At 40.1% G+C, this 101806-nt stretch overlaps 2 protein-coding genes across 4 annotated transcripts in view; both read right to left on the minus strand.

The window, feature by feature from the left end:
* Window positions 1-10818: 10818 nt before the first annotated feature.
* Window positions 10819-67194, minus strand: PDK3 (pyruvate dehydrogenase kinase 3). Of its 2 annotated transcripts, XM_055701574.1 has the most exons (11): window positions 66884-67192; window positions 45103-45244; window positions 36891-36962; window positions 29074-29258; window positions 26873-26962; window positions 23306-23383; window positions 21058-21134; window positions 19829-19930; window positions 19131-19241; window positions 13619-13732; window positions 11417-12577 (listed from the first exon to the last, which is right to left on the minus strand). In XM_055701574.1, exons 1-11 carry the CDS (start codon window positions 66987-66989, stop codon window positions 12434-12436), a joined length of 1221 nt encoding a protein of 406 aa, XP_055557549.1. In that variant the 5' UTR covers window positions 66990-67192; the 3' UTR covers window positions 11417-12433. The 2 variants fall into 2 exon arrangements, with proteins under 2 accessions (XP_055557550.1, XP_055557549.1); XM_055701575.1 differs by lacking the exon at window positions 36891-36962 and having other exon boundaries at window positions 10819-12577; window positions 66884-67194.
* A 26746-nt stretch (window positions 67195-93940) lies between these two features.
* LOC102054172 (organic solute transporter subunit alpha-like) overlaps window positions 93941-101806 on the minus strand; it is a 14056-nt gene continuing 6190 nt past the window's right edge. The window contains exons 5-8 of one of the 2 annotated variants that reach the window (XM_055702941.1): window positions 100607-100718; window positions 99560-99706; window positions 98090-98168; window positions 93941-97608 (exon numbers count right to left, since the gene is read on the minus strand). In XM_055702941.1, the coding sequence (XP_055558916.1) occupies window positions 97421-97608; window positions 98090-98168; window positions 99560-99706; window positions 100607-100718 (526 nt within the window). In that variant the 3' untranslated portion in view covers window positions 93941-97420. Of the gene's footprint in view, window positions 97609-98089; window positions 98196-99559; window positions 99707-100606; window positions 100719-101806 lie in introns of both variants that reach the window. The other variant, XM_055702940.1, reaches the window with a different exon arrangement.

A 101806-nucleotide genomic window follows, 5' to 3' on the forward strand; every position in this document is an offset into this window, starting at 1 on the left:
ACCACAATCCTTGCTTTTCCCCTCCAAAGCCTCAGGAAAAGGACTTCTGCCAATGGAAGCTGTCTGGTGGGTGCCCAGTGCCACGTCCCCATGAGCACATGCTGTGCTCAGCCCAGCCCGAGGTCAGAGGAGATTCTTATTTCAGAGCATGTCAGACCCCCTCAGGAACAAGAAGGTCCCCTGAATCCAACACCAGACCCAACAACTCCCCTGAATCCAACACCAGACCCAACAACTCCCCTGAATCCAACACCAGACCCAACAACTCAGCTCAGCAGAAGGAAGTGACACTACATCAAATCTGCATGTAAAAAAAAGGATAACAAACCATCCTAGGAAGAGTCCTATATGATAGCACATAATTAAGCAGCTGTTTCACTCGAGTCTGGTGCAGACTTCTGACTCTCCTCCTAAAACAGAGCTGAAAATGGACTAGAAAACAGACCTAGGGCTTTGCCTCTTGCATGGAGGCCCTTTCAGGCAGCAAGCTGTTAGGAACTCTTCTGATTTTATTGGAAGAGATTTCCCATCCACCCCTCTCAAAACCCAACATGTGTTTCCCAAGCAGGTGCACACAGACATTTCTGCCCTCTTCCAGAAGGGAAGGCCCTTTCCTGGTGTGGCAAGCAAGGGCAGCATTAGCATTTCTAATTCAAATAGTCTGAGGGAGAGGAGAGAGATACACAACAAACAAACAGCTGAAAGCCTTTGGGACTGAATTTTTGCCGTGCTAGTCAGGAAACATGGGACTGAGACTCCAGCAAGAACTGAGACTTCTCCTATGACAAGGCGCTGCTGCACCTCCCAGCTGCACGCAGCAGGCTCCCACGTTAAAACCAGTTTCTCAAATAAGCAGCTTGAATTCCCCTGCCCCAGCAGTTTTCCATGGCCAGGTTATGGTTGGGCCAACACCTTTCTTCAGCTCAAACAGTGCTGCTGCACTTGAGATCTCCATCCCTTCTTGGATATTCTCTCCAACAGCATCAATCCTTCCTTTTAATAAGAAAGAGCGAACTGCAAGTTCCTAAGCTAGGTAAGGCAGTTTTGCCCTTCACACAACTGCAAGAGCCTGCTCCATATACAAAGTATATGGCAAAATTAACCAGAAGACAAAAGGGCAAAACAAATTTAAGGAGGAAATTACACCTTTGAAAGCGTCATCTCCTTTAACCCTTCTCAAAAGGCAGTTTCACCCTTATGAGGAGACAGCTATCCCCCTCCTAAAAGGATTAAGAGGTTACAGGGCTTGATCCTAAATTTCTCCGGTCATAACTTCATGGTCTGTGCTATACATGAAACACGTGACCTCTGTCGAGTCACCAGGATTCTGAGTACCTACAATATTTTCCTTTCATCATTTTGGTAGCTCACCTTTCCACGTATATTTAGGTTTTGGATAAATGTCTCATTTCCATAGGCAGGCTGCCCAGTAAATTATGTTAAATAAGCACCACACAGCAGTACACACCTGGAAGAGCCCAGACACACAGCTGAGGGGGCCCCCAAAGCCCCACCCTGCCCAATTCTCTGCCATTAACTGTGACTTCAGCAAGGACATGGGAAAGAACCAGGATTCTGCCCCTGCTTAAAGCAGCCTGAAATTCCCTGACCAACAGAGAAGACAAGCGCTGGTGTGACAAAGCTCATGCTCAGAAACCCGTCTGCAAGGCAGGCAAATGGAGCAGCACCCAACACCCCGGAGCAGCACCCAACACCCCGGAGCAGCACCTCCTTTGCAGCAGTGACAGGCTCAAAGCAGCTCGTCAGGGTGGGCAGATGCTGCCTCAGTATCTGGCTGGTAGGTTTGGTCTTAAGGGATCAAACAGTGCAGTGAACCCTAAACCCCTCTGACTTGGGGAAAGCTGGGGATCCAAGAATCTGAAGATTTTTTTGGTGCTTTTGTTTTTAAAGAACTGTGGCAAACAGAAGCGAAAATACAGTTGCAAGGCACAGATTTCAGTTACAAATCCTAGCAATAAATTAGTTTTTAAATGTACAACTGTATTAATCAAGAAGAAAATGATCTGTTATCTCAAAATAATTATTCCTGTGCCTAAGCATATGAAGGCAGGCACACTCAAAAGGAAAGTCCTACCTGTCAGCATTGACCAGGCTACATGCTCAGTCAGGTCAAGCCTCACACGTATTTCAAATTCCAGACAAGCTTTGTTACAATAAACGATGTCCTTTTCAGCACATTGTGGTACTTTTAAACCCTATTCTATCATTCTGCAAATATACTTCCCTAAAAACAAACCCTGGTTTTCTGTAAAATGAAGTAACTGCAAACCACAACGCCATCATCCACTTAGGGAAACAAGATTAATTACAACCTGCTCTTTACAAGTGACTAGCTTTGAACACCTACAGGGCTGCATTATTTTAAAATGTACTATATGCCATACTAGTCTAGCTTTTTAATTTCAAAACTAAAGCATAAAAAAAAAAGTAGGAACCTAGTTGCTTTGTTAATTGGCCAGATTTAAGGTATTTTATATCATCAGTTCAAAAGTTCACTAGTTTCATTTTTTACAGTGTCCTGAGCTTGCACTGCTACAATACACAATTAAAAGCCAAATGACAAAACAAAATACGAAACTATTCTCTTAGAAAAAAATTCTGGGTTGTTTTTGGTTGGGTTCTCCCCCCCACCTTGGTTATCTAAAAGGGCTCTCCCAAATGAGTGCATTTATTCCAGAAAAGAACAAAAAGGGCATTGTAAATATTCAATTGTTCACATGCAAATAGAAAACTGCACATAAAAGCTAACAAAATTCCCCCCAGAATAGCTGATTCCAAATTAATCCAAGAACTGTAGCAAATCTTGGGTGGTATGTTTTAATGTTGGGCGGTTTTTTTCCTCCTTAAGAGCACCTTTTCTTTAAACCACCCCACGCCACATACTTGTATCATAGACACACAGAGAATGTGGAGAACCATCAGGGAACACCAGCGTGTTCACAGGCTGTATCATTTAAAGAAACACAAGAAAAAAATAATGCCATGAGGTCAAGCACCCTATTCTGAAACTTTCCGACTTCCAGTTTCTGGGAATTCAAGTCAATTTGTCATTAAGAACAAAGATAAACTACATTGAAGCTAATTAAAATGCAATCAGTCATTATGCAGAGTGGTGGTACAACCATGCTATCTGCAGAACTGACTTCATTAACTGAATTAAATTCTATCTACAGGGAAGCGCCCAAGGTGATCTTGCATGTTTTACCCAACTGTTCAACAAGAAAAAAAGTTAGAAATTAATTATATATTTGATCACTGACAGTTGTGTGTCAAGCACTTTGATAAAATACTTTCATATGCCATTAAAAAAAATCTAGAAACTTCTAGTTCTCTTGCTGTAAAACACTGTATTTAGCAAGCTAGCATTCTCCATCATTAAGTGCACAGAGTTAACACTAAGACAAAATGTATTTAAATATACTGGAACAAAGCATAACTCCAACCTCTTCATCCATTCACAAATGAATAGTCACAAAATATTCTGTAAAGCCGGTAAACTTGTACATTATAACATATGCGATGGCCATTTTACTTAGCGCATAATGTAGCGGGCAGTTTTCAGGCCTACAGCATCATACTGACAACGGACATCCACCTACTGCAATGGGCGCCCATACCTGACAATGAAGGAGGAAAAAGTACTGTTTCTCTGGTGGTAAAACTTAACCTTTAGTCCACCAACATCTACAGACATAGAAACCACCCCAAAGCCATGACTCGGATGCACACACGGAACCCGAGGCTCCTCTACCTGGACGCAAACCTAACCATGCCTTAAGTGCTGGTCCTCTGCAGCCCCAAGAATTTTACCAAGCATTCTTAAGTCTACAAAGAGATTTGTTAACGTAAAGAATGAAAAGCCAAGCAAATAAAAAGAGAATAAAGATCAGGCAAGGGAGGTGCTCACAGAAAGCGCAGGGGAAGCCGTGCATACCACTGGCAACCCCATGCCTGCTAGGAGGGCTCCCACACTTTAACCACTGACATCAGTTTTCGTAGCCATGAGGAAGTTTTAATGAAGCTGTTCTTTGAAAGCTTTCTAATGCCAAAACACAGGCAACATGTGACCTTGAAAAATGGAAGAACTGAAGCTTTAGTCTGAAAAAAGTCTTTTAAATCAGCATATTTACAGGTGCCTGCTCATTTATTAATTTCAATAAAAGAATTCGCAGTGGAAAATAAAGAAAATCTTACAACTTTCAAATCATATCTCCTAGCTGCACACTAGTAGAAGCAAAGTGACATGCCTGTTGCCTTTGGACTAGGAGACACAAAGGGGGATAGCTCGGGCCAAAGGAAAAAAATTATCCAAGTCACTAGATGGAAAATGGTTTCAGATTGCTCTAACAGGTTTTCGGAATGGCTGATGCTCTTAGTAAAAAACACCTGCTGTATTTTGTCTACACTCGATTTCACTGTACTAGAGGAGATGGTACAAAAGCTTAAAGTAAAAAGAGCCTCACAGTTAGATGACTATAAACTCATCTGACAAAAAAAAGTTTTAATTTTTCCTACTAAGTATGCCTGACTTCATTTAAAAATTGTCTACTGCAAGACTTCTTCCCACTCAAAGTAACACATGTAAATACTGAGTCTAAAGTAGTCTAAAGGAGGCATGAATTGTATGAGAAACTGATCCCTCACTACAAATTGTTCTCCCACGTAAGCCTGTGTCCTAGAGCCGTAAATCTTCATTATGCTGCTGCTGCTACAAGTTGCTTCATATTCTACAGACAGCTACTGTCAAATATTATGTGGTACACGCTGAAAGATTGGGCAACTTTGAGCTACTTACTTGACCACTCAGCTCCTGTGAGTATCCCATCATTGCAAATGATAAGCAGTGAGAAACTACAACACACAGATTTCTTCTCATCTGGAGTTTTAAAATAAATTCTTTGAAAGAAAATCATCTCAGTTCTGGCAAAATTCTGACCAACTGGAGCCTCATTTATTACTTAGAAAGTTAATGAGTCAAGCAAACTGGGTCACCAGGCATTTTCCTGCTCTGGAATCGCTTGGTAAGAAACTTTTTCATTTTCTTGAGTAAATTATGAACACACATAAAAACACATAAAACTTCATGAGAAACTGAAGAAATTTCAAGATAGAAGCCTTGGGTGTTATTTTAAACAGATATTTCAGATGTAAAGAACAATCTGAGAAACTTTACAGAGATCTATATAGGAGGAAAAAACAAACCCCAAAGGTGCTCACACACTTCAAAGAAAACAACGTTTGGTGACAAACCACGCCGATGTACCCAGAACGATCAGCCACCAAAGTTTCAGAAATCTCCAATAACTCACTCTGCAGTGGGAGCTCCTGCTGCTTCCATGTCAGAAGATGAAAAATTCCAAGCAGCAAGGATGAACTGGAGGCAATCCCTATTCACACCAAACATTAAAGGAAACTTCACACTCCACAGAAATACTGGGAGTGGCTAAAGCTGTAGGCTTCATCTTTAGTCACTTCAGAGGAAGCATCAGCGCTGCAGTACAGGTAGCTCAATCCCTACCTCCAGTGTCTCACTGGATTTGGTCCCTCTGAGTCCCACACTCGTGCAAACCAGCAGCCTGAAGTGCTGTGAAGCTGCGTGGCTGTTACCAGCATAACACTGATGATCCAAGGGGTTAAACACTCCCTTCTGTTACTCGCATTGACATATTAAACCAGGGAATTATTAAATCAAGTTATTAAATCTTGATCAACAGTAAAGTCTGTAAAACTGAAGGAAAGCACACGCTATTATAACAAAATGGTTAGTGAAACCATAGCAGTCTAGCTGAATCTTAGCAGTTTGAAACATACATCACATATGGATGGCACAAAACCTCTGCAGTTCAGCTTTTAATGTTTTGCCAATGCTAACGCATTTTCTGCTTATAAGCCTGTGTGTTCCCTCAAAACCAATAATTCTGAGAACACGAAACAAAGCTCATTTTTTAAAAATATTACTTCATATTTTCAGATGGCCGAGTTCTCAGTCAAGAAATTAGTTTATACTTGTTTCAACTTAATGCTCTTAAACTGTATTAATTTCTAGATTCCTCTACAAAAGTGAGAAAAGGAGAATCTGGGGTTCTTGTCAGATAATTTCTCTTTATGGCAGTCACTCAGAAACAGCCGTTTCTAGATAAAGAAGCCTGAACTTTTCTCACCTCAGTGTTCTGAGAAAAGAGCAATAAATACTAGTTAAAAGAGAGAGTAAACCAAGAGTCACTAGGTTAATTAATTTTCTCAGACAACAAGAGAAAATCAAGTTTTACCCCAAAAAACTTTAGGGTACACATTCCCACCTGCACTTCCTCACTTTCCCCCTCTGCCTCAAGCTACAAACCTACAGAAACAAGGGAGCTTATCTGTATAGAGAAAGGAATAGCACAGGAAAAGTTACTTGCAGAAGTGATGGACCTAGAGTAATTTCTGTAGTGACTAGTTTTTCAAAAAGCCAGTCTCCCACAAATGCTTTCGCAGCTCTGTTATTTTGTAGAGGTATCTTCAAATTTACAATGAGCAAAAGAATTCCTGTTTTAATTTTTCCATTCAAATCAAGTACAATTTTATTTTCTATACAACTGCTATCTTTGTAAGTATTTTGATATAAGGTCCTTGGTACAACTGCACAATCAAGAATTGTGAAGTTCAATTAAGTTAGCACATGATTTTATCTTTTAAAAGACAAATCTTGTGCCACAAGAACCTCTGAAAGTTAAGTTCAGAATGAAAACTAGAGTTTCTTGTGGAAATAAGCATTACATAAAGATTTGCATCTGACAGGAATAAAATACATTTATGAAAGACATTAAAAGTTCTAAAGCCTTAAAATCCACCTGGAAATCTGACACAAACTATATCAGATTAAATGTACCTGAAAATTCAGAGTAATACAATACAGAAGCAATTGCATTTATATATGGTTCTAGAACCAGCTTAACAAAAAATAAATTATGTTTGAGGTATTAATAATAGATCTTGGGGTGGGTGGGGACGGACACGGTAACACTCAAATGTAGGTTTCCATCGAAGATTTCAAACTGCTTTGTGACAAAATAAGCAAGAAAAACACTTATCTAAAATTACTCTGAGCTCCCAACTGTAGCTCTCCAAGGGCATCCCTCTGCAGGCTTGTGTGAGGTTGACCTTGGGCTGCCAAATCACAAACTAAGCTCCACAGCGTGTGAAACCAGAATGGTCCCTTAAAAAAAGTCATCATGTAGTTTTTACTTATTTTTATCTGTCGGCAAAGAAAAAAGGAAAACAAGGGCATACACAAATTACATACACACATATTGGTCTAGGAATAATTACAACACATGGTACAGAAGACTGAAAATTGAATTTAAAACATCAAGTAATCTCGGGAAAAATTAGCTTTCCACCTTTCCTTTAGATACCGATTCAAATAATGCCACTTCAGAGGAAAGGCAACGCAAGACCTCTTTCTCTCTTGGATGCCAGGTGCAACACAGACCAGCTCACCAGTGGGAGTTCTGTCCCACAGCCAATGTTGCGAACAAATTGACTCCATTTCTACCCGCATCATCAGAAACCCCAACACAAGTCGAGCGTGTTGATAACAATTCAGAGGTAGCAAGCGTGGAACAGTGAGCAGGTACCCTCTAAGGACAAGACCTTGCTGGACAGCCGAGAGCACGGATACCGCGCACCACGCACTCGGGAACATGCCCTGATACGATCTACAGAGGGTATGAACTTCAAAGGAATATCAATCTGGCACCTCCTAACAGTATTCAATTCAAAGGAAAAAGTTCAATAAAGCAATTAATACTAGTTTGACAACATCAGGGTTATCACAAGCACATCAATCCCACTGATACCACATAAAACCTCCTCTGGATTTAAGAAACAAGTTCTCTGTGCCCATTTTTGAGATCTTTTAACATAATACTGCAAGTAAAGCATGTGAACTTTAAATTTTCTTATTTATTTTTAATTAGAAAGCCACTTCAGTTACACAATCTTCACTGTTTCAAATTAATGGCAACAGCTTAAGTCCTGGTCCTGAGAACAGATTCATTTAAGCGGGAGTACTCTCATACACTGTTTACTTGCGTAAGTATTTGCAAGATTCAGCCCTGAAGTCACTACACAATTTATAACTACGCTCCTCATTTGTGAACAGACTCACCTTTGAACGCAGTAACACATCGTTCTGTCACGTGCCATCACATTCCCTTAAGTTCTGCAAAAACACATTTACATATACATACATGTATTAATTCAAAGGCAGCTGACTATGCCAGGAAGAAGAGATGAGCTGTAAGAAACCACAGCATCTACATGGCAACCCGGGAAACGCGCAAGCAAACCGAGCACTGCACCATCGGACATGGTTATCCTCAAGACCGAAATACTAACAATAAACATTTAGGCTGTTTTCTACAAAATTATTTATATCAATCCAGACCACTTTGCAGTACCTAACACACAAGGATCTAGAAATGCTTATTAAAGGTGAGGGGCAGGGGGAAAACATCTTCCATGTCAATAACATCAAGATTTCACCCTGAATACTAAGCTTGGGTGGAGGTGAATACGAGATTACACTACACAAAGATCACCTGCTCACATTCTGGAGAAAGTCAACACCTGTTTCAAAGCAAATTCTACATGCCACTGAGGACAAACGAAAGTACGTTATGCAGATGGAGCAGCGTCAGGTACATAGCCAAAAAGCAGCTTGTGTTTTCCAAGAACACTACAATTAATATCCATGTTCTTCAAGCACGTGTCAAGGGACCTGCTTTTAACCCTGCCCGAGAAGTAGCACCAACTGCAGCAGGATGTACTTTCTCAGTACTGTCCTAGGTCACCAGTCAAGGACAGAAGCAAAGACTGTGCATCTGAGTTATAAAAGAAGCGTTTCAGTATCTTCTGAATATTTTGTATCAAGCCCAGACTCTGAAAGACCCCTTGTTAGCCTCAAAACAAAGCCCAGAAAATCAGGGAGCACAAATATGTATACGATTTGGAAAGAATTCACTATCTATTAATATTTATCTAGAGAGCAGATAAATAACGTTATGTTCAAGACATACACCAGAAAAATTCACACGGGACAAAAAAGTTACACTAGGACACGTAGAAGTTACAAATTCTCAGGACAAATCGAGGAGCAAACATCTCTTGCTCAGTTTGTTCTGTTAATCACTAAAGACAACAGATACGAAGCATTTTCGCTGAAAACTTTTTTCTATTCACGTGTCCTGTAAACTCAAGACAAGCAGGTTGCAGCAAGATTAGCAGGCCATATATCTGAAATCCATAAAAAAAGAAATATACTTCTCGATCAGCAGAAAGTTTGAAATTAACAGCCCCAAGCTATTAAAACAAATAATTGTAACTGAATCCAATCAAAGGTAGAAGGAATTGAGAAAAGATCAGGATCTGTAGTTAAACTAGCCATATTAAAAACCCGTCCACCCTCATTTTTCAGGCATACCCTTTGAAGAACGCCCTTTTAATCGAAGGTCTGCTGCTGTTGTTTTGTAACAGTTTTCAGACTAACACTCCTGTGTAGAAACATGGCATGAGGACAATGAGTGGAGAGCAATTTATGGCGCGCCTGGGATCTCCACTAAAGCACTGGCTGCCTAGACAAGGTTGGAGAGGAGAAAAGTTGCTTCTCACTCATACTCGCTGTAATGCCCAGAGACAGACCTGGGGAAATGGAAAGCAGATGCATTCCTTGTGCTCCAGCTTCCTGCTTTGAGGCGTTTGTGCATGCTCAGGATTCTTGGAAACAGGTGCCATTTCAGGGGATTCCAGTTTTCAAGTACTCGAGCACTTCAGTCCTGAGAGCCAGCCAGTTGTTTTTGCGAATGAAGATGTCACTAATACATCTAACAACCTTCAAGGTATCTTCAGCTTTCATCCACAGGCTTCCATGGTTTCTATTCACTTCATGGAAACAAGTTCAATATGCCTGCATCCTTTTTTTTTTTCCTTTCTGTTCCCTCTCCATGTGTAAGAATACAGCCAAAAAGGAGCACCAGGTCAGGATTTGCTACTTCAAAATATGATTTCTAACAAAAGCTGAAACTCAGCTACTTACACAAACTATCTTATTCCTTGGAATGTTTTAGGTAATGTTCTAGGAAAAACTGACCACACTCTAGTCTGAAAATCACAAATTTCTATTTTTAAGCAAGCCCTACTCTGCAATTACTAGAAAACATACACAACTTGAATTTAAAAAAACAGTAAGAAGTTATGAGCAAGGGCAGAAGTGACTGAATTTTAGTAGATGTGACTTCCTGCTGGTGTTTCAGTCAAACCACGCTCCGATTTCATCCCAGCAGCAGAGCTGTATCGCTCGTACAGCAATTTGCCTTCTCTGCAGCAGTGCCTGCAAGTCACGGGAAATGATTGCTCTGGAGGCCACAGGCGTTACACCCTCACCGTGCCACGTAAAGGTCCCCTCGCCAGGGTCAAATGAGTCTGGTTCAGGAAGAGAAGAGGACAGCCCCATCGGCACACTCCCTCTTCCTACCTGCTGCAGAGCAGGCTCAGAAGGGCACCGCTTACCAGCTCACGAGTCAGACAGCCTTCAGCAGCTGCCCCAGCGCCTCCACCTCTGAACGCTATGGTAGCACTCGCAGACACACGTATGAGAGCGTCAAAACAATGTGGTGCACCACCACGATGTATCCGTGCACTGTAGGGAAGACCACAGAACCTCAGGCCCTGCAAACTCATGAACTGTTCACATACAAATTCCCGAACTGACTGTAACAGATAAAAGTTTGCAAGGTAAGGACTCCGACTCTTCAGTCACGGGGCTATATGAAGTTTATTGCTCAAAGCACTTTGGAATCCCCTGATGAAATGTGCTACTTAAGTGCAAAGTACTATCATTAAGTCAAACTAAGATTTTTGTTTTAAAAATATCTAGGAATTTCTCAGCATTTACCTGTTTACCTAATAGAATGGTTCTTTATAAAAATAAATAATGGGAGGACAAAAGGGACCACTCCTCCACAATTTTAGTAAACAAGTTTCATTTTTCCATGCTAAAATCTGCAGTATCTTTCAAAAAAATATCAGAACGCCTAACAGAAACTGAGGGTGCATCAGAGTTGCTTACAACTCATCTACTTTATTCCCACAACTAAGATACCACCAGAACTTCAAAATTGCACAACTTTTTCTGAAAGGCCGTAGTATCAGAAACAGTATTTGGCAAAGACTTGGTGAAGAACGGTTTCCTAATAGTTAGCAATAATCTTTACAATAAATTTAAGGGGAAATATTTAGGTTTTATTCTTTGATTTTTTTTTCCCTTAAATCATGTGCCAGCTGTGTTTTGTCCCTCCCATTTCTACAATATTTCCAGTTTCATGTATTTAGATCAATGACACTTTCCAAAAGCTGGTGTACAACATCTTTATATACACTACAAGTTCAGATTACCAGACTATAGTCAGACATTGAATATATAAATAACTTTGCAAACTATTTACAGGTTTTAAATTGATCAGGTTCCAAGCAACCAACACTCTTAAGGCAATTCATTTGTATCACTGGCTGTGTGGCCCTTCAGCATCTCTCCCCTCCCCAATCCCCCCCAAATGATAGGCAATAAACGTGAAATTGCATTTCTTCCTGCCCTGTATTGACAAGATTTTTTTTTCTATGGAGAGATGATCCAACTACTTATCTTTCCTCAAAACAATGAAAAATGTATAGAAATGCATTTCTGTGTTTGCGTGTCAAAAAAAAAAAATCATTAAGGTGCACACCAAGAAGTGGAAGTCCCAATGTCTTACAGCAACATAATTTCTGTATGCTCTTGACAAATGGATTTGGGAATTTGGGGGAAGCATCAATTTTTAAAGCTGCAGAACCCTTTTTAGAACTATGCATTTATAAGCTCATTAGAGACAACATCTGAAGAGCTCAAAAGGGATTTTCTGTTTATATTGACACCGTGCAATATAAAATGCAGCAAAGAGTTGATTTTCAAAGCCTATGTGTAACTACATTAGAATTTTTCTCTTACACCGTATTGCTGTTCAAGATGCTATTCACCATTTAAAGGGATTCTGCATATCTTGCCCAATCCTTACATTGGAATAAAAATTGGCCATTTCAAATTCTGTCTTTTTGTTACAACGCTTCATTCTTAAGTGCAATCACAGTGCAATCCCTTTTGTCAATGCATGACTGAAGCAACCAAGCATATTCTGGTGAAGTAGATGGGATTCACATACCAAACATGCTTAGTGCCTTCTTTTAAGTCCCAATCATCACTTTGTTCTTGGTATTTTTTCAATGCCCTGATTAGGTTCTTTGTTTAGAAGTAATTAACTACTGTGGATTTTGGAACAAAGCAGAGACTTTATACTGAATGCAGAGGTCATCCCCAACAGAGACAAAAGGTGGCAAATTATCGATTAGCTTTATATTTAGAAGCATCCCTTGGTTCACTACTAGGATTGCTCCAGTCATCTGCTTCAGGCGTGGTCTTGTAGTGTCGCCATGCTGACTTATTAAAAACGGGAAGTCTTTCAAATGATTCACTTGAAAGGGCCTACGGAAAAACACAAAAGCAACGGTAAGATATCATTAGATACCCAGATTATACTCTGGGGAGTTCTACAGTTGCAACTTCTGCATTGAACAAGTGTTACATGTCACAGCGCTATTTTGAAAACACTTTAGTTGTGACTAATCACTCTAGCCATAGTCAAACTACTAGTCGTAGTAAAAGTTAAAAGAAAATATTAACACTTGAAAATATTACTTCTTTCCAGGGAGTGGTGTCTACAAAGATAGCAAGAAAAAAAAGTTTTGGTCAAAAACATTTGAGAGATTTGCCACCGACACAGGGCAGACAGCTTTACCGAAACATTTCACTTCAAGAAACTTGGACTCTGACGGCACGCTGACCTGTGAGGACTGATGTAGTTCAGCCCATTAACATGCCTTTTTCCTCTGAGAAAGATCATACCTTTTTCCTTCACACATACATGCACAGGATTTAACTCATCAGAAACTGAAGTTAGCACAGGATTCCACAACTCGCTTTTGCATACAGCAAGGCACAGTGGCAATGTTAAGTCAATGACCTGCATATGAGCTGTACACCATATTCTTTTAAATTTCCTGATGAAATTCAAGCAGTTAGTTTCAATCTCGAGCCCCTGAATAGCCTCAGATCTCCCAAAAAATGACAAAGGCAAAAAGGTCAAGGATTGCACAGAAAAAAGAATATGTACTAGTCAACAGTAGTCTTCTCAGTTTTACTGTGGTCAAAATTTTTAGAATCAAAAAGTACTAACCAAAATAATCTCTCATTACACAGTTATTCGAAAATTCAGCACTTATGACAGATTAACAAAACGCAAAGTTCCAACACAGGGGACAAAAAAAAAGTTAAGTAGTATTAGTGCCAGGTTAATATTTATAATCTTTGTTTTTAGCATTCTGTGTAACTGATTTAGATAAAATATAACGAAAACAGCAATTACAAATTTGAAAACATGTTGAGTGAAAGAGAAAGCTCACTTATTCAGCCTGCTATAAACAAACTGCACTGCATTACTAGCTTATAAAAGGGTCAAATTCATACCTTCAAATAAATTACAGCATCTGAACCAATGCCTTCCATTGAGTAGAGTTTAAGGTCACCTTGAAAGTACCTAGCATACAGACGAGAAATTGGCAAGCCATAGCCAAACCCAGCCTACAAAAACAAGAAAACAAAAGGAAAACCACAATGAAACGTTAAAAAAAAAGGGGCCACAGATCACTGCAATCATTTATAAAACAGAAGATACCTAAATATTAGATTTGCATGAAATTATTTTTCAACCTTTCCTTTATTACTCAGCTTACACTGTAAGCTGGTATTCAGTGGTTTCCGCCATCTCCTTTTTTCCTAGGCATAGTTTTTTAGCTTAAGTACAGAGAAAGGAAAAATATGAGAGTCCTTTGTTAGAACTACCTTGTCCATTTTGCATTTTCTCAAAGTGGCAGGTAGGTGTAACATACAGTACACACTTCCTCCGATCATCAAAGCAAACTAATAGTCTACTGCTTCCTCATTATAATTACCATTGCTGTAACACTCCGTCCTTTCTTTGGTCAAAAACCAGGTTTTTGATAGCATGGTCTTTTCTCTGCCAAGCCTGGGGTCGTTATTCTCAGATGTCTCCATGCTTCAGAGACTACACAGGAAAGCCAGCGACAACTCCGTTTACTTCACCTAGGTCCCACTATTAAGTGATCGCTGATGCCGAAGTGCAATAGCGATCAGAAGACCACTGCAGAAACTACATACAAAGCAATAAGGCAAATAACCCTCGCTGTTGTTTACCCATCTCACAGAAGAGCAGGATTCCACAGCACCGAATGATCTACTGAGGACTGAAACCCTGTACAGATCACACAATTTTCAAAGCGTAACAGACTTAACAGGTACAAAGTTTAGATTTTATATTTAAAAAACTAATATTTATAACCATAGCTACAAAGTCAACACTTGGCACTTTTTCCAACCCACTCTTGTCAGAAAAAGTTATAAAAAACCCAAAGCCTCCCTCACTGCAACCAGGAAGTAAGATTTTTGGTCTACACATTGACTCTTTCAGATGACTGGGTATGTACTGAGGATCACAGTGGCTGAGTATTCACCCCTGAATTTTTCAGGGCTACCCAGAGCAATAAAGGAAGGATTCCAGACACACAAGCATTTGTATATCCTTCTTTTCAAGGTAATGGAATAATACAACTTTTCCATAAGGGTGGATTACAGGGAGAATTAAGACACCTGAAGTTTTCAGAATACCAGTAAACTCATTCCATTATAGTACCTCTACAAAGGCAACCTGACAAATAGCTGAGAATCATGCCCTGAAACTTAACTGTCCTGGTTTCAGCTGGGATAGAGTTAATTTTCTTCTTAGCAGCTGGTGCAGTGCTGTGCTCTGGCTTTGGTGTGAGAACAATGTTGACAGCACACTGATGGGTTTGTCAGTCAGAGGACTGGGGGGGGGGGGCAGGGGGGCACAGGAAATTGGGAGGGGACACAGCCAGGACAGGTGACCCAAGCTAGCCAAAGAGGTATTCCATACCATACAACGTCATGCTGAGTATATAAACTGGGGAAGGAAAGAAGGGGGGGACATCCGGCATTATGGCATTTGTCTTCCCGAGTAACCGTTACGTGTGATGGAGCCCAGCTTCCCTGGGGATGGCTGAACACCTGCCCGCCCACGGGAAGTGGTGAATGGATTCCTTGTTTTGTTTTGCTTGCATGTGCGGCTTTTGCTTTGCCTACTGAGTTGTTCTTATCTCAACCCTTGAGTTTCACATTCCTCCTCCCCATCCCTCTGCGTGAGGGGGTGTCAGCAATCGAGTGGCTGCGTGGTGCTTGGTTGCCGGCTGGGGTTAAACCACGACAAAAATCAAAGACGCAAAATGATACAAGAAAGAAAAGGCCAATGAGGAGGACTTGGAAGCATTATACACAGCTAACAGGTAGTATCACTTTATAGGAAATCTCTTGAGGGAGGGGTGAACATTGAAGACCTTTGTACTACACCGTCCATCACAAATTCTCTTGCTGTCACATCTACTGTCTCTACAGTATCCTTTGACCTCTTTGCCTTGTTTTTACAGAAGTCTAAATTTAGTGATCTTAAACTGATTACAGATGCTCACTCAGTTCTTCAGAGCAGAATGAGAAACAGAAATGACAAAGATGCTCTTTTCTACTCACACCCCTTGTCACAGTCATTAGTGTCCATTTCCACAGCTGAAACAGTTGCTCGGCTGCACTTTTTCAAACAGTATGATTTAAAAAACTTAATTCTCAAAGACTGCCATTAGAGGCACTTGCATCACTTTCAAACATCTGGTCTTGAAAGTAGATGCATTTCTTTTTTAAACTCTAAAAACCGGAAGCTATTGGACTGCCTTAGAACCAAAAAAAAAAATTTCTGAAAGCTGACTTTTCTGAAGACTAGACAATAAATACAACGCACAAATTAAAAAGCACAGCAACCAAAAGGCAAATTGTACATAGTACATACTCTCCAGGAACAGCTCAAGTAAAGGGCAGTACCAAGCAATCCTGAAAACACATTATACTTTCCTCTCTCCAGAATTACTCCTTAAAACCCATACCCAGATTCTGTTTGCCTCCTGCTCCTTCCAGGAAAATCTTTTTACGCTCTGTGCTAGCCCACGTAATTATTTCATACTGCCCTCTTCCAAAAATTTCCTGTCAGTCTCTTCTCTACACGATCTTCAGAGTATTTTCCAGAACAGATAACTTATAAGAAATACGAAGGCAACAGGTCCCAGATGAGTATCCTGTTAAGATGACACCTTGCAAAAAGTCTATTTTGCAAAAGACAATTAACAACCAGAAATTACTACATCGACCTGTGCTTGACCTAGAGGACACAATACAGTCAACGTTGGGACACCTACCTTGAGAAAAGGGAAAGCTTTTTAGAGCAAATTTCACAAAGTATTACAGTTATGCATTACACAAACAGAAAATTATTAGATTTGTGTTACTAGTCTATACAGGTTTCATTAAACTTAATTTAAGCCATGTTTCTCCCACTATAAAGAAATGCTGCCAGAGAAAGAATCATTAAATTATCTAAGAAAACCTAATTATCATTAAACATTACCACGTGTTTCTAATGTTTCCACTGTATGTACAGCAGCACAGAAGAACACAAGACCTCTCAGAATGTGAATGCTGCCATGGCAACATGGATTCTCAGCTGTTTTTAAACAACATTTGCAATGACAGTGAGAAAGGTCTTTCACCAATCAACAGAAAGATCCCTCTCGTCCACTCCCCAAGTCCATGAAGGTTTCGTAAATGAGACAGGGGAGCACGTAACAAGGGGAGGGAGTGTTAGAACAGAAAAATATGTCTATTTACACTGCAGTTTAATTCTGAATATTATTTAAGTCTAGAACAGCACAAGCACAGACCTATCTACTTTTTGGAGCACTGTAATTAAGTGGCTTGGTCTTTGGCACCAAGCAATAAAGCAACTCTCCTTCTACAAGGACTTCAAAGAGGATTTATGCAGAATCTTTCTGCTGAAGGATTTTTATTTGTAGCCTGACATACAAATTGGTTTTATAACTGGATCTGGGCCGTAATACATAACATATCAAGCTTCACTGCTAATTCCTTTTTCCTCTTAGTGGAAAGATATGCTATAGACTCCCAGCTCTTGACTTTCTTCTATCTCCGCACACATCTAAATAAGAGAGCTTAACAACTCTTCTCAACATTCAGTCACGTACAGGCATCAGTCAGACTCACAGGGCAAAACCTGCCAGGTTCACAAGAGAGGGGGATACTTTGCAGGTCTGACTAGAGTGACAGATTGAAGAGGAAAACAAGGCCTGAAAACAGTAGAAGAATACTAAGTATAAATTCCACAGAATCACAGTAAGTGGTCTTGAATAGGAGGAAATAAACACAGGAATGCATTGCTAAAGATGCATGGGGAATAAAAAGGAAAAAATAGCATCAATCCTAAGATGAACACATTTTCCAATCAGAAAGCCACAAAAAGAAGAGACATTTTAATAGTGAATACAACTAGTAATCAAGGTGTAAGTTTATAGTGAGAACAAGTTTCAGGAAATCCTTGTAGGATGATATAGTAAATTGCTGATCAAAAGCAAGACAGAACAAAGGCAGATTATGAATAAAAAAAGATTCTACCATTCATGACAAAGAAAAACGTTTATATTTGAATTAAGGCCTGTTCCCTATCACTCATCCCATTCAAGCTGATTTTCTGTGAAACATCAAAAGTTTGAAACATATTACTAAGATGTGTTGTAGAGGTAGGAGCTGTCAAGGATTAATACCAAGTCAATGCAGATAAAAAACTGGGTTTCACACCTACTGCAGTGGCATCAAACACTGGTAAAAAACAATGCAATGCATTTAGGTGCCACAATGTTATGAACTATGGACGAGGACAGTACCATAAAGACTTTCTGCTAAAATTCTGAAAGGAAATTTATTCTCTCTGAACCACTCTTAACTGGTTTCACCTTCAGTTCACTGTTAATTATTTTATACCAGAAATACTCTTTGCATCACATTTTATTAGCTGGTTGGAGGCACTTCAAGCACAGAAGTATCAGCAGAAAAAGAAATAACCTTAAGAACACGCTAGATGAGCATGTTCCTAAATAGGGAAAGGAAATTTCTCAAAGAATCAACTTTTTCTTGATATGCTTGAAGATAAAGAATTGCAATAGAGTAATAGAGAACAAAGATGAGAAGATGCAAGAATACAATATCAGTATGGATCCACTTAAAGCTAGTCAAATGCAACAGTAGCTATATCATTTTTGTCACAATGAGCCGATATATAATTTAATAATTTAGAAATATTATTTCAAAAAATCATGCTTGCTAAAAGAATCTATGGATTCAACACTCAAATAATTCCCTGCTTAGAAAAAACTATGAGGAAGTTTTGTTTGTTTGAAATCTGACCCTGATACATCTCAGAAGGGAGTATCACATGAGGTATTTCCAGCTGAACAGGAATATACCAGAAGTGTTCATATCACATGCAGGTTTCAAAATTATTTTTTTTAAAAAAGGTGGTTTTAAGTCCTTCACTTATATAAAAGTAATTTAAGAACTTGAATATAAGCTTGTTTATTACTAGGAGGTGTTTCTCACATGCTATAATTCCAACAGTGTGGCTGACCTTTTCAATACATCAATTATAGGAAACAGATATAATTTACAAACAAAAGAGAAGCTCATTAGGTTATCCACCTTCTCAGTAATACAGCACTAAAAATCCTGTCCATTAACCTGTGAAAATATCGTGCTTCTGTAGACATGCTTGTGTCCAAGAATATAATGTCAAGACAAAGAAAAGCAATTTTCTATTCCAAAGACTACGCAATGATAACAGAACCCATTTTCTCTTTGTATGTTTACCTGCATAGACTTGCTAATGATAAACAATTTCTTCAGTGGAAGACCTGATCCAGTAGATTGCAGTGAATGTAAACATACATCCAGAGTGATCCAAAGGGACATTTAAATACATATTGCAATTGCTTACCAAAGGCACAGCTCTTGAGGGCTCCAAACTAGGCCTGGGTGCTGTTGAGTACATGTAGTTAAACAATCTGTCTATTTTTCTTAAAGGTACACCTCCACCTTGATCACTTATCTAAGGAATAAAAAGACTTTTAAACATTATGTTCTGAAAAAAAACTCTGCAAAACTCAAGCAGCATTATCTAAGTGACTTCAGAGATACTAAAGGAGCAGCTAAGAACTCTGTCTACTCTGGAGAAAAGGAGGCTGAGGGCTGACCTCGCTGTGCTCTGCAGCTTCCTGAGGAGGGGAAATGGAGAGAGAGGTGCTGATCTCCTCTCCCTGGGATCCAGTGACAGGACATGAAGGAATGGTTCAAAGCGGCATCAGAGGAGGTTCAGACTGGACATCGGGAACATTTCTTTACAAACAGGGTGGTCAAACACTGGAACAGGCTTCCTAGAGGGGTGGTCAATGTCCCATGGCTGTCAGTGTTTAAGAGGCATTTTGACAATGCCCTTAATCCAGCCCTGGAGTGGTCAGGCAGCTGGACTAGATGATCTCTGTAGGTCCTTTCCAACCGAAAATACTCTATTCTAACAAATACAAAGCAAGTATAAGAAGCGATACAGTAATTTGCCTTTTTGCTTTTTCAAATTACAAGTCATACTATGCTAAACCTAGCAGGTTTGTAAGCTGCGTATTATTTTTAAGCATTTACCTTAATAGATAGATCTTCTTTCCCCAAAGTGACTAAGGTTTTGATCGATGGATAGCCTTCTCTCTTACCTTCATGTAATTCCACTGTAGCTCTCATTGAATTCTGAAGACAAAAGAAAAAAATGTCTCTTTGATTCTAACTTCATCATACATGCTTTTTGTCCTACATTTCTATACAAGATGGAAACGGCTGTATTTAAACAAGTTTAAGAAGTGCATTACAGTCAATGAATTGTCCAGTTAAACTTTTACATCAGAACTCCATTATACATACTTTTATCTATTTTTTACTGTGTGAAATCAATTAATATGCGTGTGTGTGTATATGTATGTCTGTATAAAGGATGACAACATCCTTCACCCTCCGCCTTGCAGAACACCAACAGTGATGTTCACCTCTGAGAACAAGCTTTGATTTTCTCAGTCTGGGTAACGTAATTGCTAAGTTATGATAAAGTCAGACAGATAGATGGCAACTATTAACAGAGCTTCCACTGCCAGTCCTTCCACAGCTACAACTTACTGGTTTCATAGTGTTTCATGACTGGAACCAAAACATACCTACCAGTAGTGCACAAATTCTCATCTGTTCTGCACTGGAACTAATGTTACAAATGACAAAACAGGGAAGATTTAAATGAACAATACTTGGAAAATGTCAGAAATCAAACCCAAAATACCATTATTTGGGAAAAGTTTATCTCTGACCAAATGCATTTTCCCCCCTGATTTTCTTGTGTTAACCTGCACGGCCTAAAGACCACCTATCTATTTGAAAGCAATCGATAGCTCTTACCCACTCCATTTTCATTGTTGTTCCAACAAAAATAAAACCAAAACAAAGCATGTAATTGACACTATTCAAGGATATGGGCTGTTTTCACAATAGACATTGATCCTAACTAGTCCTCAAATAAGCAATAAAGCAGCAAGCTTATGAAAACTGCAAGGTAAAAAAATAATCATTGCAAAAACAGACTATCATGAGTGTTTTAAAGTTAAATCAGCTGCAAAAGCACAAAAGGAGAAGTGGAAAAACACAGAAATCTCAAGTACACAAGGGCATGAGAGGGCTGTAAGCCTTGCTTTCAACCCTTTCCACTTGTTTAAGAATAAACGTAGGAAAGGAAAACTGAAATAACATTTAACAGCTGTAAATGAAAAGAATCTTAATTTCAACAGTAATGTAAGTTCACAAACCCCTTCGAAATATTAACACGTGCAACCTACCTTGAATAACTCAAACAACATATGAAACAAGTGAGAAGGTACATAGACTACTTGAATAGGCTTGTTTGGAGCTTTAGCTAAAAAAAAAAAAAAAGAAGAGCCAAATTATTATATTTTTTTTAAAACAGTATTTTGCATAATTTCTATCTACAGGAATAACATGAAACTGTAGGAAAAGACAAGTATGTAAGCATGTTTTCATTTTGAAAGTGCAAGATTATGTTTTTACTTCATGGAACTAGATTTCAGTTACTGCTATATCCTGAAATAACAAATTCTAATGATGATTTTCAAAGATATCTATGTCAGCAGACTGTTTAGATATGAAACTTCACTAAAGCAGTGGTTGGTTTCATACTGACAACGTATGGTAAGTAAGAGAACTTTCCCATTTAACTGGGAAATTCCTTTTCTTAACACAAACTATATTTAAGCATAACATTTGCTGCACAAAAAGGTTCTTACACTTAAAATTCACTGTTTAAGCTATTCTAAAAACTATGTATTTTCCCATAATTAAAACATATAAAATGTAAAGTGTTACTAAAAATTTTCAAAAATATATTTCAGACAATATTAGAGTTTTCTTAATCCAAACCATAACTGAATTGTTTGTCTGCTGTTGTCCTGTTGTTAGTATTTTGGCTGAGGTGTATGGCTTGGCACAGCTCTGTATGTAGAGTGCTAACTGATTTGGCAGGAAATAACAGAGCCGCATTTAATACATTCCAGGACAGTTTCGGTGCTGAAGATGCAACCATCCCTGAACACTGAAATATCTACTGGCATTAAATTATAGAGTCACAGTTTGTCAGACTCAGCAGCAGTTCAGATTGAAGAAAAATCCTGAAATGTCTGTTTCATAAATTGCAGGAAGATACAAACATGCACACAGAACACATCAACTTCATCCTTTTTGGCACTGAGGGTTGATAATACTAGCTATTATTTTAAGATACACAATAGGGAAAACTCTTCAGAAAAGACCACCAAAACAATGCTCTGCATATTTAGTTGCAAGGCAACTTGCTGTTTTATTACATTAATTTTGTCAGTCCATACTCCAGTTCTCTTATGCATCACTAAAACCAAGGTTGACCAATTTGTACTCACTTGAGGCACAGAGTACGCACAGAAAACATGTTATTGTTGCTCTTGTGAGGTAATTTGCAAAGTCACTTTCCTCATGTTGATAATCTAGTTTAAAAGGAAGCCAGTATTTTTTTCCTCACATTTTTAATAAGATCCAGCAACTTGTTTTCTCTACTGTTGCATCTTTTCACTTAGGCCTTCAAATGAATTTTGCAGTCATTCCTCTGCTGTAGCACTCAGTACTTTTAGCTCTAAAAATCACTCAGTGTGGGAACGGGGAAGGTTGGGCCCTTTGGTTTTGGGAGAGGGGGCTGGTAGAGATGCATCAGCATTGACAATATCACTTTGTTTAGAGAAGTATTTCCACAATACTTTAAGCAACACGTGTTCCCATATATCATACACTCCATTTTGAGTGTTACCTATTTCTGAGACTTTTTAAATTCCCTGTTGGAGTCTGAAAACATCTTAGTCTTATGTTTGGAGAGCTGTCCCAAGTTTGTGAGAGGATCACTCAAAACAATTTATTCTTTTAACTTAAAAAAGACAACTTACCTTTTGTCAATAGAAATTATGAACAAAAATCAGTCCATACACTGACAAGGACTGTCTCATCAATTTCACAGCATCCAAGCCTTATCTTTCCAATCAACTTGAAATAATGTTCATGTGAGAAGTTTACGATAGGACTTACAAGATAAGAGCATGGAAACAAATGTCTAATTTTGCCATCTTACACAGAAAAGCTTACCGCTGGTGCAGAGACTGACAGCGGAATTTATAAACATACTTCAAAATGAAGCAAATTTCAGCTTTTTTTAAAGATTAGTTAGAAGACAGGCATGTTTCCTTCCCAATTATGAGGATTCTTGATCACCTTATTTTCCTTTAAGTAACAGCAAATTCAGCAGATAGCACTCTGCATTCAGCATCAAGAAGTAGATGTGCCATGATGATAAACTGTAATTCTGGTGCCCATGCGGACACGTAAGAAAAGTAAATCTGCATATAGCACTGCAGAGTTCTAATCGTAACTTACAGTTAACAAAACTAGAAATCGCTGATGTTACAAATGTTGCTTTTTTTTGTTTTGTTTTTGTGTTGTTTTGTTTTTTTTACATACATCACTTAAATGGGAAACTAATTGCACAATTACCATTGAATTCTTCAACTTCCAGATCAGGCGCCACCAGATAGTACTGTTCGCATAACATCTTAGCTGTCTCATAAGCATCTACAAAACAACAGAACATTGACTTATCAAATACATCTAGAGTTGTCTAGCAAAACTCATCCTGTACGTGAAAGACTACAAGCAGAACACTCATTTTAGTAACTAAAGTATGAAACCAGTATCCATTCTGCTCCATTTTTCTGTGTGCTTATAGCCCATTTGCCAAGAAAGGGCAAATTCTATTTAAAACTCTAAGCAGATTACTAGAGAGAAGCTATTTTTTGTCTTTTTTCAGGGCTTGAAAAACAGAGAGTATAATCTTAGGCTGACCATAATATGTACTTATTTGTCATGTCCTGATCACACTGTAATGTTTGTTCTTTCCAACTCAAATAAAAAAAAAGGATGACATTGCAACCATAAATTCAGTTTTTCTAAACACAATACTGTTTACAATACTTGATTTTTCAAGGTCTTTTGAGGGGAAAGCTGGAATCATTAAGATTCTTCATTCCTTCCTACTGAACAAAAAAAAGAAAGCCTCCTCGTAATCCAAATCAGGCTTGACGTATTGTCAAAACACAGCAAGAAAATTTAAGTCACCTCTTGTTTGAAAGATTTCTTAGTAGCTTAAATATTCACTGGTACCTCATTTGCAAAAATTTTAGAGACAAGCAGCAAGTCTTAAAGAGAAGCTATAAACTTGATGTTCTAACCACATTGCTTCGGCTACTTTAAAAGTGGCTTACTCATAATAAACATGAGCTAAAAGCAAGCAGATAAACAGATGGGCAGTTCTGTAAGCAGAGAGAAACTTGCTAAGATACCATAAGAATTGCATTTGACCTCACCCTACATGTACCTTCTTCCTCCTGCCCAAAGTGACACTACTGCCAAGTCACTGCCAAGACTCAGAGCTATGTGACAAGCACAAAGAAAGTAAAATCACTGGTTTCCAGAAAGGGCTAGTTACCTGTAATTGTCCTCCTTCAAGATGCCTACAGAAATAATCTATAATGTCCCGTTATCTGAAAAAAAATTTCTACCAGTTTTTCTGGCATCTGCAGGGCTGGATGTATCACACAACACTAACACAAATGCTGCTTGAGGTCTAGTAAAATGGAGCTAATCAACACTGGAAATGTTCCCAGGACTTGACCAAGAACATCTCATAAAATCAGCTATTCATAGGAATCTTATGCCAAGATGGTCAGCTCCAAAGACTTTCTAAAACAGTCCTGTCATTAACACAATAAAATGTGTCCTAGTAAAAAGATCAAAATCCCATTTAATATCCAAAGCTGTACAAAGAACCTCAGCCTGGTATGTGCATAATTTAGGAAAAAAGATGCTGGAATACCTAGACTTAATCACGTCAGAACTTCTGATGGTCTTGGCAGTAACCCTGTGCTTTAATAGAAAGGGGTGCAAGAAGCACAGCCACAATATTGGCTCAGTTATCAAAAGCTGAAGATAGCAATGTTCCACCTACATGGAAAAAGGAATACAATAGCACATTTCAAAGAGTTTCCACATCACAGAAGTGAAAACCAGGTAGGGATCCAGGGGACAGGTGTTGGGATTCTTATTGCAGCGAAAAACTTCAAGGCCTCTAAAAAGCAAACCAATAACTGCATGGGAATAACCCAAAAGCCCTCAGTACACAGATGTGGAGCAGACAGTCACTACGCAAACCTTGAGAGAACAAAGAGGCTCTGAATAAATCAATTTAGCCTACCTAAATTTAATGTAGAACTCTCATCCATTTTCAGGAAGCAGCCACCTAACCACCCTCGAGATGAACGGGAATACACTATAACTTCATGATCTAGTAAAACATCCATCCATGAGCAAAACAGTGTCAGACAGACTCTGTGCAGTCTCACATTTTACCTTCCTTTAAAAGCCAACTCTTTGACAGAGTCCTAAGCCTTTAGAAGAGACTGCAGAGTTCATAGCAGGCTTTATGTCATGGCTGAAGGCAGGCAGCAACAGGAGTGAAGGATCTATTAGTACATCTAAAATCCTTACTCCAGGAACAAGCCTGCATTTGTTGTCAGCTCAAAATACTTACTGTAGGATAGTCAGCGAGATACCAAGACCCACCTCAGACAGTTCCAGACAAAACGCTTTGTGGAGCTGCTTGAGGTAAGAATTGGCTGTTTAAATAATTTCTTCAATATCTGAAGGACATACAGAGCTCGTGGCTGCCACATATGGTGCCAAAAATCACCATCTTAACTCTGACAAATATCTCAGAATGTTCCCTGTGAACCAGAATGTTTTGGAGCTAGCACCGTATACAGAATGTAAGATAACCCGTTCACCAATTCTACAAGGAAATGGCCTCAACCACCTTGACTCTAGACACTCCATCTTTAAGGACATTTTGTTTCTTTGAGAAACAATACTGTACACTGTTTGTGATGCCCTTGTTTTGTTAGCGATTACTTCTTCAGATGTGGAAGACCTATTTCAGCTACTGGCTCAAAAACTGGACTGAGAACCTTCTCACACTATGTGTTCCTCTGTCAAAGGCAGCAACTATGAATTTGATGATCAAGATAGATCAAACATTGGTATTAAAGGGAATATCTAAATAAACAACACAACTGTGATATATACAATGCATAGTCAAAGTGGAGTAAGATCAACCAAAAGAAAACTGCTGAAAAAAGGCCGCCTTAAGAGCTAGAAGCCAAGACTGCTTTGTAACAGTAAAAAGCACCTACAATACAAAGCAAGCTATCACACAGGTCAGAGTCTGGCATCAGAAAGGTCTCCCTCTTACTTCACCAAAGGGTGAGAGAAAGCCAAGGGGAGAAACACATCCTTCCCCTCTTGCAGCTGCACAACATCAGTAAAGGACAGAGCGTAGAACTGACTCCTACAGCAAGGCCTGTATTTGTAAAGAGACACACACAGAGCGTGAACCTTCAACGTACAAGTTCTTGAAGCAGCATTGTCTCAAGCCTACTTACTAACGTTCTGAAAGCGTATGAAAACTCACAACACTAAGCACACAGGATTTATTAAGCAAACAGGATTTCTAACACAGCTGTGGCAGATCATGATCAGATATGCATAGCAATGGGGAGTTTCACTGGAATATCAGTATTCTTGAGGACACTTTACTGCAAGGGCTAATTAAACAAATTGAAAAATTTTACTTACTCTCAATTTTCTTTAGTACCAGCATCAGATAAAAAAAAAGTACATGAGAAATCGTTTCTATGTATTTTAGGGCAGAAGAAAACTAAAGTTTAACAGAACACTTAGACACTTAATACTTAAAAGGACAGATTAAAGTTATTAAAAATTTCAGGTTTTTTTAGTTCTGTTAATATAACAGAAGTTTCTCTATTCTCATTAACACATAAGAAAGCCTCCACAAACCCATGACTTCACTGTAAGCAACTGCAGAACTACTTTTTTTATTTTATTAAATGAATTTAAATGTCCTTCAGTCTCTTGTATCTCAGTAACATATTTAGATATATTCTAAGTTGTGGGGTTTTTTTATCAACAGAAGAATTAACTTCATCTTACCTTTAACCACCTCTGCCACATTACAGTTAGGGTCAATACTTCCAATATGTTTGGGATGAGCAGGATTAATATCTCCACCAAAAAGAAGTGCTGAAAGGAAAAAGAAATGGCAGTAAATTGTGTATTACACTTGAGGCAGCCCAGAAAGTTTAAATATGATGGTATCTGAAACCTACTGGATAGTACATCATTTTGTAAAAAGATTCTCCAGGAAACTGTCAGAATCCTTGTTTAGGAAGACTACTTGCCTCCTTCCTCCTCTTCCCCCCCTTCCCCGCCCCCCCCCCCCCCCCCCTTTTTTTTTTGTATAGCTAGGACTATTAAAACAAATACTGGTGTGGGAGGGTTAAGGTGAAAACCTGCATTTCAAAGTGGACTATTAAAAATTAGATAAAACTAAACTGTAAAATGCTTCACTCATACCATTATGTCAGAACAGAAGCACTCACAACAATGAAAATGTTACAGTAAAAAGGACTGAGGAACTCTAAGACAGCATTAAAAGCCTTTTGCACTCACCTAACCTGCAATTTCACAGCTGGCACACAGGTCTCAACTCACTTTACTTTCTCCCTGACTCTCAGCAGTATACTCCCTGCTCTCGCCTTTGCACAAGGGTCTGCCACTCACCAGATCCTTCACAGAGAGTTTAGCTCTCAAAGAAGTAGAAAGGTTTTACACATTTTTGCAGAAGTGATTTTCTGCTGCTTTAGCAGGTTAGTCAGCCCTGATGTGAAACTGATGCAGTATGAGGTGAGCAAAAGTGAGGACCTGAAAGCTTTTCCTATTCCAGTCATGGCGAACTAATACACTGGCACACTGCACCTTGTAGAACTGCGCTGTAAGAAACAGTCTGTCGATAATGTATCAAACAAGAATGCAAACGACATAAAACTCTGTTTCTTCATTCTGCTTTCCAATTGCCTTTTTCATCAGTGTTTCAAGATTAATATTTGCCATCATGGACAAATCACTAACATTGCTTAACACAGAGAACTTGTACAACATTAACTAAACTTTAAGCATCTACAGGCATTTTTAAATAATCAAATTGTCCACAGGAAAAGCCATTTCAGTTCAATGAGAAGTTTAAGATTTTAGAACTAGTGCAAGTTATGCTAGCACTTGGCCCACAACTTCTATTAGGACAATGTTTTTACTTATTGCTAGAACTCTTCTATGACAGCCTTTTAACTTAACTTGGTTTTACATCTGTCATTTGTCTGCCCAGGTACAAGTAAAGAATAAACTGCACATTTATCTCATTTTGTATGCTTTGCCACATTAAGAGTTTTGTGTCCACACAGCAAGGCATTTGTTAGTCACATAAAAGGTTACTGGAAAGACACACAACTCGTAGTAAAATACCTTACAGTACAGTACTCTAGCATCCGCATTCTCTGTAGCGTACTACAATTTCTAAGAGCTCATAAAAGCAGAATACTGGGCAGAGAATGAAGCTCTAGAGCTAAAAGGCACGGAATACACTAGATCACAGGACTGCCCTTAACTTTATACAGATAATTTTCTGCATGGTTGCACATACTGGTTAATAGGAACTGCAAGTAACTCCTTTCACTCTGTAATACGAATAAAAAAGTAAGTTTATTAGTAACAAGAAATTAAACAGATCTTAATGATAAAGGATGACTAGCATTCATTCATAAGCAGGGAATAAGTAGTAGACAAGAGATATAATTGAAAGCTTAATTTAGAAATACTCAACCTCTTTAGAAAGCAAGAAAGTCTAGAGAGCTTGCTGAAAAAAACAACAATAAAAATATGTAGTGCATAACCTATTCAGAATTTATCGTGTCCCTGCATTTCATTATGAAATAAATGTCAGCTCTACAAACTATCTTGCGAGATTTGTGAGCAGAAAGATACAGCTACTCTACTACCATCTAAAAATACTTCATGTATCACTACACAAGCTGTCTCTGCCAACAAAATTAAAAAGTGACAGCCATGCTGACAAAGCCTGACAATTCTAAAAGAAAGCATACTGGTGTTTCGGATTCATTTCTGATAGCTGCAAAGTACCAAATTAACCCGTTGCCAGTATATCTTTTACCATAATTAGCATAAAATATTAAGAATTAGCCATGAGTATGGGAAAAACCCCACAAAACAAAGCTATGGCTTCAGGTTTACAAGCAGTAACTAATGAGTTCTCAAAGATTAAAAAAGCAGTTACTTACTGTGTTGGTTAATAAGCATACGGAAAGAGATGCGGTTGGTGTAGAATCTATCTAGAAAATACTGGATGTTACTGCTAACAAATGGATCGAAGCCATATTTTTCCTTGTATTCAATCACCCCTTGCGCCATGGTTGGAACCACATCATTGTGTCTGTTCCTGACTTTAATTAAAACATCTAAAAAGCTGGAGGAAACAAAATTAGAAACATATTGTTAAAAGTGTAACTAAACTCAGTCTCTCACTTCTGTTTTCAACTGCCCATAGCATAACCATTTTATCTGTTTACTATCCCTCCCAGTCAACAAAGAATTATCAGAGGGAGAGGATAAAATATAGCAGTCCCTAAACAAACATATTTAAAGAAAAATATTTGGTCAATCTCTCATTTATGAGGTCTGTGAAACATTCAGGGCCTTCAATTAAGTTATCCCTCCCCAAAACATTCCTTTTAGAACAAAAAAAAAATTTCTTTTACTGCAATCATATGCATGATGGTAACTCTCATTCTCTGCAGGCAACAGTAGCTGGGAGACTGAAAAGGAAACTGAGGAAAACCAACCTGACTGCCCTTGATAATTTCCGGAGAAGTTTTACACTTCATACTTTCTTCCCAACACGTCAAGCCGTGCAGTGTAACTTTTGAATGTATTTCCTTTACTTGGCATCTATTCCGGTGAGTTTGACTATCAGGATGTGTTAATTATTAGGCGACTCCTGCTCAGTTTGCTCTCACACCGCTGGATGGCAGAGCACGTACAAGACTGCTCAGCCGGGATCCTCCCCGTGCCAGCTCGGCAGGCTTTGGGTATCACTGCCATTACTTTTAACAAGCATCTGTTAACAAGCACTTGCTTTGAACCAGCTTGGAGGATTTTCTTTTCGCCTGCCAAGGCAGCTCAAGAACCTAGGATCTTCAAAGTGCTCTCCCCCCCACCCCCCCATGCAAACTCATACGTACTTGAGATACTATTAATAGCTTTCTAAAGCCTAGACATGAAAAATCAGTACTACTCAACTCTGCTACATACTCTAACATTAAATTAATATTAGCACCTCAGTGATTACATAATCTTGATAAAAAAAGCACATAGTGAAATGCAGCTTTTCAAAAACAGCACAGCTGGGAGACTTGCTCATCTATGCCTGTATCTACAGTTCTACAGGTCCTTTTCAAAAAAGGATCAACAGCAACGCATTCTCAGATTCATAACAAATACTGAAAATAAATGTATTAATTATTTTTATCAAAAGTAGAATATACCAGCTAAGGAAGGAATCAGAATAGTTTGGTTGGAAGGGACCTTTAAAGGTCATCTAGTGAATCCTGCTGCAATAGCCAAGGGAAAAAATGTTAAGAACACCAAAAGTAAAAAATACTACCAATTAGACAACCCATTTAAAGCAGACCCTCCCTTCCTTTTCATAATTACTTAGCCAAGACAATAATTTGAAAGTACACCATACCATTCTTAAGTGATATACTTAAAATCACTTCTCCCATTCTACACTGCCAATTCCAAAGGAACGTAGGATTAATTTTTAAGTTTTTTCATCATCCTCAGTCTAACCAGTTTTTGCCTGTGTGTTAACATTGTTAGAATAGTTCAATAGTCTTTCAACGCTATTTTGTTGCATAGAAAAGGAGAAGTTTTAACTGCTTAATTCCCCAATCTAAATACTCTAACAGTACAGAATGACTGTTCTCTTACTGGTCTTGCTGACTGGACATCTTAAAATATACTTTAAAAGTTTGGAGACTTTTTATGTTTATGAAGTCTTGATTCTGGGTCATCTGTAACCACTGAGATATGTTAGTTTTTGAGACAAGACCAGTGCCTGGCTGTACTCATGTTGCTTCTTTGGCTCAGAGCAGGAAGACACTAGCTAAAAACAGAGCCGAGAAGCAACACTTACATCTGAAAAACAACTGACAACGCTCTCCACTAACTGCTTTTTGCTGACAGCTTCACCATTTGTTTTTTAATACCTTCGCTACCCACAATATATACAATATGGTGCCTACGTGCTCCACAAGGGCAAACTGTTCACCAACATCCCACTACCTAAGTGCTTCAATGCACAGAGCGTACTTAAGGGCAAACAAAGAACTAGAAGGTTTATCTGCTACAGACCAGCAAATCATAGCTGAAGCTGCGCGCAAATACACATAAAGGCATTCTTCATTGTTCCAGAGACACAACAAGCCTCCCCTTCCATCTTCAAAGATAAAACTGAGTTCACTCAGGTGTTTCCATCAAGCAGATGCTTCTAAAGGACCAAACACATGAAGTACATAGGCACATTTCAAAGCAGCAGGGGCAGAAATCAAAACACCTTTCCTTGATCTTATTACTCATTCCTTACCACCACCACCCCCCCCACACACACACCCCTGAAAGACACAAAGCTTTTACTGTTCTCAGACTGTGGGAGACCATACCAAGGAATTTTTTTAATGCCCATGGGATTAGCTGGATTGGGAGGGGAATACTCCAGAATAGCTCTGAAAATTTCATTTAGCAATGACTGTTTTTTCAAAATTCAGCATATCATCTTCAAAACCACAATGAACAAATAATGCAGTTGGTTTGACAGATGAGAATTATTAACATGAAGCTATTTTAGTCAAGTGAGCTTCAGTGGCTTCTGTATAACAAAAAAAATATTTAAGGCATTACCATTGCTACTAAATAAATTAAGTCTATAGGCTTCTGCAAAGACAACTAATGAATGTCACAACACAAGGTATAATTTAACTCCCTAATAATTGTATATATTATTCGAGTTTGATCTATCATCACAGTGCAAGAAAAGAAGTCGTAAGAAAGCCAATATAAAGACAAAGGGAATTTTTGCTATGACTTATTGATAGTATTATCTGAAAGAAGACAGACAAGAAAGTGTCAAGTAGACTGAAGAAAAAAATCCTTTTAAATGCAACAGACATTCAGTGTGTTTTTTTGATTGGCTGCTCTTTGTAAAAGCAGCACTAGCAGGTAGCCGAGAGTCACCAGACAAGACAGATACCAGTTCGCACTCTGAAAGATTTCTCTACTAGAAAGTGTAGCTACTTTTGAAGTGCAAAGTAACTGAAGCAGCATTTCACATTACTTGAAAGTAACTAAAGGGCACCTTCTTAATCAAATCTACTCCAATATTTATTTTAAATTGCTAACAGAATCATTATTTTAATCTTAGTGCTGCAGAAAAAGTTACTTCTTGTTTACTAAGTTTCTTGTGTGTGTTATCTCTAGACACACTGGCAGCCTACTACTTGTTGCTCAGTTCCAGGACACTCCCACACACACCCTCCCACAAGAGTGCCATGAAGAAAAAAATCGGCAAAGAAACTCACAGGTACAGGGGGGTGGCATAATTCTTCTTTGAAAGTACATGTGAGCAGCACGTTTTATAAACCCATCAATTTTTGAAAAACAACTTCTGCCTCTGTGTTTATCCAGATGCATACTGACATCACGGGAAATTTCCAACACTTCTGCCAGCTTACACCCTGTACTAAGTATGGACACCTTATCTTAACGCTCTGCAATCACACTGTTTGACAGAACTGTAGAAAGACTTCCACCTGACCACTCTGCAGCTTGAAGGGAGAGATTTGTGTTATCAAAAATGCAAAAGTAACCCGATCTTTTGCCATATGCACATACTACTGACAGTATCAGTAACATGGCACTGTTGTACTATGTTCTCATAAGGTCTGCTGACCAACAGGATGTAATAAAAAAACCTGAAAAACCTCTGAACCACTTCACCACAGAAACGTTAAGACCAAAAAGAAATCCCTTTAAAGGGATTTTGTCCCACATTCATAAAAAGGTAATACGAACATACATCTGTCCTCAAATTCATACACTAAGAGCAGAGAATAAGTCGGGCCACTGAAAAACACCAGCTGTAGTTTAGTCTCTGCACTGAACTCCTAACCACTCACCCTCCCTGTTCTGTTGGCACTGCTGCCTGTTACCATAGGCCATGTGGTGTAACAGTTTGGGGATCACAGGGCTGAAAGTGTCCTACTTTTCTACTAGATCAATTTCCCACTTCGCTTCACTGCATGGCTTCATGAACAGTTGTGCCAGTACATGGAAAACATCTATAATCCTGCAAGACTGATACATTAAATGGTTTCCTCGGAAAGCAAGCCCGAATTCCAAGAATACCAGAGCAGTTTCCCCAGACAAGCAAAGATATAACACAAATAGTCAGGGGACAGTTTTATGTTCAACTGATAAAGTTATTCCATCATTTTGGATAACAAATTGAAGAACTACCGCCAACAATGATATAGCACATCTGTGGATAACAAACCTCTTTAAAAAAACATTTTGGCTCCCCTTCTCTCTTGTGCTACTGTTACCTTGATTAGCCATAACAGAAACTGAAGTCTTTCTCAGCTGACAATAAGACCACCAAAGCACTCATTCAATTATGCAAAACCAACTGCTCACTAAGTCTTCATGTTTTTTGAGTGCTTGAGGTGGCCACCCCATTCAGCTCCAAACAAAAGTTGCTGGGTTGGTACTGGGACAGAAGTATGTCCATCCAGGCTAGTCTCACGTTTTGTGATACTAATGAAGCTAAAGGAAGAAGAGATGGGAGACATCATGAAACAGTTAAGTCATCTGATACCATACAGGGCATTAACAAGGATGGGCACTACAGACAACCAAAAGACACAAGACTGAGTCTTTTGTAATATGAAGTATATAATCTGTAATACTAGTATGCAATATGCACTCTTCTACTGTGTGCTCAATGTGGGAACGAGACAGCTGAGCAGAAGAGTTAAAGCAAGTTCCACGCACCTCTTCATATGCTACTGTATGCAAGATACTCAAAGAGATACACTACAGATGCTGGCAGGACAAGAAATGCTCTAGTTGAAAGGACCAGGCATACCTTAAAGAGTGAACTTCCAATGTCCTCTATACAAACCGATCTGGTTGAAGCAAAGTACTATTCTTATTCATGCATCCCTAACGACACTACCCACACAGTCCCAGACAATGGCTCAAATTCTGTATTAAACGATACATGCAATTACAAAAGAATAGAAGTGTTATGTAAACATAAATGAACTCAAACATGGGGGTTTTCCCACTGAAAAGTAGTTCATTAACTACTACAGTTCACAGTATTTCTCCTCTGACTGTAACGCATAAAGGTAGGATAGGGCTAGACAGCAGCAACATGGAATGCTGGTACAGGAGTTGAGAAATTTGTTAGATTTATCTGTGGGTTATTACAAGATAAATATGAACACAGCTAAGAGTATTTTTGAAAGACACAGCTTGCAAAGAATATTAAGAAAATAGCTAATTACAGCTCAATACCCAGCTAAATGCCATAGCCTTCAGAAAGTTAGAAATAGATGACATGCAAAGAGCAGGAAAGCAAGTCTGACTTTCTAATATTAGATAGCCCATCCAATACTGTCAAGAATAAATTTGTTCTTTAATCGGGTAACATCTCTTTAGTCTCTTCTCACAGGCCAACTCAGTAAAAAAGATGACTCTTACTATCGAAGTCCCTAGCTGGACTTCACCCCAGTAGGTAGCAAAAATTCTCAAAATCCTTATCACTGTATTATGTGTAATTAAGTACATATAATCGCAAGATTTCAAAGATTTTAACAGTTATACTGAATGAGTAAATATTTGGTTCATCATCAAGTATCTGGTGTAGCATACCAATATAAAGCATCTCAGTATTTCCAGTTGCCATGAAACAGTATCAAGAACATGTGTTTATCCATATGGCAGAATCAGGTAATTCATCTGATAATTACAAACAGACTCTAAAAACAGGTCTCCAAGAAAACCATTCATCAACCTTTCAAAAAACGTTCATATTATGATCCACCTTGAACCTCTGAAGTCCATAAAAAAGCTGAAATTCAGTTACCTAAGCAGAGAATATCCAAGATGGTACCAGAAGCTACATAACCACCTTGCCTCCACCTGCAGATCCAGTTACACTTGCCAGGCTCACTTAGATGTATAGGACAGTTTATGCCATCTCAAAAGGCAACAGACACCTAAGTTTCGGTAACTTAATCCCACCCAAAATGTTCTTCTAAGGCAAGCAGTAGGAAAACTCACTGCTGAACCGGTCAAACACAAATCCTTGTCCCATCAGCAAACAGGCTGTAAATACAGAATCACAAAATGTAACAGCTAGAGGTAGTCAAAAAGTTCATCTACTTTATCCACTGCAGAATAAGCATGCCTAGAGCATCACTAAAAGCCATCTATTCTTCAAAGCTTTTATGATGGGAAGCTGTAAAGCCTTCTGAAATTGTCTTTTTCAGTCTGTTCTCACTAATATTAGAATTTAATTTTTGCCCTGCGTGCAATCTCAACTTTAGTAACAATCAAGTCATTTTTTATTCTTTCACTTCTTCACATCATCCTTTATTACAAGGAACTTTTTTTTGGCACACTGACTTCCAGCATCTCCCACTAGAATCTTCTTGCCAGTCTAAACAAATGCCTTCAACATTATTCAGAGGTGAAACTATCCAAGTCTTTAATTCTTGTTGCTTTCACATCAATGCCGCCCACATGTGTTTTAATTTCTTAATAGGTAGTACCCAGAACTGAAGACAGTATTCCAGCTTAGGACTCATACTGAGAAAATAGTTACTCTCCCCTTGTTCAACAGCACTACAATTCACTCAGTCTGTAATCCTTACGGCTTCCTTCAACAGTTCTGCCACACAGAGAATTTGGTACTCACGCACTTGAGTTTCTCCTGTATGTGTTGCTTGATACTTAAAAACCAAGTATCTCAGATAACACGCCCACAACCAAAAGAGTGTAACATCTAAAATGCATTACCTAATAAAACCCTTACATTAACTGGTGTGTTAGGTTAAGTATCTGAAACTAACTGCAGACAAAACACGATGTTTGCACAGCACAGGCCACATCTTGAACAAGTAAGAGTATTTGTTGGGCTGCAAGATGTTTTATGGAACACTTCCTACAAAGGTCTCCTTGATCAGACAAGATTTGCAGAGCTTAAAAAGAAATTAAAGTTTAAAAGACAAGCTACCCTAAGAAAACTAATAAATGGAACAAAAAACCTGCAAGAAGTAATCTCCTGAAACAAAGCTGACTGCTATACAGTACAGGGTAACCACAGACCTCAGAGTGGGGGTGGGGAACAGTTTGGTTTGTTTTTAAGTCTGATGCATACATTGCACCTGTTGTTCTCTCATGGGGGGGAAGGGGTACTACTTTATGCATACAAATTTCAAGGAAACATTCTAATGACAATATGATTTGGTGGATGATGAAAATCGGGTACGTTTTCCTTTCTTCTCAAAACGTAAGTAATATTCAATTAGGTAGATGAACACCAATAACTGAAGTCCATTAAAAAAGCCTTTAGGTAAAAAAAATGACTGACACATTGAATGTTTTTAAACTGAAAAAATTCAAAGAATGCATTAATATACATTACACATCAGAGTACTAAGCTCAATGTATATACTAAAATGACATTTTAGCCATAAGTATTTAATACGCAAGTATATTCTCACATGCATGTTGTCTTAATACAGCCTTGGAAGAAGCATTTCATGACATTTCATAAACTATCAGACTATATATGTGCAAAAATATATTGTTAAGATGCACTCCGATTCCTATATTTTGCTCCAGATTACAGCTCTGGCCTTTGATGAACAAATTCTACCTTAAAAATAAGGTCACTGTTACCCTATAGTACAAACACACTTCTCTGAGACAGGTTATTTTCAAATGAACTGTCAGAAGAAAAATTACTCACTCATCGAGAACATGAGGATCCTCAGGACTTTTATTTTCATATTCTAAAAGCTCAAGGAAACTCTGCATGTACCTGAAATAAGCAAAAATTATGGAGTTAAAATACTTAAACCTAAATTACTTTTGAGGATTTTTTTTAAGATTAAGACTACAACCTTATTTTAAACAGAAGCATAGTACACAGATCTCTGCAAAGACTAAAATCAAGTGAGACACTGCAACGAAGGGAAAGAAAGCAACTACAATGTATGACATTGTGTTAAAAAGTATTATTTACAACCTTGCAGCCCACAGTTCAGGAAAACTGCTATATAAATCAAGCTGAAGTTAACAGGAACAAACCCCCTCCTCCTGTAGGTCTGTAATTTCAGGTAACTTAGTTCATTCCTAGATCTTGATTTCCTGGTCATCCACTTTGTACTGATGTCAGTTTGCTCCCACATTCGTCAGAGAGCAATCCAACCTTCCTTCCAAAATAAAGCCCCAGGGAACACTGCCCAAGAGCCATGATAACAAGGCTGCACCAAGCTGGTCCTACCACAGTACTCCAGAAGAGTACTCCCCTTCACACACTCCCACATCTCCTCACACTGTACCTCAGGCCACATGACAACCTTCCGTTCCATAAACACACCACTCTTGCACAACACAGCTCTCTCTAGTTCAGACATTTGGTAACGTGAGAGAGTAACTCAGGCTTAGAGCCACAGAGGTACCACACAGGACACACAGAAGATGTAAGGCGAAGCAGCACTCAGCAAGAGCGCAGCCAGCCTGCTCTGTAGGAAACTAGCCCAACACCAGCACAAATGCCACCACCGCACGTCACTGGGCCTGAGGACCAAGTAGTATCCCCCACAGCAGGTACATTTAGCAGTACAGACATAGCTTTACAGATTACAGAATTGTAATTCTTGAAGTAAATCACACAAAGTCTCACTCACACACACATAAAAGGTAGGGTTTGAATGTCACCAAAACGATCTGTCATTCTCCTCCCTTCTGGGCTCCCTTCACTCCTGGTTAAGCACTGCCATTTACACTATGATAAAATCAATGCTAATCAGATGTCTGTCAACAGCTACAACTCCCTGCAATGGTGAAAAAAAACCAACCAACCAACCTTTTTGGTACATGAAAGCAACTAATTGAAAGGCCTAACCAGCTAAAGCCAGCACAGGAGAGAAAAGATAACCAGAAAGCCTACCTAAGGAAAAAGCAAACCGAATACCCTGCCTCTCTCTCTGCAGTAGCAGCAATCCATTAGGTCAGCTCAACAGAACTGTCCATGCATAAGCTCAGTGCCTACGAGACTGAAGCTTGGGCAACTCCACATAACAACAAAAACTCTTTGGTAGCAGTTCTGTGTTAAGATCAGCTTAAGCAGGCTATTAAACTTCACCCTACATCTTCCAACTACAGCAAAACTTCAGACAGCACTGCTGTCTGCATGACTCCCTCCAGAACCACATGCTGCTACTCCACCCCCCATTTCAATTGCAGCCATCACAGGTCACTGTGACATTTCTCCAGGGAGACTGACATTTTCAACATGGTTAGCACAGTAACACTAGCTTCTGTCTCTCTGTATGTTTTTGCCCTCCTGCAGCCCTCAGGAATGACTACAGAAATCCCCCAAATGTTTGCCAGTTCCAAGTTTGGGAAGTAGCTGATGTCTCCAGTACTACTTATTTTAAAACACATTCTTTTACACTGCTAAGAGACAGTAGTAGTTTAGAACAACCATCACACCATGCTTCCAAGAATTCAAGAAATAGCCTATGGTCACTTCAGGAACAGGCAGTAACTTAAGGAGCCACAGTTCACTATCCACTGAAGATGAGTTCCTGAAAAGTGCAACATCTAACAGTTAAGATACTGAAGCAGTTCTAACCATGCAGGGACAGTACACACAACATGGAGGATAGCAAGGCAGACAAAGAATCATCAGGACCGTCAGCTGGAGCAGGAACGAAGTTTCTAAAAGAGCAAATGAAAAGTAATCTCCTTTGAGGATGTGTCCTTGCACACAGTCCCCTTTTATTAATTCTCACTGGAAAAAGCTGCCTTATTCTCTGAACAGAATCATTTAAGCTGAGAAAGATCTCTTGAAATCATCTAGTCCAACCTCCTCCCTGCTCAAGCCGGGTCAGCTAGAGCAGGCTGTCCAGGACCGTGTCCATTTGGGTTTTGAACATCTCTACAAATGGATATTCCACAGCCTCTCTGGGCAACCTTCTTGTGGTGTTTGATCACTCTCACTGTAAAGAAGTTTTTTCTTACATTCAGATAGAATTTCATGTGCTTTAATTTGTATTCATTGCCTTTTGTCCTGTCACTGAGCACTGCTAAAAAGTCTGGCTCCCTCACATTCATTCTCTCCCATCAGACATTTATACACACTGTTAATATCTGCTCCCTGCCAGCCAAGCCTTCTCTTCTTCAGATTGAGCAGTCCAGACAGCTTGCTGGATATCTCTATGGAGATATTCAGCACACTCAAACACTTCCCATATGAAAGATGCTTCAATAAACCTGTGTCGTGAAACAGCTTCTCTCGTGGCAGTCAGAGGAAGTTAACAGGAAGCTGCTCACACCTATCTCTCATCATATAATATTATGAAAGTCCTGTTTCTGAAGATCCAGGACAACCACCACACTTGAGAAGCAACACAGCAGGTGCTTTTTACTACAGACCTCCTACCAAAAATCTCTTAACATTAGCAGTTCCGTGCTGATGCTGAGTATAAAACTGCAATGAGTATTTCTGGTACTGAAGGTAGTCAATGCCTGATTTTTGTGCTGTGCAGATTTCATTGGTTGCCTACCATGACTGGTATGCTGTACTGAGATTTGTACTCTGTTAGTTTATTGGGACATTAATCCTAAGACTGCGACCCCTAGAATCAAACATCACAAACTCCTGTGTTGAAGGATCAGCACTTTACCACTCAAGTATCAGGCAGGGGCAAGCCAAGTGTTTCACTCATCTAATGCTGGAATAAATTGTGCAGAAAACTGTCTCAGTCAGAAAAAGACTAAAGCAGCTCTCAACCAGAAAAAAACTGCCAAACCTTCAGCACGACCAGCAGGTGGAAAAACTTCTGAGGCCATTATGCTGCAGGTTTAATATAGCACCAATGAGGAAGAGAGATTTTCTGAAACAAAGGACAATTACACAAACTAAATGCTCTAAGGAAATTTACAGAAGTAATTTATCTTGATTTGTGGTGATGAAGACACTACAGAAACAGGTAATGCTTTTCTTTTAGTTACCAACAATATTTAGATGTCTCCTCCTGATTCTAAAATAAATTGACATCAGAAGCCAAGTTCATTAGCACAAACATTGTACCCAGCAAGTTAGAGGGACCAGCTCAGAGAAACAATTAACTTCAAATCTAAGTCACTGAAATTTCTTCCATCACTTTTTCTATTTTTTCCAATCCCTTTGACTAAATGAAGCTAGAAAAAAGTAACCTTATATCAAACAAATCTAACCCACTGTCCAATGCCTACTACCACTGTACATCACCCAACTTGGGATGTTGTAATACCCTGTATATTATCCCAAGTCTCTAAATAAAAGCTCAGAGCCATAAATGCTGTTACGTCTTTTTCTTTTACCCAGTTGTGATTTCCAGGTTTTACACAAAATTCATTCCCCCCCCACTCCCTCCTGAACAGCTCAAAATTAAAGAAAATAAGTAAAAATTTGTTTAAAAGAGAATTTGTAATTCTGTTTAGCTGTAATAAAAAATTCACAACATTGCCTTAACCACCACCATTACAATCTGCCTAACGGTGACCAATTAGCAATGCAGTTCACTCCTGTAATAGCTAGTGTGTGCAGAAAAGGTCATTCTCCTTTCACACAGTTCATCAGTTTCCTTGAATTTTCCTCTGAACTGTGGGTGGATATGGATATCCACCATAGATATGGAAAAATGAAGGTAGTAACTACAGGATTTATCAAGCACCGAAAAGCAAGACAATTCACACACAATTACCAGCCAGCTAGAATAAAGGAGAGAAGTACCAGAATAATGGATGACTTGCTATATTATTAATAAATGAATACAACTATACAGGACACAAATCTACAAATGAAACTCCAGCACAGATGATGAAGAGAATGTCAGTTATAATTTGCTATCTTCAATGACTCATCAAAAGCAGAAGTCAAAGCCTATGCCCTTCAAATCTGCTGCCTTTTAATTTTTTATCACAATACACTACAATTTATTGGGCAAGCTCTTTGGTTTCAAGCTCTCTTTAGCCATGTTCCTTTGTTAATTACTGCCAGGTAGATTGAATTCTTGTTAGTCTGCCAAATGTAGTAATTCTAGAATGGCACATTTGATACAAAAAAAACCACTGTAAGTGCACATAATGTCAACTCCGGATTTTTAACTCATGCAACATACCTTTGCTTTTTCCCTATGTGTATTTCAGTAAGATTTTCCTTTAGAATCTAACACCAAAGCACTGAAAGGATAAACATATCTCCATGGTAGCACAATCTTGTTAGCATAGTCTGAACATAAAAAAAGAGAGTAAAAACCCATTATTAATCCCCAAACTGTACTGACTTCTCTAATGGGTCTTTCCAAGGAGATAAATGGAAATGTATGGCCTTTTCTAGAGAGAAGTACTAAAGAAAATACAGAGATTTGGTCAGGATTAATTAAAATGTGAATTTTACACATGACTGAGTGGCATATTGTGCAAACTTCACACTCACAGATATTTTTCAAGCTCTGACCTTAACCATTATAAAGGTTTTATTGTAACTATTTTCCCTCATGCATCACATTAGTTACGATAACCTTTATTATGCAGTTCTGCCACATGTTCAATACCCTACCTGCAAGTGTACCTTAGCTAGAGAGTGCCCTCTCAAAGCTGACCTAAAAAAAGGTCCACTTCCTCGGAACTAGGAAGTTACCCATTACTTATACCCATTAATTAATTAATAATAAACAACACTGGTTGTGGATCTGTCTGTTATTTGGAATCACTGCAGTTCACATCCAGAACATACTGTGTTATTATTTTGATTCCCTTCATTCCTTCCCTTGCTACTCCATGCAAAAAATACACAAACTAAGTTACCAGCTTGGGACTGGGACAGAACCAATGTTTTACATTCACACAGACTGAAATTCAAAACTTATTTTTTTTTGTTCATAGTTCATTCTCTGGGTAATGCCAGCTTTATTCAGAAAACTGTAGTTAAGTAGCAAAAAAACCCCACGAACAAACCCAAAACAAAACAAACACACAAAAAAACCCTGTAGCTAAGTAGCCAGGACAGCTGGCTTGCCCATCTTCACTGCTGCACACATCAGGCTAAGTAACCCACAAAGGAAGGAGGAAAAAAAAATAATGCACCTTTCCTGAGAGCAATCAAACATAAGATCTGTTAGGCAGCACAGTGCAGTCCAGGAGCACGGTACAGGAAGCAAAGTGCCTACAGCATGACCATGAAGATGGATTAGAGAACCATGAGGAGAACAAGGATTGTCTGCAGCAGGGAGCATATTCTCAGAAGTAACAAGATGAAGTTGCTTCCCAAGGGACCTATAAGGGACTAAGAAAAATCATGCAATCCAGAATGTCACTGCCTGGCTGGATAGAGGATTGATGGGAAAGGATCCATGCCATACAGCCTGGGGTTACTTTTCTTCTTATCCACCACACCTAAGTTCCATCTATTTATAGAGCCACTGTGTACCCTAATTTAAAAGTTTAATCAAACCTACTTTAAAGATAAGGAGCTTTTTGCATTTTTTGGCATTAAGAAATAGACTAGGAATTCAAATTTTAAAGCTCTAGCTAATTTGGAGTCTCACCAAATACACATAAAAACAGGCTTTTAGTGCACAGTGGTAGTGTTATATAAAACATAAATACGCTGGCAACTACATAAATTACCAAACAAACAGATCGAAGGTGAATAATGCATTAAACTACGTCTTTGCTCACTTTTGGCAAATTAACATCAGATTTTTTTTTGCATAATAACAAATTGTCAAGCTTCTTCAACCTATGGCATAGTAAGAATAAAGGATCATGAAATCTGATCTGATACTTCAGGTAAGATTTTTTTCAAACAAGCGCGCCAGAGGTTTCCTCATTTTACAGGTTCACAAAACAACTGAACAGCTAAGTTTGTATTTATTCTACTGCATAAAAGTAATAAATCTCTCTCTAGATATGTCTAAACTAGGTTAGGACATTACAAATATGCTTCAAAACCTGCTAGCAGCATAGCTGCATAACACTCAAGATCATTCACGCTGAAGTTAAACTCTTTTATTTTGGCCTTTTTAGAAGCTGATACAGTGAATTTTGCCCAAGGCTCATCACCAGTATACCACTAAGACTTATAATCTACACGTAAATGTTTTTTTAAAAAGGAATTTAAAACCTCTAAACAGAAAAATAAGAAATAAACTCTTCAAAGTCCACATCCATAATCATGAAAACAACATGCTACAGTTACTTTTGTTACTTCTGACACAGGATCACAAAAACATTCTTACATAAACTCAGGAAGATAATCCTTTCCACAAAAGCTGTTAGTTTACCGAGGATCAAAATTAAAAGAACACTACTACAAACAATTTCAAACTTCCACCTCTGGGCTGGCTGCCCACTTGAACAACTTCATCATGTTAAAGTCTGGTATTTTGGCCCATTTTAACAGAAAACCATCAGTCTACAGCTGTGATAGTGCAAATCACATTATCATATAAAATATACAATTTGGACAGGTAATGACAACAGTCATTATATACTAATACACTCAAGACTTTTTTTTTTTTTTAATTAGTAGTAGCTACTGTAGCCGTAAGAGTCATCCCATGAGTCCTCAAACCTCTGAGCAAAAATTCTGAAGGGGGCATCCACTCTTAACACCCCATTCAGTTCCTTTTCCAGAAGTGATCCAAATGTTGCTCAATTCTGTATTAGCAGGGCAGAAGCATATGCCACAGAACATACACTGGGAGTAGAAGAATTACACTGCAGAGTCACTACAGAAAAATTACTTCATTTTCTTCATCCATATATTTGTCCATATTTCACTAAAGACAGCTTCATGAGTCATGCAGATTAGAAAAGCCTAGAATGCCTGTATATTATCCACTCTTTCCTATTTGGCATAACAGCTTCCGATAACATCACACAGATAATACACGCCTTCAAACCTCACAAGCTGCCACTTAATCACAAAGTGATTGTTACTCTGGTTCCATAGCACTTACATTTATTTGAAGCACTTAATCACCATGTTTGAAGTGGTCATCAAGACAGCTAGTATTACCTTTCATAGACAAACACATTTAAACCAGAGTACACAATATCACATATCCTAATTTGTATTTTCTAAGTCTGAAGCCTGATAAATAAGACTAAACCCAGCAGTCAAATGTACAGTCAATGTGGAATTTCTTGGCTTAAGGGCTATGACTAAACTTAACAGAAGCCTACAACGTTAGTTGCTGTTACAGTTTGATAAGCTGTTTTTCACAAAGGAAAGTTTATGTAAAAATATCTTTGCAGTATACAAAAAACTTTTTGGATCAAGTATCTGCAGATAATACATTTCCCATGTACAACAATTTTTTAACCCTTAATACATACAAGGCAGTAGTCTCCAAACCTCACTGAACATGCAAGTAGGTTAGAAATTAATTACTGTGGAAAAGATTACAATGGAGAATGTTACTTACTGGATGACAACAGATTTTTGTCCCATTCCATAACTTCCACCGAATACCAGGTTATATTTTTAAAGATTCAGCAATGAGAAGAACAGACAAGGTTTAAATTTTCTTTCAGTGTTTTTGACAAAGGAAGAATAAGGAGAAAGAACAGCTATTTCAAGAAGTCACAGGTGCAATGCAGTACGGAGTATTTACAAAGCTCACTCTTGGAAGTTGCTGTCTGATTTAACTGAGAGACAACAGTGTGTTTTTACTACTAACTTACAAGACTAACTTAAAAATTCTTATCTCTAAGATCCATATTACTTAGCATTAGACAGAAGAAAACGGAACTTCATTTGACATGAAACACATTATAAACAATTCCAGGCAGAAAAAAGGCTTCAGTTCAAGACAATTCAAGCTGAGGTACAAGTAAAGCAACACATACAGTGTTAGTTCTACACCAATTTTTCAATTTTTATTTTTTTTTTAACTTACCAACTCTGTACTAGCCCGACTGAAGGCCTGTTAAGTAAGTTATCAGGCAACAAATTGACTTCTCTCATGGTGTTAGCGAGTCGCACAGGAAGCTCCTTCCGCAGAAACATGTATGAAGTCTTCTCACATGCATTGTCACGACCTGTTAGAAGGAAGGAAACAAATACCCATTGCAGCAGATCAAGTTTAGACTTCTCAGTGCTAGAAGGTTAAAAAAAAAAAATCACTTGTGGAAATAAAAATTTGAAAAATAATTTTTTAGTACTCACATTCACTTCCAAGACACATATACTTTTACCTTCCTAGAGCTTAACCCCTTTAATCTGACATTCTTCCTCATTTCACATAATCTCATCCTCTCCTATAAATAAAAATCCCTCATCCTATAAATGAAAATTTTCAAATACCAAAGACTTGATATTAGCTGGAAATAAGACCCCAAAATACTAGCTTTTTTCAGTATGACTCTTCTACTACAGTGAGCTTTTAAAAAGTCCATGCCACACACATGATGGAGGGTAAAGGAGTGAAAATAAAGGGACAAACCAGAATGGCAACAGCTGGCTGATGTTTCACATCACAAGCTCTTCAAACCTACTAAATAGCTAAACATTTCAGCAGCACCTGGAAAAAACAAAGGTCATCATCCCTCCTAGGACCAGCCTACAAGATACTCACTACCTGGAAGGAAAGTGCTGTGTTTGTCACATTCCCATTTGAAGAGCTGCAGCTGACATTATCTTGGACATTCACTTTTAAAATAGGTTTTTATCCAGCACAGTATTTAAAAAAAAATAAAATTTTAAAAACCCAGTCAGAAAGCAAGTAAAAGGGATCCAATAAGATAACAATACTTTGCTGTGGACCTAGTAACCGTGGTAATTCTCTGCAGTCACCCTACACGAACCAGAAGACTGACATGACTAATAGCATTCTTAAGCTAAACTAGTTACTGGAAATATCTGTAAAACTTTAACTACAAATACTTTAAAGTATAAGATGTTAAGACTCTTGCCCAGATAGTTTCATTGGAAGATCAGACCTGGCACACTTTTCTGTATTTTGCAATGTTTCACAAGTGGGGGAACTCCCCACCATAACTAATTTCTAAAAAAATTCAGGTAAATTTAAAAAACAAACAAACAAAAAACCCAGTGTTTTGCTTGTAAACAGTCAGTATTCTGCTTTTGTCTAGAAAGACAGCAAATGCCTTTTGTGATGATAACCAGTACAACTGCCTGCAAAATTTGTGAGTGAAGGTATAATACAAGAGTTATGAATTATGTTCAAGCAAACCAGAAAGCGTTAAAAGCACTGCTAGGCACATAATCACTGAGATTTGCAATTTGAAAGACTCAAATACAATGCAACCAGCACAATCAAGGTGATACTTTTTAAGACCGTTCCATTATAATCAGCTGAACAGCAGAGTTTTCACCTTCTTTGCATAGGTAACATGCATTGATGGATTAGTTCCAAAACCGTAACACAAGCTTGGGGGAATATGCACAAAGGATTCGGGTTTCCCTTTTTTCTTGCTTATTTAGGTATCATCAGTGGATCGTTAAATCCTATTAGCATCAGCAATTCTATTACTGTTCTTCCAACAAATATTTAGACCTACTTCACTTACTTGCTTTTCCATCTTCAATTACAAATACACACACCCTGCCAAAATTAGGCAAAGAAAACAAGACATCACATTGTTGTTTTCTGTAAAGAACAGTAATAATTTAAGAGTTCAGTCCTTCAATTAAGTACCTACAGCATTTGTTTGTTCACAAATCACTATATACAGTAGGTCTTTAGGAAGACTGTGGATGGACACCAGGAAAAGCTCTCCAACTAGTCACCCCTACACCTTCCGGGCTGGAAAAACCCTCAGGAACAAAGACAACAACTGCTTCTCCCCAGAAGTAACTGAGAGCAAGTTCAGTTATTTTCTAGGCAATAAAAGGCAAAAGGAATGAAAGACAGCCCAGGAGAGAGAATGAGGAACTGATGAACAAGCACCCACAGCCTGCAGGAGTCTGTGAAAGGGCACAGAGGCCCTTCATGGACACAGTCCCACTTCGTCTGCTCCAAGAGGAAGGGCACACCTCTATTCAGTCTGTCTCACCCCTGCAGTTCTGAACTGTCTCTTTTTAAGGAGTTGCCTTGCTCTAACGTACAGCTACGTTTCAGGTACGGAGCTCTTTGGGGTCCCTCTGCGTGCCCAGTGCAGAAAATGGAAAGGAAGTTCTGTTTCAAGCCTGCCGAACTTGAAGGCTTGCTTCACCGTAACTTCAGTATCTCTTTTTGATTTGGGGCACACAGTCACAGTATCAACTGCTTAGCTGTATGCAATTTATCTGAGAGCCTCCACAGAGTTGCTTCGGCTTCTAGTGAGAGGTCTGTAACCAGCTTGCCAAACAGCGCTTGCATGGGAAGAGAGAATGGCTATTCACTAGGATCAGCAATAATTAAGACACCCTCCAGCTTCCAAAGCAAAAAGCTTACCAAGCCCTAACAGTTGCTCCTTGGCTGCTGTTCCGCTCAGCAACACCTATACAACCATGTTCATCAAAATGAGGGACATCCTACTAAGTGCAAAAAATAAAATCTGACTCTATAAGTTAGGCATTTACTTAATACAATTTATCCTACACAAGTCTAAATTCTAAAGGTCTTTCGAGAAACAGCATTCTAGTAAGCTGTAACGCCACTTTTGCAGGTTTAGCCTACAGGCGGATATTGTTTTTATAGGCTGGTTTTATTTTTTGCTTTGTTACACCTTTTTACAAAATTAGCATTCTTTCCTGATTTTGTTATCACCCTTGCTGGATCAATATGCATTGCCAGAATCAGGCTCTTGTCTTAAACACTGTAGTCTAAAGTCAGCTTAAATACATCGGTTATAGTTCAAGCGAATTTCAAGTCACTCTCAAGGTTGAAGTGAAAGTGAAACTTGTGAATAATCTCTCCTTGATTCACACTGCAACCCCCAAGAAGTTAATAATATAAATATATAAAACAATGACCTGCTTACCTTTGTATGACTTCTAATGGAAGAAAGAATACAGTAATCTTATGCCCTAGTGCAGATTGCGCTAAGCATCAAGGGCTGTATTTAACTTTATTTCCGAAACCATGGGTGCTGGGACAGAGTTGTTTACTTACAATACCTTGAAGACCAACAGTAGCAGCAGACTTCAAGGCAGAACGTAGTTACATGATGGTTGAAGTATGGTGCTATAATATACTAGGAGTACAGCTTTTGTTATGAATTACTAATAGAAGGCCCACTGTTTTTACACTTGAAGCAGTGCACCACAATACAGCTTTATGTATCTTGTCAAATTATATGACATTAACATTGATTTTTAACTCTGAGGACTCATGAATTTTCACCTATAAATCACTGAACTACAAGAATACTGCAGAAGACTATGGTCAGAACATGCAATATGATGATCAGTGGCATAAAGGAAAAGCTTCACACATTTTATTTGTAGTCTTACTATTTTGAGTAGTCCTACAAACATCAGTGCAACTACTGATTAAATACAGTATGTAAGTTTCTCCCAGAGACAGGATATAAAAAGCAAAAGCATTCAAGACTTAAGAAGAAACAAAAAGCTTGGGGCTCCACCTTAGAACAGCCATCCTGTCAATGGGCAGAAACAGACCCTGAGCTGCAATACGGGGAAGCAAGACCTCAACGTTCAACTGAAAACAAAACGAAACCTACGCTGCTAGGAACAGAAAAGTTCTAATAAAACTACCCATGCAGCATTCCCACCTTGAAATTAAACCTATGGCAAGGCCTCCACTTTTACAGTCCATTACTACTCATTATTTAACTATTAGTGATTAATTAGGGGGAGGGGTTATCTCACTTTCTTTACTAGTGCATTCCACCTATACTTTTTCTAAGTATATGATTAGGTTCAAATTAAAAAGAGCTAACCCACCAAACACTTTTCCAAAGTTTTAGATTCAACTTTCTCTGAATGCCGGATGTACTTCCATTAAAATCTTACACCTGTAATAACTAAGGGTTTCTGCATGACTTTTATATTCATGCTGAGTTTGAGTTATTTGAATAAAAGCTAGGTTAACATTTCATCCTAAAGCATTTCAAAACAAATATATATTCATTTTAAGTGAAGAATGATCTGCTGAGACAGCATAGCTGTTTCTTTCTACAATCTTGGTAATTATGTACTTTCTGCTTACTTGTCAAATACCTAAATTTAGATTTCAAGCACTAGTAACAAATGAGCATAACAAAAAGCTGTTTGTTCAACTTGTGGTTTTAATACTTAGAAGTAAAGTATTTGAGAAGATTTTAAAGCATTTTGTTTGCTTTTTTAAAGATTTTAAAGCAGATTAAAAGTTTTGGAGCAATATGTCAAGATGCAGAAAATTTTCTGCAAGTCAGAAGTTTGGGACTATTTTCATCTTAATAAAAACAGCTAAAAAAATTATATCCTTAGATATAATGCTTAGACTGGCAGCTGCATAGGTTTCCAATACCAGCACCTCATTTCTGGATCAGCCCACATGCTACACTATACTAATGAAAGAAACACCAACTCAAGGATGAGTTTGAAGTTCCCAATGCCACATATGAGAGATTAGAAAGACTAGAAAGGAGAGAACATCCAAGAAACCACAGCACCTGGAAGTCTTGGATCCTCTACAGCTTACCAAAAAGTCTGAACGCTGTTTCTTGAATTAACTGTTTCTAGCTACATATCTACTGGAAATGCTTCTGTAAGCTGCATTATAGTCACCCTCCAATATCTTGCTACCCATGAGAACACAGAACAACAGTCCAAATCTTCAGATTTATTCAAAACCCAACAGAATTTCACTGCATAGGTTAGCTAGTCCTGAACACATTAATGGGAAAAAAAACAAAAATGAAGGAAACCTTCCCACTTCTGGAGATATATAAATCCATCAAGAGTAACTGTTCCCATCTCGAACTGTTGAGTTGTTGGAAGATTTTAAATACCATTTCTGAGGTATATAATCTATTAGACAGCTAAGATTCTGCATTAGGAAAATTAGGAAACCCTTTCAGAACAGTGCATCAGAAATGCAATTATTTTAGTTTTCACAGGTTCTGCATTAATTTCTGTAAAGATAAAGAACTCTAACATTTCTACATAAGAATTAAGCAATACTCTGCTTTGTTAACAATGTTTTAAAGAATCAAGGGCAGATATAATGCTGACATTGCAAATTTGACCCTTTCATTAAGTATACAAGTAATCTCTAGAATTAATTATGCTTTATAAAACTCCTTCCACCCAAATTGATAATATTTAATGCAAGCACAACAGCCAAAAAAGGACATTCTAGTGGACAGCATCCATTTTATTTCATACACATACATTTATATACCCAGAAACACACAAAGCAAATACATGTCTTTAAAAGCATGCTTTTAAAAAACTGAAAATGGAAATATTAGAAGACTCATGGGAAGTGAAACACTTCCTATCCACAAACCAAGGAAAATAAAGACATTACATGATACATAGGGTTCACAATTTTACACACACAAACATTTCCCAGTGTCTGTAATACAGCAATACTTGACTTCAACTGAACAATAATTCAGTTTTGTTGGTTTAAGTGGAAAAATTATGCAGATCAAATTCTTAAGTCAGGCACTAAAACAGGTTTCCTTCATTGAGGAGTATCAGATTAAGGCAACAAAGAATAAACCATGCAACGTACCAGCTCTTTGCTATAGGTCTACTCTACTGCAGGGAACAAAGCAGCCCCGCACTACTCTTCATGGTAGAAAATAACCCTATGAAGTAACTCTGTTTTCTAAGGGACTAGATTTTAATTCAGGGTCAAGAGGCTAGATTATTTTAAGATTTTTATTCTTCTTAAAGTTATACTTTCAGGCTGGTGAATAAACTCCCAGATCATGCTTACAGTGCTTACAACTTAATCCAGAATTGGACCAAAGAGGACAAAGGAAACAGACACATAAAATAACCCATGCTATGCAACACTGGTAAATCACAATTTCTGAGCATGTTCTGAAAAAGTAGATGGACCAAGCAGAAGTCCAGATGACTACAACAGTAAAACAGTCTGTGACAAAGGAATGAATAAATTTAATTGGATTTACCTAAGAAGAAATTGATAAAGAATACAGAAACACTCTTCAAAGCCTTACAATTCACTACAGAGGAGGCAAAAATCACCTAGTCTATGAAGGACCAAACAAGTATTAGATTCAAACTGCAGAAGATGCAAGTCAAAATTTGACAGAAACCTCCTGATGTAAATGCTGTAAAAGACAACAACTTGCTCTGCCTTTTTGCCATCTCTTTTACTAGTGAAATTAGACATCTGCCCAAAACTACATTAAGCTAGTTGATTCATTCTCTGAACTGGAGATTAGACTGAACACTGCCTAACATTCTTTGTAGCCCTAGTTCTCTCTTAACCCAAGAGAAAGGAAGTGATGGCCATGTATCATCAATTACCTGCAAAAAGAAAGTACAATTTTCCATAGGGAGAGAAACAAGCAAAAAGCAAGAACTCTGAAGCAAGTCAGAGTTCGTAAAAACACAGCACAGATTGCATAAATTATTTACTTTGAAAAAAAAAATGGCAATAAAAAGATATTTGTAAAGGAAGTAATCTTCAAATTACTTCAAGTGATTACTACTGCATGCCTTCTTAGCACAAAACTGAAAGAAATATCAAATGTCACCACAGCAGATCTTCAAAAAGACTTCACAAAAGAGGTTGTTTAATAAATGCTCTACCATCTTCAGTCTTCTGAACAATCTTACCTGTCTAGGCTGATCAGTCACCCTATATAAAAATCACATATAAAAGCATGTTCACAGCCTCCTCTCTGCCACCTTCAATTCTACAGTTCAAAGCTAGCACTGAAGAGATTGTGATGCCCATCTTCAGACTCTTAAGTACATTCAAATACAAGCCAGTGTAACAGTCTTACAACAGGTAAAGCCTTCAACATAGTGAAAATGAGAAGGTGTATTAGTGAAACAAGGATTAAGCGGTGATCTCCTAGACTTTACATCTAACTAAGGTCAGTGAAGAACATTCTGTGGACAACTCCCCATATAACATCCTTACACGTGACAGAAACAAGCCAGGGCTTGTAAGAATACAGTGGGAATTGCACCTACACAAACACTGCTGCACTTGGAATGGTCACCATCCATGAGAGGGTATCTCTTAATGAGGGTGGATCAGCTTTTGCAGTGAAGTGTAACACACCTGAAGAACGGATTTGACTATCCTTGCTCAAGTTTGAGAATATAGCTAAACTTATTTAAGACAGTAAGACATGCAGATTTCCTAAAAAGTTCACCCAGAAGGTATTCATATCTAAAAAAAAAAAATCAATTTTCTTAGATGTGAAAAGATGTTAACCATTTCCCCCAAAAAAGAAATCATGACATTTATTTAATTAGTTATCAGAGGATGGGGGGCAAGATAAGAAAACATAGAAATAAAATATGATCCAGAAACTTCATGGTAACGCAGGTCATACAAAAGCAGGCTTGAACACATTAGGTCTTCTAAATGCAATACCATCAGATGGGAAAAGATTGAAAGTGGAATATTTCAAGGTTTATATATCAATATTATCACTGGTGGACCTTCAATCCAAAGGAAACACGGGAAGCAGAGTTTACTTTCAGTTTTCTCTCCTAATTATTTTCCCCTCTCTGGGATTCAACCCTTCTCTGAAGATTTACTCACCTCTTCCTCATTTTTCTCTTTCACCTTCTATCCCAGAGTGCTAAGAAATGGAGAACAAATGTGATGTTGAAAACAAGGCCCACTTTTTCAGGCTCTAGGGATTATATGCCTGTAGCACATAGCTGGGGAAAAGAGTGTTTTTCAATTGGAAGGAATGAACATTCACCACAGAGCTCCCTCTAAACCAGTTTCTTTTTAGTTCCTTCCTGTGATGGCATTAGACAACTGTTGCAAAGCTGGTCCTAGTGAAAACTTTGGTTCTGGGTCCTGCATCAAGAGGCACAAACAACGTAGAGGCTATTCACACACATGCAGCAGACCTTGAATTCTGGCAAACTCTAAAAATTGCCATGCTGTCCAAGATTCAGATTACAAAAGGATTAATTCCATACAGAAGGCTGCACGCAAACCTCAATTTCGCTGCAGAAGGGGGCAGAAACTCAGCATGAGACTATGAACTCTGGCTCCTCCAAAATATTATCAAATGCTCTCACTTCAGCTGCCAGTTTCCCACATTCATGAAAAACCCATTTGAGAACAGGCTAGAGCAGCAGTCCTTCACAGGTGATTATCAAAGTCACCTGCTTTGAAGACCTAATATGGCTGTCACATCCCTAGCAGGTACTGGACTGCTGAGGTCCCATCATAAAAGCATCAGTAGATTCCGAGTATTAACACTTTATCTGTCAGAGGAGACAGGAAAATAAGAAACAAAGTGCTCTTTTTAGTCTTTTCATTGCACCCAGAGGTCTAGTTCTCTCCATTAACTGTGTATCTAAGACCAAGCTGAGACATTAGATAGCACACTACTTTAAGACTCAAAAGCATGAAAGTCCCACCTATTGCACATCTGAGGAGGAACTCCATTCAGAATTCATAAAAACAAGGTCAGAAGCATGTCACCTATCCCTGTGAAACTACTACTATTTCTTTTCTCTATGGCAAAATAAAGACAGACAGGAAGGCGGGAGCGATGGACCATATCTACTCTTTCCTCTTGAGCTTCCAGAATACTTTTTAGCTCCTGTACAGGCAAGCAAAATAAAAAAGCAAAGCACAAGGATGGATAAATCTTCAAAAAAAATTTGCAAAAAGATCAAGACGTCAGAGCAGACTGAGCAAAGGCTATAATTATTAACTTGCTGCTGCTGAAGCTAGGAAAACAGAACTAAAGAAGGATCAATTAGTTTTACTGGTTATACACCATTTCAGGATCATGGCCTACATATTAAAAGGCAAACAAGCTATGCTTGTACAGCCCCAATAAATGTGGCAACAAAAAAAAACAACCAAACAACCACCAACCACCACAACCCACAAACAACCAAAACAACCCCAACTCCAAAAGCATTCCTACTCCCCAACAGAAATAAAGACATTTTCAGCATACTGTTATGTATTTATCACACCAATCACTAAAAATACCAATCCCACAAAAAAGCATATAGAGTTTGTTTGGTAGAAGCCAGGACTTTGTAAAACTCAATGAAGACAATGAAGCAAAGGGGAAAAGAACACACACAACATAACTGGAGATGCTGACTCTCGCTGATGCTCACTCACTACCGCAGGCTGCCTCCAACCAAGCTGTACATTGAAACTGTATTCCCTTGTCTGACCTACCATGTTGTGCTACAGATAACCACCACGGCTTGTACAGCTGTTGCAACATGGATAACCAGCAAACAGCCAAATGTAAGAATCCAGCTCACACTAACCTTAGGTATTCAGCCTGGCGCTGGATGTCTCAGACCTAAGCTTCAGCCCAAGTTCCATCGCTGCTCTCTAAGGCTACTTCCACCAACACCTACAATTTTTTCACTGAAGTGCCCTGTTTCAAGGACATGCTTTCACTTAGCATATATGACCAGCACAGAGGTTGATTTCTGTGCAAGTATTCTATAAATAAGAAAACTCAAGAAACTCTGAAGTTACAAAAATGTGAAGCTTCAAGAATTAAGGACAAGAAAGTATTTTTAGATTCTACTGAATATAATAAATGTATCACTTTTTTGAAGTCTGAACAATTAGGTTTTGTTAAACTACTGCCAGAAAACCAGATGAAATGAAGTCTGCAAGTAAGCTTTCCCACAAAACTTCTTTCCTTCACTCCAATACCCATTACAAGTTGCATCCTTGCAGTCTAAGGGGAAGCACAGAGGTGCTCGAGTCTTCTCAATCTAAATTAAGTTCATAGATGAGAATTTAGTTGTACACCCACTGACTCATACTCTGCATTTCACTGCTAATTATGACCCAAACTAGCAAAGTGACATACTAATTGGGTTTCAGTTGAACTTCCCAACAGTCATGTGACAGCATACAGATGAATTACCAGAGCTGAAGTACAGAAACAGTCGAGCTTAATAAACCATTTCTGATTTATGCAATTCAGCTAACAACTGATTCAAGCACTCTCTGACTGCCAGGCCAACTGCAGCATTTACTTTCTGTTCTGAAGGAAAATTTCAGGATACCATTCACTAATGAGAACACACAAGATCATATTCTGTTGTCTAAATGACCAGTCCAAATCCCATTCACAAAGGTCTAGGCTTCAACTTAAGTAATTAAAAATTAAATAACTACTCTTCAGTTTATATACAGAAAAAATATACCCATCTCCATTTATTTCCAAAAATCTCTGAAAGAGTCAACTTGCTTATGTCATATGTGTATTAATTACTATGGCCATATAGATGAATACCACTGATGTCAAGAGAAAGTTCACATTTTCAGGTAAATGCAGGTTAAGGACAAAATGTCAGACAGCTGTCATTATTAGCACAACTGGATAGCTCAACATGGACAAAATCACTACATGTATTATTACACCAGCTCTACAGTAATGTAATAAATAACATCGTAATAATATGTATTAAGTTACAATATAGAACTTGTAAACTTCATTGCCTGTTTCAAGTAAATGGCCCTCCAGATTGAAACTGACTGAGCTGGAAAGAACCTTAGCTTACTACTGAACTAGAACAGATACACAAAGGGAATTAACAGATGCACAATACACTGCAGATCTATCAAAGTCTCAGCCAAACTGCAATCATTAATTTTAACTAAAAGCCACAGCCTTATCTTAGAAAAGACTCAAGGGAAGACATATGTCTCTGTCAAGAGACATGGATTATCAGGCAACCAACTTGTAAAAGCTATAAACCAGTACCACATATTATACAAAACAACCTAAATTGAAATAAAAGCAAGATATTTTTAAAATAAGCATCCCTGATCTAAAACTAATGTTTAACTGATTACCACTCAGTTCTAATGAAATAACTGAGTATTTTAAAGCATTTCTAAAGAGAAAGGACAGTAATCAAAAGGATCTATAACATTTAAAATGCAGAGCAGGTCAAGCAATTACCCACAGGCTGTATTATTTTTTTAGACACACAGTCTTTCCTTGGGGCAATTTGGGAGCAGGCTGAAAGTCAGATGAATCATTTTAGCACTGAAGCTCTGTCTTGCCTGCATCACCGGCACTCCTCACAGTACACGACAGGCAAAGAGCCAAAAACGTTCTTAGGAGAAGCCATGTTCAGGTGCCTGATACTAGAGCTATCCACGCAACCCTAAGACTCCCTCTCTAACCAAGCACAAGGAGCCTCTAAAAGAAAGTGGCTCTTCCGAGTACATCAGCTCCTCTTCCACCAGCGCTCCTGAGACCCAAGCAGAGAAGAGGCTGGGCGCAGGAGAGGCACGCATACCCCATGGCCTGTCAGCCCAGCCCTCACTGCAGAGGGGCTCTAGGGCTTTCAAACTGGAGATCCTGGACAAAACACATTCAGTGTTTTGTTCTGGTAAGTCTCAAAATTTTAAAACAAGTTTGATTTTTTTAAAATGTAGACGAGACTTAAAACACCAAGCCAAGGAAACTTTATTCTCCATCTGTTACAATAAACTGACCAGAAAAGAGTTTTGCTCCTCTGAGCTTATAACCACCTTTTCCTCCCATAAAAGGTGAAGACACATTTTACACTGAGGATTACAATTAGATATTCCAAATTTTTAACAGCTCTCATAGCTTTGACAACCTCCTCCCTAACCCTTACGGTAAACTTCCACAATTCTCACAAACTGTTCCAGAAAAAATAAAAATCTCCTCTTTATCCTTTAGTCCCTGTCAACATGCCAAAGGAAAAGTTATTCCAAATCTCCAACCTAAATAAAATTTACATTTATGAGCAAAGACTCACACAGTTAGTATCAATTACATAAAAATACTTCTAATAACCACACAGTCCAGCTTCCCTTGTCTCAGTGAGGTGAAATGTATTAAGACTACTAAAACACTATTACAATATGCCTCTGATGATTGACAAACCACTCTGCAATAAAGAAGATTTGAGTATTCCTCTATGCCACTGCTAGTTACCAGGGTTTTAATGGATTTATCCAGTCCATAAAATTAAGAAAAGCATAAACAAGGACTAAAAGAAGTAGCAGTTAAAATGTAAGGGTTTTTTTCTTTAGCAAAAAGTAGCTTTGTAACTTTTTAACTTTGCCTCTTTCTCTATTCACACATTCTTAAACCTAATTCTGAAAAATATCAACTAAAATTTGCACAAATGTACTATTTTAGCCATTAAGTCAGTGAAAGTATTTACAATACTGTGTTACTTTACGTTGACTACAAATTAATGTGCCAATTATTTTTTTTATATATATAATTGTACACACACACACACAGGGTAAGAGTAGCCTCCTTCCCAAGCAAAGACAATAATTTAAACAGGGCAAAGAAACATTTAAGAGACACATTCACATAGAAAGGTTCAGAGGGAAAAAGTGTCAGTATAATAGTCTCTTATAACACACAAATCATCAGAAAAAGAAGAATCTCAGAGACACAGCTCTAACCCATCCTTTCAACCCACCATTCCAGGAAGAAAAATTGCATTTATCTGACTCCAGGAACACACACAAAATCATAAATGTATTTTTAAGCAAGCAGCTGCCTGCAAAATACTTTAGCAATTTGGGGGAAAAGGTGGCTTTTCAAAAGCACTAATATATTAAGGATAACAGGCATCAAGAAAAGCTGCTTTAATACAGTAACTACAGAGTTAGATAAAACAATTCCGAAACTAATACTATCATATATTGTTTTGGGCCATGGGGAACCGGAGAAATACTACTCATTCTCCTCAGATCAGTGCTGTGAAGATCAATGACTGCTGGTGAAACACAAGAGTATAATATGAAGTGTTCTTCATAAATGCATGTACTGAGTCTGGCTGGGACGGAATCAGGTTTCCTGACAGAAACCCATAAGGTGCTGTGCACTGGATTTGTAACTGAAAGCATTGATGACACACCTGTGTTCTGGTTATTGCTGAACAGTACTTGCATAGAAATGGCATGAGAAAGCAGGAAGGCTTTCTCTCTTTCTCCTGCACTCAACCACTACCCTAGGTTTGGGGGTGGGTAAGAGGCTGGAAGGCTGCAGGACAGCCATTACACTGAGACCGGCTGGGCATCAGTCTGCTCGTGGGAAGTAGCGAGTGAGTGCTTTGCATCACTTGTTTCTGTTCCTCTCGCCTTGCTTATTAAATGGTCCTTATCTTGACCTACAAGTTTTCTCACTCATGCCCTTCCTGTTCTCTCCCCCATGCCAACTGGGGGTGGGAGGAGGGCAGCGAGCACGGCGTGGGTGCTTAGCTGCCGTGACAGCATCAGCCTGCCAGAACGCTAGGCATCTACTACACAGCAATCTCATCTTAAAGTTATTCCACAGTTTTTTCTGTGTTTTTTAAAATTAAGACTTTCACATGGGACTGTGCAACAACTTAATAAAAAGCCAGGTACAGCATCTACTGCTGCTGTCTTCGCAAACATCAAATTAACTTGCAAATCAGACTGCTTCAACACAATTTATTGTCTCTACCACCTTGTTACTTCTTGGTGCTCACCTATGTTACTTCATTATTAGCTCTATCATTTTTTCAGCTACTTCAGTCAACCTGACTTAACTCTAACATCCTCCTCTTCCTTTGCTTTGGAAGACGAGCTGTGTATTTTCCTACTTCCACAATCCTGGGGCCACCACCACTGGTTATTTCCATAAATACCGTAAGCAACAGCTGTGCTACACCAGGCCACTGGTATCTGCAGAAGGAAGTATTCAGCTACCCACAACACAAAGCACTGGCTTACTGGCACCCACTGAGCCAAGAGGATCTAGACTATTTCAGCTTATCTAAAATTTGTATCAGGGACAGGGGAAAGTTGTGATTTCCTTTAAGTGGCTGGATAAAATTTATCTTCTTCTGAAGATCAAAGCAAAGATTAACTCAGCAGTCTTTATCATAATGTACTTAGTTTATGGTAATTGGGGAGAGTTCTGAAGTGTAGTGATTATTTGATTAAGCTATCACAGCACCTTTTTCTCTGCTTTTCTGTTCCATGACTTTTCACCTTTGCTGTTATTTGTACTGCAACCCAATACATATGTCCTTGCCTCAAGTTTTCATGTGATTTTTTTTAGTGAACAGTATTTCTGGAATTCCTAACAGTGCTGTACTTCTCTCATCTTTTGCCTGCATCAGAATTTCTCTTGCTGAAATTATTGGATCATCTTATATTCCTTATATCTTAGGAGAGACTCTATCTACCTATTTCCTTAGCTTGTAAAAGTTACGCTACTTTAAAATCACTAGCTGTCATTTCTTTCATTCTCGAGGGGAAAGAATGCTATCAATTCATGGTAATTTTCATCAAATTTTAATTGTTTCAGATTTTCAAGCACCTCCCTATTAATCCAAATCTAGCCTAAAGCAGGCGCTTCAACAATTTCTACCAGTTTCTGGAAAAGTATCCCAAACATCTTTTTATCCCTCCAGAAAGTAGTTTTGCAAGCCCTCAATTTCTGTCAAACTGTACCCTCTGTCACTTCCGTTATTTGCTAAAAAAAACAACCAACCAAACAAAACCAACCAAAAAATCCTAGCACTGTTTACTGCTTCATGCAGATGAGGCATTTTTGTCCTCTATTTCACCAAAAGACATTCAGCTGTTTGCTTCAACACTGTATAGGCTTCAAAATAAACCCAAAAAACTGAGTATGCACAGATGTGTGCATGCAGTGAAACATCATCTCCCTTTCCGAGCACCTGAGAGGATTGTAGCAGCACCTTCGGTCAGTCCAAAGACAAACAGAACATAGACTAAGAAATTTTATGCCATTTAGGGAAACAAAACACAATCAGTTCCATCAGTTGGAGGATGCTCACTTGCAGACTACTAGTCTACACTTACAGGAAAGTGGCCAGTCAAATCACCTACTGAAGGTAGAATTTCCAATGCTTAGACATTCTAAGAGCCAAAAAAATCCCAAAACCAAACTTACTGCCTCAGTGAACCAGTTGGATCATCCACAGCAATTTATGGAATTTGTACTGTAACTATACCAAAATATTGAATTCAGAATACATAAAGTCTCGAATAGTCATAGAAATGAAGTGTTCCTTTATTGCATAATCAAAACAGTTAAAAAATTAAACCAAAACTAACATTTTTCTTGAACTTAGCAAAACTCCACCAATGAAGATTTAACAAATCGTGTAAATTTTGAAAGAAAAACCTTTTCTGAAAAAGTGACTACTGAACAAGCACATTTTCCTCCTGAAACAGCCTCCAAAAGTGACTGATACAGATAAGTCTGTAAATGAAATGCATCATGATCTAGCATTACACAGTACTTACACACATACATATCTCTATCATATCACAGTTCAACAGTGACTACTGAACAAAGTTATCCAACCACAATGACGCTTCCAGACCTTCACAACAATCAATATTAGGCCTTATGAAACCCTTGAATATTCTATACAGTATTGGAATATCACTGCCTGCTAGAGACTGGCAGAGTTGTAAATAGTAAGGTTATAAATAGCAACAGCTACATCAAACAAAGGCTTCCAGCTACTTGCTGTGGTACAGCCCAAAGACGACCCTTTTTTATACCATGAAACACAAACTTTATCCATGCTCAGATCCAGAGAATGAAGGACTGAATACAGAAAAGCAATAAGCCCAAAATAATTCAAGAACAAAACCAGACAGACAATCCAGCTTGCACATCCAGTTTTCACTTTGACAAAAGGCTGGCCTTTCAAGGTAAAAACAAAACAGCAGTAAAATGATCCTATTTCAATGCTAGGCAAAACTCCTATTGGGATTCTATTTAAAGCTCTAACAGACATATTTGAAGAACAACATTGAAAATCCTGGAAAAGCAAAAAAAAAAATAATTCCATGGTATTTTCATAAGGCTTGAAATAACTCATTTAACAAATCTATTTAACTTTACAAAACCAAGACATAATACTCCATCACAATGTACAAATACCTCATAGTGAAAATATTCCAGGCATCAAAGGATCCCAACCTAACAACAAAAGCTATTAACAAAATTGCTGGTTGGAAGCTGAAGCCAGTCAGATGGAAATAAAAGACAGTAACATCTGACTAGCGTTCATCTTTCTGATCCGATCCAGTGGTTAGCATATCAACGGTTAACATTCATGTGAAGAAGAAATTTTTTTTGAAGATGCATTTAAACCAAGCGTAAAGGTTTTAAGGTCAGTGCACAAACAGCAGTAGAAAAAACACAGCTGGATGCAATAAATGGCAGGTAATTATTTAATGGTATCTTTTAGCCCTACATTTGTTAAGTGTCTCAGACGCACAGCCTCTCCACTAGCGTTGTTAAAAAAAAAAGGAAACTTCTAATACCTTTTTGAGTAAAAAAATCTAATAGTCTTCTTCCGTCAGAAGATTAATTATTATGTCTGGAGACAGGTTGCTTTCACTCTCTAACTTTCCTAGCCCCACATCTTGCTGTTCAAATTGTATCTGCTAGCTACCTGGCTTATCTTCAGTTCAAGTGCTGATGCATGCCTGCTGCCAACAAGACAACATGCAGTGTAAACACTTGCAGAAACCTGATCTAATACCGCACGTACAACTGACAGCAATGAACAGCAATGTCAATACCTGGTTTACTCTTTATATCCATTTAGCAAGAGGCCTGCACTTTTCCTCAAGGCAGGTTAAGTTTAATAGGTACCACATGAACTAAACAATTTCATACCAAAAACTGTATGTAAAAATGAGGAGGATCCACTGCTCATCTTTCCTCCAGATATGCCCCAGGACACAACAGTTCCCACACTGCATGCACTCACTGTGATTATCTGCTGCATGCTCAGCTGTTCACAGTACAGTGAAATTACCAAATTACAACCTTTGTGATATTTTCCAATGCCAGTAGCTGTAGCAGTTGCCACAGGTATTTTGATTATAACCTACGAAATCAGGATCGCCTAAGCCACATTCCACAACAAGAATTCACTATGATTCACTATCCTAAGTATATACATGCTTAAAGGTCTTTTCCAACCTAAATGACTATGATTCTGTGACTTTTTTTTTTTTGTCCAAACTCACTAGTAACTATGTGGTACATGAACACTAACATGACAAATAAGGAAGGGTAAGTGCATTAAGTTTTACCTATATTTAAAAAGGGTTAATGAAAAGCAAAGTTTAACCTCATAGGTACAAAATTAATCCAAAACACTTGGTTTCAGACTTAAAATAGAAAAGGCTCGAATATAGCTGAGTACAACTGACCAAGATAGCTTTAGTAGTAAAAAAGCTCCAAAGCACAGAGTACATGTCTTTTATGAAACAAACCTCAGACTCACAAAGGTCTCAGGCACTGAGCAATAGCTGAGCAATAGCAATAAGAGCATTACATGCGTACAGTATACTGGCATACATTCACAATATAGCACTAGCACAACTTCAAATTACTCTTTCATGCATGATCAAAGGATTACACAATTTATATTTCATCTGTGTCCTTATTTGTGCTTAATTTTATATGTAACCTTTTCAGTACAACCATTCATTTCATGAAATGTTTGTTAGTATCTTTACTGTCAGCTGAGGCACCCCAACACGATGCAAACCAAGAAGTTGCATGGAGCTTGCTCGCTCAGGCACAGTTCAGCATTAGTACAGCTGTAAGGGTTTTGGCTCACCTACCCCTTATCAAGCCAGGCTGAGCTCATTCTGCCCACACTACAAATCTCTTCTGTGTCTTTTTTTGAAATGCTAGGGCACTCCTACACATAGAAACTCTACTCTCCTCAAACAGACTTGTCTGATGGGTTATTTAACTTCCCCAGGCATACGTGACCGATTGGTTACCTATGTACGTACTTGCTGATGAGTATCATTTGGTGTTTCGGATTAACCCATCATCCTGTAAGGTCTACCTTAGAGCCAACGCAAATCTAAACTGAGATGCTGTATGAATATGGATTTCCAGTACGAGCATTTTTTTTCCCCTCAGTCTAGCCCTCAAAGCGTACAAAGACTCACATACCTGAATGTTAAACCACATGTGTACTTATAATAACTAAAATATCTTTTCTGAAATGAACTTATATCAGACTGGGTCATTAAGGAACACCTGCACTTGGAAATCTACCAAATTAACTTCCAGAGTAACTACCTAGTTTGGAAGTACACTGCTGAATGCAGTTGGTGGTGGTTTTGTTTTTTTCCAGACCAGAATAATTATGGAGGCCTTCATAAACCTGGATTGACATGCTAGCATTAAACAAGGTCAAAACTTGTTTATATTAAGACACACTTACAGAAGGCCATTCTTTTGTAAAGGATTGAGATTGCACAAGAATCTTGTGAAACATACTTTGTAAGAAACTGAATAAACAGTATTCAAGAAGAATGTGCCAACAGACAACAAACACAAGGAAAAAACAGCACAGAATCTGAGCACTCATACTTTGACACAGAGGTCCCAAGCCCATGACACAGTAACCTCTCACACAGTTGCAACTGCTATGAAGATAGCCACAAGCTGGATTAGAAAGTACATCACGTATAGCAGTACATAGTATGTAGACACAAATAGGACTCAGCTGTAAAAAACAACTGACAATTACTGCTTTAAGTATTTTTATTTCACAGGTTCTTAATACTACTGAGTTAGCTTACACAGCCAAACTGTCTTTTACAGTGGTTTAATCAACTGAATTAAGCTACTTGAGAAAGTTTTAAAATAAACATCAATTTATATCACTGGAAAGGGACAGACTTTGCAGCCCTACTACACACACAATATTCCATACAACCCACAGTTACTTAGCAATAAAAAAGGAGTCTAAGCTGCACATCAATGTACATTGCCACCAGCTGTGTTCGAAGAGACTCTTCAGCCCCACAAAAAATAGTTTCTCTCCCCTCACCAGGATTTTGCAGACAAATTTAGAAGCCCATTAAGTTTAAACCAACATAATCAATACAAAAAAAGACATAAAGACATATTAAAGTAGTTTCAGTGTTGTCAGAAACAAAGTAAAAAATCCTTCTCCAAATAAATTTGAATTCCAGTAAGTGCAAATACCTCTTTTTTAAAAATAGAATAAACATGTGTACCTCGGACAAGAAAATCAGACTACCATGAGAAGGTTATTCACGCATTTCCTTTGGGCTTATTATTCTTTAACATTTTTTGAAAGTTTAGTCATGTTTTTGTAACACAAGTGTTACGTTTATGTAGCTCAACAAAAATGCTTTTTAAGCAAGACATTAAGTAGCTTCCATAACCTGACTACAAGAGTGTCTTCTTCCCATCAAACACTCACACTATGTAAACACAACTGAACTGCACCTTGAGTATCATGCTCCCTACGCTTGGTGTTATTTGCTCTCTTGAATACTCGGTGCCCTGTGCCACCATCAAATTCTTTTTTGGGTAATTCAGGTGCAAGTACTGTAGCTCCCTGACACAGTGCATATTGCCCAGGCCTTCCATGCCTCAGGTGGTAAAACTCTTGCACCAGCATCTTAGGATTTGTTTCCAATTTCTCCTCTAAGCCTCTGACGTCTCAAAAAAACCCTGAAACTACCCAAAGCCATCAACACCTTGGATCACACAAGTAACTACATCGGTTTTAATTTGATTAAACTGCCATAATCTTCCTACTTGAGGCTTCCGAAGTAAATACAGGCACTAAAGAGAAAGTGGAGATGTTAAGTGTCCCGTAAGGCTTAACATCGAGCTGAATTTTACCAAGGCTGATGTGACATACACCTACTAATCTTAGAAACTCCTGGTGACCTTAGAAGCCTAAACCACAGGCATTTTTTTCTTCAGAGGTTTTAAACATCAACAACTATGTAGCTTCCTATCAGTCCTCAGTCCTAAGCCATAAATACACTTAAATATATAGCCTATGCACACACAAGATTCCATAGACGCATCCAGTGACAACAGACTGGAATACATCCAGAGAACAGAGCTGGCCAGGCTGTAACATACCATTCTTACTCTGTTCATTTCCACTTACATAAACCAGGCTTAAAACCATAGTAAGACTACTTCTTCCTGGAGAACCATGAGACACTTTTCAAACCATAAAGTAATACAGATACTACAATATTAAAAAAAAAAAAGCATTACTGAAAGGCTGCCAGACAAGAGATGTCTAAAAGCAAGTAGTAATGCAGGGACAACTTAGAACACCCAAGTCATCAAAGCAAGGACTGAAGTCTTTACACCTGTCTAATTGCAACTGAAAAGCCTCAGAAACATTAATACTTCCCCAGCAACAATTTACAAACACAAATTTCAAACAGACAATGGTGAAATGACTTCTTCAGTGACAGGGCTACAATAAAGATATTCTAAGGTTTTGGACATTGCTCTTGCCAGTACAGAAAGACACAACATAAGGAGCACAAGCACCAGAAAGGAAGACATTGGGAAATGAAAACAAACTGACATGAGCAGGGACCTGAGAAGGAAAGCATGGGTTCTTGTCAGGGTCTCCTTTTAATACAACACAGGACAAGGAATGATTTTTTTTTTTTTTTTTTTTTTAAGTGGAAGAAAATCCTGTCTCACCAAGATGTGGTAGCAAGCCCAGCACTGGCTCTTTATACTTAACAGCATTCTTTCACTAATACTATTACCATAAATCTACAACTGTTTCCACTTTTAACCACTTCCTGGGTTAACACCACTGGGTCTTTTCTGTCTTCTTGCACCTTTAGCCTAATAGTGGAATGAAGGCACACTCTATTAAGCTTCATGGTGTTACATGCAGCCTTTATATTTACCAGCCACATTCATAGGATAATAAAATCTAAACAACTCTTGTGTCAGCAAGCAGGAGCCAATAACCTCTGGTACTAATAAAAGAAGTTTGTGCTTATCTAGATCAAAATGTCAGTTTTCTAACAGCAACACAAGTTGCTCCTGGGTTTCCATCCAGTGCTTCTGAAACAAAGCATGCTGTTTATTCATCAGCAATGCTTCCTAAAGCACACGAACAGGTCTTCTACACAAGAACTGTCAGAGTTCATGCCTGTGGTTTAAGTAAGCCAATCTCTGCATGGCTGATTAAAATTCTCACATTCAAGATTGGTAATTGACTGTCTCCTTCGGTCACTAAACTCGCAATATTCCAGGACAAAACCCCCTATTTTGACCTTCTTCCCCACGGAACTCGCTGTCTGGGAGCAGTGCAAGGAAGGAGAGGCAGCCTGCCCCGCCGGCCCCCGCCCCAGGACGCCGAGGCAGGCGGCGGCGCGCAGCTGGCTGTCACCGCAGGAGCCCGCCCGGCGCACGACGGCCCCGCCAGCCCGCGGGCCCCGGCGGCGAGGGAGCCCGGGCCGGGCCGGCCCCGCGGCGGCAGCGCGCACCGCCCGCCGCCCCCCGCCGCGACTGCGCACCCAGCGCCCGCGGGCGGGCGGGCCCCGCCGCCCAGCTGCCAGGCGAGGAACCGAGGCCTAGGCGCCGGCCGCCGCCGCTCCCCCGCCCGGGCGGGCCCTCGCCGCTCCTGCGCGGCGGGGGAGCCGGGGTGACCCCCACCCCTCTCACCCCGCCGCGGCGGCGGGGAGGGGCGGGGGGGGGGGGGGGCGGCGGGGAGGGGCGGGGGGGGGGGGGGGGGGCGGCCCCACCACTCACCGAAGTCGAGGAACTGCTTGATAGAGAGAGGCGAGGGGGAGAAGCGGGAGTAGTACTCGATCTGCTTGGGGATGGGGCTCTTCAGCAGCGCCCCGCACAGCCGCATGGCGCGGCGCGGCCGGCTCCTCCTCGCCGCTCGGCTCCGCTCCCCTCCCCGGCGGCGGCGGCACTAGGGCGCTGGGCCGGCGGCGCAGGCACCCGCGCTCATGCCAGGGACGCGCCCAGCGCGGCGGCGCCCGTCGCCCTCTGCAGCCCGGCCCGGCCCGGCGCGGCGCGGCGGGAGGGGCGAGCGGAGGAAGCCGCCCCGCCGCTGCCCGCCCCGCGCGCGCGCGCGCGCTCCCGCCCGGCCTGGCGCACGCGCACGCCCCCGGCGAGAGGGGCGGGGCGGGGAGGGGCGGGGCGGGCGCGAGTGCCTGGCGCGAGTGCCTGGCGCGTGTCGCCCGTGCTCTATCCACTCCCAACGGCCGGGGCGCCCTCACGCGCAGGCGTATCGGCGCGAGGGGCGGGGCTGGGCCCGGCGGCGGGGGCGGGGCCGGGGGCGCGCCCGGCCGAGCAGAAGGGTCGGAGTGCCATCCCCACATGGCGGAGTGTCGCCGGCACCCTCTGGGCACAGCCCGTTCCCACCCTGCGGCATCCCTCCAGCTGCGGGCGTTGGGCTGGCCTGTAGAACTGACCAGTTAATGCCTCAGCCAGCCCGTGAAATGCTGCATGCGCGGTTGGCTTCAACCTGAAATTCAGCCTTAATGGCAGCCGCATTGAACGGGTTTTGCGGCTTATGCATGACTGGCAGAAGAAGGGCTCTGCGTTACAAAGCAAGTTTTAAGCGATGGAGAGCACAAGGCTGAGAGGCAGAAGGCTCCGCCATACAGCAGCACGAGGCCTAGCGTGGCCTTAGAGAGGGCCCTAGTGAATCTCCTACGGCCTGTACTCCCTGTGAAGGCAATCCTATGGCCATCAGGTTTCAACTCTTGATAATACAATTTCCTGAGAAGTCCATTTTTACCTGAGAAAGCACCTGAATACAATTAAAATTAATTGTGGTTGCTAAAATCAAAAGTGAAGCCGGGTATTTGAAAGCTAAAACGTACCACTGAATGAAACCACACTCTGTCTTGACCTGCTTTGCTACGATGTCATTTAGGTACATTTATGCCAAATGCATCTGAGGACAAATAACTGGTCACAAATTCCGTCATTTTTTCTCCAATGGGTTCAATATAAACTTCAGCACGTACAAGATATTACTCTAATTTTATAACTGACACAAGAGATACAGATGCTCGCAGTTACCAAAAGTCTCTCTCCATCCTTCTTGTCATGATTGTCCCTATAGAATTTGAGATTGAGAAATCCTGACCTAATGTACAAAATAACTTGTAATAGCTGGAAAACGTTTTAAAATCACTTCAATTGCAGGTTATAGAAATGACCGCCTTGAAGAGATGTGTCATGTAATCAAGACTTCAAAATGAAACATCTTTTGTAATTCTGAGGCTTTTTTGGCAGATGAGGAAAAGTCTTTTAAAACTTTTGTTATATACTCTTCAGGATTTGATTTTGATTTATCTATAGCGTAACTCTGAAATGAGTTTTGGAATTATCTGGCAGAAAATAATACCATTTAGTGTTAAAGACAGAACAGTGTTTCCACAAATTAAGATGAAGTTAGCAACTTCAAAGGATCATACACTGTCAAAATTTAAGCCACTTGGTTTTATATAGCTTTCACATTTTTAAGTAATCCTAGTGTGATTTCACTTCAGCCTCAAAAAACAGCAAGACAATAGTTAACTACTGTGTTGTCTTTCTAAACGCAATACCTATTTTGCAATATAAACGGTGTCACAACATCACTTTCTTGGGAATTTTTTAAACCTACATTAACCAGCCCCTGTGAAAATTGGAATTGTTTTGTCTGTGCAGATACAAACTAAAACCATAATGAAGATGTGGGCAAAGCCACTGGAAAACAGAGCTGTGGTCTTCTCATCAAATAGACTCAATAGCTTCTCTTGACACAGGAGGAACTGATGACATAACCAATAGATCAAATTCTCTGAAAACTGTTCATACACACATTTAAGACGAATATGAATCCCAGTCTCACCCAACAACTCTGCCTAATCTTGTGCATAAGAACTTGCTTGGGAGAACATGAAATGCACTTAGGTAAATCTATGGTTGTTTTACCAATGCAAGACAACAACCAGTATACACCTAACTTAGTTTTTGAACAGTCTGCCTAAATAAAGAAGTTAGTGGATAAACCATGATAAACAGAAACTCACTGAGATCCCTAAGTTTAAAGTGTAAGCTGAGTTTTGCTAAGAGCAGGTGTTTTGGAACATTTGGATTTCTCATACCTCATACCTGCCTCTTTTATGTGTTTCAGCACACATCTGGTGCAGAAATGCTTCCTGCAGCTCATTCTGTGAGTGCCTCCCTGAATTTTTGTTTATATGGTAAAGAGCCTCTACAGGTGTGCAGGGAAGAAAGGATTTACCTCTTAGGAGAAGTTAATTTTAACATTGATAACACAGATAACACTGCTGAATTTCTTGGGTGCTTCGCATTTCCCTTTTATCGAGGGTATTATTTTCATATTTTCCAGTTAAATTCAAAGCTGGAATAACTAGAAGTAGGCTGGGAGTCAAAGATGCCCCGGTTTTACATGGCCCTTTAGTAGCCAGAACATATTCTTCTGCATTCAGTTAAAAAATCTGGGCATGCAGGCAATCAGAAACCTCAGCACCTATAAGAAAATTGGGGTCTTGGTGTGGACACTTGCCAGAAGCCTATGCTGAGAACGAGATGGCTGTGGTGTCCCGGCCCCGAGGGCACCACCCAGCCCCACTGCCCTTTCCTGCCCCCCCCAGGGAGTCCTGAGGGAGCCCCAGCCTTCGCAGGACCCTGACACAGCAGATCAGTTTTTGTTGGGTCATCACTGTGAAAATGGACATGGACAATTTAATCTGAGTAGCCAATCTTGCCTTAAATATTTTTCTTGCTTTTCTGTATTGGAGCCAGTGTAGAATGAATGCCTCTGACTCCCAAACCACAGAAACTTTGCGAGGGAAAATTAGCAATACCAGGTTTTGCTGCCGAGTGGTTCCCTAAAACAGGGCATGTGACCTAGAGCATATTTACATAACCAAAAGCTTTTTGGTGTTTCCAACCCTCGAGAAGTTTTACGTGCTGACTGCTTCCCACTGAATTCAGTTCTAGCATTTAAAAAGGCCTCCCCTAATTTTGTGTTTTGGCTATGATGGGGGAGGGGTAGGTGGGGAAGGGGGTTACATCCTAATGGCAGAGCGTACATGGAAGAGCCTTTGCTGCTCTGTGTATGGGACTAGTCTTTATATGTTAATTCAGCAAAGCCACAGGGATAAATATGGAACATTTATATGAGTAGTAGTCAGAAAATTAAGTTACCGGAAGGGAAAGGTCTCCCTAAGTTTGAGTTTTCTTAGGGCTTAGTTACAATTAGAGATTCACCTGCAGAAATTTGTAGCAAAACTTCTGGGCAATTTAGAAGACACATTTTTGGTACGTTTTCAGATCTTGTTCTTTCTGGACCTTTATATTGCATGCACTTCTGTTTTCAGGGATGAAAGCTTTTGCATTTAATGTTTCATCCAATTAAGATTTATTCGCAGTGAAAATTTCAGATTGTTAAAACACCAGACCCATAATCTCCTTAACAAAGCATGTTTTTCTTCACTGCAGAGTCTCAGTAGGTCTATAAACTATCTGCAGGGGATTCAGCGTAATGAACTTCTTTGTATGGATGTCAGAGGAGGGCAAAAGGAATGTTAAACTGTAAACCAAGAAAACATGGTTATTAGTGTTTTCTAGACATACTGACTTTGTGGAATTCATAGTAATTTTTTTAACCAAAAAAACCCTATATTGAAGTTATTGTAACCCCTATATCTTAAAGTTCAGTAGCACTCATTGAGAAGAGGTATAATACAATTGAAACACTAACAATAACAGTAACCAATAACAGTTATTTGGGGGAAATTCACACAGAGAATTATAGTGTCGAAGTACGTTTTACAAGATGACAGAGAAAACCAGCACAGAACAGGAGAGACTAGTATGGGGTAGTGTGGTGTTTCATACAAATTCCTTCTGTTCATAGTACTAATTTTTCTCAATAGCACTGCTGTGTTTTCCCACCTGCCGTTATATGCTTTCAAGGGTAAATTCAAGTAGAGCAGTGAGCGGATCATGTAAAGCCACATTGGTAATAATAAAACTTTCCTAAACTTCAAAAATTATCTGGTTTTATTTTTAATATTTTATCTCTTCCTAGTATTTAGGCACTCAGATGGGTCAGTTTGGATGGACTGTTACCCATAATGGTCAGAAGATTGATAGCACTCAAAGGCGTGAGTTTAAAGTAAATATGGTCATTACATTGGGAATGCACATGTAGTATTAGATTCTGTTACTGTCACAGTTTACATTTGCAGCCATTCTTGTCTGTTATCCAAGAAAACAAAGTTTCTGTACCAAGTTTTTTTGACAGCAAAAGCTGGTAGTCATTGCATTTATGATGCCTCATCCATCCTAGTCAGTTAACCAGCAAAATTCAGCAGTCTTTCTAAAGACACCATCAGAGACTATCGAAAAACATGTTCAGCAGATCTAAGAGTTAGGAAGTTAAAGAAATTCTTGACTCTTTGTAAACTAAAATGCCATGGCTTGTGTTTATAATTAGCTGACTCAGATGTGTTAGGGTTTTTTAGAGTATGCACTCCACGACTCCTTCAATTACATATCTACTGTCAGTAATTTGCTTTGGAGTTAATAGAGCTGGTGTCACCATGGTGGCGATGTTGTCTCACTGTCAGATGACACCATCTGCGTGTCCAATATTGATGGACAGAGCTACATTATTCTTTAATAGCCCATAAAAATTTCATCTCTAAGGAAAATCCAATAGGTGATTTTCCTTTGAAATTGTTAAGGTACACAGGAGAGAAAATCCTTGCCAATGGAATAACTGAGAGTAAATGCAGAGAAAGAGAGTTCACCCACTTCTCTCAGCAGTGAGGAAATCTAACTTTTAGGTTTATGAGTTTACCCACAGTTACTTAACACTACACCATTAGCCATGCTTTTTCCTTTTGTTTTGTGGGTGTTCCTCTCTCTTTCTTTCCCCAACAGAGTTTCCATCTCCCCCTTTCTGCAATGCATTTTAGGGGATGCAAGACTTTGTGGGTTCCATGCAGAAGCCAATCTTCGCGGCTGTCGAAGTGCCCCGCCAGCACCCCAAAGGCATGAGCAGAGTTCTAAACCTAATGCTCCTGTGGCAGGAGGCTGTTCTCCCAGCAGGCAGGTAAAAATGTCATTGAGGTGGAAACTCCCATTTTAACGTAACAGATAGGATGTTAGAATGGAACAAGGAAACCGTTCAGGAGTGTTCTTATTGCCACAGTATTTTGTCTTACCTGTGCCATGAGAGCAACCTTTGGAACAAGTGAGTTAGAGCGATGATTGGGTGGCACAAATGTACAAAAACCCACATCCAGGTCCCAGCTTGCATCTAAAATGTGCAAAACTGAATCTAACCAGCAGTTGGTACTCTTATGCAAAGGATTTACATTTGATCTTCTCTTCCAGGAACATCTTGCAAGAGCACCAGCTGAGGAAGAGTCACTAGATATACATAAGAAATACATCTTTGGGATTGGTACTAGATCCTTTAAAATGGAATTGTCAACCTACTTCAAGGAGGATGAGGACAGCACTAGTCTGGCATTAGTAAGAGGGGAGTACTCCTGGAAGAAATTCCCTCTCTTGATTTTTTTTTTCCTTCCCTTGCTGGGAGTCTCCTAGGGGGAAATGCAATATTTGAGTTGCTGTAACCACACCCTGGCATACCTCTGTCTTTGGGGAAATCATCTCAGCACCTTTTTGTTTGCAGAAATTGAAGCCTGCATGAGCCTTGCGAGGAAAATCTGAAAAGGCATTAGTTCTTGCTACATGGAATTTACTGTACAGCAGGAGAAGTTCTTGTATCCTCAGATAGATGGAATAAAATTTGCCATTTAGGGGAATAGATCTGAGTCATCTTGGCTCTGAAAATTCTCAGCTGGAGAGAAATGCACTTTTCCTTCATTTTTCATAGAACATTTGTTTTCCATGCACTCAAATCTTCACAGAGAAACTGCCGGTTTTGTCTGAAAATCACCATAATGTCACAGGAAGTTTTTTCCATCTATGCTGGTACTCTACACCCTATCAGGCAGGCTGGAGGACTGGAGAAGCATGTTTCCCGAGGCTTTCATGCCCAGCCTTCACAGCTCTGCTGTATGGACTGACCTGAAACTGGGGCTTTCTGGTTTCACTGCAACTCATAAGGTGAGAACTAAAGATTCCAGGAAACATCATAGTTTTTATAGAAACATCAAAACATTCTTCTCTGAGAACCACCTATTTCATGGGATTCTTTGAACAAAACAGTATAAAAGTTCAGCTCCAGAAACAACTGGGAAGAAGAGCTGTCATGCTTGTCATTGTGGAGCTTTCTGAATGTTAAAAATATTTCAGAGAACAATCCCTGCTCCTGAGCTGCACTTTGCAGAGGTATCTGTGTGCTAAGAGACAAACAAATTAATAAAAAATTCTGAGTCCAAATACACCCTTTGTAATGAATTATCAGCCATTTTCCTCTCTGAAAAAGAACATGATATTTTAGGGAAGCACAAGTGCATTTTCTGATTGCCTCCTCTCCCAGATCTTGGCTGTAGAAAATGGGTTGAGAGAAAAGCCTCCATTCCAATAGCAGCTCTGCTCTCTGAGGATGCAGTGATACATCACTTTGTTCCTCTGCATTGATCAGTCTCCTTTTCACCCCATTATGATATTTCCTTGTATCTCATGCACCCAATACTAGGACTTTTATAACTCAGTATCATAGCAGGTGCTTCTCTAAAATCAATAACCATTATGTGCACTAGAATGCCTTATGTAATACACATGCAATTACAGTGGGTTTGGGTATCAGGTTTTTCTGACCTGATATGTTTTATTAACCTGTGGTTCTTACCGTTCATTGGGCTTTTTCACTCTATAGATTTACACAGGAATTGGTGGGTTTTTTAGCCTCAACTTGAGCCCATGGAAAGTTTAAACTAATGATTGTAGCTTCTCCCATTTCTCTGTTAAAAGCACTTTTCTGCATTTATTCAACCAATAAGCTTTTATTGTTCCCATTTTCATATATTTATTCTGTTTATTTATTACTGATTTGGAAGTGCACAGTAAAGAATCTGAACTGGTTTACATAGCGCAAGTTAAACATCACCTTTAACCTTTTTGCGACATCCTGAACTTCAAATATACTTTTGCACCTTTACCTGATGCTGCTTTTTGCCAGATTCTGGAGTGCCTCTTCACTGTAGAGTAAACATCAAGACATATTTTACTTGATTTTCTGTAACAGTTTGCAAGCTGTAGCTTGTAGACTGGTCTAGATGAGAAAACAGGCAAAACCAGCGGTTATGTCTATGTTCAGTGACTTAACAAATTAGCCCTTAAGCATAGCTTCAAGCAGAAGAAGTTCTGCAAGGAGAAAGAAAAGAACCATTAAAGGAAGTTTGTGTCTCCTTGCTAATACAAGAAACCTTTGTTTGGGTTATAATAGCATTAGTTTTTAGTTAGAGATAAGCTTTTCTGGTAGATATTGTATAGCCGTTCTTGCGTCATGATCCTAGTTTCCAGTTCCTCTTAACAGTGGGGAGTGACATCAGGATACATGTGTGGTTGCTCAGATCCATGCCTGTAGCGGGGCTCAAGACCAGTGCCAAATAGGAATCCCACAACATTTGCACTTGTCTTTATTTACATAGTCCAAGGGAGAAGTAAATGCATCATATTATCAATGCATACCCACGCATCTGATCCTGGTAAAAGTAGTAGGCCTCGGTTCAGGCTTGAAGGCCTGCTGCCAACAGCTGGTGGCTTTTCCAGGGGCACCATCTGGCAAAATATCCTGGGTCTCTATACAGAGCTTCCTCAAAGAAGCCCGGAAAATAATTTAGCAAGAGAAACAACAAATATTTTTTCAACTGCTCTATCTACTAAACATAAATATGGAGCTTGTTTCGCATATTATTCTGATGGTCAGTGGGAAAGCATAGCCTGAGAGCTTCATGGGTGGGGAGAAAACTTTTGCTTCAGTGTTTGCTTGCCGATGTGTGCTTTGAGATAACAGGAGTAATAAAATCACATTCTTCAGGTGAAAAATGATTCTGTGCAGAGACCTGACTACCTGAAAGTCTTACTTTCTCCACATTGCACCATCACTCAGGTTTACGTGTTTATAGTAGGATGGATTAGCTTTGAAAGATTAGATATGGGTATGGATGTAAACATGGATAAGAATGGAATTACTGATGGTCCAAAGTCATCTTTACACTTCACTAGGCACCTGAATAGTTGAGGGTGTCACACTCAAATGATTAACAACATTTCCACATCCATGTAGTTTTAATGCTTTTCTTCTCAGCTGAAGCCGGCAGTGGTGTGTGATGGACACACAGAAAAGCAGAATGAAGAGCACAGACCATTTTTATTATGAAGGTTGCTGAATGCTTCCCTGTAGAAGCCATTTTCAGTTGTGTTCAGCAGATGTTCTCCAGCCCTTAACCCCTTGACCAGTATTGACTTCTGGCAGTTTGATGTTATAAATGCATAATTAATAAGATACCAATACAAGATGACTCTTCTAAGTGAGGGGAAAGGAAAAAAACCCAGTTCATCAGGTGCACTCATGCATGAAGCTACAGTATAAGCAGGCCTAGATATCTACAACCTATAGCTCAAAGTGACCATGCCTTGTTTGTGCTACAGCTGTTACCCTTGGAGGAGAACAACTATTGAATTTAGCATTTCCAGAAAAGAAATTGGAACAGAATGTTCTGTGGTTCTTACCATAGAACATTAACAGAAAATTTTCACCTGAAAATTCAAATACGAACTGGACTTCTCTGCAGAAAGTGTCCAGAGAGCCTGGGGTTGAGCAATCCCCTGACATAAAGCAGTGCTGGAGGGAGTTGCTCTCAGAAATTGTCCTTTCCTTGGTACTTTCACCTCACTGTGAGGGGGATGTAGGGGAACTAGTGCCACTCCTCACTATCCGTTTTTAAGGTATCTAAGCGAAAGATGGAGTCCAGTTCTGTTAATCTGAAAAATAAGCTTTCTGAGCCAGGCACAGTGAAAGGAAGAATAACAATATTAGGTGTAAGGCTGCATTTTTCAGGTGTTTTGCATTTGTCTCCTGACTCGCTGCTTATAATGGTATGATATTTACCAGCTTGTTTGTTACACTTAGACCTATTGTGTAATTTTTCACCTGTTAAGATCAGACTTTGATTATTTTATTGTAGTTTGTATTTTTACATGAAAAATGTTTTCATTTCTATTCAGTAAGAGCTGAAAAATGAATGCCATAAGAATATTAATATTGTTGCTCCCAAATAAATGCCTTACTATACAAGTGAAACTGAGCCCCTTTGCTTCTCAGACTTGTTATAAGTGACACAGACTGATTATGTGACCACTATGTGTGTGAAGGGTTTCAGATGTGCTGCAGTGACGGTCAGCAGGGTATTAGATTCTGACTGTAGAAACATTAGGCAATGCACACCATTTCTAAGATATTTCCCTGTCCTCTTCATTCAGACTGCATCTCCCTTCCAAATCACATCTCACATGTATTCATGTGTATTCATAAGTATCATAGTTGCAAATCTGATATTACAGGTTTGGGTTCACTAAGTTATCAGAAAACCTAAACATAAAATGTTTCTCTTCTACAGTATCATTTAGTGGCATCCTTCTAAATAATGTTATTTGTGAAAATAAATTAAGTATTTCAGTTGTTATGACTATTGCCAGCACTGCCGGCAGGCTGAGGGAGATGATGCTTCCCCTCTCCTCAGCACTGATGAGGCCACATGTGGAGTTCTGTGTCCAGCTCTGGGCTCCCAAGTACAAGAGAGAGATGGACATACTGGAGGGAGTCCAATGAAGGGCCACAAAGATGATGAAGGGGCTGGAGCATCTCTCTATAAGGAAAGGCTGAGAGAGCTGAGAGTGCTCAGCCTGGAGAAGTCTCAAGTGGATCTTAATGTACATAAATATCTGAAGGGAGGGTACAAAGAGAACAGAGCCAGGCTCTTTTCAGTGGTGTCCAGTGACAGGACCAGAGGCAACTGGCAAACTGAAACACAGAAGGGTTCCTCTGAACACCAGGAAACACTTTTTCACTATAAGGGTGACTGAGCCCTGGCAAAGGTTGCCCAGGGAGGTTGTGGAGTCTCCATCCTTGGAGATATTTAAAGATGTCTTGGGCATAGTCTTGGGCAATCAGCTCTAAGTGGTCCCACTTGAGCAGGGGGGTTGTACCAGATAACCTCCAGAGGTATGTTCCAACCTCAACCAGTCTGTAATCCTGTGATTATAGAACAGGAATTATGAAGTCAGTTTTCATATTTATTGTTACTCGGCATTAACACTGAGAATTTTTTTGTAAATATTCCCATATTTTTTTATTGCCTCAGTCCATTCCCTCCACCAGGGAATTTGCTTGAAGTTAATGTATTTCTTTCAACTTCTCAATTTTTGACAAATACTGTTTATTAAAATGTTTTGCCAAAAAGTCTCATGGCTATACATACTGATATCGCATAGGCTTGTTTTTCTTTCTAGTAAAATACAGACATTCCACTCAATCTTTATGATTTGATGTAGGTTCACATAGAGACAAAGACAAATGTGAGGCATGTCTGTATAAGCATGTATGCTTGCAGAATGTATGCACTTAAAACATCAGCTCAGTACAGCACATTATTCTGCCTTGCCACACCGAACAAACCAAAAGGAACTCCTAAAAATAATACTCATGGCATATAAAAACAGCTTAAGACATCTCTCAGTAAACAATTTAGAGGACGGTAGGAAGCTCTGAGAAAGAATCTGCATCCTGACCCCAGCTGAGAGTCACTCAGCTGCCTTGCAAACGTTCAGGCTTACGAATCAAAGGGCGCCCAGCAGTTAATGGCTCTAGATAAACCGGTCCTGAGTTGTGGAGTGCTGCCTGCAAATGGCTGGGCTTTGCAATGCCACTGACTTTTGAGCCTCTTGGTCTAACAAGTGAAAGGTACAGCCGGTGGCTGTGGCTTGTATCAGGCTCACACCTTGCCACAAGCACCTCTAGAGCAGCAAGGGGCTGTCCCACCTCCCTCCCTCAGGTATGTCTCCTTGCCCCGCTGAGGGCACAAACCCATCCTCCGGCTGTGCCAGCTAAGGGAGTTAATCTGCAGAAGCAGAGAAGTGCTCCTACTTCCCCGATTCTCACCAGAACTGTGAAGAGAAGAGGTCACAGATGCTCTCCAGAGCTGCAAAGGAACCAGGATTAATAGTAGAGCTGCTCCTCTTAGTGTAAGGTTTGTTCAGCCATGTCACAGCATCTCATCTTTAAGCACAGCCTGACTAACTATAGCAGTAGCGTTCTGTTTCTCTGATGCAGAAGTCAGGTTCATTGAAATCAGCAAACTGTAAAGCAGATTTAGGAAGTGAAGCCAGTTACTGCTTTCAAAGGACAGTCAGGGTGACCTTAACTGAAAAATAGCATGTTCTCTCCCACTAGCTACCACCTAAGTTGCCTTGAGAAGATTACAGATGTCTTACAATAAGTCCTTTTGAGAGACACTACAAGGCAGCAACACCACCAGTTCTGTACCCATCAAGGTTTTCGCTGAACTGATCAGAAAACTTTTATTGCCCAGTAGGGAAATCAAGACAAGTACACATCCATTTTAAAAACAAACAAAACCAAACAACCTTTGTAATATTATGATTGTAAACACTTGTTTTATTGAGTGACTTACAGTTCTTCCTAGGAGCAAAGCAGCTATTGCATCAAAGAGTAAGTCATTTAGTAAGAAAGGCAAACATTGGCTTTGCCAGGAGAAAGAAGAGCTTTATAACCTTTAAAGCGACATAATATAACTGCACCCCCTGCTACCTTTCCAACTGGCAGTGCAACAGAAGCAGATTTTAGCCACTGTTCTGTGGTACTGCAGTGGGAACACCCAGTTGCTATGGAGCTCGGACCAGTGTTACTTCATAAGATGACTACCGTGATTATACCAAACAAGTGAGAGGACTAATTTTTCATATTTGCAGGACTCAGCTCAAAAGCAGTCCGAGTGGCCCAGCTTTGGTGCTGGCAGAGGCAGGAGTGTCATGCCACCAGAGCAGACATACTGCAAGCTCCACTGCTAAAGGAGGCACTTAAAACCAGCTACAATGGTCTTGTTTTGCTTTAATCATTAATCAAAGGCAAATAAAATGCAGTGAAGGAAAGCAAACCTGCACACCATCGCACAAACGCAAGCAGGTGTTTGAAACATACGGCAGGTTAACTGTGGCTCATTTGGGGGAATGGAATCGGAGGAGGAGGAGGACAGGAGCTTGGAAGGAAAAAGTTTGCTTTCATGGAGGAATTGCATTCACAGCAGAGATTCCTGACTTTTTACTTCACGTGAGCAAAGAACATCATAGTCTCTGCTGAAGGAGGCTTGACATCTTACAGTATGGGGCTAGGTTGTTTGAGCTGTGCAGTTTTAGACATGTGGATGGCTGTCTGTGCTGGAAACATTGCTGAAACTATTTCCACAAACCTTTTCCCTTCAGTAGGCATTAATTCTCCTGTGTCACTGCAGTCTAGCTTACTCAGCAACATACTGCTGCAAGCTTGTTTTGTTTGCAAGAAATACATCAGCACCAAAGGCAAACCTCTCTGGCAAGGCTGACAATGCAGTCCTCTGAAAAAAAGGATTTTACGAGGAAGGAGGGAGTCCAGGCTGGTGTCCCAGTCACATTCTGACTTTGCAAGTATTTTTATAACCTGAAAACTGAAACTGAGATCCAAAGAATTAGGAAGGGAGAGAGAAAACAGGTTGGTTCATTAACCATTAGATTTGTAGATTATGGCTATTAGTTAAAATGACAGCACCTGTAGCCTGGTGGAATACCGGCTCAAAGGCTGTTAATGCGGTACAAGTAACATGATTTGGGGATGTGAAAAAATGAGAATCACAGTGTGAGATTTAAATCCTAGTTTTACTTTGAAAGCTGTCTTTTCAAGAGGGTGAAATTCAATACTTGCCATTCACATGCTAATTCCCTTGTTTCAACAAACTGGCATTTTCCTTCACCTATTCACATTAGCATAAAACAAGGAGCTTGAATCTGCATTTTTCATAGAGCTTCAGAAGACAGCCGGGTTTCAAAATTTCCAAAATGCAGCTACTTGGGGATGGTTCATACATGCTAAATGCCAAAGCATTGTAAATGCAATACCCGTTTGCCTCCTGCATCCAGAATGTAATTTCCATTTTTATTTTAATCACTAGTGATCCATTGTTCCAAATTTCATTAAATACATGTCCCCCACTGCTGCCCATAGCTTCTACAGAAACAATTTTGAATATTTTGCAGGCAAAAATAGCAGAAGTGTTGAAATTCATGCCATTTCTCTCCAGAGTAGATGACTGATGAAATGCATATTTCCAAGCCTGTGAAAATATGAGCCAGAAATAAATATCAAATGAGATTGTCCTTATATTGATTTCTCTGCAGTACATTCTGATTAACCATCAAATCAGAGAGGTTTTTTTCCAGCTGCCCTGCCAAGATCACATTCTTCATTCTCCATATGTGTGGCTTCTGATAAGTAAGTGCTTCTTTTACTTATCAGATATCTGGGGGCTTCTCTGCTCTGCTATCCAAAAAGCGCGGTCCTCTTCCTGTACATCTGAACTTTCAAAAGGTGGATTCTAATATTCTCTTTGTTTTCTACAAAAGACTCCACCACCAGACTTGTTGTTCAGATCTTTTACAGCCTATTTCAAAACCAGCATGTCTTTCTGAAAACATGCTGGTGCACTCGGTCCCTCTTAAGGTGTTAAAGCAACCACCGGGACAATCTGTCTGAGCCTGTGGCACATTTTCTATCACTATAAGATTTTTTCAGAAATCAAAACCAGTGTGTTTATCTGAAAGACTTTCTGTGACATAATCAATGATTAGTTCAAGGACTCTGTTGCTGTGTTATGATGAGCAGTCTAGCCCGAACTTCATGACAATACCAAAATATTCAAAGAGTTAGTAATCTGCCCTAATCCTAATTAAAAAAACCCCAATGTTAATGATCAGTGTAACACCAGTCTAGGTGTCATGACAGAGAGCAATAGTATGTCTTTACCTTTGTTGTGATGTGAATGTGCAGCTAACTCTTAAATGCTAAACGTAGCCCAGGTGTTCAGCTGCCTGTGGCCCAAGGCTTGCTTTTGTGGTAGCACAGCTGTGACGCCTTGGCTGAGTTTTGCTTAGGAAGTTGTCCAGCTGCAAGGAGTGTAAGCTAAAGCCATGTGAAAGTAAGTGCACAGGCAGAAGTTAAATTGTAGAGGCAGTAACAGCTGGAAAGTACTGGGGAGGGGGGAAATATGCAGTACCCTGGGGAAGAAGGCAGAGACTCAGCAGACAGCACGTTGGCTGGGTAAGGGATTCTAGTCCTCTTCAAAGAGCCATGGAAATGAAAACCCCCTCCTGACCAACAGCTGCCTGCCTGGTAAAACTTGTAATGCTTAGCTGAGTAGCCTGTATTTCAGTACTTAAGTAACAGTTAGCGCTCGAGTAATACTTAGCTGAGTACCCTCTTAGTTGTAGTCATGTACTGTATGTGTTAGTTGATACAAATAGTTGCTGTATGCTTTTAAACCTTGCAGTCTTTTGGCATAGTAGAAGGTGCCCAAGGAAAAATGAGCCATTGAGAAGAGGTTGCAGGTGCAAGCGCTGGTCCTGGCTCACCTCTTCCTCTCCCTCTGCCCCTGCTTCATTTCTTCTTGCCACACAGTAAGACTTCAAGACCTGAAGTTACCAGATACCACCAGCTAAAATGGAGATGGATAACATGCATCACTAGATAGTATTGCTAACAGAAGGGGTTGCCATGGAGAATTTTTTCCCACTAGTGAGTGGTATCAGCAGGCTCTCTCTAGCCATATTTAAAGGGAGAATAAACTAGGGCATAAAATTCTGACAGTGCCTCTATAACCAGAAGAAGGAAGGAATAGGCTCTCACTAGAGGGCAGATTGAGCTTGGATTTTATACATCCTATTCCAAACCAGAACTATAAGGTGAAAAACAGCAAGGTTGAAAACAGCTACCCTGTATGACTGAATCCTCCTAGATGGCAAATTGCAGCATGCCTTTAAAACGCTCCAACCCCTAGGCACCACAGACCGTGGTGTAGGACAGTGGGTTTTGTTACTTCTCTGCATGAACTAGAATTTTCCCTGTGGCTGGTACAATGCTCATCAACGCTGCAGAAGAAGAAATCCCTGGGACAGTCATGACTAGTACTTCATACCGGGTCAAGGAGAAAGGAGGAGAAAAGAATATGGCACGGTAGACCCGTTCCCACTAATTGATGGCAAAATTCTCTGAAGGCTTTAATTTGAAGGAAACTACATGCAGTATAGAGATGGCTGATGGACACATTCAAGGACTGCTCTCACATGAAGGCTGAGGGGTCCTCATAAGACTTGCTCTCTAGACCTTTCACCAGCTTCATTGCTGTTCTTTGGTCATACTCCAGCAAAATTTATTAGGAAAAATTTCTTCACCAGAAGGGGTGTCGAGCATTGGAACAGGCTGCCCAGGGAGGTGGTCCAGTCCCCATCCATGGAGGATGTGGCACTTAGGACAAGGTTTAGTGGTGGACTTGGCAGTGTTGGGTTTACAGTTGGACTCTATGATCTTAAAGGTCTTTTCCAACCTAAATGAGTCCATGATTTTATGAAATTCCACATCAAGCATCAGGAACAGTATCTTCACGTACGTTTGGCAGGTGGTGTGGCACAATAAGGGTATATCTGTAAAGTGCAATGGTTTGTTTTGAGGACTTGATATCTCCGTTATTCACATTTTGGCCTAGCTCTAGCCTGGTCCTCTGGGCTGGAAGCCTGCTGGCAGCTGAGTGCTAGGTGAGCTCCTGGAGCACATCACTCCCTTGACCTTCCCCCAGAAGGCATCCCACCAGAGTGCTGAGAGCTCAGCCCCCTGGGCAGCCCAAGGCATCATCAGAAACATGATTAGGAGATTTGCTTCACAAATGCTAATCCAATTTAAAATGTCACTGTAGACCAACCCAGTCTGGCAAGCTGTAAAAATGCATCCCTAAGGAGTTGTTTGCTTTGTGCCAGGCAAGGGGTAGACTTCAACACAAGCTGGAGAACCAGACCAAGGTCCCCGCATCAGTGCCTCCACTTGGAGGGCAGAGTTCAAGAGCTGTATGTGTATATAGCTTCACTTCCCATAAGCAGTCTTGTGTTGGCAAGGCTGAGTCGGAGCAAAAGGTGCGATAGGAGCAACTTCACTGAATTTGTGATTTTTGCAACACAAAGGTGTACTGTACGGTATAGGAGATGTAGTGCCCACCTGGCAGGACTAATACAGTAGGATCCAAGCAAGAACAACTGAAATGGCCACCCATCACCTGGTTTGATATGCATTTTTCCTCTACAGAGATGGTTAGAAGGTAAACCAGTTTTGCTTCTTACTGCTTATGCTTTTGGTAGCAGTGATACCAACAGTAAGTTCTACTAAATATTTTTGGGACTGTAAGTAAAATGTCGGAAGGGATACAAATATTCTGTAAAAATTGCTTTTTCAAACCAGCACCCGGAAGAGGCCACACCATGCATTATTTCCCCACAAATAAATCACAGATCCCCCCGACCCTGCAGCTGTGTGCCCGCTGCGGGAGTGACAAGCCAGGTTATCACTTTTTGCAGACATTCCTCAAAGCAGCCGAAACGAGATAAAAGACGCAAAGAAATCGAGCTTTGCGGGGTAATAATAAATTGTAAGCTCACCAACGAAGACAGGAAGCTGCAACACAGAATGACAATATATACACGGGGCGAGACTGCACACCGAAGACCCCCTCGCCCCCCGTGCGCGGGCTGGCCGCTGGCCGCGGCGCCGCTGGGCCAGGCCGGCGCGCTGCGCTGTTGAAGCGTGCCATCTAGTGACCGGCGTGCGCGTGGTGGGGCTGCCCGCCGCGATGTCGCGACTCGCAGCGCCTGCCTCCGAGAATCCCTCACGGTCCTGTCGTTGAGAACGTCTGGGTATCCCAGATGTTACCCCGAGGGCTTCAGACTGCGGTTGCTGGTCACCTGGTTGGTGGAGAAGGTAAGAGGGAGTGGGTTCGGCCTTTGGATGCCGAGGCGGAGTCGCTGAGCATTCCACGGGGACAGCGTGTTTCTGCGAAACAACCGCCTCACCCTGTGGGCGCTATTTTCAGTTCCTCAGCTCTGAAAAAATGTGGCAATGGGAGGGGGGTGTGTGTGACATGCAATTATTTCATCATACTCCTTTTTTTTTTTCCCCTTCCTTTCTAACCAGAGTGGGGAAATAGCTCAAATACAGTGATTTTGACTTCATGAGCGGAATGAAGTTTCGTCTCGAGGTATAGTACTAAAACCCCTGGAGAGACTGTAGAATAAAAATAAATTAAATTGTGGGTGAACTATATTTCCCATCAAGGCACATATAGAAGCTCCAGCCTCTTTTGCTATCCCAGGGGTGGTATGCTGGAACCTCTGAGACTGAGGCTGTTGGTGAATTACAGTTGTTATGCTTGGTGACTGGTCCTTCACTGACACTTCTCTGGTAGCTCCCCTTCCCTTGCTCTGTTAGCCACTTCTGCACAGGCACACTGAAAAGCTAAACATGCTAGCTGCAAAAAATAATCCAGTTAACCTGATATAACTCTTACTGATGTAAAGAACCACCAAAGACTCGACCAGACAGGCTTTTCTTGGGGACATGCACAATGCAGATGTTGTGCATCAGGAAAAGAAATGAGGCATTTTGCTCATTGAGAGCATTGTGGGGGTTGCTAAATTTTTTTTTCCATGAGAAGTATTTTACTTTTCTGACAATTATTTTCACAATTTAAAAAAATGATATCTGTCGTAATATGTCCTTCGATGTGTCCTACAAAATCAAAATGTGTATCAGCTCTCTGCTAAAAAAATATTTGAAAGACAGAACAGTGTAGAATACAAACCCAGGTGTCCTTCTACCCGCAATATAGGACAAACGGGAAGAGATGCAAGAGGCAGGGGGTACGCCACGTTGCGCAGGCTTGCCATTTTCAACTATTACCAATAGCTGGAAAAGAGAGAAAACTGCGAGTGGCTCGAGGATGAGCTGTTGCACATTGCTGGGCAGTCGGCCTGTAGCTTCCCAGGAATACCAGAATTCAGACAGGGGGAAGATGGTAGATCAAATTTTAGTAATCATCTCTCCCTGCAAATTTTTCAGTGCGACACGATTACAGGGGTTCTTCACCCAGCTTTGGTGGCAGAGAATACAGGCAGAAGATAAGAAAAGTTGGAAGTAATTAATCATGCGATTTTAAAGAAAGAGCAAACAGCCAGCTGGCACCTAGTCACACTTGTCTCACCTCTCCTTAGGAGAGGGTTTCAATAGAAATTACTTACTCATGTAGAGGAAAAGCACCAGTAGCAAATCTTGTCTCAGACAGCTACAACTGTTTACAGAAAGGATTTGCCTTAGTGTCAGGGAAATCTGTTTAGACTATTGGTGGAAATCCAGCTTGAGGATGGGATAAGGTCAATAATATTAGCCAAATCCTATTAAACTAATTTAGATTGCTTCCTCAATAAGAGCCATTCAAAGGGCGTGTTTAAGTCTAGAAAGTTAAGAATGATAAATCCAAATTAAATCCTTTTAATCTCTCTCCATTTATCAGCATTCTTTTCCTTGAGGGAGAGACAGGCTAAAAATGATGACAGGGGTGTTGGTATGATCCTAGCATTGTCTCTTCTTTCACATGACAAAAGCAATTCAAAATCCCATTATAATCATGACAAGAGAAATTTTAATTCATTCCTTTGCAAGGAACTGGCGAACACAGTTTTACTGAAGAAGCTGTAGTAGCTGAGGGCTCCACATGGCAGAAGCCAGGCAAACCTGAGAGGTCGTTTCTTATGCCACCCAGCTGCTGCCGGTGCGGTGTGGGCTGTTTAGGAGCTGCAGGATCCGACCAAAGCACACGCCTGCCCGTTCCCTTCGTTCCCTTTGGAGGGATGCTGTCTGCTGGGCCAACGCTTAACAACAGGTCACTTTACATTAAAAAGAGAATGGCTTGATAGTCCTGATGGTGATTTGTAAATATTGGTGTAAAAATTCTAGTCAAATAGTTTTTGTGCTGTATCGGATATAACTCCCAAAAAACTTCCATTTGACATGCTCAGCATGGTGTCCATATGTTACTTCATATGGCTTTGATACCAGTTTTGTATGTCACTCAGCTGAATCTGTGCAAATGGTCAAAAATCAAGAAATTATAGGAGGGATTTGTGCGTGTGTGCGCACGCACTGGGAGAATCACCAAGAATCAGCATTTTAAAAATTTTTTCAAAGTAATTTTCAAAGTAAATTACTTTGCTGGGTAGCAAAGTAATTTACATTTGACATCCACAATTTGCTGGTAAGAGACCAACTAACATGTAACTCATTATTATTGTTAAGAGACTACTGTTAGCTTCCAGAAGCTAGCCGATTTTCTGACACATAATTATTCTGACAGCAAAGCCCATCGCACCCTCACAGCCACTTACCTGAGGGCTCAGAACTGCTTTGGATCCTCAGCAGGCACCCAAACAAGGTAGCACCTCACCAGGGGACTTTGTCAGATGTCTCCCATTTTGGTGGTAGGGGCTGTTCTCCCCAGGCGGTCTGTGCGCAGGAGACTGAGATCTTTAGGCCTCCAAGAAGAGAATTTCAAAAGGAGGAGGGAGCATGACAGAAGAAGTTGCTTAGTAGAAAGCAGCACGTTACCAAAAGGATAAGAGAGGAAGAAAGAAATGGTTGAGCTTTATCTCTTTAACATTATCCACAGGCAGACAACAGGCAGGACTCCGTCTGGCAGGTGACCTAACAGGTTTGATCTTCCTTGCTTGTGCAGTGTAGATTCTTCAGCAACTCCCAAGGCAGCTGGTACTGCAAAAAAAAAAAAAATTATCCCTGAGTTGCCAGCTCTGTCTTTTGTAACACAGTAGCTGCTCAGTAAGAACTGGACTAAAATGGCCAATGTATTTCTTGTGAAATAAGGGTTACTTGACCAAAGCCTGAAATCCAATCCTTTTTGGAAGTAAAAAATAAGGTACATGGGGAAAATAAATAGCTTCAGAAAAAAATGAGCAATCATCTCCAATCAAAAACATGAATTTTAATATGTTAGCCCCTCAGACTCGCTTGCTCATGCTCTTTTTCACATTATATATGAGCAGCAAGGGGGGTTGCTCCATACAAGAAAGAGAAAAGAAGATGCCCTCACAGCTCTGGGGATCTGACATAGGAAATATTACTTACAACCAAAGCAACCAATTCAGGTGTAAACAATTTCTCCTGAAGCACAGAAGCAGCAGCAGCTAATGTCATGAACAAAAGTAGGCAGGTGAACAGAAATAGAGCAACAGAAAAATGGATATGGGAATCACAGTCCGGAAATTCAGAAGCAACAGTAACTCGTATGCAATGAGCTATAAAAAGCAAAACTGACCAAGAAGGGAAGTCATCATCAGCTCGCATGAAAATGCAAATCCTTACTACCTGTGTGTAGCATTTCTGGCAGCATAAATGCTACTTGACGGGCATGGACACAAATCACAAATGCTTCTGCTGTGAAAGAAGAAACGCAATCTCTATTTACATTCATCCAAAAATGCGTTGAGAATTGAAAGCCTCAAACAATTAAAATACTGGAAGTGCTCAGAACAGGTTACCTAAGTCAGAGATATTAATCCAGTAAAAGAATTCCAGAGTGCTGACTCACATGTACCTGAAACACAGTTCCTATCTCAGTGCAAACAGTTGCCATAGATATCTGTGGACATGTGAGAAGACAGGGCTGCACAGAAAGAGCCACATGTCCCTCCCAGGGCTTCGTGGGGCAGCCTTCTGCCTAAAGGATGCTTCTTGATGAACCCTTAGTAGATCAGATGCCATTTAAAGCTACCCTACCCTTGCTGGCTTGCTTTTTTGTGGGAGGGTCTGCTTGGAGGTCTTAGGGGTTTAAAGACAGTGCAGTGACAAAAGGCAATGAAAAGCCCCACGTGTTAATTGTGGGCAAGCAGAGCTCCCGTACCACGCTTCACATCACTGTGCCTGTGGCCAAAACTGGGCTGCTTCTAGACTGGATGTGAGTCCAGATAACATACCTGTGCTCACCTGCGCGGTGCCTGCTCATGTGGAGCAGGCCCTTCTCAGTCTGTAGCTGTCAAGTCACACCCTTCTTGTCGATAAGCCACAGTATACTCACGCCAACAAGACTAACGACACCCTTAGGTGGAGTTGACTCAGCTATCAGAGAGTAAATCACTCCTCTCCCTTGCAGACTTTGTGGTGCGAGGTTGCTAATGCACTGAGTTGTAATAGTGCCATGCTCTAAGCTATAAGGGTAGGGTCATTTACCAGAAATAATACCTGGTTTAGACCACTTAATAATATCTGATAATACATGGAAGTGGTGATGATCAGGGTTATATCAATAGCTGAAACTTCAAGGTAGAAAATTCATTTGCGTTTTCCAACTACATTTGTTTCTCTCATGTACACATTTGCTTTCCTGATCAACTGTCCTACCTGGACATCCTTTCTTTCTAAATACTACAGGGCATCCACATTCCTAGGAATGCCTGTAAGGATCAGAACGTGGCTCTCCTGGGAACATGCATTTTAACGTTTGCAGAACTTGGGCTAAAGCCCTAATCTAAAATGACAGTTCGTTATCTCCTTTTAGAGATAGCAGGAACAAGTAATTCTGGGAAAGCTTGTATTGACAGAAAGAAGAAAAAGAAGAAATACGTGCAGTACCTTTTAAAAAAACAAAATTACTAGTAGTCTTTGAAAATAATGATTCAGTTTTTCAAAATTAAGATAAGAAAGCATAACTGCAGAAAATTAGTCAAAATAAATACTACACAGCAGATACTGAAAGGATAGCAATAGAGTTCTAGGGAAACAGCATACACCATTTTCATGCCAAGGAAATTAGTCCTTCTACCATTAGCCTTTACATAGGTTTTGATGTTATACTTTGTGTTAATTATTTCCAAATCACAAGTGCAAACACTCACCCTGATTGGAAAATTAGCAGATTTCAAACTCAGGTAATTTCCCCCTAATGAGGAACTTGTTGAACTGAATTTAACAATTAGCTCACACCCTTTGCTAACAAGGTATGGCAAGGTTACAAGAAGACACAGAAACTCACCTTTTTCAGTAATTTGCAATAAAGGATGAATATAAATTTGGAAGTTGTTTTCATGCTATTTCTAACTCTCCTTTGGTTCTTAAGGCAGTGATTTTTGAAGACTGATAGAAGTAGTGCTACCCATAGTGAATAGTTCTCCCTTATTTTGTAACCTTTCCCCCTCTGGGTCAGTTCATTCAGGTGCCTTTTGCTACGTACCAAGCCCCTGCAAAAAGGATTTAACAGCTTAAAAAAGTAAAATGTGATCTATTCGTCAATGTACACGATACATAGGTAGAGCTAACAGGCTAATACACTTGCCACCCCTGATATGGCAGCCAAGGAATGGTGGCTGGGCAGCCCTTCAGCCAGGAGGGGAAAGGCTGGCTTCTGCTGCCACTTGGGAAGGGCTGATCATTGACATTGCTGAGCTACCATCCTCAGGCTACTTGGGTTTGTTTCTGTAGGATATTATTGGGTTTTCATGCTGGTTTTTCTGTTCAAGAACCTTTGAACTGTTAATTATACCTATGTCAACACTCTCTCCTTTGCCAGCAATCTTACCTTTCTTCTTATGGCTCTGCTCTGCAGAATGTCTTGCAGCGCTTTCTCACAGCTTAGCAGTTCTCGAAGATGTCTGAACCGATTTCAGGCTCTATCAAAACTAAGCCTTAGATCCCAGAAGGCATCTGTGATATGATGCCTGAATCTCTAGAGGGGAAACTGACATTTTTCAGCTGCTAAATTGCACTAAAGGAAACAAAAGTCATTTTATCCTACCATTAGTTTTCTACGCACGCTGTGACCCTATCTGCATAATGGATGCTGGGGCAGTCAGGGCTTAAAGAAGGTGGCCTCTTTGTAGTTGTGAAGGGAAGAGACATCCACAGATAAAAGGGAAATTGCCTTTGGATAATGTTTCTCTCTCCTGAGAACTGACCAAAAATGTCCAAAATATTTCCAAAATTGGTCTGATTTCTCCCACAGAGACATAAAAATCATTCAATAAACTCTCCTATTTTTCAGTGCACTTTCTGCAGCAGGGTTTACTTTTCCTTGTTTGAAGAACAATGAAGAATACTCTGAAACTTCAAGCTGCCTTAGGCATGTTGCAAAGCTCCTGTGTCTTCAAGTGCGACGCTGGCACACCAACTGCTTGATTATTTGGCAGTAAGTGGCATCGGTGTAGGTGTAACAAGCTTTTTTTTTTTTAATGTAAAGAAAGGGTAATGAATTGAGAAATGGCAAAAAGAGAACATTCTGGAAAAACAGAACTCTTTAAATGTGGTGCCTTAGTTGTCTTTATGTAGAGACATTTTGATGGGAACTGGGATTTTGAGAAGTAAAGAATGAAGAGTTTGCGGTTACCTACTCATAAGGCTGCACGATGATCTGTGGGGAGTTATACTAAGGTGTGGTTTAGCAGAGAAAAATAATCGAAGATATTCTGCCTACTTTCTCTTGCAAGTCAACAATACAAAGGTCTGTTCTTCACACCAATTCCACAATTGACAAAGAGATGCTCTGGCTTGTAGCTCTTACTCAAATGAGGGTATGAAAGCTTAAGACCCACTCATTTTATTGTTCTGGTGGACGGCTTATCTAACCATGATATAATTTACCTAACCATTACTTAACTCAGAAACTCTTAGCTTAATTTGTGATCTTACCACGTTTAAGAGGCAGTATTTTTCAGAGCAGGGAGGTGAGACTGGGTAATTTCTGCAGCCTGATCCTAGCTGACATAAAATTCCCTTGTGTGGCTTTGGGCAAGTTCTCTAGATTTCTCTGCCTCAGTTCCCCTTTGCGAAAAGAAAGAGTATCATGCTGAGTTCAGACAGCACGTTAGAAATATCTAGTTAACACTTTCAAAGGGATCTAAAGCAGTAAAAAGGGCAGTATGCTATCTAGCCCTCTTCCTCACAAATTGTGTCTTAAAAATAGTGATCTGTTTTCCCTGGGAGCTAGGGAGGTGCAAGCAGATTCATGAACTGTCCTGAAGGAACACGTGAATGGCCATCAGTAAAAGCAGTAGCATTCAAACTGTCAGCAGCAGTCAGACTTTGTTTAAAAGGGTAAGGAAGCCACGAGGCAATGTATCGAACAGGTGGACTTGTTGCAACAGACCTATTCTACATTTTCATTAGCTGTGTAGCAAATGCCTACTGTTTTCCTCTCTGTTATCCATTAGTCTTCTTCTGGGTTTCTCCACCACTTACACTAAATCTACCCATTCTCTAACTTGTTCACTTTACCATTGTTTGTATCCTTATTGTGCTACCTGACTTCTTCCCCTGCTCCAGCTCTGGGAACCATGGGATCACAGTTCAGCTCTTGTACTGACTTTTTTTTCTTGGTCTTTCTTTGGAAAAAGACAGCGCCTATAGCAAGTAGGCTCTGTCATCTGGCTGCCCTGGGTCTGCAGGCATGAGCCTACACCCTTGCACCTCCTCCCTGAGGAGCACTACTCCACATTAGTGTTTTTGTTTTGAGCAGGATGAGGCAGGGGCATGTGTGAGGGCGTAGGAACAGACAGGACAGTTGGAGGGGGGATGTAGGGATAGAAAGATCTGTAATCAGAAAAGCACCCTCTTAACACCTGAAACAAATCCTTTGGGTATTAAATCATGAGGTGTTTGCTGCTGAGACATATAAAACACAAAAGCACGCACTTAAATAGAGGCTTCACTGCTCCTCATAGCTAGCCCTAGGGAATGACAGCTTGCCACTGCAAGGAGGTGTGCTGGGGAAACCTCTTCAAGGTTCCAGCACTATCAGTGCTGCAGCCAACAGGAGCCCACACCATGGTCTTCTGGAACAGGAAGGACTCAGTGTTGTTTTAGAAATAATAGCTTGAATGACAGATGAAAAAGGAGAGCACTGAGCAGCTTTTCTTTGCCAATTACAAGGTGCCAGCGTTTGTCCTCCCCCCGTGTGCGTGTGCTGTTCCTGCTCCACAGCCCTATATGACGCCCCAGGAGGCTTCATGGTCAGTATTGCCCTTCACACCTGCGTCTTTAGTGCATGGCCACCAAAAACATCTAACTCATCTTTTCCTGTATTCTCCTTAATTGCTTCCAAACGGCTTGAAGTCCCTTAACCTTCAATCACACACCTCTGTGTATACTTATCTTTCTGTTTAATGGTGTTGGTGCCTTTTATCATCATAGACAACAATAAAACTACCTTCACCCTTCCTCATGTGATAATCTGAAGCAAACATAGCATAAAGGTTATGTGCTCACCTTAACGCTCATTACTTTACTGCCACTGTATAAAATGAGTTGTGAAATTTACCTTCTACATTTATCTTCTAGATTTTTTTAAATGTTTTCAAATACATTAATCACAAACACATAATTGAAAGCCAGTTTATTTTTTTTCACTGACCTGAAAGGGATCCTTATCAGAACTGTGACTGGAGGAATTTCCGGCTTTCTGTTTTGTTTTTTCACACTCAGACTGCCTAAGCTCCAACTTGGAGGTTGCAATTTGCAATGTTTTAATTTCAGGAGTGCCTGAACAAATGCACTGCGACGCAGGCCACCTCCTGCGGGGCACCACAGTTGTTGGTGCTGATTACAGAAGTTACCATCAGTCAGCAGAGGGGCTCCAGGGGTGTTTGACTTGAGTGACATGCTTATCTCACAAAACACATGACAGGTGCAGTCTATCAAAATGACTGAGTGACACCCCAGGAGAGGTGGGGGCCTCACAACCTGGTGTTGCTTCAGTAAAAGCCAGAAAGACCCTACACATCTGTGCCGAATCCCCCAACCCGCGCTGAACCGCCAGGCCTCACTGGCCTTCCAGAATTGACAATCCTTGCTAAGGGCCAATTAGCACACAATTGACTTAGTCTCACCTCGCCATGAGTATAAATCTAGCATTTAGAACCCTCTGTTTTGAGGATGAGAACTCCAACTACACAATGGGTCTGGACACCTCTCCTCCCCAAGCAGGGAAGCCTCTTTGGTAAGACTTGCACCTCCAACTGTGTCGGATGTTCCCTGGGAAAGTATTGTTACAAAAGCGCTGAACTTGTAAGTCGAGCAGTAAGTGCTTTTATCAATGGCAATTCCAGATTTGGAATATCTGTCACCTTAATAAATCATTTATCTTTTCAACTTTGTGAAACTGTTTTGGTGAAAGTCCTTAAGAGGACTCTGACAGGCAAATGTTGACTCCGATGAGTGGCTGTGTATATACAATCCTTTAGACTTAAAACCACTAACTGAACCTGAGACTAGGACTGGATCCAGCCACATGTACACTCCTCTCTGAGAAGGGGTTTAGAAAGCAAGCGGATCCTTTCTGAACCTCGTGACTCAACAGGAGGGCTCCTTCCCCCTGGCCACATGTCAGCACCTATGACATGACACCTGCTGCCCCCGGCTTCTGGCTCCCAGGCACCTACCTAGGTGCCACACCTCGGTTAGGCAGGCTACAGCTACTGCTCTGAGCCAGAGTTGGGCAAGAAATTATTAAAAAAGAAAAAGAAAAAAAACCTGTACAATAAGACCCATACATTCTGCTTCATTCACATAAGCTTAACTCAGGAAAGCTCTTAGGCACACATTTAAGATAAAGTATGTCCAGTTTTTCTCTGAAAAGGCTGTAAGGAAGTGATTTTTGGAATTAGTATACATCGTAAAAAAAAAATAATCTTTGCTGCCAAATCTGAAGTTCACTTGACAATCAGTATGGTACATTTTATTGCTGAAATATGTCAGATGAAGATCACAACAAATATTAAATACCTACCCAAAAGCGTAACAGCTGGTCATACCTGTGGCTCAATCAGGCCCACACTGATGTTTGCAAGATATATTTAATAGGCACTTCAGAGACATAACAGATACCGGACCAAGAGCAATGAGTGGAGACTTGCTATGCCCCAGCAGCTGCTTTCGCCAGACCTACAGAGACCACCACTTACCTATACACTCCATTTGTTTCCAAATCCGCTGTCCACCCTACGGCACATGGATCTACTCTTCTGTGCCACAGATGCCACCCACCGAGGCACATCTCTTGCAGAACCACTACTGGAAACATTTTCCACTAATGCTCGTTTGTCTCATTTGCTCTAGTCATTAAAGTCTTTTCCACAGCAATTTACAAAGATTCCTTACTAACTCAAAATATTTATTTTCCAGTTTTGAAGCTGCTTGAACTCACAGCCAACCATTCCCAATGCCATTACAAAATTAAATACTGCTCTGCAAGTCTACGTATGTACCTGTGGCCTAGACTACACTGATATAAAGCAACACTAGGAATATGCTAATAGCCATAACGTTAAAATGCATTAAGCAGATTTCTCATGTTAAGAATATGTCAACTGATCCCAGTTAATTCTACTGACACAGTCTAATGCAGAGTGAAAATTTTCGCCTAAATTATTTTTCAAGGGAAAAGTGCAGATCCTGTCACATTAATGTAGTTCAATAATCTGTATTAATTTCCCAGACTGCCTGCTCAGAAAAAAAGATTAAATATAAACATTGTTTCAACCACTTCAAAACAAAAATAATTCAATTTTTCTACTATAATGGAATCCTTCAACTGTTAAGGAAAATATTATTCCTGGTCCCAGTCAGAAAGAAAAAACCATTTTGTTTAATTCAGCCCCCTTTTCTACTTTCAGATGGTTCACTAGCTCTTTTCAGAATACTTCATCTTCCACCAACTCCCAAACTGAAAGCATTTTTTTAATTCACTGTAAAGTAAAATTAAAGCCCCAGTATCCTTTGGACCGTGTCCAGAGGAGGGTCACAAAAATGGTCAGAGGGCTGGAGCACCTCTCCTATGAAGACGGGCTGAGAGAGTTGTTCAGCCTGGAGAAGAGAAGGCTCCAGGGAGACCTTATTGCAGCCTTTCAGTACTTAAAGGGAGCTTGTAAGAAAGATGGGGACAAACTTCTCAGTAGGGCCCGCTGCAATAGGACAAGGGGTAATGATTTTAAACTAAAAAAGGGCAGATTCAGACTAGATAGAAGGAGGAAATTTTTTACGACAATGGTGGTGAAACTGGAACCAGTTGCCCAGAGAGGCAGTAGATGCCACATCCTTGGAAACGTTCAAGGACAGACTGGATGGGGCTCTGAGCAACCCGATCTAGTTGAAGATGTCCCTGCTCGTTGCAGGGGGGCTGGACTAGATGACCTTTAAAGGTCCCTTCCAGCCCAAACTATTCTATGATTTGCCTAACTTTGCTCTGATGATAAATTACATTTGATACAATATGGGTAAAAGATGTTACAAACAACTTTGCCAACATGAAACCTTTTCCCATCCTACGTATGGAATAAAGATTCTTGACATGTGGATTTGGTATTTACTTCTAGGGATCAGACTAGATGAGATTAGACAAGTGCTAGTATGTGGCACTGTACCTCCCGTCCGAACAAACAGAATATCCAAATGCTTACTAAACACAGTATCATTTTATAAATCATAGTGAGATAAACCAAAGCAATTAGGTTTATCCAAGAACATCAGGATCATTTGCAAAAAGTAAAAAATGGTTTATGCAAAACAGAGCAACAAATGTAAACTGAAAAGATCCTGTTATACTTGAAGTCCTACTGGATACCTGGGCAGGTCAGGTTTTGGGTAAAGAAGCTGGGGAGGTAAGAATTTTTTGAAAGAGATTCCACAGAATCATAGAATCATTTAGGTTGGAAAAGACCTTTAAGATGACTCAGTCCAACCAGAAACCTAGCACTGCCAAAGTCCACCACTAAACCGTGTCCATAAGCGTCACAGCTACATGTCTTTTAAATCCCTCCAGGAACAGGGACTCAACCACTTCCCTGGGCAGCCCGTTCCAATGCTTGACAACCCTTTCTGTGAAGACGTTTTTCCTAATATCCAATCTAAACCTCCCCTGGCACAGCTTGAGGCCATTTCCTCTTGTCCCATCACTTGTTACTTGGAAGAAGGGACTGACACCCACCTGGCTACAACCTCCTTTCAGGTAGTTGTAGAGCACAAGGTCTCCCCTCAGCCTCCTTTTCTCCAGGCTAAACAGCCCCAGTTCCCTCAGCTGATCCTCAGACTTGTGCTCCAGACCCTTCACCAGCTTTGTTGCCCTTCCCTGGACACACTCCAGCACCTCAATGTCTTTCTTGCAGTGAAGGGCCCGAAACTGAACACAGTGTTCAAGGTGCGGCCTCACCTGTGCCACGTACAGGGGGACGATCACTGCCCTGGTCCTGCTGGCCACACCGCCTCTGGTACAAGCCAGGATGCTGTTTGGCCTTCTTGGCCACCTGGATACCCTGCTGGCTCATATTCAGCTGGCTGTCAACCAACACCCTCAATAGCCCTTTCAATTGGCCTCATCCTCACAGACACTGTTAGCGCAAGGATCCTGAGTATAATTATTCCTATTTTCCAAGCAGAGAAACAAAGCATCACATAACATCTCAGATTCTAACTCGCTTTCTTTTTCCAGGCCAGTGAGAGAGAATCTGCTGTCCCTAGGAAGAACATCTGCCAGTGGCATATTTACAAATAGCAACTGTGTGTTTACCAAGTTAGGAGGTGAATTGCCAAGTAATGTGAAAAGTCTTGCCCCCTAAAGACATAATAATTTCTGTAGGTGGAGAGCCCAGACAGGTTTGGAGATTTCTAAACATACATATGCAAATATATTTACTGGTCAGAATTAGCTATGGAGAGCTTGTAGCACAGAGTGAGGGCTGATAAATATTAATGGAGGGAGGGTGGGGAAATGCTGTGTTGAACATATGACAGCAATCCAGGGTGAAATAAGATTTTAAAAAGTCAAAAGAGATGGACAAGAATGACTCTGAATTAACTAAATTATAGCCATGCTAATAGCTAAAAAATAAAAATAAAATCAAATCACATTGTGAGACAGTTTGGTTATCGTCAAGTGCTCAATAACAGCATAAAGTACATGGTATGAAATCTTACTAAATTACATGGTATGAAAACACTCACACCATGTATCTATCACTGGAGAATAAACAGGGTTATCTTTCCACTAGTGGTACTTCCAGTACTATAGCTCACAGGCCTTTCATGTCAGAAGTTGTTCCGACATGGACAGTGGTTAATTGTGGTGGAAGAATAGACAAGCTCCTGAAGCTGAGCTTCCAGCTCTGGCAGAACAGGAGCACAGAGGGCTTCTAAACCCTTGGCAATCCATCTTCACTAACTGTGCCATTCAACACAGTCTTTGGAGTCTGCTGCTTTTCCCCAGCTTCTTCAGCCATACAGTCTGGAGGCTCTAGGTCATCGTATCTTCTCCGATAGACCACCCTTGAGATTAGGGTTATCAGAAACATTTCTATGATGAGGAGCTGCTGGGTCATATCTGCCAAAAAAAGGAAAGCAAAGAAAAGCCCCCCAGAGGAGGAAATAACTATCAGACACAAAATGAATACCTGGCTTATTAATTTTCCTCTGTGCAAAAGGAACAAACTTTACTATCTTGTCCCCATCACAGAGTATCTTTCACACTTGGCAAAAAAAATCAGTTACAGAATTAGACTATTGACAATCAATAAGCATGTAATAAGTTATGCATCCAAAACACAAGAGATTTAATAGTAATTATGCATGTTGATTTCTTCTCATTTCTGATTCCACCTCTTCTCATTATAAAGTATTTCTCTGCGACTATGACAGCTGTAAAACTTCTGTTATTGTTTTTTTAAGTAAAATCTGAGATTATCCAAAAGCTACATGATCCCAGGAGATCAGTATTTTGGGAAAACACCAGATAACGCAGTTAGCGACACTGAACTGGCACCTTTATTAAGTAAAAAAAGAACATCCTTTCCAAAAGAACTTACATGCTCCTCTTGCTGAAGAGGAGAGTGGTGGAGCACAGGGAATGATTCTTTGCATGGCCAACAAGTTGATAATAGCTGCCTGCAAGTGGTTCAGAATGAGAATAAACTGCACCAGAAAGAGAAAACAGATGCCTTAGCTACCAGAAAAAGGTTTATAGTTCACACAACAATTCTGCTTTCATAACAGACTCTCTTTTGCCTCATTCCTCCCTTCTTGCCCTCCCTTTCCTCCCATCTACCAGCAGGCTGCCTGCCACTGCAGAAGTCATCCTTAGGTCAGGATAATACTGCTCTGAATGTGAGTATTAAATTAAACCTCTGTTTGAAAAGTGTTTCTTCTCAGCCCTTCATTCGGAAGGTGCAACACACACAGACCTCCCAGCTGGGACTGTAAACCATAGGTAACAATGTTTTAAAAGCTTCCTGTTAATCTGACCTATGGGCTTATGTTCTCCCTTAGTGCAGGAAGGCCTGAAAGAACTTTTTTTTCTGTTGTCTCCAATTTTTGCCACAGCAGGGAGATGTGGTGTTCCTTAAGTTATGCGAGACTGGCTTTCTTTGCCAGAAGGGTTGAAGGACTCTTTAACAGCTTGGGTTCAGCAACAATCACACATCGCATTACCTGCTACTTGCTGAGCTAGGCTTTCACTGCCTTGGAGATACCAAAGCGTCTCTCTAGCTGCTGCTGTAACTGCCTGAGTATAAACCCTCGCATTAACAGTTTGCCATCCTAAACCTGGATTCACCCTAACGTAGCTTTGCAGATGTGATTATCCTGTTTATTGCATTTATGAGTGCTTAATAATTTACTTAAGAGATTGTAATGCACCAGCCTTTCTGTAAGTCCTGTTCAAGAAGGATGGATATCCGAGGCTTCTGCTGTATTCTATTCAGGGTGATGTGAAAGAGGATGGCCCTGACTCTGGCTTTTTTCAGTCTAACCTATCTGGTTCTGTTCCTTACTATTTAATGATTCCCAGCCAGTGTTTTCATTATTGTCTAACTCTGAAGTGCTGAACGGCCAAGAAAAATACTGTCAACACATTGTGACATGCTGAAAACAGTTCAAACAGCCACCCACACAAAGCTCCACATCCTCTCCTAGCTTTTGAAAGTACAGACCAGCTTTTTAACATTGTGTTTCAGGATACTGCATCTACAAAGCTTCCTTCAAGACCTGCAGAAGGTGCTCTTTTGATTTCAGTTGCCTAAAGATAAAGGGATTTTACACAGCTTTCACATCTCCAGCACTCCTGAGAGTCTAGAGGTAAATTGGCTCAAGCAGAAACTGAACAGCAGCCACGGAGAGTGCTTCAACAGGATGCAGCTTCCATCAGGTAAAAATATGCACAGTGTATTTAATGGGGGGCAAAAAATACTATAACTTTTCAACAAAGGATCAAGAACTAGAAAGACAGTGTTATATGAGCAGTTAAGAGAAATTCTTATCAGAAATATTAAACTTCTCACCTGATAAAGAGCAAACTTTGGGATGATCTTCTTACAGATAAGGAGAGTCCTAACTTGTTGAAACATGATTCCAACTGGCCACAGAGCAATAATGGTGAGGACACCAACGAAGCAGCTAATCCATATTGCAGCTCCTTTGGGAGATAACTGAGGAGCAAATCAAACAAGCATACCTATAAAACTTTACAGTGCATTTTACTATTTCCAGAAAGAAGTTGTGAACTGGATGATGCAGATGTTAAAATGCTTGTTTCTACCTCCTTGAAAGCTGATGGCATCAGCAGTTGCTGGGGTTTGCGTGGGGAAACTGCACAGTACCAACTGGAGTGCTAGCACAGTGCTGTCACCCAGCAGGCACCAGCATGTCGATCTGTTCAGCCTGGGAAGGTAACAAGTGACACAGCCCCTCAGTCTGACCCCAGCAGCACCTGGAAACGCTCAGCATCTCATGACAGCAATTCAGCATGACATCTCAGAGGGGTCATTTATTTTATACCATGAAACCACAAAAAAATCTATTACTTTTAAACTGAGTTATCCAAGAGGTGCAAACTTATTAGCAGACACAGACTTCTCCACCATCTTGCAGCATATATAGTACAAAGCAGAAGTACAGTACTATCTTTTCTACTTTGCACAGATATAATGTCACCATGATTTACAGAAAAACATAGAATTAGGCTTCCTGTTTATGTTCCAGCCAATATACTTGTTTCTTAAGGCTGTACCTTACAAAATACAGGGCAGGCACATCTCACAGGGCAACATGCAGTCCTGCTGTTCTAACCATACAAGCTGGGGAACATATTGGAGCATGATCTGATGCCCAACCCACCCTGATGCCAAGTTTCTTTCCAAGAGAAGCCAGGAAATGGAGAGTCTGGAGGAAGGCAGAAATTATATGCTTCAGGGTCTCAAAAGAATACACTAAGGACTCACTTGGAAGTGACTCCCAGATTTCACAGTTTAGTTGTAGGCTAAGATAGTAACGTCAACCCTAAAACCTATGGATTTTGTGGAGCATCTCTGATTAAAACATTTACTTACATTGTAAAGAGTGTAATTGCCATTAGTCCAAAGCACTATTGATAAAAACATGAACATGGGTCGAAGGAAAACAAACTGAAAGGTGCCCAGCTTTAGCCAAAAGAGGGTTCGCCTGGCCAAAAAAAAAAAAAAAGTAAAAATAAAAAATTACATAGATCAAGATCTCATTAGCAACCTTAATAACATTTTTGGATACTGTCAACTGCAAAACTTTTCCACTCCTGTAGCATGTAGTCAAAATCCAGGGAGGAGCAGATTAGAAAATCTTTCCAAGAATTACCCAGTGTTTATTTTGTAAAGTCTCTATAAAAATAGTACTTTTCCTGTTCTGCAGCAATCACATACTAACCAGAGCTGGGCAAAACATGATGCCTTTCTCTGCCTTGAAGTTAACCAGAGAGCCAGTAGCAACATAACTGGTTTCTGAACAATAATGCCACTTGCTCTTGCCTTGTTGGCTTACTATTTCAGTGCTCCAATGAAACGGGGCAATTCAGCCTTCCTGTTCAGACACTTCCTAGTCCTGTGGTAGACCAAGAAAGGGAATCATACAGACCTAGGTGAAAGGACTGGTAGTTTTTCAAGGCATCATAAATACTACCATGTAAGCATCTGGATTTGTTCCTCTGTACTCTAACCAAAGAAGGGAACTATCTTTCACTTGGCAGACTGCACAAGGCCAGCAGGACAGCTTAGGATTTCGTTACTTCTGTCCTTACTCCTGACTACTTACTGGGTCCAGAACACAGCCCATACACAGCAACCTGGCCAGCCAGCATTAAAGGCCACCAGGAAAGGGGAAAATGCATTTTCTAACAGAGGGCACAAAAGCTGAGCCTGAACTCTCCTTCATTCTTCACAGGACAAGCTGTGGCTGCTATGGCTGGCTCATGTTTTAGTCTGTTACTTTGTATTATTTCCCATACTGTCAATGCTGTCTTCGCTGTAGCTCCCTGGGCCCTTGAGACTGCCATCAGAGATGCCTCAGCAGACAACAGGCTGCCATTCGGTATGCTACAGGATATAGCCATGAACCGGGAATGATAGGAATTGCTCAATGAATACAGCTAATAACCACAGGGTTATGAATGGCACAAACACATGTGGAAAGGCCTGCAACTGGCCAGCCACTTAGTGTGTTTGCCTTTTCAAAGATTTATTATTCCCAAAAGGCTTCAAAGAATAATACAACAAACAGTG

Source organism: Falco cherrug, chromosome 2 (genome assembly GCF_023634085.1).
Source record: "Falco cherrug isolate bFalChe1 chromosome 2, bFalChe1.pri, whole genome shotgun sequence".
Classification (NCBI taxonomy): domain Eukaryota; kingdom Metazoa; phylum Chordata; class Aves; order Falconiformes; family Falconidae; genus Falco; species Falco cherrug.

Excerpts from the sequence above, each read along its gene's own strand:
- PDK3 (XM_055701574.1), bottom strand. The coding sequence starts at position 66,989 with ATGCGGCTGTGCGGGGCGCTGCTGAAGAGCCCCATCCCCAAGCAGATC. Across the intron at positions 45,245-66,883 it reads CAAGCAGTTCCTCGACTTCG|GTCGTGACAATGCATGTGAG; the intron begins GTGAGTGGTGGG and ends TCCTTCTAACAG. Across the intron at positions 36,963-45,102 it reads GTCGGGCTAGTACAGAGTTG|GTACATGCAGAGTTTCCTTG; the intron begins GTAAGTTAAAAA and ends TGCTTATTTCAG.